Genomic DNA, 144,179 nt, shown 5'->3' on the forward strand with positions numbered 1-144,179 from the left:
CATGTGGTCCTTGATTGTTTTGGTTTAATTATCACATCATAGAAATTAAAGCAGGAAAATCTTAGGAAGTCAGATAGAAAGTCTGAACCATCTAACTTCTGATGATCGAAATGCTCTATAGATTTCAAAATCCAGTTCCTTTTAAAAATTTTTAATCAATATAAGTTTGACATTTCATTGGGAAGGAGGCTGCTCCTTACAAAAATCCATACAAGAAATCCTGATAATCCAGAGTTTTCTTGGCTCCAGGCTAAATCTGTTACAGTGATTTTCTCTTTACCCCATATCAGCACTTTATTAATCTCTGACTTTACTTGTTTTCAATGCCTAGCATGGTAAAATGATCTGATCTCAACACCATGTTCAATCTGGGGTACATATATTTCCATATAATTTTAATTTTCTCTCATTACTATAAGCATAAAGTTCTTAAATAATTGACTGTGCAAGATTCACTTTCTCATTGGCAAATCTTTATTAATTCTATAAATGAGTGCAGATACCTATTTAGTATGTAAAGTATTCATTCTCTAACTTAACAATTAATGGGAGCTGCCCAAAATGTGTTTCTAGATAATGTCAGAGAAACATTTGGGTCAATAGCAGAATTGAGAATAACAGTTATTTCTAACTCAGCTACTAGGTACACATATTAACTTACCCCTCCCAATGCTATTTAATGTTTGAATTCACTGCTGTATAACAAATTCTGAATAAAATCCTTTTTAAAAACTCACCTTAAAAAAAAAAAAATAAAAAAAAAAAATAAAAAAAAAAATAAAAAAAATAAAAACTCACCTTATTTGATGGTCTATAGTTCAGGTATCTTTTCCACATGTAGAAGCAAGGCATACATGATTAATAAAGCCAATGGAATTATATAAACAAAATTTTTTCTAATGGCTATAATTAGATTAATTTCATCAAAGTAACTAATTTATGTTGCCTCATATACTCTCTAAAAGGAGTCTGATATTTGTAAACATTTCCTCAAATACAAATACTTGCTTTACTAATAGAATTTCTTACAGAATGAAAGTTGCTATAATCTGGATTAAAAAGGTCAATGATATTGTATTGAGTTTTTCAGATCATCAAGATACTGTCTTGTTTGAACAGTATTACCAGCAACCTCTTGCCCATGTTAGGATTCTGCTCACCCAGGGAAGCTGTACTGCATCTGCTCCTGCCTTGTTGTATATTTGGCTAAATAAACTAAATAAACTTATGTAGTATCTATGTATATGTTTCCTTCCCAAAAATCTATAACCTACTGAAAGCCAAATTATTCCTATACTATTTGTTATAAATTTCATTCCTATCTCTGATTTGAAATCCCGTATTTATCAAATGTTAAATGCAATGAGTTCCTTCACTGGACCCTCTACCAGTTCCATTGATCTATCAGGCTATTAATTTGTTAATATTATAATAGTTTTAAATGATATAGCTTCATACAATATTTAATATCTGATGGGAAAAGGTTTTTGTCATTCTTTTTTACAAAATTTCAGGTTATTAATGTTTTGTTTTCCAAATGAATTTAAAATGGTGGTTATTAAGATCCTTCAATCTAATTGGAATTTAAGGAGAATTAATGCCTTTATAGTTTTGAGTGTTTTTCCATATGAGTAAAATATATCTTTATTTACAAATGCATTCCATTTTGGAATTTAAGAAACAGAATCATAGGGGAAGGGAGGGCAAAATAAAATAAGATGAAATCAGAGAGAGAGAGAGAGATAAACCATAAGAGACTCTTAACTCTAGGAAACAAACTGAAGGTTGCTAGAAGAAAGGTGGGCGGGGGTAACTGGGAGACGGGCATTAAGGAGGGCACATGATGTGATGAGCACTGGGTATTATATGCAACTGATGAATTACTGAACTCTTACCTCTGAAAATAATAATACACTATATGTTAATTAATGGAATTAAATAAAATAACATTTTAAAAATTTTTTATTCAATTCCTCCTGTAGAATTTTAAAATGATCTTCATACATTTCCTGTATATTTGTCACTTAACAGATTAACAGTTTACTTATTTTTATGCCTTTTTCTCTTTTCTCTTTTAATTATAGAGTAGTTACATTTTATTTAACAAAACTACTGATTTTTTGTATTAAATCTGTATCAAGTAATTGCTTGTCTCTTCTTTTATTTAATGTCAAATCTCTGGAGTTTATGAATAGATAGTCTACAAATAAAATTATTTTTGCTCTTCTTTTTCATTGTATACTTGGTTTTAAATTTTCTTGGTTAATTTCATAGCTAATACATTTGGAATAATGTTAAAATTAATGTCCTTCCATGTCTTATTCCTAACCATAATGAAAATATTTCTAGCATCATATGGTTAGTCATGATCTTAGAATTTTATTTGAAATAAAGATTTTTAATTTTTTAAATGTATTATAAATCCTGAAATCCATTCAAATCCCACAGTACATTAAAATAATAATGCACCTTGACCAAAATACATTTTTCCAGACATGTTTCCAAATTAGAAAACTTTAATATTAACATTGTAGAACACTAATATCCAAGGAGAATAGCTATGATAATATAGCAGATGCTAGAAAGGTATTAACAAAATTGCACAAATATTCTTCATTTTTAAAAATTTCAAATACTTGTAACCAATATTATGCTAGCTTTGAAAAAAAGAAAAAATGAAGACTCTTCTTTCATGCTTTGTATCCTAAAGCCTTGTTTGAATTCACTTGTGAAACCATCTGGGGCCTGGGCAGGAATGGGATTCACAAGGAGTAGAGCAAGGGCACTGATAAATCAGAATAGACACAGGCCTGTCGTCTTTGGCTATGGGGATGCATCTACTGGATAAAAGCTTTCTTGGTTGGTAGAGGGTAAAGAATGGCTCTCTGTTAACTTCCTCAGATTTTTTTCCCCTTTGGCCTATTGTGTTTAGATCTTCTATCATTTTGAGGTAAATGTTGGCAATGAATATTTGCTAGAGTACAATACAATTCATTTTTTCAAGGTTATTTTCATGTAAAGTATTGCATGAAAAGTATTCTTGGAAAGTTATTTCAAAATTGTATGTGGTTATTTGTCCAACTATTGTTCTAATTTTGCTTAGTTGAACTTTACTTTTTTTCTTGATTAGGATATCTATTATGCTTTCTAATTGAGATTTCAGCCAAAGATCCTTTCTTGATACTATCTGTTGTTTTGCTTTTTTTCTATTAATTTAATTCTGTTGTTGTTATCATTACCATTATTATTATTATTATTATTATTATTATCATCTCCTTCATTCTGGTAACTTAGGGTTTTTTTTTCTAATTTCTTGGGTTGAATTCTTAGATTACTTATCTTCATTTGTTCTTTCCTTTTTATTTTCTGTTCCTATGTATATATTTAGAATTTTTAATATTAGTTAATTCAGAAAAATCTAGAAAGTACACATGACCTAAAAGACTAAACATTCATCAGTTATAGATAGCTTTCTTTAATATCTTGAGGTATACTACCCAGATAATCTTTTTACACTCCTCTAAACTTATAATTAGGTGTGATCATATTATGATACTGTTTTGTAACCAGAAATTTTCCTTAACAATAAAAAACACTTTATATTCAGACAGGCAACACACACACACACACACACACACACACACACACACACAACCATCATTATAATTATTTTTAGTGACTCCAGATAATTGTATTTAACCTACTCTCCTTATGTAAACAAAGAATTACTTTCAAGGTTTTACCTTCATTTAAAAAACGGATCTTTCTCATCAAATCATTTTCCTATCTCCTTACTATCTTTTTCTTTTCCCACTCTACTCCCATTAGCTAAGCAATGTTAATAATCTAGTTATATCTTGAAATGCATATTTGAATGTATTTGTACACATTTGCTTTAGACATCTCTCAATAACACATCATAGAAATTCTTATACTTCATTAGTTATGTATAAAAAACATTATTATTGGGACGCCTGGGTGCTCAGCAGTTGAGCATCTGCCTTCGGCTCAGGGCGTGATCCTGGAATCCCGAGATTGAGTCCCACATCAGGCTCCCTGCAGGGAGCCTGTTTCTCCCTCTGCCTGTGTCTCTGTCTCTAGATCTCTCTGTGTCTCTCATGAATAAATAAATAAATCTTTAAAAAAGTTTTAATTTAATGGCTGCATAATATACCATGGCTAACTGTATTATTATCCATTTGACCATTTTCCTAATTATGGATATTAGAACTATTTCTAGTTTGGGGCCATTTCAAATATATTTTCATGTAGCCTTCTATAATGCTGCTTTTTTTCCACAGAACAAATTCTCAAAAGCAGGTTGCTGGTTCAAATGTTGTATTTATATTAAATTTTAATAGCAATTGCTAGGCTACTGTCCAAAATGATTGTAGCAATTGGCATTTCCTTTATCAATGTAACTAGTTTCATCAATGTGACTAGTTTTCCTAATTTCCCCAACACTGAATGTTGGCAGTTGTAAAACATTTTTACTGTTTGGTGAAGTTTAACCATGTGCACATCCAATCAAGTAACAAAACATTAAAGGCGTTCCAGAAGTCCTCTTGCCTCCTTCCAGTAAACTACCTCACCACCAAGATCACCATTGTCTTGACTTCTAACAATATGGATTCATTTTGACTATTTATTAGCTTTGTGTAAAAGTACTTATATGGTATGTAATCCATTGTGTTTGGCTTCTTATGCTACTGTGATGTTTGTGAAATTCATTCCTGTTGTTACATGTAGCAAGAATAGGTTCCTTCTGACAGAAGGAAACTTTTAGAAGTGATGGATATGTCTATTACCTTGTAGTGATGGTAGCATAGATGTATGCATATGTCCAAATTAATCAAATTGTATACATTAAATATAAGCAGTTTGTATATCAATAATACCTCAGGAAGCTGAAAAGCTACTCTCTTGTACTTCACTAAATGAATATATAACTATTTAATCCACTGTCAATGTACACTTAGGTTACATCTCAACTTTCAGCTATTATAAACTGTATATGAATGTTCATGTGTGTGGTGAACATTTATATGCATTTCTTTTGGTATATAAGTAGAAATGGAATTGCTTGCTAACAGAGTAGGACTAGTAAACTATGGTTGACATTGCCAAACAGATTTTTTGAGTGGCTTGACCAATTTACATCCCCAGTGATGCTAGTTGCTCTAAATCCTCCAATTAACATTGGTATCTTCTTTCTTTCAGTTTAGCTATTTGGTGATATATGGTGATATGTAGCACATTGTTTAAATTGTATTTCCTTTATCTTTCATGGTGGGGAGTCAACAGATATGCTCTAAAATTGGTTATTCAAGACATAGTGGTATGAAAACACTAGAAGTCTTAAAAACAGAATATAAATCTTAGAAAATATAGCACAGGTATTACCACCACTGTCACCATCACTACAACCTCAACCACCATATCAAGGGAAGCTTGGATGATACAGTTATAGTAAAAAAACAAGCGCACATTCCATGTAGAAAAATGTATAACATAGCAGAATGAGTGAGTTAGCATATCTGCAAATCAATTGATATAAAAGCAATAAACTCAATTAAAAAATGAGACTTATATGGGGTTAAAATAAAAACCTAATCATATGCTATACAAAATAAACATGTTTCAAAGAGCAAAATAGAGATATTAAAAGTAAAAAAAAGAGATGAGCAATGATATAACAAGAAAATACAAATTAAAGGAAAACAAACTTTATAATATTATGACCAATAAAGCAAATTCAAGACAAAACCAACTGTCATAATGGGGGAAAGTTGCACAAAGTAAAGCAATATCAAAATTATTTTGAAAAACCTATAAAATATTCAAGTGATCTAGATAAAAATTAGTCATAAAATATTCACAGGAAATTTTTAATTATCTCAGTGAGATATAAAGTAGGTAAAATAATAAGTCAAAGATGAAAATTAAATATTTCATATTGATTTTTTAAAAATATTTTTATTGGGATCCCTGGGTGGCGCAGCGGTTTGGCGCCTGCCTTTGGCCCAGGGTGCGATCCTGGAGACCCGGGATCAAATCCCACATCAGGCTCCCGGTGCATGGAGCCTGCTTCTCCCTCCGACTGTGTCTCTGCCTCTCTCTCTCTCTCTGTGACTATCATAAATAAAAAATTAAAAAAAAATATTTTTATTAATTATTCATAAGGCAGAGACATGGGCAGAGGGAGAAGCAGGCTCCTGGCAGGGAGCCTAGTGCGAGACTTGATCCCAGTACCCCGGGACACAACCAGAGCCAAAGGCAGACACTCAACCACTGAGACACGTAGGTACCCCATATATTTCTTTTAAATCAGAAATGAGTATTTTGTTTTGTCACATGTTTTATATGTGTCTGTTAAGATGATTTTATTTTTTTTAGTTTGTTAATATAGTAAATAACATTTATTGATTATTTAATGTGAAATCAAACAAACTCTGGTAGATCATGATGTATTTTCTTTTAAAATAAATTATTGGGTTCTATTGCTAAAGTTTTGTTTAGAACATTTTTATTTATCCTCATGAGGGATATTAATTTACAGTTTATTTTAAAGGACTTATCCTTATTCCCACTCTCCATCTTTCCCTCCTACTACCACATTTTGCTTAGCTTATCAAACCTGAATATTATTTTTTCGTGTGACACAAAGACATCACCTACATCCCAATTATACCAAAGATAATTGTTTAAAAAGCATATTCCTGAGCCCAGACCAAAAACCTGAATTAGAATCTTTTCAAATAAGACCGAGAATAAACATTTTAAAAAGTACCAGAGGGGGATCCCGGGGTGGCTCAGCACCTGCCTTCAGCCCAGGGTGTGATCCTGGGGTCCAGAGATCAAGTCCCACATCGGGATCCTCATATAAAGCCTGTTTCTCCCTCTGCCTGTGTCTCTGTCTCTGTCTCTGTCTCTGTCTCTCTCTCTCTCTCTCTCTCTCTCTCTCTGTGTCTCTCATGAATAAATAAATAAAATATTTAAAAATAAATAAATAAATATCAATCAGAGACATACACACTAAAATTTGGTCATTTCTATTCTATTTTTATTTATATATTTAATTATTTTATTTGAAGTTTTATAGGTTTATTTAGCAGTTTTTGAAGGCATCAATTGAAGTACTATTATAATAAAATTAATTAGTGCACTTCCAGTTTCCTCTATCTTACCTTCATATCCTCTCCCAGTTTTTGTATCATAGAATTATTTCTATATTAACAAGAGTTATAACATTTACATTCTGTGTTTTAATCGTAGCTTTAATATTTTATAGAATTGCTTCTGTATTTAGAATAGTTTGATATCATACAATTAAGTCTTGCTTTTATATCCAATCTGACAATCTCTGCCTTTTAAATTGGAGTGCTTAGGCTATTTACATTTAACATGATTACTGATGAGGTTGGATCAAAGTTATTCTGCTATTTGTTTTCTATTTTTCCCATATGGTTTTGTTTCTGTTTTCTATCTTTGTAATCTTTTGGATTCTCGAGTATTTTTGAGAGTTGATATTATCTCTTATTGGATTGTTATCCATAACTTTTGAAAAATTTTCAGCCATTACATCAAATATGTCTTCTCTCCTCCATTTCTTTGCTGACACCACTACACATATATCAGGTCACTTTAAGTTGTCCTACTGATTACAGATCATTGACTCCCTTTACATGTTATAATTTCTTTTCTCTTTTGGGTTTCCTTTTCAGTAATTTATATGGCAATGGCTTCGAGTTCACTCATCTTTTTGTGAACTTTCAATAATGGCATATATCAGTTAAATAGAAACATGAAAACAACCAAAACAATTATCAAAGCCAAAGGTTAGAGTTTTGAAAAGATTAATAAAATTGGTAAACCTTTAACAGAAATAATCAAGGAGGAGAAAGAGAGAAACTTAATCAAGAATTAAAGAAAGGATGTCAATATACATCTAGCAGAAATTAGAAGGTTGAGGGAATATTAAAACTAATTTAATGTAAAATAGAATTCAACAGCTTAGATGAAAGGAGCAAATTCCTTGAAAGATATGATATACCAAAATCAATCTAAGAAAAAATAAGTGCAGCTCAATATTTACTATAGATATTGAATTTGAAATTTAAAGAAAAGAAAATTTTCCCACAAGAAAAACTCTAAGCTCAGTTGATTCCATTGATGAATTCTATCAAACACTTAAGAAAGAAATATTAATCCCATAGGAATTAGAAGAGAAGGAAACAGTATCCAAAATATCTGATAAGACCACCTTAATACTGATATACAAACTTGACTGAATTTACAAGAAAATAATTATATATACCAATATTGTTTATAAACATAGATGTAAAAATCTTCAACAAAGTATTAACAAAGTGGTTTAAAGAATACATTAAAAAAAGATAATACATCAAACTCATGTGAGAGTTATACTAAGAATGTAAGGTTGATTTTACGTTTAAAACTCAATCAGTATAACTCATAATATTAACATACAAAGGCAATTCATTGATGCAGAAAAATTATCTGAGAAAATTTAAAACTCATAGTTAATTTAAAAAAAAAGAATTTTAACAAACAACGAATAGAAGATAATTTCCTTAACCTAATAAAAGTTATCCATAAAAAAACCCTAGGGTTATCATACATAATTGGCAAATATCAAATGTTCCAAACCCAAACATCCCTACAGGTTGAAAACAAATCAGAGATATTCACTATCAACATATCTATTCACCATTTTATTAGAAGTCCTACCCAGTGCAATAATGAAAGAAAATGAAATAAATAGCAGTAAGATTTAGCAAAAAGAATAAAAACTATCTTCATTCACAAAATATATAGCTATTTACACAGAAAGCTTTAAGGAATTTGGAAACATTGTTATAATTAGTAAGTGAAGTTTTAAAGTCAAAAAACCAAAAATTATTTGTATACTAGCAATGCCTAGCTGGGACATGACATTAAAAAACAATTCCAATTTTAATGGCATCTAAAAGCATAAAATACTTGATTGATTTAACAAAAGATATGTTAGACAACTAGAAGAATAAAATACTAAGAGAAATTAAAGTACGTAAATAAATGAAGATCAGGTATTGAAACACAATGTTGTTAGGTCAGTTCTCCTTAAATTGATCTATATAGTTACTATAATCTCAATCATGCCAGAGTATTTTTCTATAGAAGTCAACAAGCTAGTTCTAAATTTCAAATGGAAATACAAAGACCTGAGAATAACCAAACTAATATCGCAAAAAGAACAAATTTGGCAGACATAATTATCAGATTCTTAAGATATCCAGTGATATCCTTATATAAAGAAATTCATATAAGGATAAACAAATAGAGCAAAAGAATAAAATAGCCAGAAATAGTTTCAAACGTAAACAGTCACTGATTTTTAGCAAAAATGCCAGGGTAATTCCCTGTAGCAAAATAAAAGCTTTTAAATGATTAGTGTCAGGGGAACTGAATAAATATATTAAAAGTAAATAAACGCAAATTCAAACATTAATTGAGACAAATCATAGATATGAAAGTTAAAACTATAGAGCTTCTAGGAAAGCACAGAATATCTTTCTGGCCTAAAGGTAGACAAAGATCTCTCAGGGAGAACACACACACACAAAAAAAAAAACAACCTTAAAAGAAAAAAATGATAAATTGCACTTAATTAAAATTAAACTTTTTCCCAGCCTGGGAAAAGATATTTGTAACACATGTATCTGGGAGAATATATACAGATTATATTCCCATGTATATATATATATATATGTATATATATATATATATATATACATGCACACAATTTATAAAGCCACATTACAACTCAATAAAAAAACAACAGCAGACTATTAAATCCAATTTTACATAATGGGCAATTGATGTGAACAAATACTTCTCTAAAGAAGATCTATGAATGACGAATAAGCATATCAAAAACCGATCAACATCATTAGTCATCAGAGAAATGCAAATCAAAAGCACAAGTGGATTTCCACTGCAATGGAAAAAATTAAAAACAATAACATCATCGAATGTTACAAAGTGTGGAACAACTTGGATCTCTCAAACATTTCAAGTGGGAGAGTAATCATTTGGAAAATGCATTAGCTATTTCTCATAACATTCACTATATATCTACTCTAATGACCTAGTGATTCAGCTACTTTTTTAGAATTTTTTAAGGAACATAAAAATATATCTCTACAAAAGGACTTAGTAAATACTATTTATAGCAGATATAGCCTTAAAGGCCAAGAACTTCAAATAATCCAAACATATATAAAGAGAATGGATAAATAATTTGTAGTGGACTCACACAAATGAATGTGACCCGGCAATAAAATAAGAATGAGTTAAAGATACACACACACAAACATAGGTGAATTGCCAAATCATTGTATTATGTAAAGGTGCCAGATACAAAACAATGCATAGTTTATGGCTCCAAGTGTACGAAGTTGAAGAAGAGACAAATTAATCTATGGCGACAAAAATCAGCACAATGGTTGCTATCAGGGTGGGGTGGAGATTGGTTGGAAGTGGACATGAAGTGATGAAGTGGACATGGGTGAATGATCACATATGTGTATATCTTGTCACAACTCAGAATTATATTCCTAAATCTGTGCATATAACTGTACATTTTAATTAAAATAGAAAATAGTAGGGGTTTAATCCTGAGTGTTAGGGCTGGTTAGGATTTCAGCAGTGCTGCAGAAATTCAGGGAATCTTCCAGTGAGTTGGTATCCATTTGATCTACTCAACGCATGCAAACAGGAGTATTCTCCTAGGGGGTCTTTGAATGACAACAGCAAACACTCACTACAGCGCTCCCTCACATACAACTAATCTCTACCTGGTAAAAAGCAGGAAACAATTATCGTAAGAATTTACTATTCAGAGGCTCAATAAACTTATTATGTAATTATTTATTGAATGAACAAACTCCCAGCTATTAAAACAATCAATAATTAAATTAAAATGTTTCCTTCTAGAGAGTTATGAGAGCTTGCAGGTGATTTTAATTAAAATGAGTCGGTAGACACATAGATCCATGGAGCAGAATAGAGAACTCAGAAATGGACCCTCAACCCTATGATCAATAAAATTCTACAAAGCAAGAAAGAATATCCACTGGAAAAAGGACAGTCTCTTCAATAAATGGTGTTGGGAGAATTGGACTCCATGTGCAGAAGAATGAAACTGGACCATTCTCTTACACCATACACAAAGATAAACTCAAAATCATTGAAAGATCTAAATGTGAGACAAGATTCCATCAAAATCATAGAGGAGAACACAGGCAACTTGTTTGAACTTGGCCACAGCAACTTCTTGCAAGATACATCCATGAAGGCAAGAGAAACAAAACAAAAATGAACTATTGGGACTTCATCAGGATAAAAAGCTTCTGCACAGCAAAAGAAACAGTCAACAAAACTAAAAGACAACCTACTAACTAAAAGAATGGGAGAAAATATTTGCAAATGACATATCAGATAAAGGGCTAGTATCCAAGATCTATAAAGAACTCATCAAACTCAACACCCAAGAAACAAAAAAATCCAATCATGAAATGAGCAGAAGACATGAACAGACATTTCTCCAAAGAAGAGATAGACATGGCCAACAAGCACATGAGAACATGCTCCGCATCACTGGCCATCAGGGAAATACAAATCAAAACCACAATGAAATAACACCCCACACCAGTGAAAATGGTGAAAATTAACAAGACAAGAAACCACAAATGTTGGAGAGGATGTGGAGAAAGGGGAACCCTCTTGCACTATTGGTGAGAATGTGAACTGGTGCAGCCACTCTGGAAAACCGTGTGGAGGCTCCTCAAGAATTTAAAACTAGAGCTACCCTACGACCCAGCAATTGCACTGCTGAGGATTTACCCCAAAGATACAGATGCAGTGAAACCCCGGAACACCTGCACCCCAAGGTTCATAGCAGCAATGTCCACAATAGTCAAACTGTGGAAGGAGCCACGATGTCCTTCGACAGACGAATGGATAAAGAAGATGTGGTCCATATATACAATGGATTATTACTCAGCCATCAGAAAGGACGAATACCCACCATTTGCTTCGACGTGGATGGAACCGGAGGGTATTATGCTGAGTGATGTAAGTCAACTGGAGAAGGACAATAATATGGTTTCACTCATACGTGGAATATAAGAAATAGTGAAAGGGATTATAGGGGAAAGGAGGGGAACTGAGTGGGGAAAAATTAGAGAGGTAGACAAACCATGAGAGACTCTGAACTCTGGGAAACAAATAAAGGGTTGTGGAAGGGGATTAGGGGATAGGATAACTGGGTGACAGGCACTGAGGAGGGCACTTGATGGGATGAGCACTGGGTGTTATGCTCTATGTTGGCAAATTGAACTTAAATAGAAACAAATGTAAAAAATAAATAAAAGAGTTAGTGTTGATCTCCTAAGTATACACAATCCATGTAAAGAGATGCTTATCTAAGATTTTCCACCTTGCTCCAGGACCCTTCCCCAGCGTTACAGATCCAGTGGTACAGCCATTACTTTGCTCCTGCTTCCCTCTTGTTTCAGCATTCCTAGTTCCTGCTTTGATCCAATCCCTGCCCAGATGCTGTCACTTAGTTCCATGACTTCCTTTAAGACACCGCTCCCTTGAACTTGGCTGTTGCTCTGACCTTTCTAGCTTCAGCTCCAAGCCTTGTCTGATGTAGATTCATCTATTGGCCTCTTGTGCATTATGGAATATATTACCCACTCCTTGGAACCCACTGGCCTCACTGGTCCTTCCAGCCAGTCTCTGGTAGTGGAAAACAGAAATGGGGAGGAAAATTCTAGGATTATAGGAGAAAGAAACTATATGAGGGACAAAATAGGACAGAACCTACTATAAGAAATGATATTAATTTGTTTAATACCATGAGTTCTCTGCAAGGATGACATAAATGCACAGTCACGCATCTTTAAGAATGTGTTGGTGGGCAAAGTGTATTTTTTAAAGATATGGTGAATATATCAGTACAAATGATTAGCACTAGTAGCAAAACTGCTCAATGTATATGCTCAACTATGTTTTGCATAAAAGTAGCACCTCATCATAATATTGACAGTTCCAAAATTCCATCCGTACTCTCTAATTACATCCACTTGGAAAATAGCTGTTGGAACTTGTTTTGTTTTTTTTTTTTAAGTATAATACTCTAGACTCTAATCATCTGTTTCATGCTTAGAATATAATGACAAAAAATACTCGTTATTTTTCCCTTTTCTTGCGAGGATAAAGCAGCATTTTTAAATTTTAATGTGACTCCACGTGCCTGTATCATGATCAGCTATGTGATGTTTGGCAAGTGATCTGTTAAAGTGGCAAAACTTGGCAATGATTTAAAAAGGAGACTAGATTCAGCGTTAGTCATTTTCATTGACTTCTATTCAGTTACATATTCATGAACTAACAAGAAAGCTGGAGTTACAAATAACATGTGAATTATTTAATCCACAGTCCACCTCTCCCTATGGCCTCACCCATATCCTGGACAGGCTGTGAAGTCTGTGAACATCTGACTAGTGTACCACTGCAGAAAACAGGTCAATGACCTAACAGGTATCTTTTATAAATCCTCACAAATCAATCTTTAGTAAGTATTTGTTGAATAAAATTCCTACCTTTGTTTGATGTCATTAGACATGATCACGAAGATGTTTGCATTCTTTATCTTTGTGTTGTTTCTTTAGGGTTCTGTGTTTTCCTACAGAGAAGTGAATCCCTCGTCTTTTGTTGCCATATACATTCATATTTCATCCCTTATCAACTTGAATATATTAAAGATTATTTTCTCCCTGAGGCATCATTTCCTTTGCTAATCCAAGGAAGTTAATCCAGAATTTATATTCTCCTGTGGTTTTTAAATCATTAAGTCTTGATATAATTCTTTCTTCCTCCATTCCAATCAACCTACCATAGGGGGAAGAAAAAGTCTTTCCTTATGCTTTGCTTGTCGGTTCATTTGTACTAATGGAACAGTTTTAAAGAGTATCTTTAACACATTGGCTTTGAAAACAGAAAATGAAAAATAAAAAGATACAGTCAACCTGCATCACCGAAAAACTCTGAAAGACCCAAAAAAGCATTAAGAAGGAGAGAAGGAGGTTGAAACTAGAAATTACACCATTTGGGCAATTCTCAAGATTGCCAGATTGTCTGACAGCAATTAGACAACATATTCTCCCCTCCATGCTCTCCCTGTGTCTCAGAGGATAGAAACCTAAGAACTACATTCCCCCAAAGTCCCTACCAGCAAGGCTAGAGTTATATTCCACAAATGAGAGATACTCACATGAATTTTGGAAAGCAAAAGAGAAGCAAAAGGCATTATTGAGTCTATGGTAGGGGTGGACAGGATTATGGGCTTAGCAGGAGGCAGTAAGATTTTTTGAACTGAAATATAGTTGACACATACTACATTAGTTTCAGGTGTACAACACAGTGCTTGGACAAGTCTATATGTTATGCTGTGCTCACCATAAGTGTAGCTACCATCTGTCACACACACAAAAAAAGAAGATTACAAAATGATGGACCATTGAGCACCTGGGTGGCTCAGTTGGTTAAGTATCTGCCCTTGTCTCAGGTTATGATCCCAGAGTCCTGGGATTGAGTCCCACATTGGGCTTCCTGCTGGTCAGGGAGTCTGCTTCTCCCTCTACCCTTCCCCCATGCTTGTGCTCTCTCTCTCCTGCTATCTCTCATGCTCTCTCTCTCAAATAAATAATCTTAAAAAAAAAAAAAAACATTGACCATATTCCCTATACTATACTTTTTAGCCCCTTGACTTATTCCACTCCATAACTGGAAGCCTGCACCTCCCATCCCCTTCACCCATTTTGCCCATCTCCACCACCCTCCCCTCTGGCAACCATCTGTTCTCTGTATTTCTGGGTCTGCTCTTGCTTTTTATTTGTTTGTTTTGTTTTCTAGAGTCCATATAAAAGTAAAATCATATGATATTTGTCTTTCTCTGAGTTATTTCACTCATCATAATACCCATCCATGTTGGGTCCATCCATATCGTCACAAATGGCAAAATTTCATTATTTTTAATGGCTGAGTAATATTCCATTGTGTGTGTGTGTGTGTGTGTGTGTGTCCATTAATATATCAGTAGACATTAGGAAGTAATAAGATTTTAATAGACAAATCTGTACTCTTTCCTGTGCATTGTCCACTCTCTGTTGTAGGCATTAGTAGTGGTTTAATTTAATTTTGCACTTCCCAGTTTCTTCAATGTCAGCTTCTTCAATTTCCTCACCTTCACTTCTCTAGCTCTTCAAGTGGTTTTGCAAAATTTTAATTTTTTGTATTAAGTGACTTCTTGCTGGAAATACCTAGCACGGCTTCTTTTTAGCTATCTGAATCATAACTCTTTTTAGTATAGTTCACTGACCCTTCCATGCTTCCTTTATGCAAGGTTCTAGATAATTTTGAGGAAACCTTAAATGGAGCATATGTACAGAGCCCTTTCCAATTATGCAAGTGTCTATACTTAATGGCCTTCAAAAAAAAAAAACCCTAATCCTGAAAACATATGCATCTTCACTCCATCCTGCATGGCTAAAACCTTGGTTTCCTACAAATTGTATAGCAAAACTGGTAAAAGTTTATGATTTACAGTCTTATAGATCTATCTTCAAATACTGGCTTTAATATCTATTTGACTCATTGACTCAGCTTCTTTGAGGGATATTTACTGATCACTGATTGGTGCTAGAACCTGCAAGTACCTGTGGTACCACAATGATTAAACGGTCCCTGTCCCCTGCCCTCATATGCTTAAAACCTAGTAGCAAAGATTATAGAAAAATAATTTGCAGGGGATAAAACATATAAATAGAATCAGGTGCTAAACAGCTTTCCAAGTCATAAAAAGATTTTGACTTCATCATTAGAATGATGAAGACATAGAAGAGTTTTCATCAAAGGTTGATTTGATAAAATTTGGGTTTTTAAAAATCACTCTGGCTAGTGGGTAAAAATTGGATAGGAAGATCACCGGATAGAGAGAGACCAATTAGGAAGCTAAAACATTAAACCAGATGAGAGATAATACCACTCTGGGAAGATAATCACAACCTGAACTACAGTGGGGAGCACAGGGATGAAGAAAAATGAATTGATTCAAGAAATATCCAGGAATTACAACAAAATGTGGGAATTGATTGAACCTATGTGATAAAGAAACCTAAGAGTCAAGGGTGACTCCAAAATGCAAGGCTTTGTGGAACTAGATGGATAGCAGCATTATGATTAGGAAAGAAATACAAGTGGAGAGGAAGTGAGGTGTGGATCAAAATAGCAGGTTCTGTTTTAGACATGTTGGATTTAACCCTCTGATGAGACACCCATGTGGATATGTCAAGTCAGCTGATTGAAGGGTTTGAAGTCTGGAAGAAAGTCTGGTCTTAGATTCAAACACTGTCAAAATAGGGACTATAATTGCAGCCATAAGAGTGAACCCATTGACTCACGTTCATGCACAGGAAGAAAAGAGAGCTAAACTGTCTAGGACTCACCACTATTTTCCTTTTGTTGGTTGTGTCAAAAGCTTACTATTTCATCTTGTACAGAAACTCTGATATAAAATATCACACATGGGGTGTCTGTGTGGCTCAGTTTGTTAAGCTTCTTCCTTCGGCTCCAGTCATGATCCCAAGGTTTGGGAATCGAGCCTTCCATCAGGGTCCCTGCTCAGAAGACAGCCTGCTTCTCCATCTCCCTCTGCTGCTCCCCCCTTTTGTGTCTCTCTCTGTCAAATAAATAAGTAAAGTCTTTTTAAAAATACAAATAAAATAAAAATCATACAATTTCTCTAATTTCCCAAAGTCTTTTTATTTCAACAGATGAAAATCACTACATAAAAAGATATTTTGTTAATGAGTTAAAAGAATTAATTAGATCACATATATTAATTGGATCATTAATTAGATTCTAATAACTTACTACTACAACTAGTGATACAATACATACACATTACCTACAAGGTAAGAATTCTCCCAGAGGGGGAAAAAAAAAAACCTTTAACCACAATTATCTGTTAGCATCTTAAGCAAAGTAACTCCTATTTAGAGGACAAAAAGCTTCTTCTTAAACAGTTATGTCAAGTCCAACAGAAAAATCAATTCCTCCATTCACGATATATTACGTATAAATATTATTTTTTGTTTTCTTCTTAATTAGTCTTCCACTGTTTCCATTCTTTTTCAGTATTCCAAGAGGGCATTGGAAATAATTCAGCAAGAGCCATAGTGTGAATTTTAAATATATCCATAAAATGAAACTCTCCAGTTCATAAAGTTAATGTTTGTAACTAAATGTAATATTTATATTGAAGCTTTTTTTTTAAATTTAAGAAATTTTTTCACAAATTCAGACATACTGACAAAATATGATTATAATGAAACTTCTTTAACAGCCTCCAAACAAGTACAAATATTTTAACATCTCAATGAGTTTTCATAAATGTACTAGGGTTTTAACATCTTTGGCTGGGTACTATTGAAATAAAAATAATAGTCACAAAAATCATTCAATGAAAAACACTGTAGCATCTACACGCCACTATTTATTTATCAGTAAAAATTTATTATGTATATATTCATAAGTTATCCAAAATACATAGCTAATTATTTTGAGAGGAGGATAATTTATGTTGAAATTGGTCCCAATAGAACGTTTGCAAAGTGGAACGGATACAATGTTTTTAATATTTCTTACCTGATGGGTTCCATTTTGATGAAATTATATTGTTTTACTAATTCTGAATGGGTCCATGGAAGATGAATTTCAAAAAACAACACTACACTGTTCTGTAAACACATTAGAGCTATGTATGTATCTATACAAAAACCATTTACAAATAACCACAAAATGTTGCAAAATGCCACAAAAATATTATCTCCCAATCTGTATTAATTTTTAGCGAAGACAGATTGAGTCCCAACACAGGAAAAACACATGTTCAAAAAAAAAAAAAAAGAACAATTAGCAGTGATTAAAGGTTTTGAGTATACAACTCTTCTGTTATGTAAATAGTATATAGTATCTATAGAAAGCAGTCACAACTTGAAACGAGAAGCTAAGTGACAGTTTGCATTTCTACAATTCTGAGAATTTCCGCCTTCGATTCTAAATTGAAGCAAGTTTTCACTAAACGTGCACTTGGCTTCAAGAACAACTGGCTAGCGGAGTGTTAAAGATTTCCCCCATCACTGGTCAAAACACTGATTATCCAGCAAATTAGTTTATTTCCTGAAAGTCATTCAAATAATTGATAATGCTCCCTGAAGGATTAGTCCATAGGAAGAATAATTTTATTACAAAATACAACAAACAGCCCTCAGTTTCCAAGGGAAATTGATCTTGGGTAGTCCTTTCATCAGATGAGGGGGGCAGTGAACAGCACATCACCCCCAGTCGAAGCCCTAAGATTTGAAGGGCAACCTATCTAGCCACCACTTTTTAGCAATGCTGATAATGCCAATTCCTCGTTCAGGCTTCCTTCATTCTGGAAAATAGCCAAAGTGTTTCTCTCTGCTTTTACTCTTACTTTGACCTACCAACCAAGCAACTGGAGGCAAACTGTTCATTGTATCTTTGGATATGAGTATTTTTACCTAGCCTCTGCCAACCAGATTTCCACAGATTACACTGCAGATGCTTCCACTTCGATCTTCTGTTTCTTCCTTTAAATGGGAAATCAGGATGCACCTGGGAGCCCTCCTCAACCAGATTGACGGCTCTGGTCAGAATTCATCTACCAATCTTCACACCAGAGCTTCCTTAGACGTTGGTAGCTTCCGAGAAAGAGTCATTGGGGCCATGGTTCTTTTTGACTTCCAGGTTCTTTTTAGACTTGAATGTCACAGACACCTCGGAGTGAATGGCATCCAACCTCTGCTCACAGCGGAAGGCTGCGAGGAAGGCCTTTCTGTAGTTGCTGTTCATCCAGCCATAGAGGAGGGGGTTGGCAAAGGTGGAGCACATGGCGATAATGTGGAACACGGTGAAGATGAGTTTGTATTCCTTCAGGTCTAGGACTTGGTTGTCAATGTCGACAGCAAGCTGGAAGGCATGGAGAGGCAACCAGCTGACCGCAAACACCACCACCACACACACCAGCATTTTGGTGGTTTTCTGCCTTCGCTGATGGTAGTGATCACTGGTAGCTCCAGGGCTCACGTGGTTCTTAAGTTTACTCCAGATACGAGTGTAGGAAAAAGATATGATGCCCAGAGGCAAAACATACAGGATTAACAAGGAAGAAAGACTGTAGATGGTGCCATAGATGTTCTTCTCCTCACCAGGCCACTTCTCTGTACAGACCACTATCTCAAAGTCAGGAATAATCTCAATCAGAGAATACTCGCGGAAGATGGCCAGGGGGCTTGCTAGCAGAGCACTGATGCCCCAGGCCAAGCCAATAATCAGGAAGCTGATTCTCTTGGAGATCTTGCTCTCCAGGTGGTAGACGATACAACGGTGCCGGTCCAGGGCAATTACTGTCAAGGTGATGGTGGACACTTGTACTGCCAGGCCCTGGGCATAGGGTACCAGGTGGCATAGGACAAGACCCATTTTCCACTCCCCCATTAAGGTGTAGGTAAGAGTGAATGGCAAGCACAGGGTGTTCACCAGAAGATCTGCCACAGCCAGATTGGCAATGAAAAAGTTGGTTACTGTGCGCATGCTCTTGAATTTGATCACCACATGAATCACCAAAGAGTTTCCAATTACCCCAAGCAAGATGATGGAGCAATAGGCTAAAATGAGGATAATTCGCACCTCAATCAGCATGGTGCTGTCTATAAGCTCTGGCTCAGGGTCAGGGGCCAGCTCACCTCTAGGAGTGGTTTGCCGTGGATGATACTTCTCCACCTTCATTTCTTCCACTGTCTGGTTCTCATCAGCTTTTGCACCTACTGGGCCCATTTTCAGCAACTAGAACAAGAACCTATAATTAAAAAAAAAGAAGAAGAATAAGAAATATGGAACAAGGAAAACACAAGAGTGACACAAAGGCATGTCACAAATGGAATGGTTTCATTTTGATTAGGACTCAAAATATCTATCCCCTGATCCCTAAAATTGCACATAGTTTAACATTTTAATAAAGCGGGCTCATTAATAAGTCTATTCGCAAATATAGATGAATTAAACCGGGTCCCTGAAATGTATATTATGATGGTAAAATGTAATACCTGTAGTACGGATTAACTTCAGTGAGAATGCTACCCAATTGAGTCAATCTATTTTTAAGTGGGATGAATGTTAGAAACTTTACCAGTTAATCTTAGAACTTCTATAAACTCTTCAAATTAATTTTAAGGTAGATAAAAAAAAATGATCTGCAATATCTTGACTGCTTTCAGTTTATAAATATAGCAAGAAATTGCACAAAAAAGAGAAAAATATTAAAACCCTTTGCATGGTGTCTGGACCTTGGAAGTATAATCCTTTGCGTGGTGTTGGGACCTTGGAAGTATAACATATTTAAGATAAACTGAGCAGATTCCATTCCAGAGCCATTTCTTCTAGTGTTTGGGTTAGTGTTAAAAATAGGCAGCCTGTGTAAAACCGTTGCTTTTTTTTTTTTTTTTGATGATCTGAAATCAACTTCCTACTGACATGCAGCAGAATCCCACACAGGATCTATATGAAAAATATGTCTGAATCTGTATTTCTCTCTGACCTCTAAATATAAAAGTTCTGACCCTTTTCTTCCCCAGTTGCACTCACCAAGACTTTCCCTTCTGCATGCCCTACCTCAGTCAATGCTATCCCCATGGATTACGCCATGTACAGTTAAAAAGTAGGTAACTACCCTAGGCTTTGTCAACTCCTTTAGCTCCCACACCTAAGAGAACCCTCGGCCTGACCTTACATACCTCTCTCGATGGTCCCCATCATTTCTACCATGTTGATTTTGTCCTTCTTGATTTCTTACCACAGTTACTCTACTGGACTTCTGACTTATTTCACTTCCTCTTCTCTTGCTTTCATTCATTCATTCACTTAACAATAATAAATGAGCATCTGCAAAATGCCAGATGGCTCCGCCCTTGTGATGCTTACACTTATTCTAACATGCATTCAGCAAGCATTCACAAACCTATGTCAGGAATCAGGCTTTGTGCCGAAGAGAATGACAACAGGATAGTGCCTTCACTCGCAGGCTCTTACCTTTGACTAGAGAGAGCCTACTGTGACATCAAAATTGTCTTTCTGAAACTCAGATGGGGTCAAATCACTTCACCCATGTCTCCAGATGGCTTAAAACAATGTAGCCTACTGGTTTCAAATAGGAAATTCTCTTTTTCAAGCTTGTAAAAACATCCAGAGCCCAACATCATAGAAGTTCTGAATGCAGTCATAATGACAAAAGGCTGCCACCATTCATCAGAACCTCTTTTAAATAAATTTGGTTTTTATTAATCATAATAGCATCTACCTACATTGGTAAGTGAGTCATATTTATTCAGCCCACAGAACAACGCCTGGTTGGGCTCCCAGCGCTATCCCTTACCCTTCCTCTTGGAGGGCTAACTCTCACAGACTATATTTCCAGGCCCCCAAGTCATCCGGAGGCTGCCTGAGTTTGGTCATAGGAGGCATTGGCAGCAACGTAGAAGCCAGAGAAAGGGAGAAGCCCCTGTATTCTTCTCCCTCCTTCTCTCCTCTGGACAATGACTCAGCAGCTGTTCTGTGGCTCTGGATCCCACAGGACTAGTCCATAGTGATTCTATTTCCAGTGGATGGCCCTGGTCTCTGGGCTTTGGTCACACCACCTACTTACTCCCTGTGTCCCCCTTGCTGGAGGTACTATCGACTCTCTGCTCTTGCCAATCCTTGAGTGGCCTGAGTGTCCCCTGTTTGGCTTCCATCACTTGTGTAGTCATGTCTCTGCATTTAATTTTCCTTCCCTTACATTCTCAAATAGGTTCTGTTTTGCATGATCTGCTCATAGATACCATGCATACATGCTTTCATCAATTTGTTCTCCCCCTGATGGTTCTGCACATGTAGGTTGATACCACTGGCCTAGAGAAGATAATCCCAACTCCATTATATGACATACAAAACTTTTCTTGAACTCATCCCTGCCCATCCTCTGGCTTCATCTCTCCTGACATCTCAATACATATGTTATCTCCTGTCATACTAAACTACTTCCTATTCCAGCAATGCATCAGCTTTTCTCATGCCTCTCTGCTTTCCCTGTTCTGAACTGGGAGCCTCTCGGTTATCCCAACAATCTGTGTTCACTTCTACCATTGCAAGAAGCACAAGCCACAGTGCAATTATCTCCCCACCACAGCAATCCCTTTCAGGACAGAAACTGGATCTTTTCCATCCATTGTTTAATTCTTAGCACACTATCTAACACATTAATTGTACTTAATAATTTGGCAAAACAAATGTGAAGCTAAAGGAAAGCATAATTTTACTGAATACTGGAAGTCAGCAAAATACAAAGTAACAATTCCTTTCCTTAAGCTGATTGTCTTTACAGAAATCCTTGCACTGATAATGACGTCCTTGTTCTTATTTTCTGGTTCTGGGGTAACTGCCTCTGCAAGAAAGCTGTTCCAAGGTCTCTCTTAAATGAATCTCTGATTAAAGCATTAAAAACTTCCAGTCAGTATATACCATAAGGAAAGCTCACACACACACACTTATAAGAGCCTTATTGCAGAGAGATTTCCATATACTCATATATTTGTTTTACTGATACAGTCTAGTTCTGTCTGCATAAATTTCAAATAGCTTGTTGCAAGGAGCCTAGACCCTCTTTTTTATTTGCCTCTATTCTCTAGAAATTAGAAAAAAAAAGTGAAACTAATCATCTAAATCTTGGGAGTGTATATTTGATAGGCAATACCATTTCCCTAACCTAAAAGAGATTTTAAAGAACCCAATTAGTCAATCCTGACAACTTATTAGCAGGATTAACAAGACTCCATGAGGTCTGGGTTTGAGGTTTGCCACAAGCTAAACTGAGAGTAAGCCTGAGATAGAAGGATATTAGTTTATTTATTAACTTATTCGGGTTTTTCTTTTTCAGTTCTATTTTCTCTATTTCAGAGCCCCTTTATTTAAACTTCTCTGCAGGAATGGTTATTGATCCACAGCCAATTTGCATATGGGCACTAATCACTGTTCTCAAGCACACTGCTGGCTTTCAGCCAGGTTAGAGCACTCCCGGGAGAATGTATCATTTTATGATTTTATGATTGGGCTTCTGGAAAGGTGGAAGAGGAAAAGGGAGTGCATGGAGGAAACTGACTGATTAAAACCCCAAAAGCACAAAAAATAAAAGATAAGTAACCTTTCTTTGAAACAAGGCAATAGGAAGCATCATCATCAGTCAAGTCAGTTAAGAACTGTGAATAGTATAGTTTTCTTGAACAAGGGAACCCTCAGAATTTCTGTTACAGAAATATTGGTTTGTAGAGCAGGAAAGGGACTTCAAGTTTCCTTTTTCAGAGGTACAGAACTTCAAATTACCTGAGTGGGAAACCAGTTTCTGCTCGTCTATTTACATTTGCGGGGCTTTTTGCAACAGGACTCGTTGCCGCAGGTTGGCCTTAGTAAGACTTAACCCCCTGACAATGTCAAAAATCTTCCAGGAGTGTTTCCCAGGGGAAAAAAAAATCCCAGAAATCACACCACACACCTTACACTTAGTCCTAGGGAGAGGGGAGTGGACTCTTAGAATGCCGCATGCAAGACGTGACTGCTTCCTAAGCAGAGAGTTGAGAATATTCACCTAAGGGTCTGGTAACGGATCACTTTTCCCTGTGTCTGAACTTCTGGCTCCCCCTTGCCAACAGCATCGTCCGTGTCATCTCACCGATGTGCCCCCCACTGCGCAACGTTTTAAAGCTTTTACTTTTGCCTCCTTCTCGTGCACCAGATGCTCTGACCCAGTGGGTGAGCCCTTCGGGTGCAAAACCAGCCAATGCTTAAAACAAATGTACAACAAACAAACAAAAACAAACGGATGTACTTATTCTTGAACAGCCCTGGAGAATCCAATAGGACCTTCTTTCGATTAAATTAAAAAATTAAATTAAAAAAAGAGAGACAGACAGACAGAGATGGTAACAACCTGCTGCTCCGGAAAAGATGATGCCCTCCCTCTAAAGGTCAGGGAAAGAAAAGGAAGCCTCGGCAGGAAAGGAGCATTCGAGCTAAAGTAGAAAATGGTGATGGTTTCCCCCCAACCCCCACCTTCACCCTAAATGAGAGGGAAACAAAAAAAAAAGTCACTCATGGAAGACCTCGGCCATACCCTCTTGCCAGAACCAGAGCTCTTCGTCCCGGCGGGTCCTCGTTCCCAGGACGTGCCCGGGTCGGGGCGCAGCCGGCGGGGGCCGGTCCCCGGACGCCAGGAGCAGGTGCGGCAGGTGCGGCAGGTGCGGCAGGTGCGGGGCGACGGCGCGCCCCCTCGCGGACCCCGCCCGCGCCTGCAACGGCGGCCGCGGCGCCTTCCCGGGACCGCGGGGACCGAGCTCCGGGCGTCTGCGCCCCCGGCCCCGGCCCCGGCCCCGGCCCAGCGCACCGCCCCGCGAGCCCCGGCCGCCGAGGGGGCCCGAGGAAGCGCCCGACCTGCCGGCGGAGGGGTGTCCCCGCCTCCTGAGGTCTGCTCCGGGCGCCGCGGGGCTGCGGGGCTGCGGGGCTGCTGCAGCCGGGGGGGGGGGCGGGGGCGCCCGCGGACCCCGGCGAGGCCCCTGCGGGTCCCCTCCAGCCCCGGCGGGCGCCTCGCGTGTGGTGCGCCCCGGCTCCACGCGAAGCTCCGTAGGACGGGAACGCGGCGGGCGACGGGCGAAACGCTGCGCCCCTGTCGGTGTCTGACTCCCGGCCCCTCGCTCCGCTCCTCCGCGATGCCCCAAGCGCCCCCCGGGATGCCCGAGCCCCGCCGGCTCAGGGAGCGGGGGCGTCGCCAGAAACCCTGCGTGGAGCCCCTCCCCGCGGAAGGTTGCGAGCAGTCAGTCTCTCTCCGGGTCCGTCTCCGGAGGGGGCGGCGGAGCCTGCGGGGCTGGGGGGACACGAGCCGGAACCTGGAAACCCGGGGCTCTCCTAAGGGTCCTGCGCTGGGGTGCGCGACAGCGCGTTCCCTCCGTGCGCCCGTCTCCGCTTCTGAAGTGAGGACGGCCACACTAGTGCTCTTGGGATTTCTCTGACATAGAAAGAAAGGAGGAGGAGGAGGAGGAGGAGGAGGAGGAGGAGGAGGAGGGAAGAGGGAAGAAGGAGAAGGAAGAAGAAGGAGGAGGAGGAGGGACGAGGGACTAGGAAGAGGGAAGAAGGAGAAGGAAGAAGGAGGAGGAGGAGGGACTAGGAAGAGGGAAGAAGGAGAAGGAAGAAGGAGGAGGAGGAGGAGGAGGAGAAGGAGGAGAGACTAGGGAAGAGGGAAGAAGGAGAAGGAAGAAGAAGGAGGAGGAGGAGGAGGGAAGAGGGACTAGGAAGAGGGAAGAAGGAGAAGGAAGAAGAAGGAGGAGGAGGAGGAGGGACTAGGGAAGAGGGAAGAAGGAGAAGGAAGAAGGAGGAGGAGGAGGAGGGAAGAGGGAAGAAGGAAGAGAAGGAGAAGGAAGAAGAAGGAGGAGGAGGGACTAGGGAAGAGGGAAAAAGGAGAAGGAAGAAGGAGGAGGAGGAGGAGGGACTAGGGAAGAGGGAAGAAGGAGAAGGAAGAAGAAGGAGGGGGAGGAGGAGGAGGAGGAGAGACTAGGGAAGAGGGAAGAAGGAGAAGGAAGAAGAAGGAGGAGGAGGAGGAGGGAAGAGGGACTAGGAAGAGGGAAGAAGGAGAAGGAAGAAGGAGGAGGAGGAGGGACTAGGAAGAGGGAAGAAGGAGAAGGAAGAAGAAGGAGGAGGAGGAGGAGGAGGGACTAGGAAGAGGGAAGAAGGAGAAGGAAGAAGAAGGAGGAGGAGGAGGGAAGAGGGAAGAAGGAGAAGGAAGAAGAAGGAGGAGGAGGAGGAGGAGAGACTAGGGAAGAGGGAAGAAGGAGAAGGAAGAAGAAGGAGGGGGAGGAGGAGGAGGAGAGACTAGGGAAGAGGGAAGAAGGAGAAGGAAGAAGAAGGAGGAGGAGGAGGAGGGAAGAGGGACTAGGAAGAGGGAAGAAGGAGAAGGAAGAAGAAGGAGGAGGAGGAGGGACTAGGGAAGAGGGAAGAAGGAGAAGGAAGAAGGAGGAGGAGGAGGAGGGACTAGGGAAGAGGGAAGAAGAAGAAGGAAGAAGGAGGAGGAGGGAAGAGGGAAGAAGGAAGAGAAGGAGAAGGAAGAAGAAGAGGAGGAAGGAGGAGGAGGAGGAGGAGGAGGAGGAGGGAAGAGGGAAGAAGGAGAAGGAGAAGGAAGAAGAAGGAGGAGGAGGAGGAGGGAAGAGGGACTAGGAAGAGGGAAGAAGGAGAAGGAAGAAGAAGGAGGAGGAGGGACTAGGAAGAGGGAAGAAGGAGAAGGAAGAAGAAGGAGGAGGAGGAGGAGGAGGAGGAGAAGGAGAAGAGACTAGGGAAGAGGGAAGAAGGAGAAGGAAGAAGAAGGAGGGGGAGGAGGAGGAGGAGGAGAGACTAGGGAAGAGGGAAGAAGGAGAAGGAAGAAGAAGGAGGAGGAGGAGGAGGGAAGAGGGACTAGGAAGAGGGAAGAAGGAGAAGGAAGAAGAAGGAGGAGGAGGAGGGACTAGGGAAGAGGGAAGAAGGAGAAGGAAGAAGGAGGAGGAGGAGGAGGGAAGAGGGAAGAAGGAAGAGAAGGAGAAGGAAGAAGAAGGAGGAGGAGGGACTAGGGAAGAGGGAAAAAGGAGAAGGAAGAAGGAGGAGGAGGAGGAGAGACTAGGGAAGAGGGAAGAAGGAGAAGGAAGAAGAAGGAGGGGGAGGAGGAGGAGGAGAGACTAGGGAAGAGGGAAGAAGGAGAAGGAAGAAGAAGGAGGAGGAGGAGGAGGGAAGAGGGACTAGGAAGAGGGAAGAAGGAGAAGGAAGAAGAAGGAGGAGGAGGAGGGACTAGGGAAGAGGGAAGAAGGAGAAGGAAGAAGGAGGAGGAGGAGGGACTAGGGAAGAGGGAAGAAGGAGAAGGAAGAAGGAGGAGGAGGAGGGACTAGGGAAGAGGGAAGAAGAAGAAGGAAGAAGGAGGAGGAGGAGGAGGGAAGAGGGAAGAAGGAAGAGAAGGAGAAGGAAGAAGAAGAGGAGGAAGGAGGAGGAGGAGGAGGAGGAGTTGTTAAACAACTCAAAATAACATTCCCTTCAAAAATATTAGTATGGCAACCCCTGAAGAATATTGGCTTTTCAGTCTTACCTGGGCCCGCCCCCACTCCGATGATATTGCACATGTAAGCATCTTCACGCAGCCTAATCTGACGTTGATCTTCTGGTTAATGTAGAATTACGCCTACAGCAGCGTAGAAATTATTTATAAGACAAAGCAGTCTGGGCTTTCCAATTACCAAGAAATGAAAGTGAACAGAACTGGAACTCCCCAAGATGTTCTACCCAGTCCTCCTTAAAATATTTTTGCAGATATCGCTTACCTTGGGCAAATATTCCTTGCCCACGTTCCATGCTCACACGTGTAATCTTATGCAACAAGTTCAAGGCTTCCTAATACGTTTGCACCCGGGAGGAGTGAACTCTGAACCAAGGAGCTGCAAGTTTAGAAGCGTAGGAATGGCTTGAAATAACGAGCACAAAGACATAGGAGCACAGATGAGCATGCAGGTTAATAGCTTTGGAGGGCTCGGCTGACTTCACTGACATTGATTCTACAGGCATTTTTGCGTCCCTTACAACTGGCCTTCAAAAGCAGCCCAGCAGTCCCACACAAATATTTATCTTCTTCCCATACAGACATGTGCGCGCCTTAGAAAACACAGACATCTCGCCAGCAACTCCGAGACTAAATGACCTCTTTGACCCTGTTCCAATAAAGTACGGAACTGAATGAAAGACTGATCTGTTGAAATTAAAGTTATGTTCTCATGCGTCATGTTATCTAGGATCGTTTTGGCAGTTAACTCGTGACCTTTTTGTGCACTGAGGTCCAACTGAGGTCTTCTGATTGCATGTGCTGTGTGCTACGGTAACACCGCACCACTCCGAGGAATGCTAATAAGCCCTATCAAGATGCTGATGGAAGTTTGTGGAATCAGTGGTGAACTCTGGATGAATCCAAACTGAGACAGGACAGGATTATTGCTCCCTGATTTCCCTTGGGTCCGTCAAATCATTTAGCTCCCCGGGCAATTCCACAGCTAAGAAGAATATAAGATGAGTCTTCCTCAAAGAAGGAGCAGACTCAAACTCAGATGCCTACCTGGCTGGGGCCAATGACATAAATGCATACGCCAGCTAATCTGTTAGGGAGTGGGGGCGTTACAACACCCCTGAAATCACCAAAGTACATGCCTTTTCTGAAGGAGGAGGCTGCTGATTCCGCTGAGCTGCCCTGCAAAAATCTAAATTCCGGGTTGTCAGATCTGACATTGTAAGAGAACAAAAATCCATATTCTTAAAAATCTTCCAAATTTTAAATGGAGGAAATTAATTCTTAAAAAGTCAAGCCCCCCAGATGGGCCAGATCTGTGCAGGCCAAAACAAATCAAGATGGATAGAGAGATGGATCCATGCAGGCTGACCTGTGGGCCTCAATAGCGTAGCCTCTGAAATTAATATATAACATTTGACCGGTCTCCTCAAGCACATAAAACATGCCGCAACCACCATTTCCCCTACCCCACAGACTATTCCTCAGGGCACATAAATATAAAAGGAATAAACCAAACGTTAATTGCCAAATAAGTACCTTTTCTTTCCACTTTGGGTCAAGTAGCTATTCTCAATGAGACTCTGAAGTAAAAGACATGGTGAATAACTGAACAATCAGTATTTTCTACAGTTACGATGAAGAAATTTCAGACAAGTTCTTTGTTTAAAAAGACGAAGTTAGATAACATCAATATAGAAGACCACTTATGATTTTTTTTTTTAGATACAGTGCATCATGATATGGATTTCTTTCAGTCTAAATTTATTTTGAAAGCAAGGAAGCTTCCCTCATAATTTCATTGTTTAACTTCTAACCATTATAAAAAGAGAAGGCAGAAAAAAAGGCCAGAAAGGAAATACATGTGATCTAAAACATTGCTCTCCAAGAGTACTTTCTGCAATAATGGTAATGTTCTATATCTTCACTGTCCAATAAAGTCCAATAAAGTAGCCATCTAGATGCACATGGCTTCTGGACACTTGAAATGTGGCTAGTGAAACTGAGAGACTGAATTTTAAATTTAACTTTTTTTTAAAAGCACCAGAAAGAAAATGTATGCTTTGATTCCTAGTGGAAAGTCCTCCTGGGGTCATTCCTTTTTTTTTTTTTAAATAAATTTATTTTTTATTGGTATTCAATTTGCCAACATATAGAATAACACCCAGTGCTCATCCCATTGAGTGGCCCCCTCAGTGCCCATCACCCAGTCAAACCCCCCCCCCACCCACCTCCCCTTCCACCACCCCTTAGTTCGTTTCCCAGAGTTAGGAGTCTCTCATGTTCTGTCTCTCTTTCTGATATTTCCCACTCATTTTTTCTCCTTTCCCCTCTATTCCCTTTCATTATTTTTTATATTCCCTGGGATCATTCCTGTCAGAAAGCTAGTTTTTTTCTTACTTTAATGTCAAGGTTTCCTGACTTTTTTTTTATATTATTTAAAGATTTTTATTTATTTATTTTGAGAGAGAGAGAGAGAGAGTAAGGACAGGAGGAGGGCCAGAGGGAAAAGGAGAGAGAGAATCTCAAGCAGACTCTGTTGATTGCAGAGCCCAGTGTGGGGCTTGATTCCAAGACCCTGAGGTCCTGACCTGAGCTGAAACCAAGAGTCGGATCCTCAACCGACTGAGCCACCCAGGCGCCCCCCGCCCCCCTGAAAGACCATTAATTAACTCTCAAGTCATACCAAACTGAATTAAATCCTGAACAGATCAAAACAGTATAGTGCAGCTGGAATGTGGAAGCTAATTCCAGAAGGAGAAAGAAATAAGGTCCATAAATCAGGACAGCAGCCTCGGAAGAGAAGATTATAGCATCAAAAGACAGAAAGCAACAAACCCAAACAAGGAATTCTCTAAACTCCGGTAATGTCAGAAAAGCTCAAAGACACTAATAAAATAACTCAGACTAAACAAACAAGCTTAATAAGCCTAATAACAAGTTCCTACTTAGGAAATATTAATAATCAAATTAGCTTAACAGTTACAGTGTTTAGTATATTTGAAACTAATTCCATCTGGCTTTATTTAAGTGTTCAGTTAATTCAGTTATTTATTTTTTCTCAGTTTTATTAAGTGCTTCTTATAGGAATGCTTTTTAAAGGTTCAGTAATACCCCCTTATAGTAAAAGTTATGGAACTTAGATATCCTAATGGTCATTTGGTTATAATATTGAATTTTAATTGGTTGTAAATAGATTTCTGATTGGCTGTGTGTCTACCTCTCAGTTCAGGCAGGAAAAGGCACAGTGGGAGTTATGTTAATATCTGAACAGATATGATAGAAGTTGCATCAAGTAGACATAGAAAAGAGAGACCAGTTTATATGAATGGAGCTAGAAGTGTTTGAATTTTTTAAATAAGTCTTTAAAATCTCTCAGTTTTTAAAAACTCACCAGGCTAATCACACTCATGATGAAAAGCTAATACTTCCTTCGACATCCTTATAGACTTGGCTCATTTGCAACAAGTGGACCAGTAAATGTGTGAATAGGCAAAAAATGGTCAGCAAATAGTCCATTTCATGAAGCTGATAGGCTAGATTTTCTTTAAAATTTTGTAGACAGCAGTATGTTATGAAGGCAGGTGTCTCACTCAAGAAAAGCAACTAGTCGTTCCAAGTGAAGTGTACGCTAAATCCTAAATTGAGCATAAATATCATTTTCTCTGATTTTTATTTCTATGGATTTTGAGTTTTTTATTTTTGTTTTGAAGTTTTAATTGCAGATTTGAGTGATTTAGCAGGATTGTAAGCACTATATGCAACATTTTCCTGAGATTTTTATCTCCCAGTGATCATCCAAATGGATATTGATGCAGGTAAGGAACCAAATCTAAAAGGACATTTAAATGCAAATGATTCACAGTTCAAATTTTAACATAGAACAAAGGAAGGGACATTTTTATGTGGAATTCAGAATTTAATCAATGCAAATTTTCATTTGATTATCTGAAACATGCACAGAAGGTCCATGGCGAAAGAGGAAACATGCACCCTTTTAGAAATTGCAATTTTATTTAATAAGTGTTTATTCTTGTAGCATATAGAGACATAATTTGATATATATTTTTTGAATTATACACTCAAAACAAATTTAATTTTTAATTTTTCTCAAAAAAAATGCAAGCAAAATCAAAGCTCTCATGAAATTACTATTGGTATCTCTTGAGAGATGAGAAGTCAAAGATTTATATATAATCTTTAAATATCATTTTGGAGATGGTAGAAATGGCTTATTAAAGTAAAAACTTTAAGACATTAATTGAATAATGCTAGTAGGAATTAATTCAGACCTACAGTTCTTTGTTATAAAAAAAAGAGTTATATGGGGCACCTGGGTGGCTCAGTCAGTTAAGCTCAGGTCATGATTCCTGAGTCTCAGGATCAAACCCGGAATGGGATTCCCTGTTCAGCGGGGAGCCTGCTTCTCCCTTGCCTTCTACCCCTCCCCCAATTCCTGCTCACTGTCTCTCTCTCTCTCTCTCACAAATAAATAAAATCTTAAAAAAAAAAGAATTGCATGAAATCCATATGAATGTTTTACTACTCACAACTCCTATCAACAAATCTTTATTGTCTAATTTGTTACAGGTGCCATGGCAAACAGTGTCCATATAACCATGAATTACACACAGACCTGCCACTGACTAGCTCTAACCCATTAAAGTTATATAGACTTTAAAATAAAGAAGTACCATAAATGGATTAAGATTCTCTAATAGACTCTGACGTAGTAGCTTTGGGGCCACATGGAAGGAATGGTCAATTTTTTGTTTGTCTGTTTTTTGTGAGTGGTGTGTGTTGGGAGAATCAGGGAAATGTTTTGTTGGGGAGGTAACACAGGTCAGTGTAAATCTAGCTAGAAAACATTTTTTTGGCTTTACCCAGCACCGGGATACCATTTTCTTCACCATTACGTTAACTGGGATGTGTGATCCTGTGACAATGAGAATCCTCTGGGGAAGAACGATCATTTATATATGTCAAAGTAGAGTATTCCAAGTCAAAAACATTATTTGCAAACAAAATATATAGTGAGTACGTATGAAATATTTAATTGATTACTATGGGCACCGGCGCAGTAGTGAAGCTGGTTTAAAGTAGGATGCCCAAGGTAGAGACCTATAGGTAGTCAGTTTAAGAAAGAGTCTTGCATAGAATCGCGACCTTACGTATAAAACTGTTTGATAGCATGTTGTGCAAAAAAGCCATAACTTAGGAACTTATGCATTACACCAGATAGAATGTCTCCTGGACAATAATCAAACTTAATTTTCTATGCATCAAACTTACAGAGACTGGGCTCTAATCAGTGATAAACAATAAGCCAAATTAAGTAAGTTACTGTCCCTTGGCAAGTCACCTGATCTTTAGGCTCATGAGGCAATGCTCCAATCTGATACTAAAAAAGCATATGATCACCCCACTCTGGTTTTTTCCATTGCTGCCTGACAAAGCACCCCAAAACCCAGGGGCATAAAACGGTTATTTCATGCTACTCATTGTGGGTCAGAAATTTGGGAAATGCTCCAGTTGGGTGATTCATCTCTGATCCATGTGGCCTTAACTGGACAGGTGGGGCTGTAGGATTCTCTTCCAAGACGGTGCCTTCACTCACATGTCTGGATCTGGGCTGGCTTTGCTATGGTACCTGGAGGTTGCATATGTATCTCTCTTCACACGTGGCAATCTCGGAGTAGTCAGACTTATTACATGGCTTTTGGCTTCCCCTAGAGACAACTCTCTAAAAGAAAGTACTCTAAGAGACACAGGCAGAAATTGCAAGGCTTCTTATGATCAAATCTCTCAAGACCCAGAACATTTCTTTGGCTACATTGTTTTGGTGAAGCAAGCCGTCAGATTTTTAAATGAGAGAAGAAGGATATACTCCACCTCTGCAGAGGGGGAGGGTATGTGTGCACAGGGAGGAAAGGAATTGAGAGCGACGTGAGAGAAATGTCATCACACAGCCCTTCGCCTTATATGTATTTTGGATGTATTTGGTGTGTGTGTGTGTGTGTGTGTGCACATGTGTGTGTAATACATCCATTAAAGAGGGACTATTTGGGAAAAGAACAGCAGCCTCAGAAATTCCACAGTGAATATTTCCCCTTTGACTTGTAATTCATAAAATTATCAGGGCCAGAGATTGCAAAAGCTAAGATCTTCGCTGCCAGGGGAAGCCCTGGGACAAGAATACACTATGAAAATAGAAGGGGGACTTCCAACATCTGCACTTAGGTGAACACAGTGATTGTGGGGCAAATACATAACTTTCGGTAGATTTCCCCCATGATGATGTACTTAAGGTGAACAGTACTTAAATTTGTTCTTAGAAACCCCAGGCAATCTGACAGCATAAATCCCCTGATAGCCAATTCCAATATTTAACTAGTTCATTCTTGACCCTGCTTTCACTAGCCCAGGAGGAGCTGTAGAGATCTCTGCTCTGTGCATGGCTTTATTGCACGGAGGTTGGTCTTGGAAGATCTGGGGCACTTTATTGAATCTGGTTCGCTCACTGTGTGACTTGGAAATGTCATTTAATCTTTCGGAGACTCAGTTTCACCGACTATAAAATAAGAGGCACATTCTTAATACTCTTAGAATAAGAGCACATTCTTAGCTCTCAAAATTACATAGGTTGGCTTTGGCAATCGTCAAAATATTCCTTGTATCTCATTACTTGGGATATAGTAGCTTGTCCTTAACTTATTATCCAAGTTCCGTTTTCTTATGGTCCCCAAGAATAGAACCATATTTAATGATCTCATGTATTTTGAACAGCATAGTAATATTTTTAGATTATTCTTGAAGACCCTTTAAGAAAAATGTGGGGTGGGGGGGATGCCTGGGTGGTCCAGTGGTTTGAGCACTGTCTTCAGCCCAGGGCATGATCCTGGAGTCCCAGGATCAAGTCCCACATTGGGCTCTCTCTCTGCCTTATGGAGCCTGCTTCTCTCTCTGCCTATGTCTCTGCCTCTTTCTGTCTCTCATGAATAAATAAAATCTTAAAAAAAAAAAAGAAAAGAAAAGAAAAGAAAAATAAGGGAGAAAGTATGTAGTAAAATTTCTAAGAGGATCTGACAGTGAAAGTCAATGAAATTCCTTAGCTTTTCCCCAACCAAAAATAAACAAATAAATAAGTAAAATATCAGGGGTACCTGGGGGGCTCAGTCAGTTGAGCATCTGATTTTGGCTCAGGTCATGATCTCAGGATTCTGAGATTGAGCCCCACATCTGGCTTTCTGCTAGGCATGGAGTCTGCTTCTCCCTCTGCCTCTGTCCCTTCTCCAGCTTGTGCTCTCTCTATGTCTCTAATTAATTAAATTAATTAATAAAATCTTGTAAAAAATCACATATGTGGGTAGCTCAGCGCTTTAGTGCCACCTTCAGCCCAGGGCCTGATCCTGGAGACCGGGAATCGAGTCCCACATCGGGCTCCCTGCGTGGAGCCTGCTCCTCCCTCTGCCTGTGTCTCTGCTTCTCTCTCTCTGTGTCTCTCATGAATAAATAAATAAGATCTTTTTTTTAAAAATCACATATGTACTTTATATCAAAGGATATTATGTTATTTTAAAATAAATTTTGTTATAAAAAATTAATGATAACATTTAATAATTTGGTGCTTGACTTGACCTCTCTGTAAGAAGAGTTATTGGTACATGAGTTCATACTATTTAATGTTTTCATTAGGTATATGCTACGAAACATATAGGAGAAGTGAAAATTTTCAGATGACTCTAAGTCCATTGTTCCCAAACTACACCACGGCAGCCCTGGCTACCACAACAAATTCACATAGGAGCTCACGTAATATTTTAAATTTTAGAAGAAATCACAACCATATGTAATATGTCTTGGCTACTGATACTTGACATCTATTAGATGCCTCACAAAGTGTAGCTTGAATTTAGTTCACAATTTCAACATTAAATTATACTACATACTTTCCAGTGACATCATGTTTTGGGGAAGCTGGGTTTTTAGTGGCTGCCGTGATAAGAAACAATCACCGTGGGAAAAGTCAGTGAATAAAGGAAATGAAAGTGGCAGTTTCCAAATTGATTTCAAAATGTGCAAGGTTGTGCAGAGCCCAATAAACACACATATGACCCATCAGTAAACAGCACTGGATTTAGTTAAGAATGAAACATATTACATTCTTTCAATTTATGTGCATTTGTTTTTTTCAAATGGCTATTAAACATTGAGGACCTAAATGCTTATAGTTATTTGTACCTAACTCCTTGATAGATGGCACTGCTTGTTAGGTTTGCTTTGGTCTAGAAGGCCTCATGAAGTATCTGCCCTGGGCCATGTCTATCTGGGAGTAACATTTTGTTCACGTAGGAACAGTTCTTTTCATTCAGTTAATTGTGTTAGTTTTTTTAATATTTAACTTGAAAGATTTGATTTGAAAGATATTTTTCAGTGAAAGATACTATTGGGAAACTATTTGCTCACTTTTAGAAAGAGAATTTTTTTATTTTATTTTAATTTAATTTAATTTTATTTTTTTTATTGGAGTTCAATTTGCCAACATATAGCATAACACCCAGTGCTCATCCCATCAAGTGCCCCCCTCAGTGCCCGTCACCCAGTCACCCCCACCCCCCGCCCACCTCCCTTTCCACCACCCCTAGTTCATTTCCCAGAGTAAGGAGTCTCTCATGTTCTGTCTCCCTCTCTGATATTGCCACTCAATTTTTCTCCTAGAAAGAGAATTTAAAATACATGCAAGTGCCTGTACTTTGAATTGTTCTGCTTCTTCCCACCCTCGCATGGGAAACAGAGAGCTTCTCCTAAACAGGAAGGTAGGAAGAAGGGCAGAAAGGGGCATATAGGCTAAAAGAAAGAAAGTAGTGGGGGGGGGCACTTAATAGCATAAATCAGAAATACTTATGTATTTTATTTCATTATAGTCACAACATTTAACATTTAACATCTGTTATAGATTTTTTTCTCCTAGATTTTTAAATGTGCAATAGATGGTTGTTGACTACAGATACAATGTTGTACAGTAGAGTTAGAGAGTTTGTTCATCTAGATTGACTGGAACTTTGTTGATTACTAAATCAGACATAGTATTTAAAGTCTCGTATGTGACTTTAGGTTTATCCAGAAATATGATATCTATACATAATATAATATTAATTCAAGTGTTACAGAACTACTAAAATCAAAACTAGGGAAACTAATAACATGGAAAATGTTGGTGCAATAGAATATTCATTTATTTTAAGATTTTATTTATTCATTCATGAGAGTCACAGAGAGAGAGAGAGGCAGAGACACAGGCAGAGGGAGAAGCAGGCTCCATGCAGGGAGCCCGACGCGGGACTTGATCCCAAGACCCCGGGATCACGCCCTGGGCTGAAGACAGGCACTAAACCGCTGAGCCACCCAGGCATCCCTAGAATATTCATTTTTAAATACAAAAAAGCTATATGTTTAATATAATCACATTTTAAAATATGATTGTGAAAAGCGAGTGGAAGGTAAATAAACCCCAAAGTTCACTATGTTTATGCCATGCAAACCGGTTTTGTTCCTTCATTTTTCTTCTCAAATTTTCTTAAATTAAAATTTTGACTAATGAAAATAATATGCATCATATAAAAGTATACTGAATTCACTACTCAGATACTCATGAAATCCTTTAAAATGAATAGGAGATTTACTGTCCTATCCACATAGTTTTTCCCTTGAATTCCACAGCCCAGGGTAGCTCTTCCAAACTGGGAGTCCGTGTTAGACTCACACACGGCACTTTATCAATACACAGATGACAGGGTCTGCTTCAGTGACACTGGATGGGGCTCCAGTGCTCACATGGGATTCTTGCATGTCCCCATTGTCAGCAGCACCTACACCCCTTCCCTATGCCCATACTAGTGTGCTTTCTGGTTACCTTTGTCTCTTCCCTAATTCCAACTCTACTCCAAATTCAAATCTAGACACAAGTAAAATCACATGCTCAAAGGACATAGACCACTTTCTCTCAGAATCCTGTTCATTTTCAGTCACTCTGGCCATTCCGAATGCCCCTGAATTTAATCTATAAACTCGCCCAATTTCATGCTCCTTGAGGCCATGTTGATGCCACTCCTGTTCAAGATTATTATATTAGCATACACCCATTCTCTTCATCGTCTTCTTTCCTCCTTCCATGACCCCCTAAAAGTCTAAAAGGTAAAGTATGTGAATTTTCTTTTTGGTGCTTTTTTTCTTTTCTTTCCTTCCATCATCACCTCTTCTCAGGACAGCCTTAGAGATAAATCCTGTTGAGTTGCCAGCCATGGGAAGAATCTTACCAGGAAAGTGAAGATGAGAGAAAGGTGCTCTAACTGTGGAATGATAAGCACCAGCCAATACATAAAAGGGATGTGCTTCTGGTTTTGTTTCTATCTAGGGATTTTAGCACCGGAGCCTCTTAAACTTCAGAAATCCACATTGTCATGCATGGGTGATACGTTCAGGATTTTTTGTTGACTCTTAGAAATAATTACTGAGATGTTCAGTTTAAGCCTTTAACATCTAGACCGCACTTGAATGAGAATTCCATTTCCTGGGATTTAGTCTACATTTTCTTTATCATCACTGACTTATTCCCTCGATACTATTAAGTAAGAGCAAATATTACAGAGTACTGGATTCTTCTAGTCATTCTGTCCTCTGGCATTTTAAAAAATGTTCTTCTCTTTTGTGGCGGTATAAAAAACAGCTCTAATAAGGGTTTTGACTGATTCATTCATCTTGCTCTTGGTTTGCTAGCACATCAAATCTGATAAAGACATTGTTTTGTTTGGAGATGCCAATTACTTAATTAAGTTTACCTGTTGCCAGGAAAGCATACAGAAAATGTAAATATTGCCTTCTGTTGAGTGGATTAGATATTGTAACCTCTGTATAATACTAAAATTACATCCAGATAAGCATAACAGAGAAAATATAAATGTGGAATATGGTTACAGAAACTAGGGCCATGTTTGTCAAACCATGGTGCTAGGCTTCCTTTCATCAAAGTAATTTGAGGTCCCTCACAGCAACGCAGGCTTCAAGACCCCACCCCCACCCCCACCCCCACCCCCCCAGGTCCTGCAGCCAAGGAATCTCTTGGGAGTGAGGAATGCAATTGGTAGTTAGCAAGCCTCCCAGGTCATGTGAGTGTAGATCTAGTTTTGACCATTACTATTTTAGGGCAGCGTCCTGCTAATATGCCAATAAATAAGGGAACAAATAAATGAATAGGTGATAGCAGCAGAGAGGGAGAGAATAGCTGAATTATTCAGACATTTTCTGTTCTTCAGAAATTGCTGGGCAATTCTTCACCTCCCATCGCTCCTACAGACTTAATGTTACGGTACACCGTTTCCATAAATAAAATCATTCGTAGGTATAAATTATCCAGTGTAAATTCTTGGGGATACATCTCTTTGCTTAATTAATTTTTTAGTTAGAAGTCAGTAAGTAGAAGTTATTTCCTAAAGGAAATTGTCTCTTGCCAAGCCTAGCAGGTCAAATATCTCTGTCAGAGAGCAATTAGCCCTCCCACCCCCCGTGTCTCTCTTCAGCACTTATAATACTTTCATTTCACATTTTATATGATTATTTTACTACCTGATGAACACCTCTCTCCCCAACTGGAGACCCTGAGGGAAACAAAATCAAACAATAATCACTTTTTAATGCTCTTTGTGTACAAACAAGAGAATTAAATTGGAAAAAAAATACCAATTTGCTTCATTTCCCCCTTGATAAGAGGGTTGGATATTGAAACATCTACTTGTTTATTTGATCGATGTAGATATAACCTTGATCCTCCTCCTCCTCCTCCTCCTCCTCCTCCTCCTCCTCCTCCTCCTCCTCCTCTCTTCTTCTTCTTCTTCTTCTTCTTCTTCTTCTTCTTCTTCTTCTTCTTCTTCTTCTTTATAACCTTGGTTCTTAAAGTTCTGAATGAACACTCAGGTAAATTCCAGGTAAATTGCTGTTGATATTTAGTAATCCTGATTTAGGTAATTTAAATTAATTTCTGGGTTAATTATGCATGGAATGTTTAGTTACATTTTCCCATCTCCTAAAACTGTATTTACTCTTTTGTTCAGATAGCGCAAGTTTCAGTTGTTTAGTTTAAAAATTACAGAAGTGTATCTAAGTAAGGAACAGGACCATAAGACAATCATCCTCATTTGATTTAGCTTGATCTGTCCCCTCCTTGCCAACAAGAAACAGGAGCAGGGTAAAGCCAGAAATAACAGGAGAATGGCAATGAAATTGTTGCCTATTTGTGTTCTTGAGTATTCTCTCACTTATTTCATCTACTTTATGATTTAAAATTTCATCTTCAATATCTTGCCTTTCTTAAACCTTCAAAACTCTGAAGAGCCATGTTATTGACCCTTTCACTTAAAGGAAATAATACTTGACAATGGGCATCTAAGCCACCCTCCAGGAGTGGCATCGTTCTATAATCATCTATGTGTGTTTCCTCTTAGGAGCACTAAAAAGCTGGCTTTTTCTATAACTTAAAATATGGATCTTTAAGGTTGATTTGAATTCAAATGTTACCTGTGAAATTCTTGTATTGTCATTGCATCATTTTCAAAAAAACATTTAAAATCAGCTTCTGTATAGACTTCAACAGCATCTTCTCCTCTGGGGATTTAAAAGCTTAGTCCTGATGTGTATTCAGAGAAAACAGAGAAGGGAAAAAAGTATTTGTTCAAATATACAATTGAAAGACAAGATTCTGGGGAGCTCTGCTCTACAGAAAACTCAGTATAATTTAAGAGCAAGAAAGACTTAAGTAAATAGATAATAACTTCATGCTCTCAAAAGGATTCTTTGCTTAACAAAATATGTACTAAAGAATTAGTGAAAGTCAACCATATTATTTGATTTATAAAAAATTGAATTAACAGGAAAAATGCATATGTTAGGGATAAGGGCAACAGCAAGATGGTGTGTGTGGTAGTTTATGAAGAGCTAACGTGTTAGGGCTGAACACATATTTTTAATTCATTCTGTATTTTATTGGGCAACAACTTTGTGGTGTGAATTTACTGTGTGCATGTGATGGCTATCTTATCTTTAACAATGCTGCTGTAAACAGAGATTAATGAGATTGGGCCCAGGCCATGCAAAAGCCCACAATCTGGTACACAACAGACACATTATTAAAGTTAATTATATCACAAGGTGGTAAATCCTATGACAGATATGTGATTCATAGAGGAGATGAAATTTTATTTGTACCCTGTGGATGAATAGTTTACTATTTGATGGAGGCTGGGATGGAGGATGGAAATTCTAAGCAGTTGAAACAGTAGCAAACCTTTGGAGATATGAAAGGATCTGACAGGAGGAACCAGCTGCGTGGTTTAGGATGCTTTCTGCAGGAATGGCTGCGAAATTATACTGGGGGATACATAGTAGCCAGATACGGTTTAAAGCACACAAAAAGTGATGTGTTTTTTTTTTTTTTTTTTTTTTTTGAGTTTTGGTAAGAATATTCTGGTAGAGATGAGAGTGTTTTTTGGGAGGGTGGAATATGTCTTAGAGCAGTGGTTTACAATCAAGACAGACTGCAATAAAAGAATTACATGGAGAGATTCAAAATACTCTGATTCCCACCCCAAACTTAAAGAATCACATAGGACTAGGTCCTATACTCTTTAAAAGACCCCTTATTAGTTACATATTGCTACCTAACAAATTATCACAAGCTTTTAAGCTAGAACAGTTAGTTACTATCTCAGAGTTTCTGTGAGTCAGGAACTGAAGGGGGGTTTAGCCAGGTTTTCTACTTTTGGGTCTCTCAGAGGTTGCAATCAAGATGTTGGCCAATGCTGGGGTCTCCTCTGAGGCTGTCTTGGTGAAGGATCTGCTTCTAAGCTCAGATGGCTGTTAGCAGGATTCGGTTCCTTGTGGGTTATTGGACTGAGAGCTCAGCTTCTTGCTAGCTCCTCTCTTTCTCTCCCTATATGGGCCTCTCTACATGGAGGCCTACTTCATTAAAGCCAGCAAGGGACAGAGTCTACCAGCAAGAGGGAAGTTACAACTTTATGTAACATAATCATGAAGAAGGGGACATCCCATCACTTTTGCCTTCTTTTAGTGGTAAGAAATAATCCACATGGTACCCATGGTACCCACACCCAAGAAGTAGGATTACAGAAGGGTTTGAATACCAGGATTCAGGGAAAATTGGGGAACACCGTAGAGTCTGTCTATGATGCATTCCATGTGATTCTGATAATTATTCAAGTTTGAAAACACTTGGGGAATACACACAAAAAATGGCAAGGATGAAATTTAGAGGACTGACCTCAAAAACTATGGAATAGTAGTATCTATTAAAGCAGCTGATTATTTGTAGGGACTTGGACATTGTTAGGGATGGGATAGCTTGCTTATCAAGCCTTGATCTTGGTGATTGAGTGTTTAAGTGATGGCTCTAACCAAATTAAGGAGTCACAAAAAAGAAACCTATTTTGAAAGAATGACAACGGAATTAGTTTTAGATCTGTTGAATTTGGTGTGCCTATGGATATGTTATGAAATGTATTTACAACTGTGAAATATGGCAAAAAAAAATGAGGAACATGTGTTTCCAATGATATATAGTGGTATTGTTTACCAGGGCTTCCAAAGGTTTATTTTATTATCTTGGAAAATATTCTTTGTTCAACTCACTATTTACAACTGATGAAAGTTCTCAGACTTAGTGAGGTTACACATTAACTTCTATATTTTTGACCAGTAGAGCCACAAATGACTTCTTTCTGGTAGACGAGATAACCCAAAGTTTGTAACTTATTTTGTTGTAGTATAATAAGCACTTTTATAACTAAATTAGCAAACATATTAATATTTCTTTATCAAATTGACTATAAATAAGTAGATCCTCAAATACTTTTTTGAATCAAACCTATCATTCCACTGTTTCTGTCATCTTTTAATAAGTTGAATAAAATATTAAATAATATGTGTTGTTTATGCTTGAGAGTCATATTTTTTTTAAATTTTAGTTTAACTTTTTGAAATTTACACTTTAGTGATTGTGGAGATACCACAAGATGCCTACCTAACTGAATTCACTTAATGGAGCCAATTACACTATACTAACCAACCAAGAGTTCTCTCTCTCTCTCTCTCTCTGTCCCCCTCCCTTTCTCTCCTGAAATTATTTTAATTTGCAATTAATCAGATTTTGAAGTTCCTCTGATTTTTTTTTTTTTATTTATGATAGTCACAGAGAGAGAGAGAGAGAGAGAGGCAGAGACACAGGCGGAGGGAGAAGCAGGCTCCATACACTGGGAGCCCGATGTGGGATTCGATCCCGGGTCTCCAGGATCGCGCCCTGGGCCAAAGGCAGGCGCCAAACCGCTGCGCCACCCAGGGATCCCTGAAGTTCCTCTGATTAAAGGAACTTCGTTGTAACTGGTTTGTAGAGACTAATAAGACTAATATAAATCTCATATTTCCCCATGTTTGCACAAAATAAAGAAGCTGAACTACTCATATTTCCATGTGCTAGACTTTTAAGAAAAACATTCCTTTTCATTAAGTTTTGTTTCCTTTATAAGAATCCAAGTTCATGTAATCAAGGTAAATCCTGATATAAATTACATTACTTACTTTAAAAAATCACATTACTTAAATAAGTTTGATTTAAAAGCAGAGTTATATGGCTTTTTCCTGATGTGATTATCAGATCTGTGTTTATTTTGATACCAATTGGTAGTAGCTCACCTAAACTCCCTAGATTTCTTATAGAGTTTTAGTGCTCAAATAACAAAATATTTATAATAATGGGTAATGTAAAATTGTATTACTCTAAACTGGATCACAGGGCTGACAAATTGCTTTACATCAGCAATAATCATGTTTGTAAGGTGTCAGGTTAAAACATGATATCCAAGATCCTTAGTTAACTTTACAACCTTGGACTAATATTAAACCTAGTTAATAAATAATCTTTGGATCCCTGGATAACTTTTTAAGTAAGAAACAACACTGATACCTTGATCATAAGGCATAGCTTTTAATATACATCACTTTTATTCTTATTTTAGTATGTTATAGAATGGCTATCACTTTGGATATTGTTAATAAATGTATACTATTATTTTTGTCACTTTTCAGACATATAAAGTGATGTTGGGACTCGCAGGTGAATTTTGCTTGTCTGCTGAATCACCTGTATGTGATAAAAAAAAAAAAAAAACGGTCCTTGATTATGTACTTCTGAGCTAAATAGAAGTTAGCTAATTTGGCTAAATGTTGTAATTCTTAGATGATTTGAGCCTATGACAGAAGCAAATGTGTTCATGAAATAGAATAGTGTATGGAATATGAGGTTTTCTCTTGTTTTAAAAGGAAGATAAAAGTTTACTCTAAAATAAAGTGCAAGATTTTCCTAAACTATGAAAGAACATAGTGAAGGGCAAAAGTTTATTTTATACAGCAAGCTGAAGAAGATTTGAAAGAAGTGAAATTTATTTGCTTTGGTTTATATTACCTGAGATATAGAAGAATTATGTTAAACTCTTGGCAAAGTTCACCCAGACTGATGGGCTTATTCAGATGGTATTTTTTTAAGAAGCTTCTAATCTTTTTATTCCCAGATATTGCATGAATGCATCTAGAACATGTTTTTCTTTCCAGTAGGATAACTTTGTTTAGAGTATTTTTTTCTGTCCATAACACGGTATAGTAAATTGTTTATTTTACCTTCTATGCAATCTGCCTGGATGATAGATAATCTGGAATAATTTCTTTGTGCTCCAGATTGACTGTCTCATGCCCTTAATTACTTAAGAAAACAACAGGAGATGAGATTTATTCATTCACATTATTAAAAGAAAAGAGATCTAGAAATAATTCAGTCTTTTTTAAAAAATATTTTATTTATTTATTCATGACAGACAGAGAGAGAGAGAGGCAGAGGCAGAGACACAGGCAGAGGGAGAAGCAGGCTCCATGCAGGGAGCCCGATGTGGGACTCCATCCGGAGACTCGGGGATCACACCCTGAATCTAAGGCAGATGTTCAACAGCCGAGCCACCCAGGCATCCCGAAATAATTCAGTCTTTTGGTTATGTTCCATGTTTCTTAATTAGCTCCAACAGTAGTTGTAAGATTTCCCTGAACAGAATTGTTGAAGAATAATTTTGTGCAGGTAAAATACTACTAATATACATTTTTCAGAGATAAAACATGGATTAGAAGACCTTGTAGGTGTTTATTAATAATGTCTCTGACCACATGTCCTTAGGCTCTGTGGAAACATTAAAGAAATTCTTATAAAAATTATATGTTGTCCCTAGTGGCAGATTTTGCTGCCTCCTATTCTGATATTGTTGGTTATGGCAATAAATTAACTATTGTCATTACGTTTCTTCCATAGCTCTAAGATTTACTTTGAGGTTTGCTATAAAGTCAGATTAGAATCTTTGTCTTTAGCTAAGAACACTTTCCAAGCCTCAAGGAGAGGACCATAAGAGATACTCAACAATTGATACTTCAAAGAATATGCTCTTGCACACAGATTTCCAGGCTGACTTGCCTAGTTTGTCTTTGAGATTGTTCCAGGGGACTGAGTTAGGATTTCCAGAGCCTTTTTTTTTTTTTTTTTTTTTTTAATGCAGAGGCATATAACTTCATGAAAGCAGAGGGCTGACTCAAGATCTGATGGGTCAAAAATTAATTGCATAGAACTAAAAAACCCTGATGAATTATTTCATTTTGATTATTTATTTAGAATATTGCTGATACCATGTTCAATGTTTTTGTCTCCTAAGAAATACACTCAGAGGCCCTCTTACTTTCTCCTTAAGCCATCTCTAGCCCTCAGTTTAGAAGACTATGTATTCGTAAACTGAATTTTAAACTAACTGATTTCACGGACTCCTCAGAATTCAGAAACAAATATTTTGACTAAGTCTCCTTACTTTTCAAGGCAATACAATTATTTGCATAGGCTTAACCATAATCTGTCCCGCGTTTTAATGGGCACAATTGAGCAAATTGTTTATGCAATAAAGGCCATCATACAGTACAATATTCGAGAATGAATCTCATTTATTCAGACATGGCAGGCCCAACAGTAAGAAATAACAATTACACATTATATGTGGAGCCACTACCTGCAAAAGCCAACTGGATAATACAGATCTGGTACCTCTTTTGTGGCTTAGGGGACCCTAAGCTTCACAGTTTAATGAAAATCATTCCTGGAAGCACACATTGTAGGATCTCTAACAGGAAGAAATTCACTCAAATTTATTCATAGGTTGATAAATTTTCCTGGGCTTTGTTTCTTAGCTTTGAAATGAAAGCAAATAGCATGGGCTTTTCAAAGTCCAACGTGAAATACTCTAAGACATTTCCAAGTAGAAATTATCCCTCTGGCATCAGTCGTTACTCAATATTACATGGCTCTAATCCAGTAAGATTAAGTTCAAAGAATAACCTTTGGATTTGCAGGATAAGGGAGACTTGAGAAAGTGGGGACAGCCAGGTTAGGCCCTCTCTCATGGGACTTAGCTGGGTATCGGAGGAGAAATATCAATTGGTGTCTAGAAATGGAGCACAGTGTCAAAAGAAGGTTCTTTGTAAAGATAGTTGGAACTTGATTGTGATTGGGAAGAACCTGAAGAAAGGGTTAAAGGTTAATAGATGGGGCCGGGCTCTAAGATATGGTAAAGTGCAAAGGGGAGATATTATCCCTAAAGCTACATAGACAGCTCTTAATCTGAGACTGGAGGGAAGAACAGAAGGAAGAAGGTTAACATAGACACATTTGTAGTAAGGGAGAGGCTGGGATTTATTAAGGATACACCTCATAGTCATTTTGATTATGATGTAGATGGCCTGTTGGCTTGTTTAGAGTGTAGATTTGGATTCAGTTAGGAGCTTTGGGGGTACAGTGGTTTGCGAAGCCAGTCCATGTTGTTGAGTGTCTGTGTAATTTCCATCTCATCACTGCGGGAGTTTTACTCATGCACCAGGAAGAATTCACTCTGCAGAACAGGCTATCTTAGCACTGAGTGCTTTCAGCTTTTTTTTTTTTAAGATTTTATTTATTTATTCATGAGAAGCAGAGAGAGAGAGAAAGAAAGGGACAGAGAGACAGAGAGACAGAGGCAGAGACACAGGCTGAGGGAGAAGCAGGCTCCAAGCAGGGATCCTGATGTGGGACTCCATCCTGGGTCTCCAGGATCACGTCCTGGCCCGAAGGTGGCGCTAAACCATGGAACCACCCAGGCTGCCCTACTTTCAACTTCTAAGGAAGCACTCACGTGGTTCACAAGTATCCTCTCTCTAGGCCCTTCTCAGATATCCACCAATCCCCTCCTCCTGCAAGCCTCCTTCTCACCTTCTCATTCTTCTATTCACTTCAAAAGGTCATTGCAAATTTCCTAAAAATGTATGTAGATCCATGTTTCTGGCCATCTCATTTTCCAGAAAAATTTGTGAAAACCCGAAGTTCCATTTTAAATTATCCCCAACCTAAGGTAGTTCTTTCTAGACTATCTCTCAGGGCTATCTCTTAGCTGGTGACTACAATAGTTTTTCACTCCTGACTGGAGCTAGCTTAATATGCAGAAGAATTTGGAAATTAAAGTTACATTTTTCATCATTTTGTCCTAGAGAACTCTCCCGGAGGCCATAAATATGTACTGAAAGAGAGACATCCATTAGCAAAGTAGGCACAACACATAAAGAATGTGAGCCAATTGCTTCTGCAACTTGTAGATTCATTATTTGTTCAGGACACAGAATTGCTTTTAACACATTTATGTGATGATGAGGTACCACTAGGAACTAGATGAGGTATCCCTGGGTTTGTTTTTTTGTTGTTGTTTTTTTGTTTTTTTCTTGAGAACATTTGCCCTTTAATTTGCATTTAAAATCAGTTTCTTTAAATATTTTAGTTACAAGTTCTGAATAGTGAAGACAGAGTAGATGCTGCAGGCACTCAGTATCAGCTCCCACCCCCCATCCCTCACCCCCAGGCCTTGCTTCTCTGCTCCAGATCCAAAGGGGCATTAAGTGGCTCCTGGTGTCAAGTGGCCACCGCCTCAGGCTTGGATGCAGCTGGATACAAAGTGATGAAGCCCAGCAGCTTTCGTGACAAGTATTTAAACTTGTTCCAGGCAATTCCAATGATTGTACCCAGACCAAACCCAGGTTTAGGGTTTAGTGGATTAATAAAAACCAAACAGTGCATGATGGGAAGCCTAGTTGGCATGTTCTCATGGTGTCCTGTGGTCAGGTGGTCCCTCTCTTCATAGTTCCTATTAAAAACCAAAAGCAGTTTCCAAAATAATACTTTTGACCAAGAAGACTTTGCTTTAAAGCCTAAGAGGCTGTCATTGTGATTCTCCTGTTGGGGCCTGGGAGAGGCTTTACAGAACATCGACATATAAAGCATCATTAGATCAGTTGGATCAAAAGGGCCAAGTGACATCAGCTTCCACATCTGTCATCTAGTCACAAATGCTTCTCTTTTTCTGGGCTCTATTCAAATTTAACAGTTTCTACATTGTTGGTAAATTGTTTGGGGAAATATGACCAAATGTAGTTTTCTGTTACCCCTAAAATCTGAAAACATCCACCAAGTGACTGATGTATATCACTTTTAGGAGCAGTTAATGCAACTAATCTTACATGATAAAGAGGTCTTAATTCTACATAACTAAGACCACTGGACCCCAAAACATAACTAAAGTAACAGACCCTGAATTTTCATGAGATTTATTTCTCATTCTTAGTAGAGCATTTAGAGTACTGGACATTTCTTCTCAGCAGGTCCTATCAGTGTGACGTGAGCACATGCATAATCCTGTGGTATGCTGAAATAATCAGTTTCCATTGATTTACTGTGGTGCAGAGTCGGGGACCTGACACAGTTCTGAGGGGCAGGAGACTGATGGGGTATGGCTATAGCTGCCAGGCAAAAGCAAACTTCTTCTGATGTTCTCTACTTGCTGCAATTAAATTATAAAATATGTGATATCCAAAGCTGAATTCCAGGTGCCGGAAGCTGTTCTGGTTTACTCTAGAAAACCAAATAATGAATGGAATATGCCGTGATCACCTGTAATGGGAGTTATTGCCTTATTCAATTTCTGAACAGACTAAATAGGGGACTAAGTGGGGAAATAGAAGAATCCCTGCTTCTGAATTTTTCTGTGTTTGATGGTGGCACTAATATCTGTGATATCCTAAGACTTCCTTGTCTTCGTTTTTGGCAAGGAAGGAGGGCCCCACAAACTGCTCCTTGGCACTTCACAGTATCTCTCATTTCACGGAAGGGACAAGCAATGTGGCGGCCATGAGAGTTGCCAAGTAGATCAACACCAACCATACCTTCAGAAATTGGGATGATTAGTACACTCTGGAGTCAGAGGCTGTGACCCAACCTCCTTAAACCAAATCACTCTAATTAACCTTGACTGTGATTAATGGAGCACAATGGCTTCTGGCTTCTGAGCCCCATGGATTACGAACTTTCTTCTCACTGAAGAGTTAGGAACTGACTCAGGCCCAAGAGTTGAGTTAGAGTCCATGGCTTCCCCTCATGGGAACTCAAATAAGTTCCAGTTTTATTTTTCTGTTTCTTTTCTTTTTATGGTGGAGGGTAGGGAGCAGAGCAATGTGGCAGAGATTAAGAAGTTATATAATTTAACTTAGGTAATAAATTAGAGGGATGACACTTCTTTTGGTCTCAGGAATCCCACGGCTGATTAGCCACTAGTTATAGTAAGGTTGAAACGTTCAGCTTACTCTTCTAGGACAAACGCCTGTTACGGAAAGCACACCCACCTTTCCTCTAACAATTAAATTCTATTGCTTGGCTTCCCATCATCTCCTACTGGAATCAGGAAGCCTATTTGATGGCAGCCTCTCCGTATTGATCCCCGCCCTACAAAGAATAGTCCCCACCATGTTTCCCAAGGAATTTTGTGCTGTTCTCACCAATGTCTTTCTCAATATCCTGGTGAAAAGAATGTTCTCTATTCTCTTTTAGGAAAGATACTTAAAGAGATGAATGAATGGTTTGATGCATTATAAATGCATGCCAACATTTATTTCTCCCTAACTCTTGAATAATATTTCACACTGCTGGTGATACCATCCTAAAGGACACATCTAAAAAACATTTTGTGATGATTTTTTGAAGGACACAAGAATGGGGATTGAGAGGGCACTATTTCCATTTAGTGGACAAGATTAAGGGATTCTAGGCATCCTGAAGTATCACAACAAATCCTTACTATAAATATCCTGTGTACTAAATAATTTTGTACTACGGTGTACCACAGATAATTGTGCATGGGAAAACTTAGTTGAGCCTGGGAATTACTTCTTTATCATATAAAAAGTACAAAGTATTTTTTGCACAGTTTTAAAACATTCTGACTTTTCTAAGTAATACAGAAACATATAAATTAAGGAGATACTATAATTTGTTTATGTCCTTAACTTTACTAAGAGTTTTTCACCATTTTGGTAAATATCATCATTGTTAGGCTACTTATTTTATTTGAATTATCATAAAATAATTTAATTAGTTCAAATTTATAGGTGTTTTGTCACAAGAATCTATTCATCTACGCATGCTTCTATCTATATCACATAATTTAAATATTCAATGTGTCAATATTCAAGTCAATACTTAATATTAGGTTTTCTAATTTTTTAAAAAGATTTTATTTCTTTATTCATGAGAGACACACACACACAGAGAAAAAGAGAGAGAGAGAGGCAGAGACACAGGCAGAGGGAGAAGCAGACTCCATGCAGGGAGCCCGACCTGGGACTCGATCCCGGATCTCCAGGATCACACTCTGGGCTGAAGGCATCGCTAAACCACTGAGCCACCTGGGCTGCCCTGTTTTCTAATTTTGAATAAAAATGGATAGTTACTAACATTCCTACTCTAATACAGGAACTCTGAAAACAAAAAAGGCTTAACTTAGCATTTTGCAAAAAGAAAATACAAAAGATCAAATATATGTATTCAAGTTCCCAGATTTAAAGGAGACTGTTTCCCTAGAATATTAAAAATAATCTAGGCATAAGGACAAAGATTGCATTGATTCAAAATAAAAGAATCACAAACATTATAAGACACACAAATTGCTGAAAAATTAATCTTGCCAGCTGTATAAGAAATACAATGAAAAAAATCCAAATAAAATCATTCTGTCTATTCCACTGAGGAATTATATTGTTTCAAGATGAAGAAAAATATATAGAAAATCATCTGTGTAATGAACTGCATTCAAGCAAATTTTTATGACAAGTGGCTGTGAGCACCTTTTGTGTTAAAAGAAAAAACACTTCCTTAATTGCATATGCAAGGCTTATAAAGAATAAAAGAAAAATCATAGAGGACATGTTATTTTTAAGATTACTGATAGCGGCATTTCCACTTCTGTGCAGAAGTAAAATTTGGAAGTACCCTCCTGCTGTAAACAACTAGAAAATTGAACAAAACATAGAAAACAACTGTACTTACAGATTAGAAAGTAGTGCAGTACTGTTGTCCCTGGTAGAAAATAAGTAAATGAGATGAGTTTTATAGTTCTACCGGCTTTTTTCCTAGACAAAACTTCAAGACTGTAGGAGAAGAGTGTAAAATTCTAAACATGGTCCATTAGTCTCACTGAGCTGAGAAGACAGTGCTCAGATTTTGGGGAGGTGATGGGATCAAGAATTTATAGGATAGGGGGATCCCTGGGTCGCTCAGTGGTTTAGCGCCTGCCTTCGGCCCAGGGCGTGATCCTGGAGTCCCAGGATCGAGTCCCAGGTCGGGCTCTCTGCATGGAGCCTGCTTCCCCCTCCGCCTGTGGCTCTGCCGCTCTTTCTCTCTGTGTCTCTCATGAATGAATAAATAAAAATCTTAAAAAAAAAAAAGAATCTATAGGATAGAATGTCAAAAAAGAGGGAATTTTTTAAGTGAAAGAGTTACAAAATCTGTCTTTTGAGTCTTTGATTGAACAGTAACCTGTACATACATAGGATGAGACTTCATGAGACTAGAAAAAGAAAATCATTAGAAAGAAGAATTACTAGAAAAACGTAAGACGAAAACTCTTCAGAGCTCATACAGGGGCTGAGAATCATTTGTGTTCTCACTATCTAGAGTTTAGAGGACTCACTTGATATACAGGGCAGTCAATTGAGATTCAAAAAATGGCCATGACTAAGAAGTGGGGCTAAATAAACAAAGGACACAGGATACTAGAAAAGCTAGAAAAGCCACCCTGAAAAAAGCTAAAAATCAAGCCTTGAATGTATCAAACTGTCTCACAAGTTACTCATCTACCTACGAAAACAAATTCCAACACTAATCAAATGAATACAGTAATATTAGGCACTCAATAATGTAAAAATTGTAATATCTGGCATCCAGTCAAAAATAGGTAAACAAAGAGGTAGGAAAATGTGGCTCATAACCAGCAGAAAGTTCATATAATAGAAACATACAGAAATGGCAAATATGATAGAATTAGCAGGCAAAAACCTTAATACAGTTATCTTAAGTGTTCTGAATATTCCCAGGGATGTAAATGGACACTTTAACGTTCATAATTAAGAGGGAAATGGAATATATGAGAAAGGAAACTTCTAGATATGAAAAAAAAAGTATTTGAAAAAAATTTTGCAAGATGAAATTACCAGCAAATTAGACCCTGCAAAGGTAGGCGGGAAGAACAGTGAATTTGAAGTTAAAGCATGCAAAACTAATCAAAAGGAAGAAAAATGTGTATGTATACACACACACACACACACACACACACACATATTTGAAAAAAAATGATGTCTGAAAGTTTCCAAAGCTAATGAAAACTAAGAACAAGGGCAGCCCCGGTGGCTCAGCAGTTTAGCGCCGCCTTCAGCCCAGGGCCTGATCCTGGAGACCCGGGATCTAGCCCCATGTCAGGCTCCCTGCATGGAGCCTGCTTCTCCCTCTGCCTGTGTCTCTACCTCTCTCTGTCTCTAATAAATAAATAAAATCTTACAAAAAAAAAGGAAAGAAAACTAAGAACAAGCATAATTAAGAACACAGAATACTAGCATAGACAAAGAGGGACTTCTAAAATAAAGATGAAGTGTTTTGTTTATCAAAAGTTAGAATAATCCTAAATGCATAATATGCTAATATGCTTCTATAGGCTTCAAAAGATGTGAAGCAAAAACTGAATGGACTAAAGTGAAAAGGAAAAAATCCACAAGTATAGTTGTCTATTTCAACCTCGTTCTCAGTACTTAGAGACCAAGTAGAGAGAGAATCAATAAGTTCATAGAAGATTCAAACAACAATATCAATCAACTTGTCTTTATTGACATTTATAGAACAATTTATCCTAAACATCAAATATATATTTGTTTAAAGTTTATATATAACATACATCAAGATAGCCCATATGCTGGTCAATAAAGTCTCAATTAGTTTAAAAGAATCTCTGAAAAAAATAGAATTATATTTGAAAATAATTAAGAGAAACAAATAACTACTGCCATTTTTTTTGCTTCCTCAAAGTCCATGCTTCTGCACACTGCCTCGTCTAGTAGAGCTGTTACACATACAGATCCATCTCCTCCATCAGAGAAGTGGGATTATGACCAAGACTGAACCATTAAACTACCCTCTTTCTATGGGGATGTGTCCCAAACAAGATCAAAGAAAATTATTATTTGCACATTAGAGGAAAGAGAATTGTGTTTTTTCTAGGATCATTAAAGTAATAGAATGTTTAACTGGAATTTCCAGAGATAATAAGGCACAAGAAATGTGAAAATCCCAGGCCAGCTTATTATTTAAAGGAAATGGTCAAGGAAAACTTCAACAACACTTTGACCCCTTCACCAGACAAATTCTGTAAAAGTTTTCAAAGTATTAAAAAAAAAAAAGTAGGATGTTGTAATTTCCTCGGAGATCTTTGTTGCCATCCTGTGAGTCCTTAACTCTACCCAAAAGGGAGAAGTCCTTAACTCTACCTAACTCCTTCACTTAGGCCTATGGAGGAGGCTTCCATGGGACCTCTCAAAGAGTTGCCCCAATTGGGAGGCACAGGACTAGTGCTAGATTCACATCTAAGAGCTACATTAGCCTGTGCTAACAAGATAGAGGGAGTTACATTGGGACCACCTGGAACTCTAAGGGTATAACAAGGTATATAAGACACATTGAGTGTCTCTTGTGAACCAAAATGAATCACAGAGAGTGGAGGTAGTTCAGAGTTATTTAGGGTCCAGCTCAACATGGTTGCCTGAAAAGGTGAAGAGAGCATAGCAGCAAGAAGTGGGATATGAATACTGGACCTCTAAGGACGGTCAAAGAATTTACTAGCAATGAGCTAAAATCTAGACACATCAACCAGGTTAGAAGAAATTTCAGTGAGCCCCAGTCAAATAAATTAGAAGCACCTGAAGGACAAAAGATTCGGTTCAACCAGCTGCCATATGGAAAGCATGTGAAGACACCCAGCCTTCTTAGAGCTACCCTCACCCCGCTCATCTCTTCTATTCCCTTATATTCATCTTGGAGTGTTTGAAAAAGTAGTTAACCCATGAGGAAAGATGTGAATGAGGAGAAAAGCAGATGACCGCCCTTTTTTTCCAAGGTGGGCAGTTGCCAACCTCTTGGTAGAAGGGGAAGAGAGGTGGAACATTTGCAGAAAGATTAAAGAGAGAAACTAAACTCTTGAATAGACACATTCTTATAACTAAATTGAGGCTCTCACGTCACCACCCATGACCGCAGAACTGCCTATCACTCAGAGTGAGCAGGAAAGTCATCATAGGAGCTAAGTATCCAACCAGAGTAGGAGAAATTACTGTCACTGAGTAAATTTTAAAGGGAGTCTGCATGACAAAACTGACGTTGTGCTGCGCTTAGGTCACAAGCCTTGGGGTTACACTGGCTATAAGGTGGGGTGTCCAAATTCTCTATTACCCAAGCAGGACACTTCTGAGAGTGAAAGGGGAAACCATTCATAGTGCAAGGCAATAGTTACAACCTCAGACTGTCCTAAGTGAACCAGGATATGTGATCACTATGGGAACCCTGGACCCCTTGAACTCCCAGCAGACATTCATGGGTCCTTCTCATGTGACCAGTTAAATGCTCTTCTGGGGCTTAAACTGGTTTGAGTTCAATGCATATCTCTTTCAACAAATAGAAAACTAATATGTATCACGCTTAGAAACGTTACCCAGAAGTAACTGGTAATTTATGGTCTTGTTGCTTTCGGTAGCAACTACACTTTAGACCAGGCCTTTAACAAAAATTATGCGTAAACACTGACAAGTCACTAGCATCTAGATAGTGCAATTAACTGTCTTAACCAACGTTAAAACCCCTTATAATATGAAGCAAAATGATCGCTCCACTTTCTCAGCAATACTGAGAAAAACAGACTGAAGACAAGGTTTTTAAGATTTAGATATTAAAAGGCATGATTAGATGGTAGAGCTGAGGTTGGTTTTAATACAGATAGAATTATTTTCTTTATTGAGGTTTAACTGGTGTTCATCTAGAGTAATCTTATTTTCTTTCAGCTCTTAAAAACTCTAATTCTTTATGTAAATTCAATTTAGTTAACATATACTGTATTATTAGTTTCAGGGGTAGAATTTAGTGATTTATCGGTTGTGTATAACACCCAGTGCTCATCACATCAAGTGCCCTCCTTAATTCCCATCACCCATTTAGCCCCCCCCCGCCCCCCCACCATCCACCTACCCTCCAGCAACCCTCAGTGTGTTTCCTAGGGCTCAGCATCTCGTACGGTTTGCTTCCCTCTCTACATAATGCAGTTTGCACTGATTATTTCCCTTGTATATTAACAAATACTTGGGCAGATTTTACCAATCTTCACATCATTTCTTTTTTTTTTTTTCTTCATCTCTCTTTAATCTGTAATGTAGAAGCCACAATTTGCTTATCTGCAAATGGTACTTGGTCCTGGGATGGGGTCCTGCATCAGGCTCCCTGCAGGAAGTCTGCTTCTCCCTCTGCCTATATCTCTGCCTCTCTCTGTGTGTGTCTCATGAATAAATAAATAAAATCTTTTCAAAAAAAATAAATATTTTAAAATTTTCTGCCTACTAGAGAACAGTTTCAGAATAATTCAGTTCTATTCTGTGCAATTTCATATCTTTGAAATAAATTAGTCATAATGAACAAAAACCAGTCATGGCTAGATTTAGTATTGTGGTATGATTTTTATGTTATTCTAAGTAATTATTTAAAATTGGCAATGACTGAGTATCAGAAAGTTCTCATTGTATCCTCACATCTCTTGAACTTCTCAAATTGTACACCCTCAAACAGACTCTTCCAGACTCTTGCTGTTGTTCTTAAAATCCTTTTCTATATGACTATGTCTCAGAGTTTTTAAGGCTGAAGGAGAACTTTTTGCATAGAATGGGTTAATATAGTTTCAATTTCCAAATTGAAATTTCCTTAATCCACAGTCTTTTGATGCTTTCCATGATAAAAATATTCTTCTTAGACTGTGTACTTAATGAAACATATCTTGATTCAAAGATTTAAAACAAATGTATTTATTTTTTAAGATTTACTTGCTTTTGAGAGAGAAAAAGAGAGAGAGCACGAGTGGAAGAAGGGACGGAGGGGGAGGGAGAGACAGAAACCCAAGCCGACTCCCCGCTGAGCACAGAGCCCAGTGCAGGGCTCCATCTCAGGACCCTGAGATCATGACCTGAGCCAAAATCAAGAGTCAGCCTTTTAATCGACTGAGCCGCCCAGGCTCCCCAAAACAGATTTAGATGTAGGGATTTGAAAAATATATATATATTTTAAGTGTTACGTATGATATCCCAAATATCCCTGCCCATATAGATCTGAGCTCTGTTACTCACCGGCTGGGGGACCTAGGTTTTCTCACGCATAAAGAGGAAACAATAGCCTTTGAAAAATAAGAATAAGATATTTGTGAGGAATAAAAGAGACAATAAGTTAAAAGTATTCAGAAGAGTGCCTAGTAATATATCTTAGTTAATTTGTATCTGGAGTTAATTAAGGCAAACTTTGGTTCTTGGTTTCTTCAACACCATTGACAGAAATTCACTGTTTCCATGTTCTAAGCCTTATTTTTTTGAATAAGTTCAATGTGAAACTCTTATCAAAAGACCAGGAAAACTCTTTTATCTAATGCTCAGAAAGGAGGTAAATGAACCACCTTAAAGTTGCCCTAAAATTGCAGTTTGTGCTGACATTTGAACAAATGATTAACTTGGACTTAATCCCAAAATGATTTGGGCAGTTTAAATCCCTGTTTTGTGAAGCTTTAAAACATTTATTAAAGGACATGAGCACTGGGGTTAGAAAAATATCCACTTACTGGCATGAATTCAGACCCCAGGAGAAATGAAATCTTTCCCTTAAGTAATGTAAAGGAGGTAAAACCAAATAAGTAGAAACTAAGATGACACTGCTATTTAAAAAAAAAAAAAAAGAAAGAAAAAAAAGCACATTTTGTTACCCCTTTTATGGTTGATAGGTTTCCATGAGAATTTGCATCTGTGGCTTAATCTGAATGAATATGGTTCCCAAGATACATAATGTGTATGTCCTCTTAACTATGAAATTCACTTTTTATTTTTTATTTTTTTTAACTATGAAATTTAAAAAGCAAACAATAAAAACAAGAGCAAAGGAGCCATAGTTGAGGAACTTGATGTGGTGCTAAAATTTAGTGATATGGGCAAGACAGTAATATAGGATAAAACCATGCTTTTCAACTGTTGTTACTCATTAGAAATTCCCAGAAGTACTTTTTAAAACTATGTAAGTGCTTGAATCCCTAGCCCTGGGATTATGATTTAATTAGTCTCCTTTGTGGCCAAAATATTTATAATTTTTGAAAGCTGTGCAGGTGATTCTTATGAGCACCAGATGGAGAAGCACTGGATAAAGGTTTTTCGGGCCCAATTGCCCGGCTGTTGATCCTGGCTCTGTTTTGTACCTGCTGCCATACACCTGAGCAAATTGCTTCACCAATCCCAGATTTACTTTCAATGATACCTAAGTTATTGCTCACTGTTGGGCGTGATGCTGATTTTTTCCAATGCTATTTATTTATGAAATATTTCCCTGAAGATATTTAAATAGACAATCCTTCACTGACCTGTCAATATCTACGTTCCCCAGGCTCCGAGTGCGGGTGGACACTCTCCATCTGTGAAAGCTTGTATTAGAGGTAGTGGTTACCGCTTTCTGCTTTGAGCTGTTTGGGCAAAATGCTACCAACTGTCCACTAATGAACGTGGTACTTTGGTAAGTCGAGTGTTTTGCAACAAATGTTATTTACTGTACAAAGGCCTCACTTTCAGCCATTTATTTTATATTTCATAGAACTCAAATGATGACATAAAAATTCACTCCTCATGATTGCAATGACCTATATGTGCCATGGCATCACTTTACAGTAACCTGTAGCTAATTACAAACTAAGTGCTAAGGATCAGGTCATTTCTGTCTTTCCCTGCCTCATTTTCCTTTTAGAGATGTGGTAAAAATTATTCGAAGTCTGCTGAAACAAGGTTAATGAAAATTTTAATTAAGTTCAATCTCTGGGTTTAAATATATCTTTGATGTGTAAAACTGTATCAGTAACATAGTCTTGTAGACAATATGAATATGTGAATAAAATACTAGAAATCTGTATTTTTCACTAAAAGAGAACAAATACTCCAACAAAAGATCATTTCAGTCTCAAACTTGCTTTAACCTTGAGAGATTTGCTACTTGTGTGAATAGATAATAATAATATGTAGTAAATAAATTAATAATCTATTAAAATATATTATTTCTAGCATAGGTGAAAAGATGTTTTGCAATATATTTTATTATGATTTTTACTAATTATTAAGTGATAAGCTAACCCAATAAAGGCCTCAATTTCTACATAAATAAACCTTAATTTCTAAATGCCTCAAGTTGAATCAAAACTCCAGTGCATATACATGGACAAATTGTTTTATCTTCCTAGGGCCAGAATTTCTTATCTGTAAAATAGAGGCATTTATGGTGCTTCCATCATAGAGCTATTGTGATGAATAAATGAGACACCCCATGGAAATATGTATGTACGTGTGGAGGAAAGACTCTAAGGTAGCCCCCAGCCTCATGATCCCCACCAAGGCATGCATGGCCTCCAATGGCACCCTCCCCTCTACTGTGGGTGGGAATTGTGACTTGTTTCTGGCTCATTGAGTATAGCAAGGGTAATGAGAATATGTGATTACATGTGTATGATTACATTATATCAGATTGTAACATCCATCTTGAGAGGAGACTCTTCTTTGATGGCTTTGAGGAAGCAAAGAGCCAGGCTGGGAAGGTTCACATCTCAAGGAATTGAAAGTATCCTCTGGCCAAGGTATTAGGTATGTACAAATTAGAATTGTTATAGATACTTGATAGGTTGAACTATTATTATTGAGATGGAAACCCTTCCCAGAGCCACAGAGATAGCAGCCCTCAGACTCCAACTCCTGCAGCACCCTTCCTCCTCCCCTTGTCACCTTCTTCCTGCCACCCTCGGAAAAAAGAATTCAAAGAAAGAAAACATTTTTTTCTACATGGGAGTGGGAGCAGCATTGCTAATCTCCTCGATGTGAGTTGTTATTTTCGTTTTGCTTTGTTTTGTTCTGCTTCCAGGGAAAAAATGAAAGGACATCTCTCCTTGGGAGAATCGACACATTGAGAGTAGTATAAGGGCAGACTATCAAAAAGAACCAATGTCCATCTTTGCACCTTAGACTGAACAAATCCCCTTCCCACAATCATCCCCTGATCAATGATCTCCACCTCTGTTTTCTGCAGAGCTGAGACACTGCTGGCCAATGTCCTGCGCTGCTCCTGAATCTTCTGGAGTCCTGGGGCATGGTGACAGAGTGGGTGGTGTGGGTCAACCCTTGTGGATAAAGTGGAATTTTGCAGTGCAAAGGAACTTGAGTTAAGAGCAGAGAGACATGAAAAGGGAAGAATTGGTGGACAAAAACATGAACTTAAGGCTGGATATAAAGACAGGAGTAAAGAAAGTGGTCATGGGGCACATGCCCTCCTTTGAAAGAACAAAAGTCGGGATCCCTGGGTGGCGCAGCGGTTTGGCGCCTGCCTTTGGCCCAGGGCGCGATCCTGGAGACCCGGGATCGAATCCCACGTCGGGCTCCCGGTGCATGGAGCCTGCTTCTCCCTCTGCCTGTGTCTCTGCCTCTCTCTCTCTCTCTCTCTCTGTGACTATCATAAATAAATAAAAATTTAAAAAAAAAAAAAAAAAAAAAAAAAAAAAAAGAACAAAAGTCTTTAAGTGTTTTCTTTCTTGAGATTCAAGGGAAAGTGCAAAATAGAATTTTAATCTCTTTCTTCTTAAGTTTTATTTCTCTTTTCAATTTACTCTAAACTTTCCAGTAAGACATGCGTCTCTCTCTCTGTATAGACTGTGTTGCTTTTCAGGCTGAAAGGAGTAGTATTGGGAAGAAGGAGGATGAGAACAAGTGACAACCTCAGTCATGGACAGCTATTTTCTGGGTTTTGGGAGAGATACCCTGCTCCATTAGAGTCATCACAATTTAGAAATATTGGATTACTACCCCAAATCACAGAATTGGTGACTAAAGAAACTGGACCTAAGCCCTTCTAAATCTAAGTCCAGCCTCATACTTACTTAACCTAAAAAAGTTTTTCACTTCAACATATCATTAGAGTTGAATTGTGTCCTCCCAAAATTCCTATGCTGAAGTTCGAACCCCCAGTACCTGAGAATCTGTGTTTGTAAACCAGTCCTTAAAAGAAGTAACTCCGGTAAAGTGAGGTCATATGGGTGGGTCCTAATCCAATGACCAGCATCCCTATAAGAAGAGATTAGGATACAGACACACACAGAGGAAAGACCATATGAAGACACAGGGGGGGAAATGGAAGCCAAAGAGAGAGGTCTCAGAAGAAACCAACCCTCCCAACACCTTGATCACTGACTTCTAGCCTCCAGAACTGTGAGGAAAATATTTCTGTTGTTTAAGTCACCTGGTGTGTGGTATTTTGTTGTGACAGCCCTAGCAGACTAGTACACATTTTATTTGGGTTTGCCATTTTCCTGAGACAGAATGAAGACAACAAAAGCAATATTCACCCTGCGGAGTATTTTTCTAGGTGATTTAGTTTTAGAAATGTGTGGGAATCAACATCGTAAGGGAAATACTGATCTGATCTTGGACTATGGCAACTAACAATTGATTTCTTTTCTCCTTTTTCCTTTCTGTGATTAATTTATTTTTCCTCAGGAAAAAAAAAAGTAATTTAGCACAAAGTGCATTTTAAACACACAGCAACAGCATTATAAATCTTGCTTTAAGCTGGGTCTGCACAATGCCCAGCCAGTGCTCCAAATCCTACTTTTACTGAAGCAAGCAGCGTATCATAGCAATGTCACACAATACAAAATCGATTCTCAGAATGTGTGTCCAATGTATTAGTTTTATGGCTTTCACACAAACTTGGGGTGAGAATCCGTTTTTCAAAAACTGTTAGGTCATCAAATGAGAAAGGTTTGATTCAAATATATTTCCATGAAACACCTTTGGTTAGATGGAGAGAACATGTGCTTTCTTCTAGGAATATAATCATTTCTGCTGCAATGCTTATTTTAAAAACGTGAGTGTTCCAACATGACTGACATGTTAGGGAACAAGTGGGACACAACATTAATTTCAAGTTTGCTTATGCACAGTCTAGTCCATAAGAAAAACTAGACGAACACAGAAAACTGTATCTTGCTGAAGAAAACTGTGGAAATACACACACACTTGCACATACTCAGATCTCTGAACATCAACCAGCTAGCATCATCCACTGCATGTTATGAGCCACATCCATCCACATCTGGTGTTAGAATCTTCTGTTCAAAAAAAAAAAAAAAAAAGAAAAAATCTTCTGTCCAATTTGAGATAACCCTCTTCTGCCACTTCACAATAACACGCATGCCTTTCAACGCCCACTTGTATACAAGCATACTTTGGGTCTTTTTCAGGGTAAAGTGATGAATTTACCATAATATCTATGAATTCCTTAACCATTTAGTACATATAAAACTGTGCTGCCATTTTATTAGGTCCTTATCTTTTGATTCATATATGTCACTAACAAAGTTTTTGAGGGGTGTGGCCCTAGCCTCATTTTCCTGATAATCTCTGTAGTTTTTATAGCACGATTTTGCATAGTGCAGTGAATTTTAGGAATATATATGTTATATTAGAGCAGTAATAACTGGCCCTTGAATAGACACAAATCCTGTCCTCTGGAAGTCTTTATCCATTGTTTTTCGTGATGGATAGCCCAACCTTCTGGGAGTTTGTTCTATGTCCATAATCCTCCTCAGCCAAGTCTCAAGTAGATATAAGTAGTCTATGCCCTTCTCAGAGACCAACAGCTAATAGCTGTTTCCTGCCCAGGGGGATGATGCTGCATTAAAAAGAAACAATCTAGTGTACCAGAGTAGGGAAATATGACAGTTCCAGCCTATGTTATAGATGCACCCCTGAACAGCGAGGCATGTTCAGTTAGAAGGTGAGAAAAGCATATCAGGCAGACATAAACATTAATTACCATAGTCACTAAAGCTGGGTGTGTGTCTTGACCCAACATCAGAGCCAAGTCTTACTATTTTATTCTGAGCTTCTTTAAATCCTTGTGATTCTCCAAGAATGTATGAGATCAAGTGATCTCATTCATGGATAATGCCTCTTCCCCTCACCTTATGTCAACTCAGCTGGTTCTGTGCTAGACTTGTCTACCTTTGTTTAAGAGGCCAGTGGAAGTCAAGACATCTTTTCTTCTAAACCATCCTGCTCCTGTAACTGGAGGTCCAGGTGTTTTTCTTTACAAACTCTACCTGTAATAACTTGACTTTATTTGCCACAACACTTTCCTATTGTGCTCATAATTTAATATCCCAACCAATAACTACGTTTCTCTTATTAATCCACAAACATCTCAAATTGCAAATTTCAAATCAAGTAAAGGTGTTAAATATTAATGGAAATGAGAATGTCACAGAGCCTTGTAGAATCTTCCTTAATACAGGGAAGATCATAAAGTCCTACAACTGACAATTTGGAAACACACACACACAAAAAAAATCCTTATTTTTTCATAACATTCAAAGGCCAGTGGTTCAAATTACACTGAGAAATATAACAACTTTGGAGAAGAAGAATATATGTATTCTATAAGCATATGATATGGAAAGACTTTATAATCAGAGTGCAGCATGAATATGACACTAGAAAGGAGTAAATTAAATAATTCTAATATTTAATATTATCAAACAGTGATTATCAGATCAATTCATTTCCATAGACGGCTCCACAGAGTTCAGAAAATAATGTCTTTGGGTCAGAGTATCATATTGGGGAGTTCTTACGTGGTAAGGAAACTGACAGGTTCAGAGAAAATAAGTGACTTTCTCAAAATAACCCAAATAGTATTAAAGTCTTCAAAACTTGTTTGAGTGCTCTTTCCAATATACTATGCTGTCTCATTGGGTGGAAACTTCTGTTTCATATAGGAAGAAGCAAACTAAAAAAAATAAAAATTAAAAATTAAAAAAAAAGGAAGAAGCAAACTTATAGCATTGGGATCCCCAAAAGAGCATCACTACCTAGATGCTAGGCTTGAATTGTGAATTGTGAACTTTTCTTTCCAGAAAGATACGCTGAAGTCCTGACTCAGGTACCTATGAATATGACCTTATTTGGAAATAGAATCTTTGTAGATGCCATTAAGATGAAATCATTAGGGTGGGCCCTAATCTAATATGACTGGTGTTCTTTAAAGTAGGAAAAGGGGAAAAAATTGCCATGTAATAATGCAAGCAGAGACTGGAGAGATGTATCTACAAACCGAGGAAACCAAGGATTACCGGCAAACACCTGAAGGTAAGAAAACACCATGAAGGACTCTCCTGCAGGTTTCAGAGACAGCATGGCCCTGTCAACACATGATTTCAGACTTCAGCTTCCAGAAATGTGAGACAATAAAGCTCTGCTGCTTTCAACCTCCCTACCAAGCTTCCCTGTGGTACTTTGTTAAGGCAGCCCTAAGAACCCAGCTATTTTCATGTTAGAGCAGACATTGAAACCTGGCACGAGAGGATTGTAGCAGACATTATTAGGTACCTACCTGAGATCCATCTGTGCCCCATCACTTTTCTTCCCTGCTGAGAGAACTGTGAACCTGCTCAAACACTAAATATCCATTTACCCACTAGGTACCCAGCCACTCCCGGCGAGTCCATTTCCTTTACCTGGAATTTTTTCTTCTTGCCATGAGCACATTTGCAGTACTGTCCAGTGAGTTGTCTGCTGTTAAGTAAATCTGCTGTGGGGCTTCTGGGATAGTTTACTCCATCTTAAGAGGCAACATAAGATACATACTTACACACTTCTTTGCCTTTGGACGTTATAATATGTGAACAATATCTAATATCTATGCAGTTGCTTCATCCAGCTTACACGATTGTTCATGTTGTCCAGCCAGGTTGTAGCAATGAAGGAAAAGCCAAAAAGAATCAGAGAGTTCAACCTGGATTCCAGACAGCATTAGCCATTGAATCCACCAAACCTGTAACTGCCTTCTTCTGGGCTTCTTGCTGTGCAACAGAATAAGTATCTTTATGGCTTAGCTGGATTTCTGTTACTTGTTCCTGAAAGCATACCACTGGACATAAATACAAAGGCAACAGAAAATGCTAGATGTTCCATGTCCTCATTCTTCTCTCCAAGGAAGGCAGTACCTGGGGACCCTCTTTTGGTGGGGCTCTAAAGTTCCAGAGACGGGCTGTGGTTTCTGTCAGAGGTTGCCAGTTGAATACATCAAAAGAGTATTTCTGGTTTTCAGATTATATATTTTGTGTAAAATGTATTTGGCAAGATTTTTACATTATTTGGTAGAAGTAGCACAGGAAATGCAATAATCCGTTTTGGTTTGTAACAAGTGAGACCATGAAGATACTTAAGTTTTTTCAACTATTTTCATTTCAGAAACTGCCTTTGTAACCTATAATGATTTCTGACATTCTCTCTCTATTCTTCAAATCCTTGTCTGATTCCCTGCATGATTCAAAACCTAAATACTATAAAAATATCAATTTGGGGAAAGATCATAGATTCATTTGGCCCCACCATCCACCTGATATTTGAATTCTCTCTGCAGTGTCCTGACTAAAAACCATTTGGTCTTTTTATTCTCCTGCTAGTGGCAGTAAACTCACTTCAATTAGGGGAAACCTTTTCTATCTGCAGAGAGCTTTAATGTATAAAAAGTTCTTTTTTCATAGTTAAAACACCTTTTCTTGGGTATTTCATAAGTGGCCTTAATCCTATCCAGTGACACCAAAGAAAAGTTTAATTCCTCTTCAAAGTGATAGCCCTTAGGGTTCCAGGACAGCCACCTGGTGAGTCAATAGTTTCACAGAAACTATTTTCTGTAGTTCTTACCTACAGAAAAAAAACAAATCTCCCTTCTTTCCATTGTTTTATGTAAAACTTGCAAATCACTAAGACAACAGATGTTAATAGACTGTCCTGAACTAATTAGATATATGGCATATGGTCATATTATTCATAGACTATAGGACCTCATTAAATTTTTTTTTTTTGCATTTTTGTTACATTTCTCTGAACTCAAACCAACTTAGAGCAAAGCACGTTACAAATAGCTGCCATCAAAATCAAAACGAAAAAAGACAAAAACATAATCACCACTGAGGGACTCTGCCTACACACAGCCTCCAGGATTAGATTATCTTTCCAATGTAGGTGATTAGGGCCATCCTTTTCTTTAGTCATTATAATTTAATTAATGCATTGTAAGGTTCATTGAAGCTCTTCGCTATTTACACTCTCTGCAGCTAAGCTCTCAGGTTCTACTTGAATATTTATATTATGCTTACATTATCCCTATATTATCTTGATAGCTTTGGCCCATAGTTCCAAGTATTTGTTAATTTGGGGGTCATGGGCCAAACACCTACATATTTACTGTCTCACACAGTTTCATTACTTTCTTAAATTTCATATACATCTATAGAGCAAATATGAGCCTCTTTATTGTTTTTATTGCCCAATTTAAGTTAACCTTTTCCTCCAAGTGAAGAAATTAAATCTTTGAAAATTTAAGACCCTCAGCTGACATTACCTAAAATCACCTTTAAGTTCTGGGAAGGTTTGAACGATGCCAGTAGACATGAGGAAGATGGTGGGGGGGCTGGCGGGGAGGAACGCATCTGCTCAGGTTGTCATCTGACCATGTGGAAATCTGTTGAGCCATCTTCACGCTCATGACAACTTAGGTCTTATTGTATGCAGGTCCTGAAGTACTATACTTTGTTCCCTTCCAGAAGTCCCCTTCAGATACACTTCTCTTTCTGTGACATGCTCAACTCTTCAAGCACACAGTTCAGATTGCTGCTCTGTTGCCAATATGGAGCTTGTGGACTCTGAGATAGGAGTTCGTGCAATTTCTATCTGCCTGGACATAACAGGCAGCCAGAGCTATTCTATTGACATATACTTCAATCAGGAAAGGGCACACAGTGTCCCACTGCCACAACTCCCTCCACTCATCTTGGTGGGGCATGAACTCAGGGCCCAGGCACCATTTATGAAGAAGCTACCATCATCAAAACTCACATCACTATTCTTACCCATGCCTCCTTCTCCAACCAGGAGAAGCTGTTGGAATTTGTGTTCTTCTGTGTATTTATACAAAGGTATTATCTTGTTTGAATACTTCTCTTTTTTGCAAGGTCTAAACTTTAAACTCAGGAGCCAATAAAGAATACTTTTTCTCTGTTATACATCCCTTCCGTATGGCAACAGACACAGGATTACCTAGCTGATTGGATGAAGGAGGTAGCATCAATAGAAGAATGGAGATAACAGATAAAAATAGTCTAGCATTTCCAAATGTTATAATAATGCTTATCATTTATGACTGATAAATAATGCTATAGAGAACAGAATTGAGAACAGAGATCTCTGGAGCATAACCAGAAACCAGAAACCTTTCTTAAAGTCGAAATAACTCCTGAATTTTTACCTATTTAAACAATTTTGATGTTCAAGAAGTTATTTTTTCAAAGATAAAAATCTCTCTTTGTATATTTAATCAAATAGCTCTAATTCTTTTTAGGGGACTATCAAAATTTGTTCTTTCATATAATAGCTTTTATGTGAACATTACTTTGCTCTAATGTAAGCTCACCAAGTTTTTTTTAAATATTTTATTCATTTATTCATGAGAGAGAGAGAGAGAGAGAGAGAGAGAGGCAGACACATGCAGAGGGAGAAGCAGACTCCATGCCGGGAGCCCGACAGGGGACTAGATCCTGGGACTCCAGAAACGCGCCCTGGGCCAAAGGCAGGCGCCAAACTGCTGAGCCACCCAGGGATCCCCAGCTCACCAACTTTTAATAATCCTCTTATATTTTCTAAGACTTCTAATAATAATAATAATAAGGTATGTATTCATAGTAATTTTAAATACATAAGTATGTATTCATAGTAATTTTTAAGTATTTAAATTTACTCTATATAATAATAGTAAATGTTCCACTAATTTCTTTTTCTATATCTCTGTTAGAAGACAGTCTTAGTTTAGAGTATCTAGATGGTGTTGGATAGCCTCTTCATCAACCTTTGGCTGAACTTCCTTCTTAACCAAGATTATGCTTTACAAAAGTATAATCCTCAAGGCACCTGCATCAGAATAATCTAGCATGATCAGTAAAAATGTAGATTTCTGGGAACCACCTGAAAGCTACTGAGTCAACATAAGGAGCAGACAATGGATTCCAGATATTTATATTTGTAGGCTGCATCCTAAGTAATTTTTGTAAATGATAGTTCCATGGAAATGTTCATTCTATTTTTTTCCATTGAAAATAATTCCCTTCAGCATAAAAGGCAAAAGTAATATGCCATTTAAGAAATATTTCAATGTTAAAAGCAGAAGAAACTATAAACATTGTTGTTCAGTTCCCAAATTTCAAAAATTGAGTTGATTTGTCCAAGTAAAAAGAAAGGAGAAAAAAAAAAAAAGAATAAGGATTAGAACACATGTATCTTAATTAGAATTCCAGTATCTGTTTAATCTTTGTAATCAATACCCCCTGGTTCCAATTAGTATGAGTTTTATTTCCTTTCTCTGGAGATCAGAGATCTTTGTGTAGCTTTCACACTTTTATAAGAATCATCTTGAGGATCCCTGAGTGGCGCAGCAGTTTGGCTCCTGCCTTTGGCCCAGGGCGCGATCCTGAAGACCGGGGATCGAATCCCACGTCGGGCTCCCGGTGCATGGAGCCTGCTTCTCCCTCTACCTGTGTCTCTGTCTCTCTGTCTCTCTCTTTCTGTGTGTGTGACTATCATAAATAAATAAATAAAAATTAAAAAAAATAGAATCATCTTATTAGTGTTTGAGCATTCCTCTAACAACTCACTATTTATTCTTGGTTACACTCCTATAGTTTCTTCTTATAAAAGGTTTCTTTGAGGGATGCCCTCACTCATCCAAAAAGCATATTGAGAGTTTTCCCTGGGCCAAACACAGCCCTGCTTAAAGAGGATATAACCTCTGAATAAAACCTACAAAAATTCCTACATTATGAAAGGGTATAATTTATAGGTCTGTTCTCCTTTAATTAATTATGCATGTGAATTACTAATATTTAACCATATTTATACTATTCATTTTGATTTTTTTACTTTTAATATACTTAGTTTTCCCAAACTTAAGAAATACACCTCCCCAAAGTTTTCAGAACTTATTTGTGTTTTCTACCTAGTGTCATTCTATCCATTTTAATAGCATCTTATCTAAAAAATTCCAAAGAAATGATCATTCATTTGCTGAAATTTCAAGAGTGAAGAATAACTAACCATCAGTGGTGTTATGCTACTTTATGAGAACAGAATGCTGATTAGGAGAGCACATTTTAGAGCAACCCCGGGTGGCTCAGCAGTTTAGTGCCTGATCCTGGAGACCTGGGATCGTGTCCCACGTTGGGCTCCCTGCATGGAGCCTGCTTCTCCCTCTGCCCGTGTCTCTGCCTCTGTGTGTGTGTGTGTGTGTGTGTGTGTGTGTGTGTGTCTCGTGAATAAATAAGTAAATAAATTTTTTTTTTAAAAAAAGGAGAGCACATTTTAGAATCAAAGACTAATAAGTTGAAAACAAAAGGTGGAAAAATATTTACCATGAAAACATTAGCCATAAAAGAAAGAGTGACTACATTAATATAAAACAAGACTTTAAAATAAGAAATATGACAAGATAAGAGAGTTATTTCATAATAATAAAAGAGCAATATGTCAGAAAGATATAGCCATTATAAGTGCCTATATATGTGAAAACAGAGACCTAAAATATATGAAGTGAAAAATGACAAATTTAAAAGGGGAATATATAACTCAACTTTACAACTAGAAATTTAATATTCTATTCTCAGGAAATAGTATGATGACTAGAAAGAAAATCAGTAAGGATATAGAACTCTTGAACAGTATTACCAACCAACTTGACCAAATTTTCATATATGGAACAAAAATGGAACATTCTACCTCACAGAAAACAGAACACGTTTGTTTTGTACACATAGAACATTCTCCATTATAGACAATATATGAGGACATAAAACAAGCTTAAATACATTTGAAAAGACTGAAATCATACGATGCATGTTCTCTGTCTACAACTGAATCAAATTAAAAGTTAGCAACAGGAAGAAAATTGTAAATACATAAAATATTTAGAAATTAAACAAACCTTCTAAATAACTTATAGGCTAAAGAGGAAATCAAAAGGAGAGATAAAATAAAATGTAATATCTGAAAAAATATATAATATAAAACTATATTGGATGAAGCTAGAGTAGTGATTAGAGGGAAAACTATATCTTTGAATGTTTATATAGAAAGGATGAAAGACGTAAATCCATAATCCTGGTTCCATTCTAAGAACCAAAGAAAAAGAAGAGTAAATCTGACCCAAAGTATCAGAAAGGAAATAAATATCAGGCCAGAAATCAATGAAGCTGAAAATATAAAAGCTAGGAAAAAGTAAAAAATAGGAATAAAACAGAAAGTTAATGTTTTTTTAAAAAATCTACAAAATCAATAAACTGCTGTGGGATAGATTAATCATTAATATAAATATGAATACCCTTCATTGAGCTTCAACTATATTACATATCCAATTTCTTAATTTGGCGGAATTAGTCAGATACTACAGGTGCCATTGAAGAATTCTACATATGGTTTTTAAATTTCAATAAAATGATCTAAATAAGCAGTACTGATTAGATCTAGGGAATCTATAAAGCTTTATAGGAAGCTTTGGGAGTTGTGTTTCTAGAGGCATCTGGCTACCATAATAAAACTTCACTGACCCCTTCCCCTGCAGAAGTGTAAGCAGTGTATACTACAGAATTAGAAAAATAAATCCATAGTATTTGCCTGGAGAACAGTTCAGCTCCCTGTGAACCCAAACCTATGAATACGCTTATAATAATGCAATAAATTCAAATGAAAACTTTATTGTAATATATTTCCAATTCTTTGACAACTACATGACTTACATTTTGATCCAAACTCTTACTAAGACTAAAATATTTTAAGCTCTTTCTTGATTTTACCAAACTGAGTAACAAAGAAAGAAATAAATGAAACTTATTCCAAATTGATTTGAGTTCACAGTACATTAAAGTCCCATTAAAGGAGCCATAAATGGAAAGTAATTTATTCAGTATATGATTGACTTGACATGATCACTTGCTTTTAATTTTTCACATTATCCTTGCTACAAATAGGAGGACTATCACAATTTTAAAGTCTTAGGCAAATATAAGATTGATTTTAGTATAAGATAGTGATGATACATAGGTAAAATTTACTAAACACTATGTGACCTTAGCATTACATGCCTATTATTTCATATAATATTCACCATAAACCTATGAGATAGGCATTCTTATTATCCCTTTTAAAAATAAGAGAACTGAGGCACAGAAAGATTAAATTGCCCAAGATCAGCAAGTAGAAGTGATAAAGAATAGAACTGAGTATAACCTCGAGGGAAATTCTGTAACGTAGGGTGGCCTAGAGTTCATTAATATACCAAGAGAAACACAGTGTACTCTAAATTAAAACATGAAATAAACACAATATATCATTTAGTGGTAGTCTCACATTGCCGATTCCATGGTAAGCCCCTCAACAAAGCCACAAATGCCCTTATGACCCCACAAACAAGCCAACTTAAGAATGACAGAGAAACTATTTACCTGTCCTATCCTGTGCTCCATTTTGCCCAGGCTTCTCTGGAAGCTAGCTGCTTGATCAAAAAAAAAAAAAAAAAAGTATGTTTAGTTCAGATATAATGGTCATTACTAAATCCATTGCAGGTTACACAAGGGTTTTCTAAGTCTCAAGATAAAGTACTCAATATGCATTACACAGATCTCAGGCACTTGATGGCAGGGCAATAGTGTTCCAATTTGCCACCATTTATTTGAATTAAAATTAAAACTGAATTGAATTATTCAGTTTTTCCTGAGTGAATAAATGAAATGAGTTTTAAGACTGAACTCCAGTGTGATATAATGAAGTGAACATGGACTTCAAATTACAAAATCTAAATTTATTCTTTTGCTCTGATAAACACTGTTGTCGCCTTGCAGAAATCACCTTTCTGAGCCCAAGTTACTCATCTACAATTGTAAAACCTATGCCTGCCTAATAGGGTTGATAGGGTTGAAATGAGATGGCCAAAAAAAAAAAAAAAAAAAAAAAGAAATGAGATGGCCATCATAATGCTTAGCAGAGAGCCTGACGTAGCAGGTTTCTAAATAAGTAATCTGTAGGAGTCTTATTAATCACATTACTATCAAAGAACAGATTGTGCTCAAATAAATTAGGATGCATTTATTTTTAATATTTAACTTACTTTCTTCTGAAAAAAGTTATATATGCACTTTTAAAGTGACAATTATAAGGTATACAGTGACAAATAAGTGACTCTATTCTTTTTCCTTTACCTGAAAATTCCCCTCATGGGCACCAACAGTATAAACTTCAGAGACATTAAATGAATATGAAAGAATATATGCAAATCCTCCTGTTTAGTACAAATGATACCCACTGCTTAATCTATACCTTATTTTTTTCATTTAATTTTATATCTTGAGGATCACTGAATATGCATGCTTTCGGGTTTTGGAAGGATCTAATAAAGAGCATGTCTCTTTCTCCCCATATTTCTGAACCAATTGAGATATGACAAGAATCACCAGATAGAGACTACAAGAACCAGTTTTAATACTGATGAAGAACAAGAGGACTTAGCTTCATGTGAGAGGCAAAAGGGCTTACTAATAACCTCTTCCCCAATAGGGACCTAGGAAGAGTTGACCCAAGGGAATGTTGAATTCCAAGAGCAGACACAGACCACAAAGTGCCCCTCCCACTCTGAGTGGAGGTAAAAGGACTAAACTAGTTGCCTTTTTTTTTTTTTTTTTTTGGTTTAGGTGAGTCTATTTTATTTCCTTCTATTGACAATGCTATAATGAATATCCTTGACTATAGATATATTCTGAGATATAAACATAAAGAGTATTTGCTTGTTACATTTTGGTAGGTATTACTCAGGATGAGAAAAATATTAAAATGTATGTACAAAAAAGACACTCATTTCATCTTCATTAAGTCACCAAAATGTGGTGCTAGTGTCCTGCAGTCACAAGACGGGATTGGAAACCATGCGCCTCTACAATCTATCCAGTACTTCCTGTTACACATGGAAACATGCTTTCAGGACAGGAACGTGACAGTACTCCTTGGCACTCCCACATCAATAGCCAGAGGGACATCATAAGGTCTAAGAGATAAGCTCCCAGGCCTGTCAACTTTCAGACAACTCATTTACCCAAAACCCAAAAATCTTTTGCATAAAAGCAGCATCTTGTTTATAGACCCAAATAGCAGGATCCTAAATCTGGCGAACATAACCAAAAGGGGAATGAAGTCTCTAAGAACAGCAGTGGCTTGTGAGTAAAAACACACTAATAATTCCTCTGCAGCAACAATTGTAGAAATTCTAGTTTGTGCCACTCAGGCACCCTGCAAAGGAGGCTGTTGGGAACAGATTAATCACAGTAACTCAGGACAATTAAACCCTTAGTTTAAAATGGAGAGCTGCAACCACAGATGGAAAGAACAGCACATACCTGAGAGATATTTTGAGGTAAAATTGATAGAACTTGTTAAATGACTAGCTGTGTGGGCTGAGAACATCAAGGCTGCCTGGCTGTGAAACTGGATGATGGTACTTAGAAAACATGGGCAAAGAAGAGGTTGAGAGTTTTGGTATTGGGCTCATCACCTTTGAAGTGCTCTTTAGACATTTCTCTGATGTGTATGATTTCCTTAATTTTGATCTTTAAGAGACAGTCCAGTAATTCCTTTGAGTTAAGATGTCAAGAGGTTCTAGATCCATCACGTAATTTTTGAGTGCTCTTGAGCAGGATTGTATGGCATACAATGTCAAAAGCCCATGGGGAAGGAAGACCTCTAAAGTCAAATACCTATAGATTCTTGGCAACAGCAGTAGTAATAGGACTCCTCCACTGATAATACCCGGTAGTTTGAGAGAAAAGAGACAGGTAGAACTGAATAAGGATTGCAACAAGAGAATGATTTGACCTAAATTATATAAGTCTAGATCAAAATGTAACACCTTGGTCAAATGTACATTTTGACACAAACTTTAAATTTATGCCTGTGGTACCACAACTTTTACATTATCACAGCAACATTTTGTGGGGCATCTGGGTGGTTCAGTGGTTGAACATCTGCCTTTGGTTCAGGGCATGATCGCAGGATCCTGGGATTGAGTCTTACATCAGGCTTCCCACAGGGACCCTGCTTCTCCCTCTGTCTATGTCTCTGATTTTCTGTGTGTGTCTCTCATGAATAAATAAATAAAATATTTTTTAAAAAAGAAAGTAAGAGTGTTTCTGTTGGTTATGTCATGACCCTGAATCACTTAGTGTTTAAAAGCATCAAAATAGATATACATTCACTTTTACAACATACCTCTAGAAGCCATCAGCACTTTAATAATTTAATATTTTCAATTAATGCCTAAAGACTTTTAAAAACTTCCTGGCTATCACCAAGTTAAATAGATCAATGATATAACAGGAGAATGCAATTTGTTTTCTATTGGAAATGCATTTTATTCTAAGAGTCCAAAATGTAAAAATATTTTCTCTTGCTCTCCTTTTTCAATGCAAAAACTGACTACTCTTAAGGGGGGGCGGGGGAGAGAGTACTTCATATAAATAAAAAATCAGGCAATTAAAATAAGAAGTAAACTTACTAAATTTTCCAAGGGCAAGTTTAATGAAAAGTTTGCTAATTATAATTCGAATAAGAATTTAAACTGTAGAATGGTATATTCAGAAGTTAAAAATAGCTGGCTGACACAACAGAAAAACACCAAAATCTCAGTACCATAATAACATAAAGGCTTAATTCTTGCTTCTGCAAAGTCCATGACAAGTCAGGAAACCCTCTTCAATATAAATCCTATGCCACATAGAGTATGTGGTCTCCCAGGTCCCAGGGCCATGGGGAGGTAGAAGCAGCTCAGTAACTCATAAACACTTTGGCTCAGAAAAGATCTGTGTCATTGCATTTCCATTTTGTTTTTCAGAATTAGTTAAATAAACCTCATATAAATGAAAGGGGGGTTGAGAAATGTAGAGAATTCATAGATATTTGATGATTACTAGTTATCTGATCTTTAACATGGTGATTTTTTCCCCAGTGTATCCAGACGTCTTCAAATTTCTGTCTGGAAGTTTTTATTTTGCATTCATTCCACCTACAGAAGCACTTCCTATATTATTGCAAAATATTTATGATTCTCCACCCCCAATCTGTTTATCTGAAGTGACAGCTTGGCCAAAGTCCCATCAGTTTTCAAGAGTATCCATAATGGTGACTATAGGAACCTGGAATTTATAGCTCTACCATAGTATCTGACAAAAAAATATTTGCCAAGAAGTTACAAGGTGCCTGGCTGGGTCAGCTGGCTCAGCTGGTAGAGCATGTGACTGTTGATCTCAGAGCTGTGAATTCAAGTCCTGTTTTGGGTTAGAAATTACTTAAAAATAAAATCTTAAAAAAAAAAAAGACGTTTAGGTAATTGTTAAATACTTCCTAACACACTTGTTCTGGGGACAGACTACTTTTTCTTTCTAAAGAAAATGTAATTTGTTCTAGGATATTAATTCTATGCATTTCACTTCTAATAATGGTCAAGTAAGCTCTTGATGACTGATCCTCCTGGACAACAACTATACATACTGGAATAATGATAAAAGCAACTATGGAAGTTCTCTAGAAAGCAAAGAAGAAGAGGAGCAAGAAGAAGAGGAGAAGGAAGGGAAAGGCAGCAGCAAATTTTAGAGGGGAATTACAACTTGGAGGAAGGGAGCAGAGCTGGGTACATTTTCCATTTTTCTTTTAGGGCTTCTGCTCTGAAGGGCCTTCACAATCTGTGCCAGGAAGGATGGTTAAAGATGTAATAGAAAATCCACTATATTTCTTGGTTGAAGAGCCAGAAGGCAAATTTGGGGCAACCGCAATTACTGGAAAATGAGAGGCAAATTCCCAAAAGAAGACAGGAAGAGAGAGGGAGCCTAAAATTCTGAATATAAACTGCCAAGTCCCTGGCTGATGCCTACACTGTGTTTGTGTCAGTGTCCAATTGCTATGGCCAAGACTATAAGAAGTGAACTGAGATATATGCTGCTGCCCAGGAGTCAGTTTGTCATTTGAAACAAACCAAACTAGGGGATCCCTGGGTGGTGCAGCGGTTTGGCGCCTGCCTTTGGCCCAGGGCGCGATCCTGGAGACCCGGGATCGAATCCCACGTCGGGCTCCCGGTGCATGGAGCCTGCTTCTCCCTCTGCCTGTGTCTCTGCCTCTCTCTCTATCTCTCTGTGACTATCATAAATAAATAAAAATTAAAAAAAAATTAAAAAAAAAGAAACAAACCAAACTAATTGCTTAGACAAACAAAAAACTGCACTCATTTGGAGAGATACAACATAACCCAAAATATTCACAATATAACATTTATAAGTTCAAGTTAATCAATGCATCAAGAAGTAGGAAAACACAACTCATCCTCAAGGAAAAAAAACAATCAACTGACACTGATTCTAGGTGGTCCAAATGTTAGAATGAGGAGACAGAAAGTTAAAGGCAGATATTAAAACTATGCCCAATGATGTAAAAGAAATTATATTTCAGAGAACTAAAGGTTAGAAATCTAAACAGCAAAACAGAAAACCTTAAAGAAACTAATAACATTTCTAGAACTGAAAAATACAATGTCAAAAATAAAAAGTATTCAAATAATGAATGTAATAGCAGAATGGAGATGACAGACTCTGTAAACCTGAAAATCTATCAATAGAAAGTATACAATCTGATAGAGAAAATATTTTAAAAATAAAGAGACACCCAGTAATTCGTAGGACAATATCAAAATGTCTGACATAGGTGCAATTGGAGTCTCCAATGGAGAGGGGTGAAAGAACAAGGCAAAAAATATCTCTGAAGAAGTTTGAGCCCAAAATTCCCCAAAACTGGTGAATAATAGGAATTTACATATTTGAAAATTTCAGTAAATGCCAATACAAAGAATAATATTCCTAATTATGTGATAAACTTCTGAAAAGCAATAATAAAGAGAACATCTTGAAAGCTCTCTGAGAAAAATCACATGTAAATATGGAGGAACAGTTATTATTCTAATGGTTGTAAAATTGTCATGAAAACAATACACACCAAAAGAGAATGAATCAATACCTTTAAAGTGATGAAAGAAAAGTTACCAACCCAAAATTCTATACCCTTGTGAAGATAACCTTCAAAAATGAAGAGGGAAAAGTTTTCAGTTAAAAGAAAACTTTTTTTTTGTCTCCAGCACATAATCTATGTAATAAAACATATATTGAAAAATGGATGGGAAAAATTATACTATACAAACAGTAAGATTAAGGAGATCAGAATGTGTATATTAAAATTAGATAAACTGAAAAAATATCAAGACAGAGATAATTATCAGAGATAAAGAGAAATAATTCATAAAAGAGTTAATTTATAAGAAAGACATAAGTATAAATAGATTTATAGCTAATAACATAAATTAAAAGTTCATGAAGCTAAAATTGACAGAAATTAAAGAGAAAAATAGATAAGTCTCTACTAATGATTATAAATTTTAGCCCTCTCAAAAATTGGTGGAAGGACCATGCAAAAAAGAAAAACAAAACAAAACAGTAAGGATATAGATCTGAACACTATCAACAACATTGATCTAATTGATATTTATGGAACTCTATACTGAATAAAAACAGAATGCTTATTATTTGCAAGTGCTTATAGTATTTTCACTAAGATAGGTCACATGTTGGGCTAAAGAAAAATCTCCAGAGACTGAAAAAGGACGAAAATCCTGCAGAATATATGCACTGGTCATAAAGGAATAAAATTAGAAATCAAGCACAGTAAAATCTCTAGAAAACTTAAAATATTTATAAATTAAGCTTCTACATAATTCATGGATAAAAAACTCATAAGTGATATTTAAAAAATTTTAAGCAAGTGAAAATTAAAGTACAACATACAAAAACGATTTTGCTCTTGCTAGTGTTTAGAGAGAAATCTACCACTTTAAATTATTAGGAAAAAAAAGGACTAAGGTATATTAATGACCAACGTAAATAGAAGGAAATAATAAAATGTAGAAACTAGTCAAATAGAAAACAAACAATAGAGAAAATTAACAAAGCCCCAAATTGATTCTCTGAAAAGATCAATTTAATCAACTTTTAATTAGAGGGATTAAGAAAAAAAAAAAAGAGAAGCAGCACAAATTACCAATAACAGAAAAGAAAATGGAGTCACCACTGCAATTCCTATATACATTAAAAGGGATTTAAGAAAATGTCATGAACAACTTTAAGCCACCAATTTTGATGACTTAGATAAAATGTACAAATTCCTTGAAAAGTATAATTTATCAAAATTGACGCAAAATAAATAAGTAAATCTGAATAGCTTTACAACCAGTAAAGATAATTAACTTATTTTTATCACAAATCTTCCCATAAGAAAGCTTTAAGGCCCATTTGCTTTTGTTGGTGATTTCCATTAAAATGCTTATGAAAGAAATCACACCCTTCCTATTCCTCCAGAAAATAGAGGAGGTAAGAATTCTCATCTCATTTTATGAATCCTGCATAACCTTACTACCAGAACTTGATAAAGAAATTAATAGTGGGACGCCTGGGTGGCTCAGCGGTTGAGCATCTGCCTTCAGCTCAGGATGTGATCCCGGAATCCCAGGATCAAGTCCCACATCAGGCTCCCTGCATGGAGCCTGCTTCTCTCTCTGCCTGTGTCTCTGCCTCTCTCTCTGTGTCTCTCATGAAAAAATATTCTTTTTTTAAAAAAGAAAATGATTATTAGTATAATAACTGATGAAAATAGGTGCAAAAATCCTTAACAGCATATTAGAAAATTAAATCCAGCATTTATATAAAATAAAAATTATTATTAATAATCTGCAGCCTTTGCCATTTATTTATTCAGCAAATATTTACTAAAAACAGTAATTGCAACAAAAAGCTTGCTATAACAGAGGAACACCTGGAGTTCATTCAGTTACAGGTTTGAAGCGTCAGGAGCACCATTTTCTCCTTGACCTGACTCATTTACATTTAAAAAACACGACCAGCAGTTTTTAGGTGTATGTTGTGATCTGACAGGTGCTTTCATTTTCTTCTTCTGCCCCAAGGCACAAGCATATTGGTCATAACAGGGCTTCATTTTGATGGAGGTCTTCCTTCTTTAGGAAGAGGATAAACAGTCATGTGACATGTGTCACCACCAGGGCTTTTTAGAGGTAAATTCAAAGTTCTGTTATCCTCAAGGACTTTAAAATTGAGCCTCTTTCTCATAAAAATACTTTACACCATCTGATGTATTTTCTGGATAAACTAATTAGAGACATCCTCACCCATATTTCATGTACTAACTGTCAAATATCTTGCCACATAAGAAGAATTGGTAACTTTTGTGTTCTATCATATATATAAATTGAATTAAAAATGACATGATATAAAAAAACTAGATGATAGCCCAAAATACTTCCTTTTTATTAATATTTTCCTATTTAAAAGCCAAGCCAATGTAAACAAAGACATGATAATCATGATCATAATGGACAGCAAAGTTTATTTTTCCAACTTGAAACTGTTATTGATGAAGGATTCCAAAGGTGATGATAATTGTGCCCTACATGATTGGAACAGTCCATCCCATGATGCTCTATAATATTTTTAAAATAAAAACCATACCTGAATGACATAATTTATGTTAAACTATTATACTTCTTATTTTGCTTTTTCCTGCAGCTCTTTTACCTTGTTCTGTTATAGATGTGCACATTACCTTGTTTGCTCCCAGAAAGGCAATTTTCATCAAAGCAGGGAGTGGCCTGAAAGGAAAAATCCCCACTCTCTCTGCTTCCCGGATGTTTAAAAACCATCCATTATTCATGGGCCCCGGAATAATAAAATCGGGTCTAAAAAAATTTCTGACTTGATACAGGGACTGTAACTAAATTGATGGTGCAGTGACCAAAAAGGTCATGGATCATGTAACTGATCCAGTGAAGGGAGTTTAGGACTCTGAGATCTGAATTTTCCAGAAGTTGTACCAGTCTTAAACGTGTTTCTTCACTATTGTATTCTGGCATTGTTCTCAGAATTGTAGGTATGATAGTTGGTATAGGATATAAAAACATTTCTTGTTTATTTTGCCTCAATGCCCAATTAAACCAGGGAGAATTACATTTCCTTTGGACTACCTCTAGGATTCAACCCCAGGACTTCTCCCCTTAGTGATCCCCGTTTTTATCTCACCAGGCTTCACCCTTCTCCCAGCAGGTCCCATCTCTGTTCATATAGACATTTTCTTCCTTGTTCACTGAAAATTTCTCTACCTTCTCCTTCCCTAGATTCCTCAGTATTGGAAGGAGATTCATGAATAGTTAGTAAACATAAGGATGTACCCATGATGGTGGCATTTTACCTGAGAGAGGTCAGTTTTATACTGTGTTATCTGTCCTGTGAAACAACACTTCAGACAATGTGATTCAGCACATGTGAACTTGACTTTCTTAGATGGAAGGAGAAAAAAAAAAGCGACTTTCCCTATAAAGAAAGGGTGGCATCTGAGGATATGTTTAGCAGGGTGTCTATTGCAAAACATTATTAATGGCTAGGCATTCCTATTCATTAGGAAAACATTTGCAGTGCTCTTTTTGAAATCTGCTCCCTTTGTGTTGCGTGTGGTCATTAGTCACACTTGAGAAGGCAAGTGCTCTCTTTATCTTGCTGTGGCAATAGAGACCGTATACCATCCGATCCAACCTCTCAGTTTTATTAAACTACCGATTTCACTCAGCACATTTAAGGTTGAATTTTTAAAGGAGAAAAAGAAACACAAAGTGGAAGAGAGTAAAGACCAGGTTTAAAGAAAATGATCAGAGTACAAACACAAACCACAATAAATTCCTTCAAGTATGAGCTCTGGAAATAACCTTTAAGAGTCACAGATCATGTTTCCTTTAAGTGCAGTTAAAATTGTGGAAGAATTTTCTATCACAACTGCAATCTGAACACTCACCATGCCTGGAGAGTAAGCAGAAAAACACAGTGCGTTTCAATTATAAATTTACCGAATGTTTACTTCATGAGTATCAACAAATTTGAATTAAGTCATTGAGTGCACACCATAGCATTAATCATTTGACAAGGATAATTCATCAGCTAAATTATCTTCCCTTCTCCCAGGGAACTTCGATTCATTCCACTAAGAACAATGCCAAGTTGATGTGCATGCTTAAAAAGTTTTAGTCTTTGGGTTTTTTTTTTAAGATTTTATTTATTTATTCATGAGAGACACACACAGAGAGAGCATGAGAGAGAGGCAGAGACACAGGCAGAGGGGGGAGCAGGCTTCCCGCAGGGAGCCTGATGCCGGACTCCATCCCCGACCCTGGGATCATGCCCTGAGCCAAAGGCAGATGCTCAGTTGCTGAGCCACCCAGGAATCCCGTAATCTTTGTTTCTGATTCAGAAAAGGGAACAAAATCCCTGATCCTTTCATTTATTCTAACGTTTACATCTGGATGGATGGGAAAAGATAGGACCTGTATCATATTTTACTACTTTGTGACTATTTAGTCTAACACAAACATTCTATCATGGCGCACCTCTGCTTCTTCCCCTCCAAGTAAACCCACTAGAGTGTTCCCAAGCCCTGCGTATCAGGAGCAGTTTGTTGTAACCTGTCTTTGCCTCACCTCTGTAGGTGAGAATTGCACTTGACCCTCTCACCCCAAGGATGCAACCAAAATGCTTTATACCCCTGTGTTCCTTACAATTTCCGGCCCCTTGGGATCTATCCATGCTTCTTCTGCCAAGACTGCTTCTCTTCTCACTTTTTCTTCCCAACCAGTATGGCCTCATAATGCAACGCTGAGTACAGCTGAAGTGTTTCCTTGTGTTCCCTCCCAGGTAAGACGTGCTCTTTATGCTGGTCTGTGAATTCAATATATATGCTCATTATTGCATTAGTAATACCTATTTTTATATTTGTGTTTGCATTTGATTTAAATCCTGTTTTCCTTGTTAGAATGTTAGCATATCAAATGCCAGATATATATGAGCTGTTAATAAATTTTTCATGAATTCAGTAAGCATCTTAGAGCTAGGAAATGCAGAGGTGAAGAATCATTAATTTTGTCAACAAAAAGGCATTTGAAAAGCTTAACTTGGGATCCCTGGGTGGCTCAGCGGTTTAGTGCCTGCCTTCAGCCCAGGGCATGATCCTTGGGTCCCAGGATTGAGTCCCCCATGGAGCTCCCTGTGTGGAGCCTGCTTCTCCCTCTGCCCGTGTTTCTGCCTCTCTCTCTCTCTCTCTCTCTGTGTGTGTCTCAAATAAATAAATAAATAAATAAATAAATAAATAAATAAATAAAATCTTTAAAAAAATAAAAGCTTAACTTGTGTTTTTAAAAGTATTTATTGAATATCTTGTATGTATGCACAAAGAACTTACAATTTTAATTAGAGAAGTAACATAAGCAGTTTTATATTTTTCAAGGGCAATCACATTTCCCTTCCTAATTATCTCCCAGACACTATGCCAGTTGCTTGGGAAAAAAAAAGTGACTAAGACATGATATGCTCTATTAAAGCACGGTGATGATAGTACAGTAGTGGTTATAGACCTCTAAGCAGTTAATTAAAATATAATATGATGTGGAATAAGTCAAAAGAATGAAAGGCACAGCATAGGGAATATAGTCAATGGTATTATAATAGTGCTGTATGGTGACAGGGCAACTACACTAGTGATGATCATATAACATATAAACTTGTTGAATTGCAATTGTACACCTGAAATCACAGTTGTACGCCTGAAACTAATGTAACATTGTGCATCAACTATCCTTTGGTTTAAAAAAAGAAATCTAATATGATAAATGTCTTAGACAAGGTGTGTATCACTTAGCTTATTCTGTGCAACAAACTACCCCAAAATTTAGTGGTTCAAACAATAACCATTTATTGGCTCATGATTTTGTAGATTGCCTGGTTGGTACTAGCTTACTTCCTCAGAAATGTCCCACATGTTAGTTAGGAGGGTAGCTGACCATGACTCAATATTTTAACAGAAGCTCACTCAGAGGTCTAGTGGTTGGCAAGGACATGCAGAGGGACAAGGGTGATTGACCAAGTTTCACTCATTTAATAGGCTGGCCACACTTCTTTACCCAGAGGAAGCAGAGATCCAAGATCGGGAAAAGGTCGTGTTCCAATGAGCAAGTACTCTCAAGCCTCTACTAAGATCAAATTTGCTAATGTCACATCCACTAATGGAAGTCACATGACAAGCCCAAGACAGTGTGGGAGGACACTACCAAGAAGCACAGAGATAGAATAGGAATTTTACCAGCCATTTTGCAAATAATCTCTTTTCCATAACTCTTAGTTCTGCCTGCTGGGCTTTTGGCTCCTCCCTCTGAGACATTTTCCTTTTCTGTATAAAGTAAATGGCCCACGTTGGTGGTTGAGTAGTTTTCTAAGTCTGCTTCCAAAGAGATTTAGGAGTCCAGAGACCTCTTTTCCATTTGAAGTGACTGAGTTTCTTTTTTAGTCTAAATTAGCAGTCTTCTTATTGATATCACTTCCTTCAAAAATTCGTGTGCTTTTATACATCTTTTAACAAGTCATTTCTACAATTATTTTCACGATAGGTCTTTCTTTACTTTGGGTCTTCTTTACTTTGGGCTGCTTCTTGAAGTTATTTGGAATCTTCAAAGCCCTTTTGTCTGAGTGAGAATGTTCACTAGACATCACTTCAACTTTCTTTTAGAGTCCGAACAAAGATCGGACTCTAAAATATGAACAGTCATATCCTTGATTTGATCTTGATACAGAGGCCATGTTTTACTGGAAGTGTCTTGTATTTTTAACACATCTTAGGTTTTAATTAACATTGGGACTCTTACTGGCTGGATGGACTACAGCTGAGAAACAGTTAATCAAGCACATCCTGGCTCCTCTATATTCTACATAAATTCTTCTTGCAAGCTGATCAGCTCTTTCTTTAGCTCATCTTTCTTTTCCTATAAATTATCATAGAGAACCAAAAGAAGCCAGTGAAATTTTAAAGTCTTTCTGAAAATTATCTTGCCAATGTCCACATTTTTTATCTTCCAAATTATGCCAGGCAATAGTTTTATGAGTTGTTTCATAAGATAAAATAACACATGTCACAATCTTTCCATCCTCCACTAGCAGTGTGCTTGCCAATCTTCCAGACTTCACAAAATGTCTTGTGGCTTCCACCCCCTAAATGGTCTCCAAAGCCACTGTCATGTATTTGTTGTTGTTGTTGTTGTTATAGGAACTTCACAAGTCTAGACATCACTACTTTTTATCAGTTAGCTTTGGTTGAAAAAAAAATCAGCCTTGACACAGTCACTCAAAAAAACAACCATTTCTTTAGTTCACTATTTTGTAGTCTGTAGGTCACTCTAGTAGTTCTTTGATCTTGACTGGCAATCTATGACACACAGAAAATAAGCTGATCTCTACTGAGTTCTCTCAAGCATTGCAATCATCTGGCAGGGTGGCCGGCGGGGAGTGTATTACCTAGGATGGCCTTGCACACTGGCATTTAACTGGAGGATAGTTTTCCACACATAGCAGCAGAGTTCCAAGAGCAGGAAGGGGGTGAGCCCCAGTGTGCAAGTACTTTCAACATGTGTTTCTTTCAAGTTAGCTAATGTTCTATTGGCCAATAGGTCACATGGACAAGTTCAGGGTCAGTGTGAAAAGGCACAAGCAAAGGGTATGGACATAAGATAATAAATTATGGTAGCTATTTGCAAAACTCTACTATAAACTATAAGAAGACTGCAAATGAAAAGACAGGAAAAATCGACTCGCTATTAGAGTAAGGCCAAATCCAAGTCACATAGGATTTCAGGGCACAAATTCTAAGATTTAAATTCAGCAAAATAGAGAGCAGAGAGAGACAAAGAGAGAGACCATGAGCACAAGTGAGAGGAGAGACAAAAAGAGAGACTCTTTCAAGCAGCCTTCCCACTGAGCCAGGAGCCCGACTCAGGGCTTGATCCCACAACACTGGAGATCATGGCCTGAGCCGAAACTCAAGAGTCAGATGCTCAACCAACTAAGCCACCCACGTACCCCAACAGTAATGACTTTTCAATCAATTATTCAATTTAGGACTTAGGGATCATTTAACTTCCATGGTGTATGTTGTTGTCCACTAAACTGAAATCTGAAGTCCTCCACCCTATTTAGCTCCCAGTTTACACTGCAAAAAATAAATTAGGAAACCAGGACTATGCCATGGCTCCCCTCTGCTCCATCCAGAGAGATAAAGTCTACTCTAACTATTGCAGTTGTGTGGACAATGTGAGCCAGGAGAAGCAGCAGTCTCAGATTGGTACAGCTTTCCTTGGAAAGAGTCTATGAAGTCAACTTAACAATAGAGCTTGAGCATATCAACCCTGGCACTGTAGTTGTCAACCTAATATATCTAGTGTGACAGCCCAGTATACACAGTCTACATAGTGATTAGATGGCTTCTGCTAGATAAACTGAAGATTTCAGGGACTTATAAAGAATAGGGTAAAGTTTGGTGAGGAGGGTGGGGAGTGTTGCAGAATATTTGAATGTAATAATAATAATTATTATTATTTTTGTAATAATTATTTTTTATTTGAATCAACTACCATGTCTGACACTGCTTCAGATTCTGGATGTGCAAAGATGAATAAACTGTCTTCATATAGTTTATATTCCAAGAAGGGGAGACATTCGCCTAAGCCAATAATTACATCACAAGTAATAGTTCCTAGAATAAATAATGAGCTGAGTGGTGCAAGAGAATTGAGGAGGAAATGATCCACTCTACTCACATTGGGGAGTTGGGGGAAATTCCATATATGATATAAAATTTGAGATGGTTCTTAAAATTATGAATGTGTTCTTTAGTTATGGTCAGCAGTAAAAAAATTACATGCAAAGATAAATGATATTAGCAAAATAAAATTTAAAAACTGAGGTGAAAGAGGAGATACTGGAGAGTATGGCTAGAGTCAATATAAATTTTAAGGGTCAATTGGCCTAAATATTTTTTGTTACTTTTATTACCTTTTTATTAAGCTTTTAATTTTAATTCTAGTATAGTTAACATACAGTGTTATATTAACTTTAGGTACTATATATATGATTCAACAGTTCTATACATTAGTCAGTGTTCATCACCGTAAGTGTGCTCTTTCATCCCCTTCCTTCACTTCACCTTTCCCCCCACCTGCCTCCCCTCTAGTAACCATCAGTTTGCTCTCTATAGTTAAGAGTCTGTTTCTTGATTTCCCTCTCTCTTTTTTTTCCTTTGCTCTTTGTTTTGTTTCTTAAATTTCACATATGTGTGAAATCATATATTTGTCTTTTTCTAATTGCCTTATTTTGCTTAACATTATGCGCTCTAGCTCCATCCATGTTATTTCATCTGGCAAGATTTTATTTTTATGGCTGAATAATATTCCATTGTGTATATATACCACCTCTTCTTTATTCATTTGTTTATCAGTAGACACCTGCACTACTTCCATAATTTGGCTATTGTAAATAAAACTGCAATAAACATAGGAATATATGTATGCCCCTGAATTAGAGTTTTTGTGTTTGGGGGCTAAACACCAAGTAGTGTGATTACTGGATCATGGGGTAGCTATATTTTTAACTTTTTGAGGAACCTCTATACTTTTTACACAGTGGCTGCACCAGTTTTCATTCTCACCAACAAGGCACAGGGAAACAAGTTAACATGATCAGTAGACTTCTTCATATGAAAATTTGTGTGGTTTTGTCCTGCTGTCTCCTTGAAAGTTTAATTATTGATAGATCATTATTTCTAATCACAAGACATTTTTTATAACAACATATATGGTATTTTCTTCTAAGATTTTGTTTGTTCAAACTTAGCAAATTTCTACTGGAAATGCATCTGAATATTTATCTGAGGTAGAGCAGAGCTAAGAAAAGAAAAAATGCATCTGCACTAAAATTAATTACTTCCAAAAAATTAACAAGCATAGAAAATAAATAAAAATTTTGCTCTTTGAAATTTGCATTTTGCATAATAAAACATCTAGAGTTCACAATTCTCACTGAAGGTGGCATATTACTTAGTGTGCTGTCAAATGTATTAAAATGTAAATCTTAGTTGAGAAAGTCTAAGAATGGTGCAGCAATCAACATAGCTAATGATGAGCTGGGTTGTTTTGATTTTTTTTTTTTTTTCAGTTTAGAACTGAAAGCATTAGAAGTACTGTGAGCTCTTCAATTCAGAATCTCCAACATGAAGTATAATTCTTAACACATAATCATAAATGTTGAATTAAAGGATACAAATAAGTGAATGAATATTAAGTGTTTCTGGGGTAGCTCTTATAATAAATACCATGAATGGAGAGACTTCAAAAAGGACCAATATGACAGTGATAAATTCTAGGCAACATTGCAGAGGGGAGAGAACAATGAGAAGAGCTGGTGTTTTTCTTCACATAAGTATAGATAATTTTTAATCAACTTTTTCACCCAGAACACACATTTGATTACTTATTGTTTACTTAAGATTTTGCTATTGCTTTAAAAACAAAAATTGTTAGGGGCACCTGGGTGGCTCAGTTGGTTAAGCATATGCCTTTGGCTTAGGTCATGATCCCAGGGTCCTGGAACTGAGCCCCAGTTGGGCTCCCTGCTCAGCACAAAATCTGCTTGTCTCCCTCTGCTCCACCTCACCCACTTATGTGCTCTCCCTTACACTCACACTCTCTTTGTCAAATAAATAAAGTCTTTTTAAAAAGATTTGTTCAAAATAGTTATTATTTTTAAATTTCACATAAGTTAGACTTTTAAAATTTAAAGCTACAGAATGAGAGAAAAATTAAAATTCATCAATGCACAAATGTAAGTCTTATAGGTGTTGTCTCTACTTGGCACAATAAATTTGCCAAAAAAAAACACCTGATAACAAAGTCATTAATTCAACAAATATTTGTTTTGTAAGTGCAGAGACTGCAAAGATGAATAATGTGGTCTCAAGTCCTCTAGAGTTTCATGTTCTATTTGGAAAATTAGACTTAAAAATAAATTATAAGAGGTGATCAATGTCATACAGTAGAAGCAATCACAATACATAAAGAGAAGGAGCATCTGAGCACATCAAAATTTTCTGAGGATTTCAGAACAAATGCCAAGATCAGACCTCACCCTATAGAATTAAATCACATTTCTTTTTGGCATAGGCATTTTTTAAAAATCCTTAAGAGAATATTTGATGATCCTAACATACAGCCAGAGCTGAGAGCCTCTCACAGAGATCACCTGATATTGAGCAGGGTAGGGGAGAAGTTAGATATTTTAGTAATTGGTAATAGCACATGCAAAATTCTGGAAGCCTAAAAAAATTTTTTTAAAATATATATGGCCTATTTAGGAACCCCAAATAGTTAAGGTCTACTGTGGAGTAGATTTTGGATGGGAACTGATGGGTGAAAAGTGATAAGAAATAAAGTGCATGTTTGAACAAGTGTTTTGTGAAGTATGGATCGTCGCAGGGAGACAAAACTATAGGACACCCACAAAGAATCTATTGTAGAAAGTCATGTGGGAAAAAGGAAGTTCTGAAATAGGCCAATGGAAATAGGAAAGGAGAAAAAAGGAAAATGGCAAGAGATAGTAAGAAATTTTTACAAGGGGCAATGTGGCTTTGTGGCATGAGCAGTCTTTGGAGGCTTTGTGAACCACTACTTCTGCTTCCATAAACAGAAGAACTATTGAAAAGATTAAGTGTGATATGGAGCTAAAATAAGAGCCTCATAAGGAAGGGGTACACAGGAAGTAGTCATTATTTTCATTTGCAGGTAAATTAGGTAGATCTTTGTGACTCAATGATATGGGAGAGGTGGGGAGTGGGAGGAAAGGTCAGGGAGAAGCCCAGGAGGTCACCATGTCTGTGAGTGGGTGAGCAGATTCATGGCATTGTGGGGATGCCAAGCACCAAGATTAGAATGCAGTCAGGAGCACAGGTTTGGGAAGGGGGAGATGATGGGTGAGTAGATAACATGGGTGAAAAGGAAGGAGGAATAGAAGTTTATAACTTGTTTGAAGTAAATTTGAATCTTAGATACCAATGGAGCATCCACTTGGAGATATCTGGAAAGCTGAATATCTGAAACTAAGAGCATGGAATGCTAATTATATGAAGAACTAGCATGGGTGCCAGAGCTTTGAATTTGACTTTATCATCACCATCATCAGTATTAGTAATATTTACTGATGCGTCAAGCAATTAATTAAGACACCCATGTACATTATCTAATTTAGTCATCCAACAACCCTATAATGTAGAATTTTGGAGAGGAAAGTAGCTGAAGCTTAGAGATATTAGAAGTTTTTCAAGTATTCATACTATTAACAACAACAATTCCATATATCAGCATCTCATGTAATAGCTAAGAATAAAATGTATATAACCTTTTAACTGAAGTCAATCTATGGGTATTTGGATCTCACCTACTGATCCTGGATGGTCTAGAAGGTCTGGCATGTGATTATCTTTGTTTTAGAAGAATTCCTAAGGTTATACACTGAATCCACGAACCAATTTGTAAACCCAGCAGGTCTCAGACATAAGCTGCATAAAACCACTTGAGAATTAGATAGTTCTTTCCAAATTGCCTCTCTCTCCTGCTGCTTACTAAATCATGAAATTCCTTATCCCTTGTGAAAATGCTTTGTGCGGAGTTTGGAAATCTATCTTTGGAAATCTAGATATAAGAATTATGTTTCTTTACTAAAAATGTCAAAAGATTTTTATGGAACAAAAATCCATGAATATCTAGTTAACATCGGATTGGGTACTTTTTGCATTGCTACCTCATAGTATTATAAATAAGAGCAGAAAACCCTCAAGTAAATCTGTATCAGGGAATGAAATGAGTGAATAAAAAACAAAAAAATAAAAATAAGAGGAAAAATTAAAAGGAGAATTGAAGAAGTAAGGGAAATCCAAAGGAGAGAGAAAGAGAGAAGGACATTTGTGGGCTATTACAGAGCAGGAAAAGAGGATGGAGTGTGGAAAGGGGGAAGGAGAGAAGATAAAGGATGAATAGATACATAGATACACAGATGGATAATAGATGCAGTTTTATTTATACATACAGATGCATATGTTATAAAATATTTTTTAAAGCCCAAAATATTTTTAATTTGTTCATAATCAAAATTCTATTAGAGCCCAATGTCATAAGTTTCAACTAACAGTCAATGAGAAAAATTTACTAAGACATCATGATAAAAATGTGATTTGTACTAGCGCTTAGAAAAGATAAGCTTTAGATTAACCATTATATTTGTCCAGAGTTAAGAAGACTAGAGTGTTTACAAACCAATTTCCATAGCATTTAAATTAAAGTTTTACTTATTTGCTATTTTATCATCATAAAGCTGAGTTTCTAACTCTGTTCACTAAAGAAATATAAGGAATTTCCCATGATACTGAATGCGATGATCAAAATGTTTCCATAAGATGATTTGTGATGCTGAAATTCACAATTTTTTTTCAGAAAGTGTATTTGTTAGCATTTCTTCTTTGCAGAAAGAAAGAACTGTTTTAGCTCAATTTTTCAAAGCACATTTATCATAGCAAATTTGTTTTTCTCACCAACCTTGTGATAATTAACCCACTGACTCTCACTCACAGATCTAGTTCTAATATATCCAATAAGTAAAAACACAGGGAGATATATTGGCTACTGGAGGACTGAGGATTTACTAAGGAGAAGAAATTTTTCTTTATAGCATTTCTCTGAGATCTGACACTTTTATATGTTTGTAATAAGCTCATACGCTATGATGTGCAGAGTTTGGTTTATGGACAAACTGTTGAATTTCGATCCCAGATCTGCCACATAGTGTGTAACTTTGAATAAGTTAATTATTTCTCAGAGTTTCAATTTCTGAAAGATAAAGCAAGCCATATTTGAACAGTGACTAGCACATGAGATAAAACATGAATGAAATGAATGAGTGAAGGAACAGAACTAACAGTATGCTCCCAATTCAAAGGTGCTCAATAAATATTATGTTCTCTTAAAAACATTTTTTAAGTTTTTTTTTAAAGATTTATTTATTTATTTATTTATGATAGACATAGAGAGAGAGAGAGAGGCAGAGACACAGGAGGAGGGAGAAGCAGGCTCCACGCTGGGAGCCTGAGGTGGGACTCGATCCCGGGACTCCAGGATCACGCCCTGGGCCAAAGGCAGGCACCAAACCGCTGAGCCACCCAGGGATCCCCTTTTTTTAACGTTTTTATTTATTTATTTAAGAGAGAGAGAGTGAGAGAGAGAGAGAGAGAGAGAGGAGAAAGCACAGCAAGGGGAGCTGCAGAGGCAGAGGGAGAAGCAGACTCTGCGCTGATTGGGAAGCCCGACATGGGGCTCAATCCCAGGACTCCAGGATCATGACCTAAGCTGAAGGCAGATCCTTAACCCACCAACACCCCAGAGTGCTTGATGTTTTGTTCTGCCGTTGTTAAGAGTCACCTTATTCTCATCTTAAGGCTATAGTTAAGATATTTCTTATTCATAACTATGAATTAGGTGGAACATGTAGGCAAATGACTAATATCCAAAAGCCCATGTTTATCACCTGTTTCATTTTCGACTCAAACCAGTCTTTCTAGGAATCTCTCAAACTCAGAGCTCCATTGTTTGCTTTTCATACTTAGGTTTCTCTTGTAACACAGTGCTTTGCTTTTGTTGACTTTTGTCATTGTCTTCAGGTCATTTGCAGTGTCTTTGTTTTTCCTTTTTAACCAAATTCCTTCTTTAAAGACAGAAATTTAAAGCCTATCAAAATTCTGTCTGTCTGGACACCAAGCAGGCAGGCAGAAACCAAATGTATGTTATCTAACCCTAGGGGACACACACAGCTTTGCCATCACTTCCCGCCTTGCAGAGACCAGATGTGGAAAACTGGCTTCAGTGGCACTGAACAAACAGTTCTGAGTAATGATGCCAATGTTTCTCTGCTGTGATATAGACTAAGAGAAGGCTTTAATGTTTATTTAATCTACAACATAAGGTCATTTGAGAAAAACTGAAAACAGTGGTTGTACCAAATCAAAAAGAAGAAGAGAAAACCCCCAAATCAGACCTACTGGTGTACTGAAATGGATCAAATCAATAGTCTATGGCAACAGTTATCAATTATTTTGTGTTTAATATGCGCTTGCCATGATACTGAGTGTTTTCAAACATTACATAGTTGAACATTCCTCATTATAACCCAAAGAACTGGATGACTACTACTCTTATTTTACAAATGAGGAAAATAAGATTACATTTTCAAATTCAACCCCCGAGTAAGTGCCAAAGCAAGGATACAGTGGTGTTTCTAACTCCAAAGCCTACTTTGTTTTTTCCATTATGCTTTCAAAGTTTATAAGCATTTATTTACTTAGAAGAATATGGAATCTTTGTAAATACCTGGCTGCATAGACAATACCCTAAAATGAATAGAGGAAGATCAGTAAAATTTCAGATTCATCTCTAAAAACAAAGGCCTCCGAGTTAAAGCTAACAGAAGCTCAAGGTAAAAACTGAATCATGGTTTGCAATACCTGGAACATTTAATGGTTGTGATTGTCGTGTTTCTACTCAGTTGTTCTCAAGTCCTGGAGGACTGGTGACCTTGACTTATATGAGTTCAGTCTACTACAATTGTACAAATTTCCCACATGCAAACATAGTCACTCTGATGCTCTAAATGGAGCTGCTGTCTACCAATTTGTTGGGTTCATCAAGGAGCCCTTTGTAAGGCTTTATAGTGTATATAATATCACATTGAGGAGAGTAAGGGAGAGCACACAGATTTATCTGGCATATCATAAATCTGTTGTACCTACACAGTCCAACAGAAAGAATATTCTTCACCCAAAGTCCTTGTCAGGTCAAACCAACTTCAGTGTGGAGGCTATGCTGCCTACAATCATTCAGACCACAAACCTAGTGTAAGACAATTGTTTTCAGTGTCATTAAGACACAACTGGCATGGGATGCCTGGGTGGCTCAGTGGTTGAGTGTCTGCCTTTGGCCCAGGGTGTGATCCTGGAGTCCTGGGATCGAGTCCCACGTCAGACTACCTGCATGGAGCCTGCTTCTCCCTCTGCCTGTGTGTCTGCCTCTCTCTCTGTGTGTCTCTCATGAATAAATAAGTAAATAAATAATCTTTAAAAAAAAAGACAGCTGGCTTAAGACTCAAGGAGGAATATTTCATTGCTTGAGTTTCATTCTGTTCATTCATTACTGAAGGGTGAGATGTGGAGAGCTGCTTCTTCTCATGTCCCATCTTGTAATGTTGGTGACAGCCAAGAGAATATGGTTTCAAGCCACTAACTAGATTAATAATAATTTTACCCCTTAACTTTCAAATATCAAGCCCAAAATGCTTGAATGCTCCACTTCAAAATAAGGTTGAGAACACCAGGTCATGACAATTCAGCGTCCTTTGATGTTAAAGAGCCACTTCCTTCATCTGGCGAGTTTGGTGTCTATTTCCTCTTCTCTCATGGTTCCAACCGTCAATACCTCTGTTCAGGATAATATTCCCCTGAGAAGAGCACAATTCTTCAGGCAAGTTGGTTCATGTTGGACTCCAATTCCTTAAGAAGTTGTTTTTTAATGGAACACAAGTTAAACACCAATCTCAAGATTGTGACTTCACAAAGAGTTCGGCTATTTCCCATTTTACTTCCTGATTGAAAACTATGGCTTCAGTATATTTACCCAAAGGCTGAAAGGCCCATCTTGAGAATTTTCTGCAATTGTCCTGACTCTGAATAGTATTGCATGTAACTTCAGTTTTCACGCTGTTTTCATTTTTGCTCCTCTGCTTCACCAGATCCAAACATTTTATGACTTCAAGAACTTTGTAAAATTTGTAAAGTCAGGTTTAGGGTAAGAGTTTTGAAGGGAGGGCCTATCAGAGAATATGCAACAATTTGCTAACTTAATTGGCCCCCCATATTGGTTTGCTAGGGCTGCCCTAACAAAGTAACATAGACCGGGTGGCTTATACAACAGAAATGTATTTCCTCACAAGTTTTGGAGACTAAAAGTCCAAGATTAGCGTGTTGGCAAGATTGGTTTCTTTTGAGAAATAATTGCTTATAGATGTCTGTCTTCTGTCGTTACCTGGTCATTGTTCTGTGTCTGTGTGCTAATCTCCCCCTTACAAGGATACCAGTCATTGAATTAGGTCACACTCCAGTGCCCTCACTTACCCTTACTTACCTCTTTAAAGACCCTGTCTGCAAATACACTCACCATCTAAGATAGGAAGAGTTAGGATTTCATATGAATTTTGAGAAGGGAGGCAGGAAGAGACAAAGGTCATCCCATCACAGTCCCATCTCATTTTTGCTCTCCCCCATAAGTACCTGAATTATATTCTTCTGTCTTCTGAAAACTTCACTCCTGATATAACTCCTCTCTTCCATAGTCAAGCCAATGATGAGTATGATCCAGGCCCCTGTCCTCAACCTACTTCATCTACTGTCTTTTCATAAGTATCTTTATTATACTTTCAAGGTCTCCTCAAACTCAACCTGAGCTAGAAGTGCCTAAAAAAAAAAAAATCACCATGAGTCTCTCTCCTTTCTTACCTTCCAATATCCTGAACACTGGGATAAAGATGCAATAAGCAAGAAAGGCAAAAAACAAGAGACCCTTTTGCCCTTAAACCAGCTCCAGTGAAGATTTGGAGTGGAAGTAATTGTGTTTGTGTTCATGCTTACTATGAAACAGTTTGTAAATGAAACAGAAATGAAGTCGTATGTTTTAAAAAATGAAATGAGCTTTGCCTTTACTCTGCTTTCATACTTTTTAAAACCACAAACCTATTTCTGTGTAAAAATAGGACTAAATCAAAATAAAATTGTTAGCATTCCTTTTCCCTGATTAGTGACTTCATTTCTAAGGAAAACATTTTATTTCAGTAATTAGTAAAGTAAATGATTAGGATTTAATTGAATTTTTAGGCTGCTTCCAACTCCTGAAGCTTAGATCACTTAAATATCTATAATTTAGCATTTGGCATTTAAATAATCAAGGCCAATATGAAAAGCATACTCTTTATTAGCACTACTTTTGCTCAGGCAAGCAAAAGGTATCCATGGGAACATATTGTATGTTGTAGTACAGAAAAAAAATACTTGTGGATCTGTCATAGCAATATTAATATTGCTAATTTTTCCCACTGGTTAATCATTTTAATGATGGCACATTTTATGATTAATAATGCTTTTTTCCTCTGAAGAACCTCAAGGGTTTTTTCACAGTATCTCTATCCAGATTCTTTAGTAGGTATTTAAATGATTCATATTTTCCTACTGATATTTGCATCACCCCTGGGTAAATTGTTTGCAGTAAAATTAAGGAAAGTTTAAGCTCTAGGTAAATAATGAGGCTCTTGTGAGCATGTAATAATGTTCACCTCACACCTCATCTGCATGAGCCTTTGTCATGCTATGGTTGAGATGTTTTTAATTTTTATTACAGTCAGTGTATAGTGGGATACAAGGGACATTAAATGGATCCTGCTCCTTATTTTCTAAAATGTCTCCAGGGGTTTTTTTTTGTAATTATACTTTTGAATTATGTTACTCTAACAGTGAGCATGCATGAGAGAAGACAAAAGAATTTTAATAGAAGAGACTGAGCAAGCATAAAGGAAGAGGATTTGCAAGATGAGAGAAGATGCCTAGTGAGCGATGGTGGAAGAATTGGCCAATCTGGTAGTGTCTCTACTTTTGACCCTGTCCCCAGGCAAAAATCTCATCCAATTTCTGAAGGCTCCCATCTTTGAAGTCAAGAAGCAGACAGGTGAAACTTGGAAGCATCTGTGCCAAAGGGCCAGGATGTCTCCTGACCTTTCCATCATCACTGGATAAGAACTGCTCTTGCTCTTCCACACCACCCCTTCTTTGAGTGCGTGAGACAATACTCTTACCTTTTATTATCTAAAACCCATGTATTTATAAAAATGGAAGAGGGGTCTATAAACTGCTTATTTGTGCACCCCCAAATTCTTATGTTAAATCCTAACACAATCTGATGGTATCTGGAGGTGGGAGCCTACGGGAGGTGATTGTTAGTCATGAAAGTAAAGCCCTCATGAATGGAATTAATCCCCTTATAAAAGAAATCCCTGAGCACTCCCTCATCCTTTCTGCTGTGTAAGGACTCACCCAGAAGATATGTGTCTATGAAGCAGGAAACAGATTCTCACTAGACACTCAGACACTGAATCTGCCAGCACCTTGACCTTCAACTTCGCAGTCTCTAGAACTTTAAGAAATACACTTCTGTTTTTCATAAGCCAGCCAGTCTATTGAATTTTTTTTTAATTTTATTTATTTATGATAGTCACAGAGAGAGAGAGAGAGAGAGAGAGGCAGAGACATAGGCAGAGGGAAAAGCAGGCTCCATGCACCAGGAGCCCGATGTGGGATTCGATCCCGGGTCTCCAGGATCGCGCCCTAGGCCAAAGGCAGGCGCCAAACCGCTGCGCCACCCAGGGATCCCCAGTCTATTGAATTTTTGTTGTCACATCCCAAATAGACTAAGACAGGGTGAGAAATAGAAGGCCTGAATGCTTTTTGCCTATTTACTAAGTCCTTCATAAGAATTGTCTCTCCAAATTCTATGAGATCATCACTGTTGCTATTCTCAAGTTAAGAATAAAGAAATGGAGGCTCTAGCATCATAAGTAAGTTTCCCTGGGCCATTTTGATTAATAAGTTATACAAAGTAGTTTTGACTCACATCTGTATGACTCCAAAGCACATGTTCACCCCATTCACCCTCTTTCTCTAGCTCACGAGTGTAATGTATACCAAAAAAAACCAGAGGGTCATGAAAGACCTGGAATCTGGGAACCTAGAAAATAGCGTGCATTAAGGACATAGACTATAATTTCAAAGTAGTAGCCCTCACAAAAGACGTTCTGGAACCCTTGAACTGAGACCAAAAGAATGAACTAGCCACAAAAATCCCTGTGACAGTGCTGTTAGCTTTTAGTCACAGCATTTCATTGTGTGTGCACATGTGTGTATGCGCATGTTATACATATATATCATACACCTTTATTTATTTTGATGAAAAATCAGAAATTGAAGATTAAATTTAATCAGATTAATTTAAGATCAGGACAGCAAATAGGCATTTTGACTTATTTCAGACTTAAATCATTTTGACTTGAAACTGATTTATATTCTGTTTGAATGAACAAAATCCAATGTATCTTTAGAGTGTGCCATGTGGAGACTAGATCACCTCCAGGGGAAACCACCCTATCTTCGTAAGCTCCTGGTTCAGCAGTGAGCATAGCAAACTCATCCTTTAAAGAAATAACCTTTTGGGATTAGGTGAAAGGAAAATAATTTTGTTGATGGAGATTAAAAAAAGAGGTAGAAAATTTTCTTTGAAATAATTATAGTGAAGAGCAACAACTTGATAAATGCATGGACTTATATTGAAAAGTGGTATGTTTTATACTCTTTATTATTTTTTCCTTAATTAATAAATCAAGCCATGATCACAATGAAACCCGAGGAAAGGATATCTAAAAACTCCTCATTGTATTCATTTAATAATGTTGGATCATATGGAATGAGAGACACAGCATCACAAGCAGCAGTTTTGATAACATAGGTTACTACTTGTGACTGGCCTTTTGGGCTGAATCTAAATGCAGAAAATTTATTTTTAAGGGTAATACTCATAATTCAGAGTTTTTTTTTTTTTAGTTAGAAAAACGTCATATCCATTTTTTTTAAGATTTATTTATTTATTTATTTATTTATTTATTTATGATAGACATAAATAGAGAGAGAGAGAGACAGGAGGAGGAAGAAGCAGACCCCACACCAGGAGCCCAACTTGGGACTCGATCCCAGGACCCCAGGATCACGGCCTTGGCCAAAGGCAGGTGCCAAACCACTGAGCCACCTAGGGATCCCCTCATATCCATTTATTAAAAAAGAAAATTATTAAGTAATAGAAAAAAATTATCTGCAATCCCAATTCTGACAGGTGATTTTATCACTACTAACATTTCAGCATATTTCATTTCAAACTTCACTTTTGAGTGACTCAGCTAGTTGGGCGTCTGACTCTTGTTATCAACTCAGGTGATGATCTCAGGGTCTGGGACTAAGCCTGAGGATGGGGGTTTGGGATTCTCTCTCTCCTTCTCCCTCTGCCTCTCCCTGCTCATGCATACACACATATACTTTCTCTCTCTCAAGAAAATAAAATAAAATAAAATAAAATATAAAATAAATAAAATAAAATAAAATAAAATAAAAACAACTCCTTTCCAAAAACATAGTTAGCTAGTCAAAATTTACTCTTATAACAATTTGATTAATAGTATTTTCTAAGTTTCTTGGATGACAAGCAGCGACACGCTTCTGCACCAGCCCAGCTGAGTTGACAGGCAGCAAAACATTTCTGCACCAGCCTAGCAGGCTTCAGTGGCTAAAGGAGAGTGATCTTTTTTTTTTTTTTTCCAAAGGTTTTATTTACTTATTAATGAGAGACACACAGAGAGAGAGGGAGAGGGAGAAGCAGGCTCCATGCTAGGAGCCTAAAGCAGGACTCCATTCCAGGACCCCAGGATCACCACCTGAGCCAAAGGCAGATGCTCAACCACTGAGCCACCCAGGTGCCCCTGCAGGAGAATGATCTTAATTGTAGTCTCCAGTAGCGACATCAGCAGCACTAGGGCTGCTTCTAGATCCATGGTCCTCAGTACTGGCTACATGCCCTGCCCCACCCTGAAACTGTTAATTCACCCAGTCATCAGTGTTTTATAAATGTCGCCACCACCCCCCAAGTGATTCTAATGCATAGTCTGAGTTGAAAATCAATGCTCTAAAAAAATAAAAAAGAAAAGAAAAAAAAATAAATGCTCTAGATTTTGAAGCCTTCAAAGTTTTTAGTCTTAAGCACTCTAATAGAATTTTGCAAGTGTTACCTGACCCATTTGAAAGTTGACCTCAAAAATTTTTTGTGAATGTAAATATTTATAAAAGATGTAATCTCTGGCACACTGTAAATATCAATATTTTAAAATGACTTTATTGTACTATTCTTCTCAATGTATCTAGAGGAATCTAAAGAACACAGTAGTGTGATATTTACACTTTCAAATAATCCATTAAGGCTGTTTTAGCAGTCAGAAATTTTATATCATTTCTTTTAATCCTTGACCTTGCATTTACATTCCTTTAAACTCTAGACAATTTTATCTCAAGATAACACATTATTATGATTCAAAGTGTTTTGTTGACCACCCTAATAACAAAATGTGTACGTAAGTTGAAATTTCATTTTTCTCCTTGGCCATGTGACCTCAAGGCTAATAGATTTTCTTCCAGATTGAGAAACCCAAAGGAAGGAAGGAGGTACTCAGCTTGAAGGAGGCATAGTTTCAAATTCAGCAGATGATATGAAAATTTCTGTGGTGCTTGTATAACCTCCTGTCTCTGCTGCTTGGCCAAAAACCAACTTTCCTCTATTGGGAGCTTTCTGACTCTGGACAAATAAGGTTAAACACAGTGGGCTGACCACTGTATCAGCAAGCACCGTTCACCAGAGCGGGTGTGCCCCTGAGCACTCAAGCAGGCACACACTGAAGGGACTCACAGAGGTCATCGTTGACTGTCAGAGATGAACCACTGATGCACAGAAAAACACACTCGAAGATTAAGATGCAGAGTACATGGGGACAACTCAGCAGTCAAAACTTCCTCTAGAACCAAAGGATTTCAAGCTGGGTTAAGCAAAAATGTTTCATACCACCCCATAGTGACAGAGATAGATTGTAAACAATTTGAAAAGAGGTGCCTGATTTTCAGGGTACTGCTGAGTCTGTCTTTAATATGTGTCCTACTTGGCAATGACATGATCCTTGCAAAACTATAAAAGTGGACACAAAAAAGAAGTAAAGCCTGAAGCCCCTTTGAAGACCCCCAAATGGACTTTATACTAATGGCCAAAGCAACGAGCTATGACTATGTTTGGTTATTGTTTACTGAATCTTAGGGTGAATTGAGGGTTTTCCTTGCCAGAGAGCTATGGTCCTAATGGTGATGAGGATGATGATGATGATGATGATGATGATAATAATTATTAATAATAAATTAATTAATAATACATATTATTATTATTGCTGCTTGATTTTTTTACTGATCTGGCATGTGGTGGGGATCAGGGGACTCATTTATCTCTCCAGTGACAGGGGCACACATTTTGCTGATGTTAGATTAGGTTAGATATCTATCTAACGAAGGTCTGAGAATCAGGGGAGTCAATTAGATAACTGTAAATTTTTACCTTTTATTTTGAAACTCCACTGTCCCTCTCATCCAAAATCAACAAGAAAATTAGAGAGAACCAATGGAATTCTAAAACTATTATGAGAAAAGCTCTCAGAAACCCCTGAAATTTAGACCATTTAGGCTCAGCAGCAGCAAAACCAACTCCCTCTAAGGATTCCCAAGTCAATAACAAGCCATCTCATGTGTGGGGAAATCTCAATATGATTAAACACTACAAAGGGCTCATACACTACCTCCAGCTTTATCACCAACAGATTCAAGCTCTATTATCAGAACAGCTGCCTATGCAGCCCCTGCATAATCTGAATCCTGAAAAGTTGGTCTCCAGGGGCAGAGATCAAAGAACTCTGCCCTTAAACCATGATGAAAAGAACATCATGTACTATTAGCAATTGATATGGCATCAAGATTCCAAGATGATCCTTAGATTCAAGCTTCTTGATAAAGAACACACACATACACCACGTTCTCTAGATCACTTGATGCTTAATCCATCAGCAGGGTTCTCAAAAATTGCCATAAACAGAAGCCACAGAGAGTAAAGAGTGTCTTCCCAAGACTCTGATCAAGCTGATTACTGCAGATATATATTGCTTCTGTCCGAGACAACAGAACAAGATTTTCTGATTCTTTGATACGCTTTTTCTTTGCTTACTTCTAATCTTGCTTATTATTATACTTTGATGCTCTCTGTTAACTGAATAAAGGTTTTTCAACATACTCTCCATTATTTTTGTTCTATTAGTGTTTACCCCCCAAGGTCTTCTCTCATGTCACTTAAGGAAAAACAAACTCGCTTGCTTATTTTTTCTTAGCTACTGTGATAGTTACTTTTATGTGTCAACTTGATTAGATCAGGGAATGCCTAGGTATCTGGTGAAATATTATTTCTGAGTGTCTGTGGTATTTTTGGGTGAGATTAGTAATTGGATTGGTGGGCTCATTAATTAGATCGCCCTCTCCAGTGTGAGTGTGCATCATTTAGCCTGTTAAGGGCCTGATAGAAAGGTGGAGGAAGGAGGCATTTGCCCCTTTTTTCTGCCTCATTGCTTGAGCTGGGACATCTCATCTCATCTTTTCCTGCTCTCAGACTGGGAGTTACATCATTGACTCCCTGGTTCTCAGACCTTCAGACTTAGACTGAATTACACCACTGGTTCTCCGAGATCTCCAGCTTATAGATCATGGGATTTCTCTGTCTCCAGAACTGCATACCTAATTCCTCATAATAAATCGCCTTTTATATCCTATTGGTTCCATTTCTGTGGAGAACCTCGACTAATACAGCTACGGTTCTGAAGTTAGTTCATTTCCTGGGTCTGTCCCCTTCTACCTGATTCTGCCTAAAATTATGTAATAGTTGCTCCTTTCAACATTTCAGAAGGTAGATTTCATCTTACAGGCTCCTCTGGTCCTTAAATCTCTGTCACATAATGCACACTAAACTTCAATCTATAAAAAGTGAAACTTGACTCCACATCAACAAAATCCTTCTTCTCAGCTCATCACAACCCTAGCAACAAAAACTAGCGTGCCAGGTATAGGAACTGATGTTGGCACTGCTGTAGCTACAATATTTAGTCTGTTCTCTTTGGGGAACCACCAGCCAAAAAAAGAAAAAAAAAATCTGCTTCTTTTAAACGAACAATGTTTGGTTCATTACTGTTGATATAAACACTATGTATGTCCTGAGGTATCTGTGTCTTTTTAGAGGTACTTTTTTTTTTGTTAGAGGTACTTTTTTTTAAAGTTTTTATTTATTTATTTATTACTGAGAGACACACAGAGAGAGAGAGAGAGAGAGAGAGAGAGACAGGCAGAGGGAGAAGCAGGCTCCATGCAGGGAGCCCAAGGATCACACCCTGGGCTGAAGGTGGCGCTAAACTGCTGAGCCACCGGGGCTGCCCTACAGGTACTTTTAATGAGGTTGTATACTGCTCTGGAAACTGCACAAACTCCGTTAAATTTATTATTCAGTGTTGTCACAAATAATCACATAGTTGTTGACTTCCTCCCAGCCAGTCAAGGGAAAACTCATGCTATGGCCAGCACTTCTAACCTGATTACCCCTCTGTAAATACTACAGATAAATGAATACATCATTTGGGACCATCACTCTCACCCCAACCTCTCAAACAGGTCATGATAATTTACTAGGTCACTACCACCTTGATCCTCACCCCCTTAATATTTGCTTCTAGAACAGCTTTCAGTACCGGACCAAAAGATTTGATTGGGGACTTCAGTGGAGAGGTGAGGGAAGACTAGGAAACTTCTGACTTAACCTGACAGCCAGAAGGACAGCAATCTTCGGAACAGGCAGTTTTTCTCAATCTTTTTGTTTGTTATCCTAAGTTTTCAAAAATCTTTTCTCTAATTCAAACAATCCAAAGGAAATGGTTTTGAGGAGAGCAGATCTACTTTTACTTGTAAATATTCCTTCACTGGTAGTGCAATTTCTCAGTTTATATCAGGCAGGGAATGGAAATATAATCCCGAGGGTTTTTGGAGTGGAGGTGAATTAGCAACAGTCAGACCTCTCAGTCGCCTCTGCTCCGGCTCCTTTTCTCTGCTTCCAACCACATCTCACAGTTACAGGGCTGCATGGATACAGTATTGTACTAATTAATGGCCCTTAACAGCTGTAAGAACACCTTGGGAACCAATATTTCTTCCTGTAACCATTGTAGGTTATTTTTGTTAGAGAACTATTGCATTACCCTCAACACGTCCAAATATTCCAGGCCTTAAAGCCCTCCATCTAGATTCTGATCGCTAGCCAACCAGTTTTTAGTTTTAAAATACTATTCTTAAAATATTATCCTTAAACATATAAATCTATTTCATATATAATATTTAATATTTTGGATTTTTTAATAAACAAAATGAATATTTTACCTATTGATTTATAAATCACTTTTTTATTGTTGATTCCTTGATAGTTGTCCTAAAGGTGTGATCTAATAACAACCTTGATTGAGGGAAAAGGCTAAATTAAAGGTATGAAACCCATTTGTTTATTTGTGTTTGTACCCACAGAGAAGCCTTATACAGCAATGAGAAGAGCTTGGACTCTGGATTCCAAATACATGGTTTCAAATCCCAGGAAAGCCATTTGCTGTGGCCTTGGGCTACTTAATGAAATGCTCTGCACCTTATTTAAAAAGAAACACTGAATATGATCCAAAACAATCAAAGGTGAGGCATTTTGATCCTATTGATAAAACTGATAAGAAGGAAATGTAGTCCAGAACACTTTACAGACAGATTTAGGCACAAAATATCCTTTCTAGGACAGCAGTCTGCATGTGGTGAATTTGTCATGACCTCGGATAGTGAGAACTGGGGGTGAAGACCCAGGAGTTTTAAAATCAGTCCTTCCTTCCACCTCACTTGAGAACTCTAACGCAGGGAGAGGAGAAGATTTTAATCTGAGGACAGATTGAAACTTAAGTAGCCATTAGATTTTTAATACTTGAAAATGAGATTTGAGTAACCCCAAAGCTGTGGTACATACTCAAGTTTAACTTTCAGAGAAAAGAAAACCAGCAGAGCTAGTTTTCAGGCCAGTAGTAGAACAGTAATAAAGCTACTTCGTCATTTTCCACCATTGAGTCTAGCTAACCCAGCAAACAGTCCCACTGTAAAGCGCCTGGCACATGGTCTGAGTTCAGGGTAGGCTAGTTCCTTCCCTGTCCCGTTTCCACCTCTGTGGATTTCTGGGACCTTCAGTAAGGGTCCTCAACTATGAAATGCAGGGAGTCATTGTGAGATCTCCATGAAACCAGGGGTTCACATGCCACCTCATGCACACGCTTTCCAGTTCCCTGGGCTCCTTTACTCCCCTATGTCCCTTCTTAATGTACAGCTTCAAAAACAAGGAAGCAGGGCCCAGAAAGAATATGAAGAAAAGAGAGCTGAATTTTAAGTCGACCATATTCTGAACCTCACACAATTGGGTCAAACCTATTTTTAACACTGCTCAAGTACTACAGTACGTTTTCAATGGAGTGTAGAAAAAATATATATTTTTGGCAGTTATACCAAATTGAGGCTTTAATTCTAATGGATTTTCTATAGCACGTGTTTCTATAAACTCACAAATGTATAAATATTTGCATGATTAACATCAGTAAGTCTTGCTAATTCTAAGTGAAGAGAAACAGCACGATGTTTGAGAAGAATCAATAAAACATATCTGTTCACAATTTTAAAAGACATACAATCTTGTTAACCAGTAAATTAAGTGAAACTCACTTGAAAAGTATTCCTTAGAGGGAGTGCTTTGTTGAGTACATGGGATTCCTAAATAAGATATTAGTATTTCATACGAATAGGCGAAAAGGGCTTAAATGTGTGTGGAAAGTTCATTCTCTCATGAAATTTCTGCTTAATGCCTTCGTATTTTGTTTAGCACATTTCTGTCTTCATTAATATGATATTAAAGTTAAACTTTAACCTCTGTTAACTAGCCTCTATTCTTATTATCCTGAATTCTAAATCTGTAGAATTGAATGCAAAACCAAAGAATGAATACTATTTACTTTCAGTGATAATTTCCATCAACTTCAGGAGACACAGGGTAAACTGAAAGGCAGTGTGGGATGGGGAAGCTCCCAGGGGAATGCAGAAACCCATAGCACAGCTGAGTGGAAGTCAGGGCCTGAATACTGGGCTCAGAGCTCTAAAACCACTGCTCTGGTGGGTTTGGGTCAAAAACAGAGGCTTTGGACCAACCAGGCAATCTTTGGGCCCCACAGCATCCACAGACACAGCAGCATGCCTCCCTAAAGAGCAGAACCACGGTGGCAAGAGGTCCAGCAGCAGGAAGCTGGATATCCAAACACTCACCTGGGATTCAAGGCAAGAATTCCACTTGGGAGCATCCTTGGGAGAAACTAAAAATGGCAGAGCAGTTGACTGAAGGTTTGGGGAGGCTCAGTCCAGAAATGTTATCAGAGTTAGCGACTAAAGGAGCACCAGATTAGCTCCAAGTATGCTTATCCCAGATCATAACATTAAATGAATCCCTCTGGCCTGGAGTCAGAAATGGTTCTAGCAGTTGGAGGGTTGCTAGAACGGCAAGTGGGTTCAAGAAAGCAGGAACTTAGTGGGGTGTTTTGGTGCATACTTTCAGAATTTTGTATTAGATCCTTGAAAAAATTATTCATCATTCTGACTCAATTTTTCCAGCTCCAAGATGAGGTTATTTTTGTGAACATGTCTTAGGGGAAAGTTGAGGGAATTTAGTGTGATTATGGCACTGGCGTATTTTGTATTTGTTTTTTAGATTGGAAAGTCTCGAAATCAAAGGTTGGTTTAGACAAGGCTTAAATGGAATCAATATATGTGTATATGTGTTGTCCTTAGAAAGTGTCATATTAAACTTTACTGAATGAAAGAACCTATTCTTATCATCACCAGCGCCCCCAGATTTTATATTCATACACACATAAACGCACAGGGACATGCTCTGTACAATTGTGCTCTCCTTCTTTCTCTGTACCTAAAAATGTATGTTTGTTTGAATAGAATCTATATACGGACATATACCGTGCAAGCTGATTCTTCATGCAATAGGAAAAAAGCAACCAGATTCCAAAATTAAATAAACGGAAAGAGAAGTGTTTACTTTGTCCAAAGCTCAATGCAATCACTTCTTAGCCTTTTACAGGAAAGAGGCCAGAATTCAATAGCAAGTTTTCTACACAGTTTATTAAAATAGAAGATAAAACATTTCCTCCAATCAGAAAGAAAAATTGAGAGCAAAAAAATATATAAACTATGAAAAGAGCTGCCTGGGATCCTTAATGGAGCATAAGTGTTCCTAACATCTGGGGCAGAAATAAAAGTCTTTTCTACAGCATGGAAAAGGGAAACAGACTCATTTCATTGAAATTCCTCTTCCTTTTCTACATGCCTTGTTGGGAGACCTGAATATCCACTCTTGTCTCTCCCAGAGTTCACCTTTTCATTTCTGTCCTGCTCTACGAAACAAACTGCACTTGTTATAAATTTCTGATATGCTCAATTACTTTGACTTTTCTTTCATTTATTCCTTTTTAGTTGCATCCAGTCATATTTGCCAGTTTTATTTCCCTCATTTCTGTTGTTCTGAACTTGTGTTGTATAGTGGAATATCACTCTGTTATTTTTCTCATCTATCCTCCATCCTCTCTCTCTGTCTCTTTCTCCTTCCTTCCCATCAGTTGGAAAAAAATGTTATATTAGCTAGTCACACATTCTTTTGGATCATCACATTTTCATAGAAGCAGTGTAATGCATTTACTTTCCTTTGGGGAGGCCTCCGCTTGTACCAGACTTTTTAGAATTCTTCACCAGCCTCTTATGAAATTTGATCTTTATTGTCTAGATATTCCTTTTAGAATCTTCACTTGAGATTGAGACTCTTTTAGTTGGTTTCTCAGAATAAGATCCAATAATCTTTTCTTTTTTTTTAAGATCCAATAATCTAATACACTTAAGAACTAGTACACCTCCAGGCCCCTGATTTCCTTTAATTTCCAGCCTTGGATCCTGCTCCTTCTCCCACTCCATATCCTCAAAAGCTCCCTAAAACACCTGTTACCCTAGGAAAACTCATTCACTCTCAATTTCAACTATGTGAGTTCTTTTCAAATCTACCCACTAGTCTCAAAATTACCAACAGAACCTTCTGATCCCTCTTTCACAGTTTTGGAAAAGTTGTTTTCAACTGTGTTCCACTAAAATTTCAGACTTCATATGTTCTGAACCAGTAGTTTCAAATTTTTCTAAAACAGATCCTTTTCTACAATATATCTTAAATGGAAACCCAATATTTTATCAGATTGAAGTTAATGCAATAGCAAATACTTATTGTGAAATCCTTAAATATGATACACACACACACATAAAATGGCTAACACTTGAGCTGTATTTCTATAGCTTGACCTAAATTCAGAAAAGGACATTGAAAAACAGCAGCCTCTCAGTGATACTTTTGTAAGAAACCCGAATTTGAGCACATAGAGGAAACATGCATTTTTTATTCTGAAGTTTGTATAATGAATGAGGTAGTACGAAGGCTCCTATTCATGCCATCGGTGTCTACCAATAAGTTAAAATTTATCTATTGTGCATTTAAGTGTGTTGTTTTATATTAAAATTTGTTAATAGTTAATTTTTAAATTATCTTCTCTGACTTTCAGAAACCCTGAAACGCTTCTTAGGAACTATAATAATTCATAAATCACACTTTAAAAGCCATTCTTCTGTTTTATAGCGTGTTCATCATTTCTCATCAAAAACCATTTTCTCATTCTAATCTTTATATCCTTTTGGTAAAATGATTGCTGCTCCTTATTTTTTCATCACATATAATCATAAATCATCTTATCGCTAATGTCAGTGCATTTGAATTTCATAATGTTCTTTCTTTTCTACTGCATTGCTAGTGCCCTTGTCTACATTCATATTACCTCACATCTGGATTGTCAGAATGACTCCTTACAGGATCTTACTATTCTCTACCATATTTTCTTCCAATTTATCCTGCACTCTGCAACCTGACGAAAACACTGCTATTCTCACATTGGTCCCCAACTCACAAAATTTCAACAGCCTTCTGCTGTCCAGAAAATAAATGACAAATACTTCTGCTTAATTTCTACAGTTAATCATTATTTAAATCCTTTACTCTTTATGTCTCCAACAACAGATACACAAATAAACACACACCTGCACACACGCACCCCTAACTGAAACACCCCCCACACACACACACACACACACTCCCCGTCTGTCATATCCATCTCACAAACCATTCTGGCAACTTCCTTTATGGCTTCTCTAACTACCCAGAATAACCTTATTTTCTCCCATTTCTGATTTGTCTTGCCCTTAAGGTCAACACTATTTTCTTGGCAGATAATTACACACTATTGGCTTGTTCTCATTATTTTATACATGCACATCTCCTCCAAACTAGATGGCATGTCTTTTGAGATAAAGAACCTTTATTTTTTTCATCTCTCCTCTCCTTCCACCCCCCACACACTCAGTGACTACAATAGACTGGGCTTGAAGAGCAACCTCTCAAAATCACATAACTTGTCATCCTTCAGCCTTCTTGTTATATACCTACTTCTTTTATCTCGACCTCTCAAAGAATGTTTTTGTTTTTCCTTACCTCTGTGACTTTTTCAGGAACTGTATAACTAATATACAGTATAACTAGTATACAGTATAACTAGTATAACTATCATAACAGTTATACAGGAACTGTATAATTCTGCATAACTAACTTGGCTATATTAAATTTAAAGCAAGTTATGCTTCTTGGGGATGAATGCTTAGGAGAGGGTGGTATATGGAGAACTTGTGCACTTAATTTGACTAACTGTTCCCACATTGTTCCTACAACACATCCCCATGTCCCACCAACACTTAACATTATCAAGCTTTTAAAATTTTGACAATTCAATAGCTTTAAAGTAATTTATTATTATTATAATTTCATGTATTTAATTATTAATAATTTTGAACATGCCAGTCATTTAATTTTGGCCCTATTTGGGTCTTCATGTGTCTATATTAAGATTCAGGAGAGATAATGAAACATCAAATAGAACAGATTGAAAATAGTTTTTCTTCAAAGAAAAAGGAAATTCACAGAACCAGACCCAGCAGAAATTATGGGATGGTGTGGGTTCCTCCGTTATGCTTCCAAAGAGAAAAAATATGCCAATCTTGGGTCCTGCTAGACCCTGCTTCCAGGGGAAGACATGCCCCCTTCTTATAGTGCCAACCTGAGAGCAATCTTGTCAGTAAGGAACAGTGATCTAGACAGTGGTCTGGACTGAGATGGTTAACTTTCCACAGTTGTTTGGGAACAACAGCTATCTAATACTTGGAGACCTTGGACAAATCCATGGACTCATACAGCAACACAACTTGATCAGAGGCTTAAATAAGAAACTTTATGAGCATCATTCTGCTGATTCATTTCCTAGGCAGTGTTCTCAGCACTCTGCCCAATGAGTGGCTTTTCCTTGACCAGTGTCATTAACATGAACTCGGAGAAGTTACTTAGAGATCTGCCAGTAGCCTTTGTACTTGGGCCTGAAATGCTGAAGAAGTGCCTGTTCACCAGTTGTATTTGTGAGAGTCCCATTGGGAAAACAAACCAATCACGTATTTTAAATGAAGGGAATGTGATACATAAAATTTGCGAAAGAACAAAAAGGGAATGGAGAGGTGACCCATACATTAGTAATGTAGGAAAAGAGCTAAAGACTTATCAGGCTGTAAAAACAAAAGAGAGGACATGATGTTTCCCAAATCTAGGAGTCTGAGAGCTACTTGTACCATTTAGTGCTGGAACCACGGAGGAGGGGTCCGTGGCCAAAGCTGGATTTAACCCTTGCTAGAAACAGAGACAGAGAAAGAAATAAGAACTTCTCTCTTCTCCCCTGTCATCTTCTATTAGGGACTTTTGTTGGTAAAAGGTAACTAGATGAGGGAAACTGGATAATGTAATTTGTAGAATCCCGATCCCCAAATTGCAAAGTAGAGAAGAGGTATGATGCCAGGAGATAGCACCTAATGATGGGAAAAATGGTCATGGAGTTTTGGCCATGCCATAGAATCCAGCTCTAGCTACAGAGCACTTGAGCTGAACTTCTGTTCTTACCACTCCACCAATACTGCTCACACCAAAGGGGCAGATAAACTGCCCTGACCCTTGCCAGGTCCAAGAGTCCCATTGAAGCTCTGCTTATACTCATCCATTCACCAGCATTCACCACAACTGATCACTGACTACCTCAATCACTTCCTTTTTGTTTCTTCGTTGTCTCTACTTTTCTTGTTTCCCTCCAACCAGCCTATTCCTTTTCAATTTCCTACGTTAGTTTTTCATCCTCTGTTCAACCTCTAATTTTGCCACACCCCAGATCAGTCAGTATCCTTGTCCCTTTTTTGCACATTTAAGTACTCATACAGGCCAGGGGCTTCAAATATTTCTTGTATGATGATGACTTCAAATTTTATCTATCTCTGATATTTCCATTAATTTCTTATGCATGTATACAATTGCCTACTCAAAATATCTGCATATATTTTTCCAAGATATTTCAAATATAAGGTGTCTAAATTGAAATATTTATCCTTCATATTTCCAAACAACTCCTTCCCAGACTCCCAGTCTCAGTTGATAGCACACTATCTACCCAGTTGTTCATTCCCTAACCCTAGGAATCACCTTTTTCCCTTTTTCACATCAATATATACACAAGTCTTATCACTCTACCTTAAACTAATCCCAAATCCTCCTTCTTCCATCTTTCTCCAGTATTACCATCTTAATGTAAGACTCAGTCATCACTTATTTGAACAATTGCAGTAATCTCCCTTGCTTCCACTGTTCCTGCATCCCTAGCTAACCACAACAAGAACCAAAGTGATCTTTCAAACTATGTACCAGAGCAGGATACTCCAGCTTATTTTATTTTTGATACTCCAGCTTATAATTCTCCAATGATGTCACATCAAACTTAAAAAAGAATCAATGACCTCACTCTGGCATTTAAGACCCTACCTAAAGAAGAACTCCACCTTGTACCCTTCTTTCTCCCAAAATTCTCCCCTTCTTTTACTATGCTCTTGCTTCATTGATCTTATTTCTGTTTCTGAAATATTACAAATAATTCTCACCTAAGAATTTGTATACTTGCTAGTTCTCTCTGTCTGTCTTCTTATGACTCAGATCTTAATAAAACAACATCATTCTAGAACTTTCCCTTGACCAAGCATATAGTGTCATCCATAAAACATTATTACATATCCAGTCTTATTTTCTTACAGTGTTTGTCAATTAATAATATTACTGATATTTTTGTTTATTTATTTATTTAATCACCTCTTTGTTCTCCCATTAGAATGTGAACTCAAAATTGCCACGTTAGAAGTTGCAGTCCACGGTGTGCACATTATTAATGTTTTCAGGTTAAAATATTTTTATTATTTTTTAACTCTAAAAATTATAATAGCAACAAAATGTTTTTTTCTAACAAATAATTATGACAATTTTCAGGCAGAAAGAAATAAAGTGTCTTGTTCTAATATTTATATATGTATATATTCTAATAATATATATACACATTTGATAAACAAAAGACATTTTTTGATCTAACATCTCAAATAATCTATGCTTCCAAACAAAGAAACTGTATTTTAAGTTAATATAGTCATCAATGTACCTTAAAAAAATTTTAGAGGCCCCATTGTTCTTAGTACTGTGGCCAAATTTGATATTTAATATTATAGCTCATATATACTCTTAGTTTGTGTTATAATTACATTGCTGAGTTTTAAATTAAACATATAAGTACTTTTATAATACAAATCACTATTTAATAACTAAGGTATATTTTTAAAGTTTTATATGTATATGCATTAGAGATTACTCTGTAATGGTTTGGTTAGTATAGCATAACATTATTTGTTTGTTGCTATGATTATTTCACTTTGTAATATAGAATTGTTTTAAAATTTAAATAACCTTTAGATGCATATTATTTTAAAGTGCTATAAAAGTTAAGATAAAATACTATGTTGTTAAATATTCTTTCACCACAAATGTAGGATTAAATTAAAGCAGATCTGTTAGAATAGAACTATAAGAATATTATTCCTATATTTGGAGAAATGTGATGGAATGCCAGGAAAAAGAAAAACAATTCAGAGCTATTACTTTTAGCAAATTGTAGCACAGATTTGCCACTAATAGAGTAAGACACAAGTTTATATCAGTCATATCTAATGAATTTCAAGAAAAACTGATAGGAAAAGAAATGGATGATCTATTTACACCAAATGTACTTTCTCCTATCCCAGATACATACCCATGTAACTAGAATATACAACTAGAAGACATTCTTGTTTAAAGTTATCGATCACAAGTTGCAAATAACATCTCAAAAAGGCATTGCAAGTAGAAATCGGTAACTTATTATACATGAATTATTCTAAATGTTGGAAAAAGTCAACATTTTTTAATTCTCAAGTGTTTTGTATTTGTGTCTATACTGAAGACCCTTTGGGGATAGGGAAAGTATGACCTGAATAATGAGAATGGATGCAAAGATTGGCGGCAATTATCACAAATTCTCAGTAGACATGAAGAAAATGTAATATATGATAATGGTGTCAAGTATTCAAAACGAAACTCTGACTTAACTGCTATAACTCTGGATTCTGCAGAGTAGACTACATGAAAATGTGGCACAATATTGACACTGCTATGGGATGTCTGATATTTATGATTCAATTTTGTGAAACAGTGTCTAACATTAGTGAATCATCTATAAAATTTTGATTATACCAATAAGGATATTCTTAAAATGGCATGTGGTAGACTAGATTATTGTTCAAAGATATTTTCTCCTTCTCCCCTACCTCCCTTGGTGGAGTATATTTCCCTGTCTCTTGAATTTTAACAGGGCCATGAACTTCCTTCAACCAATGAAATGTTAATGGACTCAACATGACTCAAGGCTTGAAAAGCACTTGGTGATTAGACATGCTGTTTTGCTCCTCTGCCTTCACAGGGAAAAGAATTCTCAGATTAGACCATTGGCCTCAAGAGTAAGGATAAGAGGATATGGTACAGCGCCAATTCATTCAACCTAGCCGAAACAAGCCCATCCTATGTAATTCAACTACAGCCAACCTGAAGATGTATGAGCAAGCCACACGGATGGCTGAGCTAGCCTGCTGAGCCTTTCTAGATCAAATGCCCTATGAATCCAGTCACTAGAGCAAAATAAATGCTTATCTTTGTGAAACACTTAAATCATGTGGTTATTACAAAGAAATGCTTTTTTTAAAAAAATTTTTATGATAGTCACAGAGAGGGGGAGGGCAGAGATATAGGCAGAGGGGGAAGCAGGTTCCATGCACCTGGAGCCCGACATGGGATTCGATCCCGAGTCTCCAGGATCGCTCCCTGGGCCAAAGGCAGGCGCCAAACCGCTGCGCCACCCAGGGAATGTTTAACCACAAACATTGTGGTTAACATTTCCCACAAAGAAATGTTTAACCAATACTGAACAAAAACCATACCAAAATTTGATGATGTTATAGGAAAATATTTGTACAGATAATGAACATCAACAACAAATATAACTTATTTGCAGGCAATAAATTACAAAAATAATTTTTTAAAGATATTTATTTATTTATTTATTTATTTATTTATTTATTTATTTTAAGGATTTTTATTTATTTATTCATGAGAGACACAAAGAAAGAGACAGAGATACAGGCAGAAGGAGAAGCAGGCTCCATGCAGGGAGCCCGATGTGGGACTGGATACCTGGACCTCAGGATCATGCTCTGAGCTGAAGGCAGATGCTCAACCACTGAGCCACCCAGGTGCCCCTATTATTTATTTAGAGAGCACAGTGGGCCGAGGTGCAGAGGGAAAGGGAGAGAAAGAATCTCAAGCAGAAGCATGCTAATTACTGAGGACGGAGCCTGGCTTGGGACTTGATGCCATGACACTGAGATCATGACCTGAGCCGAAATCAAGAGTCAGACGTTTAACCAACTGAGCCACCCAAACACCCACAAAAATGAATAATTTAAATAATAGCAGGTATGATATATTACATTTATTCTGAAAATGTGAAAGATTCTAAATATTACTCAATTTTGTGGATATGACTTCTGAGCAAAGTAATGTGAAAGAGACAGCAGAGTTAGACTTCTAACTTCCAAAATGCAAGTGGTTTGGGATGCCTGGGTGGCTCAGTGGTTGAGCGGTTGGCTCATGGCATGGTCCCGGGGTCCCAGTACCGAGTCCCACATCAGGCTCCCTGCATGGAGCCTGTTTCTCCCTCTGCCTGTGTCTTTGCCTCTGTGTGTGTGTCTCTCATGAATAAATAAGTAAAACCTTTAAAAGAACAAAAACAAAAAAACACAACGCAAGTGGTTCAATGTGAGAATAATTTTGCCTAATAGATAACACAACAGAAGCAGGATTGCATATATTTCTGTAAAGTACTTACAAAGACTTATCTAGATAAAAATGTAGGAAAAAATTCAGGAACCAGTAATATGATGATGCTGTTAACATACTGTAAAAAAAGTAATAGAATGAAAATTTATTGTAAAAACTGTTATGACATTTTCTATTTCTTGGTAAGTGTATTCTTTAAGTGATTTTTTATAAACACAACAGGAAAAAATATCTTTTTTGTTTCCAGCTTTATTAAGATGTAACTGACAAATAAAACTATATATTATATGACTTGATGTTTTGATATACTTATTTGTCAATGCTAGTTCATTAATTATAACAAATGTGGTACTCTGTAGGGGATGTTGATAATGGCAGAAGCAGTGCATGTTGGGAGCAGAGAGGCAGAGAGTATATAGGAAATATCTATACTTTCCTCTCAATTTTGCTGTGAACCTAAAACTTCTCTAATAACTACATATTATATCCATGATATGTATATTTTACATATTATCTATATAAAGTCTTAAGTAAGATCATACAGTATTTACCTTTCTGTGCCTGGCTTATTTCACTTAGCATAATGTTCTCCAACTCCATCCATAGCTTTCCAAAAGGTAGAATTTCATTTTTTTTAAAGGCTGAATATTCCATGTTTATATCTTGGCTATTGTGAATAATGTATCAATAAACATGAGAGTGCAGATATCTCTTCAAGATACTGATTTCAATTTCTTTGGATATATACCCAGAGGCAAGATTGCCAGATCATTAAGTAGCTCTATTTTTATTTTTATTTCTTTTCAGAAAACTCCCTACTCTTTTCCCTAAGGACTGAACCCGTTTACATTCCCACCAACAGTAATACAATGGTTTCTTTTTCCCCAAATCTTCATCAATACATGTTATCTTTTGTCTTTTTGATACTAGTCCTTCTAACAAGTGTGAAGTGATACCTCATTGTGGTTTTGATTTCATTTTCCTAATGATTAGTGATGTTGAGCACCTTTTCATGTACCTGTTGGCCATTTATATCTCTTTAAAGAAATGTCTATTTAGATCCTTAACCCATTTTTAATGGGGTCATTTGTATGCTTTTTGCTATTAAACTATAGTAGTTCCTTATATATTTTGGATATTAACCTCTTGTTAGATATGTGGGTTGCAAATATTTTCTCCCATCTTATAGGTTGCCTTTTCACTCTGTTGGTTGTTTCCTTAGCAGTGCAAAATATTTTTAGTTTGATATACTTCTACTTGTCTATTTTTGTTTCTCTTGTTTTTGTTGACTGTTTTTGGTATCGTATCTCAAAAAAATCACCCAAACCAATGCCAAGAAGCTTTCTAAGTTTTCTTTTAGTAGTTTTGCAATTCTAGATCTTATGTTTAAAATTTTAATCCATTTTGAGTTGACTTTTGTATATGGTTTAACACAAAGTTCTGATGTAATTCTTATTCATGTGGATAGTTTCCCAAAGCCATTTATTAAAGATATTATCCTTTCTCCATTTTGTGTTCTTGTCACTTTGTTAAAGTTAGTTGACTGTAGGTGTGTGGATTTATTTCTGGGTTCTCTATTCTGTTCCATTTGTGTGTGTACATGCCTATTTTCATGCCAGTATCTTACTCTTTTGATTATGGTAACTTTGTAATGTTATTTTTAAATCAGGAAGTATGATTCCTTCAGCTTTGTTCTTCTTACTCAAGACTGTTTTGGCTATTCAGGGTCTTTTGTAGTTACAAATGAATTTCAGGATTGTTTTTTATATTTCTATAAAGAATGCCTTTAGGTTTTAATAAGGATTTCATTGAATCTACAGATCACTTTGAGTAGTTTGGACAATTTAATAATATTAATTATTCTAACCCATGAATACAGGATGTCTTTCCATTTGATCTGTGCTTTTTAAAAATCTTCCTTATTCATGTTTTACAATTTCTAGTATAAAATGTGTTATTTAGTTTTCACTTATTTGTGAATTTTTCGGTTTTGTTGTTGTTGTTGTTGTTGTTGTTGTTGTTGTTGTTATAGTTCCTGATTTCAGTTTTCATTCCATTCTGGTTGGATTAATTTTGATCATTTTAAATTTTGTTTTATAATGATTATATCTTCCTATTGAATTGAGCTTTTGTCATTGTATAATTACCTTCTTTGTCTCTAGAGACAGTTTTTGACTTAAAGTCTTTCCTGTCTAATCTAAGTATAGTCACTCCTTTTGCAGCCCTTAATGGTGAAGGTTGCTGGGATCCTCCTCTTCTCCTTATCCACCAGGGGATGTAGGAGAATCTCATTTCAGGGGATTCCTTTTAACAATTGAGCTATGCTAGCCTATGACATTAGATGACTTACATAATAATGCTTCCTATGCTTTTCTACCTGGCCATTCTTAGTTTTTGTGCTCTTCTCAATTACATTCCAGAGCTCTCCCACAATTCTTTTCACCCATTAATAGTTATAAAATCATTGTTTTTGTAAGGGTACAAGGGCTGAGACCTCTAATCCACCATCTTGCTGAGTCATTCTCCAAACTTTCAGCAAAAAATACCCTTGACTTCATTGATATCCCTTATTGCTATCCAATGGAACACTAGGTATTTGTTGAAAGGCATTTCTGACAATGTGAACTCACCATAGAATGTATGATGGAAAAGTCAAGATGATATCATCAAGTCCTTAAAAGTTACTTAGTAGAATACTTAGGCCTGTTATTTTAAAGAAGTTGTTGATAGTAAGATATCGATTCTAGGATGCAAACAAGATCTCTTTAGAAAATGTCCACTTATAAATTTCTTGGCTTAGTTCCAATTTGATATGATATTTTAAGTAAAATTAATATTTAAGCAAATTTATGCTAAAAAATTTCCTATATATATGCTGTCCTTGGAAACATTGAGAGTAATAAATTATTTCAAGTGATATTATTTGTGAAAATATATTTTTGATGCTAAAATAAATTAGTACCAAGTATTTCGCTAGCTTTCAAACAGAAAATACTATGGAAAAAAAAAAGGGGGGGAAGAAAATTCACTTCAATTATATATCCCAAGACCAGTTTATCATCATTAATTCAAAACTAAATTTTAAAATCAATTTATTTTTCTGTATTGGATAAAATTATATCATTTTTAAGGTTGCATTTATGATCTGAAAAAGTATCATGGTCTTTTCATTGTTTAGAGGACACAAGTAAATAATAGAATTATAATGAATGTAAAGCTAGTGCAATAATATAAGAATTAACAATAAAAATTATTGAACACAGTAAAGAATTTATGTTATTGATATATGTCAAAGTATAAGGAACTAAAAAATTCAGATTATTTTGATTTTTAGTAAGGATCACATTGAAGTATTTTACATACTTACTGCAATAATTCACTAAACTAGTGAATATTTCTGAAGCTTTCATTTGTACCTAACTTTGCAAAATTGTTCCCCAGTTGAGAACATAGCTTCTCAAAATTATTATTGAGAAGGTACAGAAGACTTCAATGTCATAAGAAAGACTTATATTTAACATTCATTTACATAGAAAATCCAATAATGGAGCAGTTAAGAATTGGCACTACCAAATGGAATTTTCTATCTACAAAAGCAGATGAATAACTCTTTTATGGTGATGATTATTATATCTAGACACATTGACTTTCTAATCACTGTGATTAATTTTTTATGTTCAAAAATGTATTTTCAGAATTATTTTCCATTTGTAACTGTTGTCTGACAATTACACAATTGCTATAATTATACACTATATATAATTATTATATAAAGAATATACTGACTTAAGATATATTTTATTTGAGGAACAAGTGCCTTTTAAAAAATCACTCAAAGATAGCATGTGGGTTAAGAGCATCCCTATTCATATCAAATTTTGTCTTCATCAAGAATTATTTGCTTCTCAGAAAACAAAACATACTCAACTAATTTAAATTTAAAAAGAAAGTTTTGAGGAAACCCCATACTGTTTTCCAGAGTGGCTGCACCAGTTTTCAGCAGTAATTCTACGAGAGAGGTTTCAGGTAATGCTGAAGATGTTGCACTACGGTGGATTCAGGGCCTGGGGAAGTATTGGTGTAACTTTGTTAGTACTCTTCTCTGTCAAGGATTTTGTAAATAATCATTATCTACTTGAATACTTGACTTCTTTTACTTTGAAGACAAAAAAAAAAAAAAACTGGTTGACACAGTCTTTTTATATCAGTAATTTCAAATTTACTATTTGTAGACTTGGTAAACGTGTATCCTCTTTAAAATGTGAAATAGGGGCACCTGAGTGGCCCAGGTGATTAAGTGCCTGACTCTTGGTTTCAGCTCAGGTCCTAATCTCAGAGTCATGAGATCCCATGAGCCCCACGTCAGGCAACAATCTGGGGAGTCTGAGATTTTCTCTCTCTCTCTCTCCCTTTGCCCCTCCTGCTCCGCTCTCTCTCTTTCTCTCTCTAAAGTAAATAAATAAATCTTTTTTTAAAAAACGAAATAACTGTAATGCCATGCTCTTCCATTTTCTAAGCGGTAACTAACAAGATTATGGTTTCTTCTACTAAACAGAAAACAAAGCAGAAAATGGGCCACCACTTACTTCTTGGTTTATTTTTCCTGGAATTAGTTCCTATAATGAACCTTGGATTGTCCTTTTCAGGCAGAAGTCACGTGGGTTTCCACAGTATTTTCAAGTTTAGCTTATGAGACTTCAGCAGGAGAGCCCCTGTGATCTTATAGAATGCAGTAAGTGTAAATGAAATGCTTAACTAATGGCTAACTTAGGTTCATAGGAGAGGTCTTTCCCTACGAGGGAGAAAAATGCTTATTTCTTGTCCTTGGCTTTAGTTATCTGCATTGCTAAAACAACCCAAATTGTTTCTACTCAAAAACAATTTTCAAAGGCACGAGAGAATATGGGTTGCCAAGGAGACTGCTGACATGCAGAGGAAGGAAGGGTTTGTGGTTATCTCTGACCATGCAGCTCTGAGTTCTCCTGCCTCCAGCTCTTGACCTGCAGGAACTTACAAAAGCTTTTCAAGAGACTGTGGTCACAAAAAAAACTTTGGTAAATCCCTCATGGTCTTCAGAAAATATTTCATGCCAGTTCATCTCAGTCCAGCAACTTTAACGTATGTATTGAAAAACTTTCTTAGTGGCAACATGAAATCTCCCAGAATTAGCAAACAGAGGGCACAGTTTTACAATCTTATTTCATATGTGTAAGACCATTTACTCACAGCTATAATGTAGTTGGGAAAGAATGTGGAAGCAGTGTGTTGATTTATACTGGAGTTATCTAAGAACTTCAAGAGACAAACTTCAGTGCCACTGCATCCTGAAAAATTATGGCAATCTTCCATTTTTATCAAGTATTTTTTAACAGAGTTCAAGGTTGTAAATACATTAGTACTTTTCCTTTTTAAAAATAATTTAGATATCACTTAATTAACTCATCTTTTATTATATCCATGATTAGAAAACCTAAAATTCCTAAAGCAATTGAAAACACCAAATATTCTACACACTGGCAATGTCTACACCCTGCAGAGAGGAAACAATTTGCCCAGGGTCTGCTCACCAGGTGGCAAATGTGTGAAACAGGTAAAAAGAAGTTCTCTCAGGTGTAGAGAAGTTCGGGTGGAATGTTTACCTGAGATGGCCAAAAGTAGCACATTCGTAGGCAAATCTAAAAATCACAAACTGGAGAAACCAAAGAGCATGGTCAAATAAGCTGTCTTCAGTTTTTTGACCAAAAACGAAAGCAAAATTAACCAGAGAGACATTAGTTGAGAGCAAAAATGCCTAAAGCTTACAATACTTGACTGAAATTGTGTGCAATGAATGACAACTGACGAACGTGTCCACGTGTTGCTGGATGTGTCATGAGAAGTAGGAGGGCGCGGGTTACTGCTGTGCAAAATCAAACAAGAGTGAAGAGTGAGCTGCCCTAACATTTAGTTTGAGACACAGATGAGATCTTTTTGTATCATTTTGATTTAAATTTTCTGACTCAATGAAAGAAATGTCACTATACATTATGCAATTGTGTTCCGTTTGGTTAAAGGTAAATCAAATACCAAAGTCAACTAAAATTTCGGGATTCTACAATGAACCTAATTCAGAGTAGAAAACAAGTCTTGCAGTATTTGGTATATCTGCATAGCCAGGTGTGCTTCTCTTTACCTGATTTCAGGAGTAATACAAGTGTCTGCCTCAATCAACTCACTCAATTTATTAATAATAAATTTAAGGAACACTTTGAAATTATAAAACAATTTGCTCTGAGTTTAGGTTTACAATATACGAGTATGTAGCATGATTATATATATTCCATAGAACTTTTCTTTCTTTCTTTCTTTCTTTTTTTTTTTTTTTGAAAAAAATGTCTCTACCAAAATCCAAAATTTTCTAGACCAAGTTAGTCATTTATTTCCAAGCTACTCATGGTACACCCTCCTTCCTGGAAGCTTTTCATCCTAGAGGAACTCTGTGCATTATTTTCTCTGAGAAAGATAATGAAATACCTTCCACACTATTCCACATATGGTCATAGATACATTCTAGCTAAAAAAGAAAAAAAATGTAATTACCAACTCTATGTGCCCATAAGTTTCTCAAAGGCATTACACTGAACCTTCTTTAAGGACTACTTCCTATGTTTAAAACAAACAACCAAACAAAAACCTGATAAAGTGCTAAACAGAAAAAAAAAATAGAGGCCTGTCTAGAATTTGAAAAGCTAATTAAATGAATAAACTAACAAATGAAGAGCATGCATTCAAAAAATACTTACAGTTTGGCTGATGGTTTATTCCAAAAGTACTTCAGTCATTGGGATTGTGTTTAACAGAGATGCAAACTTCATAATGAATATTTCCTAATACAAGGACTGAGGTCATTATTTAAGTGTGACTCAACTAAATCAGAGTAAGACACCACCACAGAAACCAGTACACAAGCTGAGGTGTTCTTACTATGAAAAACTGCATGTACTTAATCTGAAGATTCTGTGAGAAAGCTATAAATTCTAGAAAATCCCAGTTATCACTCAAAGTGCTGGAACTCATTTATTCACTTCATTTTACTCACTTATAGCCAATGTAGCACAAATGGGCAAGGGCAGGTTACCCTCCCAGAGACATAATTCTGTGAAGCTGCTGTCTGCCCACTGGGTGGGATTTCATTATTTACCCTTAAAGAAACAGTGCTCCCAGCAGAATACCCTTGGGTCTTGGCTTTGTAATTACTATTGCTGCTATTCCCTCCTTCATGCTGTGACCACCACATTCCTTCTCTCCCCTACTGCACCCCCAGGCAGTCAGTGTGCTTCCCATGCAAACCTTGGGCACCAAAAAGTGACCCGTACTACCTCTGCCACTCCACCATGAATCTTCTCACCAGATCTAGATTTGCAGGCTTGTGCCACATGTAGACAAAAAGAAGAGATTGTGATAGTTACAAGGAGGACCTTTAAAAAAAATTTCTTAAGGGCAACAAAATGTAAAATAGTTTCCAGTTGACTCAAAAACAGCAATTTGGAAGTGATCTTACCCACGAGCAGGGCTTTGATGGCCTCTCTTCAGACTTGAAATGCTAGGTCTACAGGCCTCTAGTTTATATCACACTTTTAGCCCTCTAGATTATTTTCAGTTTTGTGCTCTATATTGAATGCTTTTCACCTGAAAAATTCTAACTTGTCACTGAAGAACCAAATAAAATGCCATCTGTTGGGCAGCCCGGGTAGCTCAGCAGTTTAGCCCCGCCTTCAGCCCAGGGCCTGATCCTGGAGACCCGGGATCGAGTCCCACATCGGGCTCCCTGCATGGAGCCTGCTTCTCCATCTGCCTGTGTCTCTGCCTCTCTGTGTTTCTCTCATGAATAAATAAATAAATATATATTTTTTAAATGCCAACTGCTTTCTTCTAAGTAAAGTTAATTGATCCATGCCTTCCTTAGCTCTTACCATGTACCTCCATGTACCTCCATGACATGTGTGAACATGATTGATGTTAGTTTGTACCCCTACACATGTGTTAATGTGTATGTCCATAACGTATGTTCATGTGGACCTCTATGTTTTAGTCCACTGCGGCTGTCATAACGCAAGTACTATAGACCAGATGGTTTATAAACACCATACATTTATTTCTTACAGTCTAAATGCTGGGAAGTCCAAGATCCTGTGCCGGCAGATTTGGTGTCTGGTGAGGGCACACTTCCTGGGTCATAGGTGACTATCTTCTTGCTGTGTCTTCACGTGGCAAAAGGAATGGGCCATCTCTCTGGGGTTTCTTTTAGAAAGGCATTCATCCCATTAATGAGGGTTTCACCCTCATAAACTAAGCATCTCCCAAAGGATTAGGTTTCAACATATAATGGGAGGGAAGGGACACAAATAACATACACTAAAATACATTTTGGGATGCCTGGGTGGCTCAATCGGTTAAGCATCTGCCTTCGGCTCAGATCATGATCCCAGGGTGCTGAGATTCAGCCCTGCATTGGGCTCCATGTTCAGCAGAGTCTGCTTGTCCCTTTCCCTCTGCCCCTCTGTACCTCCCTACACTCTCACTCTCTCTCTCTCAAATAAATAAAAAAATCTTTTAAAATATATAAAATATATCTCTATGACATTTATGTATATGAATTCTTGCAGCTGGATGGGTCTACATTATTTTTTCTTATAGACTGGCTGGTTGCTTACCATAAGCCACCAAGTCATGCTACCTCAACTAACTTCTTTTTCATTCATCTTGTTTATTGGGCATCTAATATATTTAAATACTGAAGATACTGCTATGGACAAGATATGTCTGCAGCTTGCCTTCATAAAGCTTACATTGCAGAGAACAGAGATCCAATATACAAGTAGACAAATTAACAAGTGATAATAAATCCTACAAAGAAATCATACAAGCACTGACATAGCAATTACTGAGAAACCTAATTTATATTGGAAGTCAGGGGTAGCCTGTGAGGGAACATTTGGACACAAAGCTGAAGGTCAAGAATGGGCTAGTCCCTTCCTTCCTTCCTTTGCACTGCTCTGTAACAGCTGCCACAGGCACGGTGCCTGGTACATGGTGGGCTTGATCAAAGAAAACTTAAAACATTGATCTCATGCAAAAAAAATAAGTCTTTGCATAATAAATGGATGAGTGAATAAATGAGTAGTGAAATTTGTATTTGGTGAAAGCTCCTAAGCTTGAAATAATTACATTTAAATTTGTCTAAATTAAACATGCTACACTTCATTTTAGTCAAATTTGTATTTAATTAGGTAATTAACATGTTCTGATCATTTCACAACACTTTTATATACTGCTGATTATAGTTGATAAATGAGCATTGTACTATGAATATTTAATATTTTGCTCATAACAAAGAGAATTTTACTTTCTAAATAATTTACAGTCACAAGATGCTTCCAATCATTTTCCTGCTATGTTTTGACACTATCTTTATAACCTTTTTTTAAACATTAACAATGCCTAAAATCTCCCACATATAACTACCAGTCATTCTCAGTTTTGAGCCAATTATCTATGAAGAGATGTTCCTAAATTAGTAAATTCCATTTCCTTTAGGATTTTAAAAGATAAGATAATTAAAAATAGCAATACTTATATTCTGATAAGCCAAATATGATCTGAAAACTGAATTGCTAGTTAATGTGCGTCTATTTAGAGAATTACCATTACATAAATGATCGTTAACACTATAGAATTGCATTCAGAATTCATTATTAAAAAATTCCAAATTTTTGTCTTGTCTTGAACACCCTACCTAGCAAGAAGCAGATGACATTAACATAAAATGCATAGAACAAACATACTTTTTATTTGAGGTTGAAGTGAAGAATACAATAAATCTGAGCTGCTTCTTTCTCCACTTCTTTGAAGGGTTAGACTTCCCAAAGGAATTTAGGGTGTTTTTTTTTTTCAACATAGAACACACAGAGAAATTAATTCTGGCTAAAATAATAATAATAATAATAATAAATAGTAGTAGTACTAGTAGTAAAATGTCAGGTCTCTGAGTAAGTTTCTTAGTAATACCACTGGTCAATTAATAGCATATTGGTAATGCCAGTCTCTCTTCAGCATAAACCAAATAGTGGCTAATGGGAGCAGAAAAAGGGCCAACCTTACAACTTGGCCTTAAAATGGCTGTAATATCTCTAACATTGTCCACCCAAATAGACAAAACATATTCATAATGAGTGCATAAGCCAAGATGTCTGGGAATAAAGTGTTTTGGCCTTTGTATGGCCAATGTATGAACAAACTCAGAAAAGCAATGGAATGAGTAAAATCCAATTTAGTCGATATACCTTAAGAAATCACATATACTCTGCTTTTCTTCTAATCATTTTGTTGTGGTTTTTTTAACCTTTATGCTTAATCCTAAAATATGAAGATATTTCCTAGAGGAAGAATCATTGTCTTTTATTCAAGAAGTCAGGAAAAGGAAATTGGAAGGACTTTGGAAGGAATTGGTAGAAATTTGGAAGGAAGAGAAGAAGCTAGAAGGAATAGCCAAGGAAAATGTCAATCAAAAATTTTGTAAGCAGGGGCAGCCCTGGTGGTTTAGTGCTGCCTTCAGCCCAGGCTATGGTCCTGGGGATTCGGGATCGAGTCCCACATCAGGATCCCTGCATGGAGCCTGCTTCTCTCTCTCTCTCTCTTACTCTCTCTCTCTCTCTCTCTGTCTGTCATGAATAAATAAATAAAATCTTTAAAAAAATTTTAAGCATCATTATTTTTAAAAAATAATTTGCATAATTGAACCTTAAACTCCTATTGAAAGCAACTTTATTGGCAGCTATTAAAATCAACCTGGAACAACAGGTGTTGGTAAAGATGTGGAGAAAGGGGAACCCTCTTACACTGTTGGTGGGAATGCAAGCTGCTGCACCCACTCTGGAAAACAGTGTGGAGGTTCCTCAGAAAGTTAAAAATAGAGCTACCCTATGATCCAGCAATTGCACTACAAGGTATTTTCCCAAAGGATACAAAAATAGGAATACATGAACCCTGATATTTATAGTAACATTATCTACAATAACCAAATTATGGAAAGAGCCCAAATGTCCATCAAGTGATGAATGGATAAAGAAGTGATATATATAATAGATAAGAAGTGATATATATATGAATTATATAATGTAATATTACTCAACTATCAAAAAGAATGAAATGTTACTATTTACAAAGATGTGGATGGAGCTAGAGAGTATTATGCTAAGCAAAATAAGTCAGAGAAAGACAAATAAATGATTTCTCTCATATGTGGAATTTAAGAAAGAAAAAAAAAACAATCGAATATGGGTAGAGGTGGGAAAGAAAGAGATAAACCAAGAAACAGACTCTTAACTATAAAAACAAACTGATGGTTACTGGAAGGGAAGGGGAGGGACAGGATGTGTGAAATAGGTGATAGGGATTAAGGAGGGCACTTGTGATGAGTACAGAATATTGTATGTAAGTGATGAATCACTAACTTTTACCCCTGAAACTAATAACACTCTGTTAACTAACTGGAATTTATATTAAAACCTAGAAAGAAAAAAATTAAAAATAAAAATAAAAATAAATCAATCTGAACCTTGAGTAAAGATTCTTAAAAACCAAAACCCCAATTTTCCTTATTGTTATTGTTAATACTATCAATTACATTGAGAACGAGAACACATTATCCTGCATATGTTTTGTTTTATGAAGATATTTATAACATTGCTTTTCTTTTATTTTTCCGAATCCAGAGAAAGTTTTGGATACTCAAAAAGGTAGTGACTTTGAAAACTTTTCCCTCTTAATAAGTATATTAAATCTTTGGGGTTCATTACAAAATTGCCTCTTAAGAATGCAATATGGCACGGGTAGCAAATGGAATGTAACATTTGACAAGGTTTTGAAATTTATTGCTATCAGGAAGGTGGTTTAGAAGTTAGATATACAGGTTTTGTAATAAAAATGATAAGACACGGCTTTTCAAAGTCTAAACTGTTCATTAAAATTGTAATGAAACACAAGTATAGTGTGCTCATTGCTTACATAAGGATGACTCTTTCAAGGAATTGTGTATGAATATTCATGAATATTTGGCTTTTCTCCATTATTCATCTTCCTATCTAACTGGGATCAAGCTCACCAAGTAATCTTTGTGTTGCTTGCCACATTGGTCTCGGTAAATTCTTTGGGTTAGAAATAGCAATGCTCGGGCTCCTGGGTGGCTCAGTGGTTGAGTGTTTCCCTTTGGGTTAGGTTTTGATCTCGGAGTCCTGGGATTGAGACCTGCATCAGATTCCCTGCAGGGAGCCTGCTTCTCCCTCTGCCTATGTCTCTGCCTCTATCTGTGTATGTATTCATGAATAAATGAATAAAATCTTTAAAAAAAGAAATAGCTATACTCATGGAAACATGTAAGGGCATTAAAGATGGTCGTTCATCTTTCATTTTAATTCAGCTAGCAACTTAAAATTCCTCCCAAAATAAATGAAATGCAATCTTCCCCCACTTCTCAGGTTAGAGATGCTTGGTGCCAATGATGAAGCAGGCCCATCCCCTCTTCCACAGGCAGATAACTTGGCTATCTTCCTTCTTCCTTACAGCTGGTGCACTGTGTGACTGCATTCTAGCCCATGGAATGAGAGCTGAAGTGATTTGTGCCTCTTTCAGACCTGGCCTGTAAAACATCCAAATGTGACCCTCCTTTCTCTTTCCTTTCTGCAAAGATTTTGGAGGCCAAACAAAGAAGATCATGGAGCCACAATGTAAAGGGACCTACTTTGAACCTTATGGGCAGAGAAGTAAACTGGTATGAGAGTAATAGATGAGATTTGACAGTTTGCCTGTTATTGCAGTGAGCATTACCTTAACTTACAGATACTTATAAACAGAAATTTTTTAAAAATTGTGACTTGGGAAAAAAGCAGGAGGCAGTGGAAAGAGAGAGGCCAAAGATAATTAACAGAAAAAAAATTGGATAATTTTTCTGTGAGTGTATAGATGAGGCCATTAATAAATAATGAGTAATATTTACATTTAGGTCTCCAAATCCAACTTTTGACCCCTGAGGAGGCACAAAACAATAGTGTCCCACCTGCTGCCTTAGCAGGTACCCTGGGGGGGCAGGAGGCTACACCCCAAGCAGAAGGAGAGCTGTCAACACAGACAAGCTCTGAGACCTGCAGGAACTTGGCAGCGACTCAATGTTTAATACTACTATTGGAGCTCTTGTCTCACCAACAGAAAAATAAATAAATAAATAAATAAATAAATAAATAAATAAATAAATAATAACCAGCAAAGTAGAAGGAGAAAAAAAGTTTAAAATCCAGAGCTTCTGACTGCTATTTTAATTTTTAAAAAATCCCCACTCTACTCTTCATGTAAATATCATGTGAGAGAAAAAGCAATCAAAAGCGATTTGTAGTCAAATAGCTGGGAAACAAGCTGGGTTAAATATGTTCTTCACACAGAACCCCTAGAATCTTTTGACATTCTGCTCTGCCTTCGAAATATCCAAGAGGATATGCCTGGCATATGCAGTTTCCCAAATTTATTTAATCATAGACCTCTTCTTGGGGAGCCCATTCCATGCACAGATGATAGGAAAAGAGAAGTAAAGGACATAAAAGCACATGAAGAAAAGGTGCAGGCTCATGCCGTCCTGGTCTTGCCAGTAAATCGACACCTTCAATACCATTTCTGCTTTTGGCTGGATAGAATTTCACCCAGCTATGCTTATCCGTGTGCTGTCCATACTATATTACAAGAAGCTAATCATGCCAATCAAAAGATCCCTTTATTTATTGGGACATTAGCTTCAAACTACATTTCAATATTTCCAGGATGCGTTAGAAGAAGGAACCATAGTAACCACCTTTGTAGCTATTTCTCTGGCAAGAGTTTCTTCCCTTCCCTCTATCTTAATACATGCCATTGTATTAATTATTAGTTGGTTAACATTTGCGCTGCTTACAGAATAGTCCAAACTGGATACCATAGTCCGGGAAAGGATCTTGGACAGCAGAGCCGAGCTAAACAGCAATTTCCTCAGTCGCATACTGAAGTAAGAAGAAAGTATTGCTGTCTCATGCCAAAAACACATTTGAAAAATGAAGGCACTATAGACGTGTAACCTTTTGAGTGGATATTCTTGCTTTTCCATGCTTCTCTCCAGTCACAGGAAGACTGCAGGCACAAATGCAGCATCAACATTTCTACTATAATTTGTAGGTGGGTGTGGAAGAAGTAATCATGGAAAACCAACTAACCAAACAAAAACAAAGGTTATTCAGTGGACAGAACACTCCGTGCCTTATTCTTTAAGCAAAACGTTTTGATGCTGACCATCTTAGAATTCCTCCAGGAAGATGGTGGTACGCCCATTTTAAATATATATGTTGTTCTTAAGGTCAAGCATAAGAAAGCAGATCTCTTCTTTGGCTAATTTCCTAATTTCTTGAAAGAGAAAGTAAGACAAATAGTGTGCCTACACAGTCTGCCTGAGGAAATACATATCCATTCTTTTGGCCTTGTTCCTGATTGTTTTAGTCCATTTTTCAAGTAGAATTATTCTTTCTTCCAAATAGCTGTTTCTTCTTCTGAACTAGCACTCCCCTATTTGGAGAGTTATTTTAGCCTCTGTGACCCGAAATTGTACTGTTTGATGTAGTTCATTTTAGAATACTCTGTGGACTTAGAAATTGAAAAGCATGTAAAAAACAAGGAGCAGTAGGCACAGATTGCACTATTTCATTTTGATAAATTCTGTAAACTTTATATCTCGTTTTTGAAAGCCTCAGAACAAATGCACTTCATATGTGAAATGTTTTGTATGGTCAGAATCTCATAATATTACTGTTAGAAATTGGAGTCTTTAAGAACCAGGGGACACTGGGTTTGACATCCCCATTATCAGCGAAGAGAATGGGACCCCACTACATAAAGCATCAAAGATCCTACCCTTGCTCCCCAAGATGTTGTTTTCAAAGACAGTTTCATGGCTTTGGCTACTCTCAGTCATGATCACAAGATGAAGATGGAGATGGAGAAGGAAAAATAAATAAACTTTATTATTTACATTTATAGATGAAAAGGCATGCAGAAAGTTGGGTTTTAAATTCAGGTCTCTCCAGCTCCAAATTCGTGTTCATGGACATCAAAGTGTCACATATAAATGTCGTTGGTTAAATGATTCCATCATATTGACCCATGAGCAATGTTCCGAACCCTCAGCATTTTGGAATCTGTGCCCAAGATGACTTGCTGATGAAGAGCAGAGCTGCCAGCTTCTTCCTGAGTTTTACTTACCTCTCCCACTTCGATAATATCACTGTCCTGTTGAAACCACCTTGTTTGAATCACCTGTTACTTCAAGTCACCTCTGCTTTGAGGATTTCTCAAGTTATCTGCGTGACAGTTTTGAAGGACTTGTAGTTTCTAAATATCTTCCCTCTCTTCATCCTTTCCCTCTCTGCTGCTCTTCCTCTTGTCCTTCTGTCTTTCTTTCCTTTTTAGCCACCAGCATTTCTTGGAGAAGAAATGTTGGAGCTTCTATTGGATGTTATTGGATGGAGCTTCTATTTCTCTGAGAAGATTTAGATTTCTATGCACACTCTTTTTATGGTTCTTATTAAAAAAAAAAAAAACTCTCACCCCTGCTTACGTTTATCTCTCTCTTTGTTTTGATGAAATTTTTTTTCTACAGTTGTGAACCTATATTATTTTCTGTTTGATCTCTTGTCATCTCTCTTCTATATTTTAAATACCAAAAAAAAGGTTTTTCTTTTTAGTCCAAAAAGACTACATGACACCCTCTGAAGTTAACTGAAGAACCAGTGACCCAGTGCATTGATAAGGAAAACCTTCTATATTTAAACCAATTGCTCCTATAAGTAAGGCTTGCAGCTTCATCTCTTCCAAGTTCTTGCTCTGTCCTCAGCAAACATGAGTGCAATTATGATCATCACTGTACAGGGCACAAGTACAAAAAGCACAAGATCTGGGCCCTCAAGAGGCTTAAAATCCATCAAAAGACTTCATAACAGAGTTCTGCTTAAATTCTTTTAGTACAGTTAAGTAAATATTCAGTGTTTCCAGGCAGGAAACTCCCAAATTTATGAGAAAAATCCAAGTTACGTGAGGTGGGACCAAGAATTGGCTTCTTTATTTCTAAAAACTCAGCTTCTTCCTCAACTAATGTCCCTAAAATGCTAGAGAAGAGTTCAAATCGGCTCAATTTGTGCCAGCTTTCCACTCCTGGATCAATCAACAATGACCATGAGCTGGAATCATATTTTACTATTATAAAATTTCTCAAACAATCTGGTTGGAGTCAGAGTGGACATTTTTCAAGAGGTCATGCTGCTCCAGAACTCAGAAATTTCTAGATAGTTTTAAGTTCACAATGGAGAGAAAGAAAGAGAACTGAGTAGCTTGTGTCACTCTAACTTTCTTCAGCCAAAATAGATACCATTGACGTGCTTGGGTTATTGTGTTACTGTTGCTAAAATAGGGTTTGGGGCACTAGGTGGCTCAGTTGGTTCAGCATCTGTCTTCAGCTCAGGTCATGATCTCAGGGTCCTGGGGTTGAGCTCCCTGCCAGGCTTCCTGCTCAGTGAGGAGGCTGCTTCTCCCTCTCCCTCTGCCTGCCTTTCCCTGAGCTTGTACTCTCTCTCTCTCTATCTCATTCACTCTCTCTCAAATAAATAAATTAAACCTTTTTAAAAATAATAATAATAAAGGGTTTGAAAAACACGGTTCCAAAATTGTCTGAGGAAATACACACAAAAGCATAATAATGTTGAAAGACCAGCATCCTAAATGAGGTAGGCATTCCCAAAGCCAATTAAATTCAATTAGCTAATGTGATTTGTGCCACCTGAGTGGCAAACTGTCCAGTGACCATTATTTCTTATTTATGGGGTGATTATTTAGGCACTGTGCCAAGCTCCAACTGAGAGCAGTAAATGTTTTCTAAATTTTCTGTGGCTCTACTCCTCAGTCTCTAACAGACATCAGATTCAGGCTTTTAAAAAACTTTATCTGAAAAATGGACATAATAATTGTACCTACCTCAAAGAGTTTTGTGAGAATTAGTCAATTCATGTAAAATACTTAAAATATTGACAGACACATTTTGTGCTTAATATGCTATCTTCTATTATTATTATTATTATTACTATCATTAATGATGCTCATGAATCAGAAATAGTAACTTTTAAAAAATATTTTATTTATTTATATGAGGCAGAGCAGAAGCAGGGGAAAGGGCAAAAGAAGAGGGAGAAGCAGACTCCCTGCCGAGTGCAGATCCCATCATGGGGCTTGATCCCAGGACTCCAGGATCATGACCTGAACCAAAGGCAGATGCTTAACTGACTGAGCCCTCCAGGTGCCCCAGAAATAGTAATTTTAATAAGTAGATTTAAAATTTGAATCTTGAACAACATGGAAGTTCTGTTCCAATTGCTGATATCTAAAATAAAATGTTTACACATTTTCTAGAAAATATCAGACAGTTAAAATTATGTGAAGACAAGAGATCAAGATCAAGAATTAAGCAAAGTTTAGGGGTGAGCCCAATATTCAGCACCACATTTCTCCTTGAGGTAGTTGCTATTTCCAACACATGATTCAGAAGCTAAATAGAAGTAGGACAGCCCAGGTGGCTCAGTGGTTTAGCACCGCCTTTGGCCCAGGGCCTGATCCTGGAGACCCGGCATCAAGTCCCACATCAGGCTCCCTGCATGGAGCCTGCTTCTCCCTCTGCCTGTGTCTCTGCTTCTCTCTCTCTCTCTCTCTCTCTCTCTCTCTCTCTCTCATTTTCTCTCATGAATAAATAAAATATATTAAAAAAAGAAAGAGGTAGAAGAGAAATTGAATAGAACTGCCAAAAGTCTCATGGGGTTGGCTAATGAGATATCGAAGAACAGGTCCACTAAGGGGGAAGTAAGGTTGCCAGATAAAATCTGAGATGCCAACTAGCTTTGAGTTTCAGATAAAAAACATTTTTTTTTAGGATAAGTGCATCTCATATAATATTAAAAATTCAAAGTTCAAAATTAATTGGGTAGTCTTTTTGTTCTGTTTATTTATTGCTTTGTTTGTTGTTATGAACTCTGGTAGCCCCAGAAGGAAGGACTATGCTAAACAACCAAGGTTTTTAGCTGGGACTTCAGAAAATCTATACTCCTGGAGTAGTAATGAAGTAAAAACATGCCAGACCTCACAAAGAGCTACACATCAGGTCAAATGCTAAATACATTACAGTAATATACACCTACCTTCTAGAAGAAAAAATACATTCTTGCTGGAGGAAGTTAAAATCTTCTAGAACCTCAATTACCTCTATTGTTTTCCAATATTTAATTAAATATTACCAGAAATAGCAGAGGTTAAACAACTTGACCAAACAAAGAGAACTCTGTGTGTGTGTGTGTGTGTGTGTGTGTGTGTGTGAGAGAGAGAGAGAGAGAGAGAGAGAGAGAGAGAGATTATAAGGAATTGGCCCATGTGGTTATGGAAGCTGAGAAGTCCCCAAATCCACCTTCTGCAAACTGGAGACCCAGGAAAGCCAGTGGGGTAATTCTGTCCAAGTTCATAGGTAGGCCTGAGAACCAGAGAAGCTGATGGTTTAAATCCCAGTTTGGGGGCTTTTGAGTGGCTCACTCAGTTGAGTGTCTGACTCTTGGTTTCACCTCAGATCATGATCTCATAATCCTGATATCGATGGAGCCCTGAGTTGGGCTGGGTGCTCAGAAGGGAGTCTGCTTAAAAGATCCTCTCCCTCTGTCTCTCCTCCTGCTCTCCCTCCTTCCCTCCATCCCTCCCTCTCTCTCTCTAAAAATAAATAAATAAATAAATAAATAAATAAATAAATAAATAAATAAATAAATATTTTTTAAAAAATCCCAGTGTGAGGATCAGAGAAGATAAAATGAGATGCCCCAACTCAAGCAGACAGGTAGCAAAGCCAGGTAAATTCCTCCATTCATTTTTGCTTTATTCTGGCCCTCAATGGATTGGAGATGCCCATCCACACTGGGACAGCAGTCTGCTCTACTGAGTCCACTGATTCAAATGCTAATCTCATCCACACCCTTATAGACACACCCAGAAATAATATGTACTAAGGGCACACCACGGTCAGTCAAATTGAAACATAAAATTAACAGCGCATATATGTAGCATATCTACCAGTTCCACTTCTTGTTCTATTTCCAACAGAATGGTATAAACATGTGCTTCAAAAGATGTTTAAAAGTTATCTTGCAGTATAACCCATAATAGCAAAATGCTAGAAACAACCCAACAGTCTATCAACAGTAGACTCTATAAAGCATGGTGTGGGGTATGTGTGTGTGTGCGTGTGTATGTGTGTGCATGCTAGAACATGGCTATATGCAACAATACAGGTACACATCACAGATAAAATTCTAATTCAGAGACCAGACAAAAAAGAATACATACCGTCTCATTCCATTTACATCATGTTCAAAAAAGACCAACTCCTCTCTGGTGTTAGAGGTCAAGATACTGACTACCTTTGATAGAAGAGAGGGGTACTTATTGGAAGAAAGTATAAAGGAAGCTTCCAGAATTTTATTTCTCAATCTGTTTAGTGGGTACACAGGCATTTTTATTGCATACATCTCTGCACAACATGTTAAATATGTTTACATATACATGTGTATGTAAAAAAATTATATTTTTGTAAAAGATAAAGTTTAAAAAGTAGAGACTTGGATATTGGGGCACCTGGGTGGCTCAGGTGGTCAAGCATCTGCCTTCGGCTCAGGTCATGATCCCAGGGTCTTGGGATCAAGCCCTGCATCACCTCCCTGCTCAGAGGGGAGTCTGCTTCTCCCTCTCCCTCTGCCCACCCCCCCCACCACCTTGTTCATGCTTGCTCTGTCACTCTCTCAAATAAATAAATAAAATCTTAAAAAAAAAAAAGTAGAGACCTGGGATATGGACAGTTAATAAACATAAAAGTTAATGAAAAAAATAATAAATCCATTAACATAAAGGACAATAAAAATAATAATAAGGGTGCCTGGGGGGCTCAGTTGGTTGAGCATCAACTCTTGATTCCAGCTCAAGTCATGATCTCTGGATTGTGAGATGGAGCCCTGTGGCAGGCTCCACAGTGGGCATGGAACCTACTTAAGATTCTCTCTCTTCCTCTGCCTCCCCCCACCCTTCTTCTCAAAATAATAATAATAATAAATCAGCAGCAGCTGCTGAAATCAGGTCTATAAGTCCTAGGCTATATAGATGGCCTATAGGACCATGAAGTGTGAGACTAATTTGGGGTGCATCAACTGGGTGCTGGGAAGGGAGCTGGAAGGAACCTTTTCTGGGTACAGGCAGTCAGATTCCTAACAAAGGCACACATTTACAAGTAAAAACAAGCCTCCACAAAGAGGACCTGCAGCCATAAACTAAAGGTTTGGCAAGCCCAGCTGCCTGAGCACTGGCTTATCAGTCACAACCACAGACCTAGATAACATGGCTGAGTCTAGTTCTGCAAATATGAAGGACATGCAGTATAGCCACATGCACACAGACGGTTTATTTACAGCATCACCCTCTTCTTCCTGTTGTTAAGTGATAAGAATGGTTCAGAGAAGTTTCATGTTCTTTGGGAAAATTGATTACTCTATTGTCAAATCATATTTGGGCTTGAAGCCCACCCTCAGAATTATATTTTCCCAGCCTTTCACAATATTTTTACGATACTGTTCTTTTTTTCTCTTCTGTCTCTCCATATCTAGAAACCAGTTTTTTCCATCAATCCAGTTGACAAATTTTGTAAATGTTTAACTAGATCCTGGCCATGAGTATCTTGTATGCACTGAGTTAAGCAAAATGACTTTTGCTTAATTCAGTTTAACAAACATCAATAATATGCCTAACATATGTTAGGTGAGGGTTTAGCCCTGAAGAATTTCTTTAATTTATTTACATTACCACTCAGATGCTCCCTGAGACTTCAATTTTTTCTTTATTTGTGTAGTTCTACCTGTATCCACTTTTAATAAACTGATCTTTCACATCCAAACAGAGCCCATTTCAAATGCAAAAGTTCATTGAAAAAAAAAAAGAGCTAACAGGTTGTGCAGTTCATGGATGCTGGCAGAGGAAACCCGATTTCTCGATCACAAGCAAAGGACTCCATTACTTATGACATAGCAGGCAGCCTGGGCATCAGCATAATTACATTTCCCTTCTTATACCAAGTGCCACAGAAGGGACATGAACGGCCCCAAATACATGGCTACATACAGAATGGTTTGCATTCAAGAAAAGAAGACTTAACTTTTATAATCAGTGATATGTATATTTGTCCTTTGCTCTACAGAGATTTTTTCCCCCCTCTGTAGTAAGTATATCTGTTCTTTGCTTTGTTGAAAGATGCTATTTTTTTTCAAGGCAGTTTTCTATACAAACACTAAAAGGTAGTTCACACTAAGAGGGCAGTTAGCACATCGGTCATAAGACATAGAAACATGAGAGACTCATGGATAATGGTCTCTCAAACGTGCAGAAAAAATTAGCGCAAAACTAACATTCTACTGACTTGGGCCAAAGCTCCTTAAATTCTCCAGATAATAATTAGAATTGGAAGATAAGCTCCATGGAATGGAAATGATTATTTTGTTTTCGACAGTTTGTTGTTTTCATTGTGACGCCACACAATTTGTACATGAAACAGAACCTCCTCTGGGATGATGATAAAATTGGCGATGAGTTTGGTTTCTCTGTACCACTTTTCACTGCCCTATCCCCTCTCCTCCACATGTGATATAGCAAAATACACCCAACACCAGGTACTCAACAGAGGTGGTGTGAGATCAAATAAGGGTTTGCCGGAGCAAAGAATATATCCCCCCCAGAGTATGAAGATAATATGGAATATCGGCACAAACAATACAATCAGTCTAATCCCTGAAAGCTCTAGGATTAAACACATACACAAATCCCTGTTGTCAGATAGCTCTATGGTTAGCTTTCATAAAGATGTTGTGTTACAAAAGCAGATCTTCTAGAATCAAGCTTTCAGACTCCTCTTGGTCTGGTAGGAAGTGCAGTTTCCTCCTCCAGGGAGGCCATCCCTCTAACACACAAGAAATGATGTCAAAACAGGAGCCTTTGAGGTCAGACCCTACATGTTAAATGTTATTTCTGTTCCTTAGACACTTTGTGACATTGGTGTGCCAGATAATGTCCTCAAGTCTCTGTGTCCTTGTCTGAAACATGGCATCCATACAGCTTAGCTGAAAGATGCAAAGACTCAAAGACTAAAGGAGACAAAGACTTGACGGCAGAGACGTACACAGAACAGGTGCTGAATTGCCACTGGCTTTGCTGTTGTTCTGTTACATCACAGATGCTGAGCTCCTGCAAGCTCTCCTCTTGGGCTATCCAGGTATGGAGATGGAGCCTACTGGACTGGCTCTGAGATATTCCATTTCCTGTCTCAGATTCTACTCTTCTTGACTCCATCCAGTTTTTCTTCTGTCCAGTTGGCCTCTGTGTTTCCAAGCAGAAGTGTTTCATCCAGCTTGGATGCAGCAACTATCTCCCATGACTCTAAAGCCTCCAGCTCCAGGGCCAAGCCGTATTTTCATTTTTTATTCTCCGCTCCACAGGCCTTCTGACTAAATCCTTGCCGAACTTCTTCATAAAGCAATGGCCCAGATTAAGTCATTGATGTGAATCTTCATTTTAATTATGTCATTCACAGAAACATTAAGCTCTTTTCAGAGTGCAGCATGGCTCATTCTTTAACAAAATATGGTACCCTGGGTTATGTGAAAAGGCTATAAATGAGGCCGATTAGAGGCTGCTTGATCTACTTCCTCTGGCACCAGGAGATCTGGCCTGAAGCTGCTTTTTAAAAGCCCTGCATTACTCTGGGTGTTTTCTTCCATTTCCCCATAAGCATTTCATGTCATGTAAAATTTGTTCTCCATTCACAGAAAATGTATTTAATTCACTGATATGTAAGCGTGTGTGTGTGTGTGTGTGTGTGTGTGTGTGTGTGTAAGAAAAAGACAGAGACTGAAGAAGGGAGACAGAGACTCAAAAGGAAACTCAGAGGAAAGATTAAAAATAAAAATAAATGTCCTAAGTGGGCTCTGAACTCACAAAAGGGACATTTTCAGTTGCGGAGAATGTTGAAGATTGGAGATGACCTTGAAAGGATTCAACTCAACCCCTTCGTTCTATAATTGAGGAAATTAAGGGCCCAGGGCACAGAGGATAAGAGGTAGAGCTTGGAAGAGAATAAAATGAAGGATGGCCAGGTCAGTATGCTTTCCATTGTAGTGGAGGCAAAAGCAAAAGTCAGTCAGATGAGCAAGTGTGGAACACTTGCTGTTCTGAGTTACAAAAATGTTTGATTTTATTCTGAAAATATTATATCAAGAGAGTCAGGAATATCTGAGCCCTGAGCTATTATTATTACTCACCCCTCTGTCCCAGGGAGCTTTGGGAAGGAAAGACTAGTCATATGGAGGATGTGACTCAGACAGGAGTCTAAGTAGGGCTCTCACATTCTTCTAAAAGTAAACCTTGAGTATGCCTCCAGGGACCAGGCTAATGTGGCATGAGGAGGACCATAAGGACCAGGCATGAGGAGCCGGGAACCAAAGGGACATGAATCCTCTTGGATGCTAAGCTACATGTTCGGAAGAAAAAGAAAAGGGGGAAGTAGCCCAGTTGTGTCTCCCTCGAAGAGCAGAGAAGAGGGTCACTCAAGACTCACCTTGGAGCCACAGTAACCCACCCATCCCAGTCAGTAAACCCACTCTCCCATCCCTTGGGAGAGGCCAGTAAGGAGCAGACAGAGGAGAAGCAGCAGAGCTTAGAGGATGGGAACTTCTCTTCCCAACAGTGGTGCTGGAGTAACAATCACATGTGTGATGCAAGATTCTGGGCACAGAGGTCAAGCATTAGCTTAATTTTTTAAAAAGATTTTATTTATTTATTCTCGAGAGACACAGAGAGAGGCAGAGACACAGGCAGAGGGAGAAACAGGCTCTACACAGGGAGCCCGATGTGGGACTAGATCCCAGGACCCTGGGATCGCACCCTGAGCCAAAGGCAGACGCTCAACCACTGAGCCACCAGGTGCCCTAGATTATTTTAAACTACATCAACCTGATAATTAATGAATGCAGCCAAGGCAGAAAATATAAAACCTAAATTAAAAAAAAAAGAACACGGAAAAAGAATTTCCTCAATGAGCCCCAGAAATCTATCTAGAGGTTTCTATCATAACAGTTGAAAAGATAGACACGGGTAAAGGGGCCCATTAGAGCAGAAAGGTGGCAAGACCCCAAGTTCCAGGCTTCCAGCTCAGTAATTTTTCCTTTGTACATCACGACGTCTGAACACAGGAATAAAAAGCACAGGCACTTGGTCATTGTTCAAATCATCAGCATTAAAGTCTGCTGCAAATATGCAGGATCTGGTCTGCCCAGAGGCAGAAAAACACATTAATGATCAACTGGTCACAGTTATGACCTTTAGTTTTATGAGCCTGTCACTACATTTCGAAAACAACTCTCCTTCAAAATGATCCTCGGAGCTTTCTCTGTGACCATTCCAAAAGAAGGCTACCCAAACTGAACTAAACGTTAAAGTAGCACGTTCAGGAGCTGTGAAATCCCACAGCTACCAGAAAGCCACTGAAAACACTTTCCAAAATGCCCTGAATTCCAGTACCAATGTCAAGAAGACATCTGCCAGCCGCCCTAACAGCGCATTCAGAAAAAGTCCCCCACCGCCCCCTAATCAGTGCAAGTTGAAATCAAAATCAAACCTTGTTTCTCCTCTTCCCTCTTGAACTGTACGTAACAAACATAAAAGATGAGCCCCCACCTGAATAAAGAGAGATATTACAACTTGAGTGAGCTGCCAGGATGGGTAGATTTTTTTCAGTCTGTTCACCTAGGCAACACCTGTTGCCACTGCCAGGCTTCTGAAGGATTTTCTGTGGAGGTGAAAGTTTCACAGGCTGAGTATATGCCAAACCGATGTTTCTCCCAAATACCTAAAATGAATTTTTTAGGTAGAAGTGTCTTAAATGTCAATTATTTGAAATAGGGCCTAGCTACTCCCAGGCACCAGGGGGAGAGCCAGCATTCCTCAAACTATGATAGAAACTCCTCAACATTAAGAATTGGTCTGAAGAGACAGCTTTTTCTTTCCCAGATTGCTAATCCATCCAAATGCCTCCAGGAATAATCTAGAAGTTGGATCTCTGCTGCGGTTTTAATCCACCACTTTACCTTCATTCCACCTTCATACGAAACCCTGAGGTTCACAGAGATTTTTGAGATCTGTCGTCTGAGTTTGAATCTCACCACAAGGCAGTGGAGAAGGCAGAGAAGATTTTTTTTTTTTAATTTTATATATCAAGAAATTCTGGCCTACGGAGCTCAAATGCCCCTAATGTCCCCGACAGTAATAGCAGAATTAGAGCTCAAACTCAAGATGGTCCAAATCCAATTTAATGATTATTTCTACTGCCACATTGTGTCACGCAACCTCTCTGAACTACCTGCAGCCTTATCATGGCCTCTAGAAGCCACGGATAAAGTAACTGGCAGGCTCTCCTTCCACCCTCTTCTTGGCTGGTGATGACCACGTAGCATTAAAGCAGCAACACAGCGTGGCGGTTGCAAGGTTCTAGAGCAAAACTACTAAGTCTGAATCCTGGCTCTTCCGTGCATTGGCTATATGACTTGCGACATGAAAATCACTCTAATCTGCTGCCTCAGTTTCCTCTTCTGTAGTACTGAAATAAAAATTGTATCAATCTCATGGGTTTTTGTAGGGAGTTAAACAAGTTAGCACACAAAAAAAGCACTTAGAACATCACCCGCTACAAAGTAAAGTGCTTAATACATGTTAGCCATCATTCTCCCCAATTCTTGAGAGGCAGATGGAGCCAGGTTAGTGTAAGAATAGTGGACTTTGCCCAGAATCCTTTCCCCTGCAGAGTGTCTCTCCTAGGACCCCTTTTTATACCTCCCATCATTTGCCATTTATCTTAACCATATTTTACTTTCTCACCACTAAAATTCTCACAGTTGGATCTCAGTGGCTCAGAGCCCACAGGACAGATAGTAACCTCATAATTTAACTCATATCTATGGACTAGCAGGAGTTTATTATCTTACCTTTCCCAGACACTGTATTTGCATTTTGACACCAGTCCTCTGAAGGCACAAGAGCATAACCAGTAGCTCATACACTCCCCACAGAACACGAATCATCTGAGTCTACCCCAAATCTGAATCAGAACCTCTAGGGGCAGATTCTGTTGGGTTTTGGGAGTTTTCTTTGTTGTTGTTTTTGTTTTTAATGACAAGTGTGTTGAACTCTAATTCATGTACTGCTCTCTTCACCCTTGCAAGGTATACAGTTCAGTGGTGTTTATTCACAGAATGGTGTCGTCATCACAATAGTCTAATTTCAGAACATTTTCATCACCCCCAGAAGAAACTGCCCATCCATCAGTAGTCACTCCACATTTTCCCCTCTCAGCCCAGCAAACACTGATGTCCTTTTTGCCTCTATAGATGTATCTAATTCTCAACATTTCATGCAAGTGGGTACAAATAAAACATGGCTTTTTATGACTGGCCTCTTTCACTTAATATAAGGCTTTAAAGATTCAACCATGTTATCTCATATATTAATAGTTTTTTTATAGTGCTAAATAATATTTCATTCTATGACTATATACCACCTTTTGTTTACCATTAGTCAGAAGATGAACATTTGGGGTTAGCTGTCTCTTCTTTTTCTAGATTATTGAGGCAGAGTTAACTTATTGACTTGAGATCTTTAATCTTTTCTATTACAGGCATTTGCAGATATAAATGTGCTCTAAGCAGTGCTATGATGTCATCCAATAAATTTCAGTAGTGTTTGCATTTTCATTCATCACAAAGTATTTTTTAATTGCCATTATGATTTCTTCTTTGACCCATTGATTATTTAGGAATGTGTTGTTCAAATTCCATATACTTGTAAATTTTCCAAATGTCCTTCTGTTACTGATTTCTAATTTTTTTCCACTGTGGTTGGAAAACATTTTTTTGAATAATTTCAATGGCTTAACATCTGAAGGGAAGTGAACATGATTTTCCCAGCAATGCAACACCTACAAATAATAATTTTTCAATGAACAAAATGTGTTGAAATGCTTGGCAAAGGTGAATAAAATATTATGGGCTTATTCATGAGGCAAAAGGCTTATGGATCTTTTACTGCAAACTGCTATATAGATAATATACAAAGAGACCCAAACTAGAATTTGTGCTTTTTTGTGCCCAGATAGCAGAGGTTCCTTTTATTACTAAAATATTTTGTTATATTCTGTGCTTTTTGACATACTATTGTATCGTTTTTATAAAATTTCCTACTAATCATTATAACTTATTTTTAAAAAATATTACCTGGAGCTATTTCTTGCCTTCAGATCCTTGTTGCTTATGATCATACCTTGACTCATGTAAAAATTCTTGTGGATTTTGCCAGTATCTAAATCAGACTCCAAATTCAAATTAAAACAAAAAGTAATTTGTGTGTGTGTGTGTGTTCAAAATGTCTTTGATTTTCCTAAATGGCTATTAGTATCACAAAGATTTGTATCTTCATGTTATAAAAAGAGCACAAAAGGAAAAATTAGGTTTGCTTGATCTCTTCAAATTTTACTTATCTCAACAATATTGTGAGCCTTTTTTATTTGTGAAATTTAGTATTAAAAATAATCTGAAAAATTAAGAGTTCAGCCTTCCTAGTTTAACCACAGAAAAAATGTGTTAATAAAATGTTGCAATGATTGTGTTCTTTTCAGATTAAAAAAAATCATATTTATATTCAAGACTAATGAAGTGTCTCTCTATAAAAAGATTTGTTTTTCAGTAAAATACTTTTCTCTGTCAAGGCCAACCATAATATACCTAGTATAAAAAATTAAAGATCTAAAAGTTCTATTAATGCTCTCAGTTTTCATAAAATACTTACTCTTCCAAAAGTCATTAATTGAGAACAAATTAATTGTATGCAGTAACTCAGCAAAGGATCTCACTCTCCTCCATTCTAATGATTGTGATAAAAAGTTAGCCAGTGCTATTTGGCTATATCGTCCATACATACAAGCTGCCCTCCCAAGAAACCATCTAATTATTTTTATATGATTTTTGACTGAAAAATTGGGAATTTTGAAAATTGCATGGGAGAACATGCTCATTGGAGAAGACCTAGCAAGGGATTGATCCTTGCGTAAATGCCTTTGGGCAAAAACGTGACTTTTCTCCAACTCTAAAAATGAGGAAGATGGCACTATTCAAAGCCATAAGCTGAAATCCTCAGAGAATCTCCAGAAGAAAAGAGTCCAGAGAATTTAAGACCTAGTAAACTGCTAGCTCTAAATTTTCAGAACAGTGGATAACTACCAGAGGGAAACTATTTCTGCCCAAACCACTGAAATAAGACGCCCCCTGCTGAGTGGTGGGAGCCATTAACTATAATGAATTTCTTTGCATTTTTTTAATCTTCTTAGGCATTTCTTCCCACTTTGCTGGTTTAAATTCTAAGTCCTTTTTTTTTTTTAAGATTTTATTTATTTATTCATGAGAGACATGGACAGAAAGAGGCAGAGACACAGGCAGAGGGAGAAGCAGGCTCCATGCAAGGAGCCTGATGTGGGACTCGATCCCGGTACCCCGGGATCACGTCCTGAGCTGAAGGCAGATGCTCAAACGCTGAGCCACCCAGGCGTCCCTAATTCTAAGTTCTTAGTAAACAACTCTGCGTTGTAATCATGGTACTGCTAATACAATACATTTGATAATCACAAAATATAGGATTAAGACATGAGCACCATGGTTCAATAGGTCAAGATTATGTATGTTACGGGAAGTGATCATCTATCCTTCAGTTTAGGCTGATTTATAGTGTTTTTCAAATCTTCTATGTCTGATTTTCTGTCCATTTGCTCTGTCAATCACTGATAGAAAAGTATTAATATTTTTAATGACATTTGTGCATTTATCTATTTCTCCCATCAATTTTTGGCCTCATATATACCAATGCTTTGTTTTAGGTACAGGTGAATTTAGGATTATTATATCTTCTAGATAAAGTGTCATTATAAAATATCCTTTATCTTTGGTAATATTTATATTTACTGTTCTAAAGTTGACTTTATGTGATATTAATATTGTCACTTCCACTTTCTTATAAATAGTATTTGTAGGGCATGCCTTTTTTCGCCTTTCAACTTTTAAGCCCATTTCTTTAAGTGTGTCTTATAGATACCATTTGGCTGGGTTGTTTTCCCAGAAATCTGACAATTTTCCTTTTATTTGAGGTATTCAGCCAATTTACATTTTAATGTGATTATCATTTTGTTTGGGCATAAATCTATCTGGGATAACTAATTTTATGTGTCAATTTGACTAGGCCATGACATCCAGATATCTGGTCTAGACATCAGTCTAGTATACGTGCTGCCAAAGCAAGCATTAGACATGAGTCTAGATGTCTCTGTGAAGGTATTTTTTAAATGAGATTAGCATTTAAATCAGTCAATTTTTAGCATAACGGAATACTTTCTATAATGTGACTAAGACTCATCGAATCAATTGAAGGCTATGGAAAAAAAAAAACAAAAAACACTGAAGTCTCTTGAAGAAGAGGGAATCCTACCCCCAAACTACCTTTGGACTCAAGCTACAATAGCAGTCTCTAGACTGCCAGCTTGCTCTGCAGACTTTGGGCTTCCCAGCCCCCAATGTCATGTAAACCAGTTCCTTAAAATAAAGCATCTTTCTCTTCTATTTGTTTCATCTCTTTTCTTTGTGCCTTCTTTACTTTCTTTTTGTATTTTTTAAATTGCATATTTTTTACTATACCATTTTATTACAGTTATCAGCTTATTCATTCTACCTCTTTTTTTTGTCTTTTAATGTCTGATCTAATGTTACTATATAAAGACTTATCATAGTCTACCATTAAATAATTTTAAACTAATAATGTGTAATGCCTTTACAGTTACATGTTTTCAGTTTCCTCATCCTACTCTTATGGCCATGCATTTTATTTGCAGATATGTATATACCTTATGAACTCCACAATAAAATGTTAATATTTTTGCACTGACTAGTTATTTCTTTAAAAATATTTTAAACTATGAATTTTTAAAATTAATTTTTTAATATTTAAAAATATGTCATTATATTTTTCCTTGGTTACTATTTCCATTGAAATACATTTCTTTGGTACAACCAAGTTTTAACTCACTCTAAAGAATATTCTTTAACATAGTGCAAATCAGTTGAGAATAAATACTCCATTTAATATTTGTTAGTCTGAAATTATCTTTAGTTCACCTTAATTTTTGTTCCAAATAGAAGACAAACGGCATACAGTTATGAGTATGCTATAGATCTACTAAGTTACTATATATAGCTGACAGCCTCTTCTCCCTTCACAATTAATATCTAAGAAATCTACTTTAAGTATCAAAATGCTCCAAACACCTATTGTATCCTTAATATTCTCTCTCCA

At 37.2% G+C, this 144,179-nt stretch overlaps 1 protein-coding gene and 2 long non-coding RNA genes across 6 annotated transcripts; 1 reads left to right on the forward strand and 2 right to left on the reverse strand.

Moving 5' to 3' along the window:
- Window positions 1–16,882: 16,882 nt before the first annotated feature.
- On the reverse strand, window positions 16,883–27,786 carry NPY2R (neuropeptide Y receptor Y2). Of its 3 annotated transcripts, XM_041739214.1 has the most exons (3): window positions 27,570–27,786; window positions 27,338–27,430; window positions 16,883–20,014 (listed from the first exon to the last, which is right to left on the reverse strand). In XM_041739214.1, the coding sequence occupies exon 3, from the start codon at window positions 19,990–19,992 to the stop codon at window positions 18,844–18,846; it is 1,149 nt and encodes a 382-aa protein (XP_041595148.1). In that variant the 5' UTR covers window positions 19,993–20,014; window positions 27,338–27,430; window positions 27,570–27,786; the 3' UTR covers window positions 16,883–18,843. The 3 variants fall into 3 exon arrangements, with proteins under 3 accessions (XP_041595148.1, XP_041595150.1, XP_041595149.1); XM_041739216.1 differs by lacking the exon at window positions 27,338–27,430; XM_041739215.1 differs by lacking the exons at window positions 27,338–27,430; window positions 27,570–27,786 and adding an exon at window positions 24,356–24,491.
- Window positions 27,787–47,334: 19,548 nt separating this feature from the next.
- Window positions 47,335–88,808, reverse strand: LOC121480976. Of its 2 annotated transcripts, XR_005985171.1 has the most exons (4): window positions 88,684–88,754; window positions 80,937–81,096; window positions 70,693–70,739; window positions 47,335–47,607 (listed from the first exon to the last, which is right to left on the reverse strand). It is a non-coding gene; the product is annotated as an uncharacterized LOC121480976 (long non-coding RNA). The 2 variants fall into 2 exon arrangements; XR_005985172.1 differs by lacking the exon at window positions 80,937–81,096 and having other exon boundaries at window positions 88,684–88,808.
- On the forward strand, window positions 81,013–112,828 carry LOC121480975. Its single transcript, XR_005985170.1, has 3 exons — window positions 81,013–81,072; window positions 102,620–102,778; window positions 112,171–112,828. It is a non-coding gene; the product is annotated as an uncharacterized LOC121480975 (long non-coding RNA).
- The last annotated feature ends 31,351 nt before the right edge of the window (window positions 112,829–144,179 follow it).

This window comes from Vulpes lagopus, chromosome 23 (genome assembly GCF_018345385.1).
Source record: "Vulpes lagopus strain Blue_001 chromosome 23, ASM1834538v1, whole genome shotgun sequence".
Taxonomy (NCBI): Eukaryota; Metazoa; Chordata; class Mammalia; order Carnivora; family Canidae; genus Vulpes; species Vulpes lagopus.

Bases quoted from the DNA above. Each gene is read 5' to 3' on its own strand.
- NPY2R (XM_041739216.1), bottom strand. From the start codon at position 19,992: ATGGGCCCAGTAGGTGCAAAAGCTGATGAGAACCAGACAGTGGAAGAA.